At 35.9% G+C, this 140447-nt stretch overlaps 2 protein-coding genes across 3 annotated transcripts; both read left to right on the forward strand.

Annotated features, from left to right (window-relative positions):
- The first annotated feature begins 23952 nt into the window (after positions 1-23952).
- On the forward strand, positions 23953-62152 carry LOC138695103 (27 kDa hemolymph protein-like). Its single transcript, XM_069819496.1, has 6 exons — positions 23953-24254; positions 46281-46486; positions 50256-50377; positions 53404-53558; positions 53640-53790; positions 60821-62152. Exons 1-6 carry the CDS (start codon positions 24203-24205, stop codon positions 61053-61055), a joined length of 921 nt encoding a protein of 306 aa, XP_069675597.1. The 5' UTR covers positions 23953-24202; the 3' UTR covers positions 61056-62152.
- Positions 62153-87832: 25680 nt separating this feature from the next.
- Positions 87833-125028, forward strand: Ifrd1 (Interferon-related developmental regulator 1). Of its 2 annotated transcripts, none has more exons than XM_069819510.1 (9): positions 87833-88013; positions 106280-106393; positions 106483-106648; positions 114989-115190; positions 117812-118062; positions 118308-118551; positions 120977-121072; positions 121506-121628; positions 124811-125027. In XM_069819510.1, exons 1-9 carry the CDS (start codon positions 87983-87985, stop codon positions 124895-124897), a joined length of 1314 nt encoding a protein of 437 aa, XP_069675611.1. In that variant the 5' UTR covers positions 87833-87982; the 3' UTR covers positions 124898-125027. The 2 variants fall into 2 exon arrangements, with proteins under 2 accessions (XP_069675611.1, XP_069675610.1); XM_069819509.1 differs by lacking the exon at positions 87833-88013 and adding an exon at positions 100782-100949 and having other exon boundaries at positions 124811-125028.
- The last annotated feature ends 15419 nt before the right edge of the window (positions 125029-140447 follow it).

The raw sequence follows: 140447 nt of genomic DNA on the forward strand, positions 1-140447 counted from the left end.
GGATGCTGCAATAAATCAATTCGGATATTTTGATGGAAATACACAATTTCATATACGTTCAACCATCGAATGTTTTGTTCTGTTCCGCCTTCATTAGCAGGAGGACTTTCTAGTAAAGACACAAATTTGCTCTTGTGGTTAGGGGTACTGCTTCTACATATGAAAAAAAAAAAAATTCTGAGCTGTACGTAGAGTATGTCACTACAGTTATGTTGGCTTGAATGTTTTATTTTTGTTTCGGTTTAAGAATGGAGAGTATGGTCCATACCTGTGGAGAAACGGTCAGCGCGTCTGGCCGCGAAACAAGGCGGCCCGGGTTCGAATCCCGGTCGGGACAAGTTACCTGGTTGAGGTTTTTTCCGGGGTTTTCCCTCAACCCAATACGAGCAAATGCTGGGTAACTTTCGGTGCTGGACCACGGACTCATTTCACCGGCATTATCACCTTCATCTCATTCAGACGCTAAATAACCTAAGATGTTGATATAGCGTCCTAAAATAACACAATAAAATGAAGAGTATGGATCCATAATAAGAGAAGTAATTAATCAATACATTTTCTCTGCATATGTATGTATTTATTTACATTGCAAGTGGGCAAACAACCGATGGCAGTGGTAACTTAATAACACAATAATTACAATAGTCAATAATGGTTAAAATAACCCAATTAATAAGTAAACCTAATTTTCCATTATAAGCTGCATATGTATATAAATAAATATGCACATTGGTACTGATACTCTTTCACTACTTTCCCTTTACTCTCATCTCAGCCACTGCACTGGCACTATGACGCATTTCACTGGCACTTTACAACACATTTCGCTGACACTATAGAACACATTTCACTGACATTTTTAATAAACTTCATTGACACTATAGAACACGTTTCATTGACACTATACAACACATTTCACTGACACTGAAGAACACATTTCATTGACACTATAGAACACATTTCATTGGCACTATAAAACACACTTCATTGACACTATAGAATATATTTCATTGACATTGTAGAACATACTTCATTGACACTATAGAACACATTTCATTGACACTATAGAACAAATTTCATTGGCACTATAGAACACATTTCATTGGCACTGTAGAACACACTTCATTGACACTATAGAACACATTTCATTGACACTATAGAACACATTTCATTGGCACTATAGAACACATTTCATTGACACTGTAGAACACACTTCATTGACACTATAGAACACATTTCATTGACACTGTAGAACATATTTCATTGACACTATAGAACACACTCCATTGACACTATAGAACACATTTCATTGACACTATAGAACACACTTCATTGACACTTCAGAACACATTTCACTGACACTATAGAACACACTTCATTGACACTGTAGAACACACTTCATTGACACTACAGAACACATTTCACTGACACTATAGAACACACTTCATTGACACTGTAGAACACATTTCACTGACACTATAGAACACATTTCATTGACACTGAAGAACACATTTCATTGACACTGTAGAACACATTTCATTGACACTATAGAACACATTTCATTGACACTATAGAACACACTTCATTGACACTATAGAACACATTTCATTGACACTATAGAACACATTTCATTGACACTATAGAACACATTTCATTGACACTATAGAACACATTTCACTGAAACTATAGAACACACTTCATTGACACTATAGAACACATTTCATTGACACTGTAGAACATATTTCATTGACACTATAGAACACATTTCATTGACACTATAGAACACATTTCATTGACACTGTAGAACACACTTCATTGACACTATAGAACACATTTCATTGACACTGTAGAACACACTTCATTAACACTATAGAACATTTCATTGACACTATAGAACACATTTCACTGACATTATAGAACACATTTCATTGACACCATAGAACACACTTCACTGATACTATAGATCACCATTGATCGAAACTATTCACTGTCACTGTAAACCATAACTTCTCTGACACAGCACGCTTCACTGATACAACACTTCAAATAAAACAATTACACCCTTATTGTTCTGTAGAATCACACTTATAAACTATATTATCCTAAAATTGCTAGTCTACGATCCTTTTACAAGCTATTTTAAACTAATCTACAAGTATGGTCTTAAATTTGACTGTAAAAATTTATGGAAAGAAACATTTTATATATGCCACTTAATCATGATCACCCTGGCTGAGTAGAAGAGAAGGCGTGATGACCATAACTCAGCCAGAATAAGCTATTATTATTATTATTATTATTATTATTATTATTATTATTATTATTATTATTATTGTTGTTGTTGTTGTTGTTGTTGTTGTTTGTTCGTGGTCCTCCTTTTAACTGCTCTTCGGATCGTTATTATAAGCTATATTAAATAAACATTTGAATTCATTAGGAATTCCTTCAGTCAGTTCCAAAATTAATATCTGTTTATACTTCTTTCCAAGGATTTTGTAAAACCTGTGTGAACTTCTCAGAAGTTATGAAGTATTCTCTTAGCTATCTTTGAGACGTTAACATCTCGGCAGTGGAAGTTACGTCATTAATCACAGAGAACGATTAACATTGATTACACTACTTGAAGAAACGTCCTTCACTGTTACCTGAACTCACTATTATTATAATGTTACCAAGGTCGGCGCACAGTGGTCGGAAAATAGCTGTTTGACGCGAAAAACTCATATTACGAAACTTTTCTAAACGGACCGACGAGTCTGCCGATCAGCTATCCGACATCCAGGGATGTAAAAAATAACAAAAAAACTGAATAAAAATCTGTCATGTGTGTAGTGCGACCCCAAAGTCAACCTACCTACTTTTACCACTGTAATGCGATTATGTCACTCCTATTGAAAAGTTGATATTTTAAATGATTAATAAGTACAACTTTTTTTTTCAGACCTTTAAGAAAAATTCTTTACCTAGAAATGTTTATTTACTTACTGTCCTTAAGTTTATGAAATTCCGTAACTTTATTCAGTTTTCCTTCTAATTTTTCGCGTCAAACTGTGTGGCGGTGGATTTTTTGTGGTTATTTAACGACGCTGTATCAACTACTAGGTTATTTAACATCAATGAGATTGGTGATAGCGAGATGGTTTTGGGAGATGAGACCGAGGATTTGCCATTGATTACCTGGCATTCACCTTATGGTTGGGGAAAACCTCGGAAAAAACCCAAACAGGTAATCAGCCCAAGCGGGGATCGAACCCGCGCCCGAACGCAACTTCAGACCGGCAGACAAACGCCTTAAAAATTAAAGTACGACAAGATTACCTGATTAATGAAAGCTAGACAATTTATCATAGAAGTTAAGAACAAAGAATATTTTTGTATTTACTGAATTACAAATTAAACCTAGAATAAAATTCTATAGTGATGAAATTACCATATATTGAGATATTTTGTGATAGATTAAGAGAAGTATTTACAAGAAACCATGTCTGAACGAGTCTCAATTACTGACCAAGTGCCTAGTAAGTTTGCGTTTGAATTGAGTTTTATTTCGACAGTCCCTGATGCTAGCAGGTAACGAATTCCAGAGTCTTGGCAGGGCTATTGTGAAAGAGGATGAGTATGAGGAGGTGCGGTGGGATAGTATTGTTAGTATTGTTTCATGGCGAGAGCGTGTGTTGAGATTGTGGTGGGAAGAAAGGTAAGTGAAGCGAGACGACAGGTACGAAGGAATAGAACATCAAACAAAATGTCGATCTGGTTGGCGAGTTGGTATAGCGTTGGCCTTCTATGCCCAAGGTTGCGGGTTCGATCCCGGGCCAGGTCGATGGCATTTAAGTGTGCTTAAATGCGACAGGCTCATGTCAGTAGATTTACTAGCATGTAAAAGAACTCCTGCGGGACAAAATTCCGGCACATCCGGCGACGCTGATATAACCTCTGCAGTTGCGAGCGTCGTTAAATAAAACATAACATTTAACATTTAAACAAAATACATTAGGAACAGCAAGAGATGATTTAAGATTTGTACAGATCTCCGTGTACAAAACTTAGGCACCCATATGCCATATGGCTCCGTACAGACAAAATTTTCTTTTCCCCATACGATTAATTTAAACAAATTTTAGGTTCCCATACGATGTATGGCCCTGTATGGACTCCATGATAGCACTGAACTTACACTCTTTCCTAGCAACTGGAGATCGCCTACTCAGGAACTGACATGAGCTTGAATACATATGCATGCAAAATACGAATTTAGATAGAAATATGCATTCATACGTACAAAATATGCAGGTAAATCATTAACCAATTCATGATCTTGAAAGAATGTCACTATTGACTACATTTAAGAACACTTTGTGCAGCATTTTTGCATATAAGTATAGACTGTATCAATAACTACACGTCACTTTTGCTCTAAGTCAATCATGTTGTGAAACGGCGCGAATAAACGTGTGTTTAAAAGAGAAGTCAAGGTGAAGTATATGGGTTCATACCAAGGAAAAAACATCACTGCCGTTGGCAGAACATGGAGCGGCGCGTGTGTTGGGAAAAACTACTTGTTTCTTTATCCTAGCCATCATGTAAATTCTCGCTATATAACAAAAGATATCCGATAAGACTAATCAAACAAAAGAAAATAAATAAGAGGGAATAAATTGCATCCTTTCCGCTTCATTATTTAAAATCGCTGAAGTATAAAATTTTCTCCTTTTAGTTTCACTAAAATCAATTGCCTTGTGACAGGAGAAATAAAGTGACATCAAAAACTTTTGTGCGAGATCGTGCGTATTTGCTTGGTTTCCGCACAAAACCAACCCGCGGTAAGTCTAAAATTCCACATTCAGTATTCTCAACCTAACACACATAACAATTTCCCTCTTCTTACCGCTTAAGTGACATATTGATTTTATTGCTTTAGGCTTTTAACATATTATTTTCAGAGACGTTCAATATAGTAATAATTATAAATTGGAAACTTACCACTGCAATTTCACCTAAATTGCACTGTTAATTATTGTTTTTAAATATTTTCAAAAATTAAGTAAACTCTACAACTCCACTAAAGTTACTGCATTTCGTGATGCATGTAACATTAAGGACGCCGTTTGTTTTAAGTTTGCGTTTATAGACTGGGGAAAAAAAATGCAGACGTATATCACGGCCTGCTGGAGTATAGTAAACACAGAAAACATTTTAAAGCAACAATGTTGCGGATAAATATTTTTGTTTTGCAAATTTGCCGCCATTGAACAGAAACCAAGATGGAGATTTCATTGCAACTAATTAGAAATTCCTCCTTCAGGTATGTAATAAACTATCTTCGCACAAAATAATGTACGATACACGAGCGGTATGTTTTCTTTCAATTCTCGGAAATTAAAAAAGCTCAATTACGTTTCGCTTTTTCAAACTTTTCCTCGAACATGAAAACTTCTACATAACGCTGTTGTAACGCATATTACTATTTCCTTGCATTTTTAACTATGTCCTGATGTACCTATGCAGTGTAAAATATTACCATGGCAACTAAAACTTACCATTAGGCAAAGCCTGTATGGTATAGTTAAAAAAACAAGGTACAATAAAAATGAACGGAAAAAATATTTGGTGTCACTGTACATAAAAAGATATTTTATTGTCTTATTTGCAAATGCTGTAATAACAAATGGTTAACCATTAATACAGGGCTGATTATTAGATTTTAGTAGGCCGTGAAATGAGAATCCAACAAATTGACGAATATCTTAGCTCTTTACTTGGTTATTTAACGACACTGTATCAACCACTGCGTTATTTAGCGTCGATGGTAATGGTTATAGCGAGATGGTATTTGCTCGTTGGTTGTCTTGGACTAGATTGAGACTGTGTACTTTTTATTTCAGCATAGACTAGTTATTTTTATAAAAATTGTTTTATTTCTTGTGCATCGTTTCCGGATAAATTGACCAGTATCTACTGAATATAAACAAAGTCAGTCCAGTAGCTAAGAATAATCGCTTTACACAGACTAACAAATGGAGAGGTGGATTATACATAAAAACTATTTTTCGTATCAGGGTTACTGGAAACGTAGGCTATATTCCGTGAAAATCTCGACTTCTGAAGCATCAGAATACATTACTTCCTACAGTGAGAAAAAAAGAAAAAAATTATGTTTGGTTAGATCTCCAAAGCCTGGATATATGGCTGTCACTGCCTTTATTGTCACATTGTATAAGTATACTTGTCTTCACAATGTCCACAATCCAAATGCGTGCGTGAGCAGTGCCCATCAAGTGAAAAAAATGTTGAAGTACATTCTTTTAATTTCCCCGAAGGTCATTTGTCGTTGACGTAATGGTGACCTTAAAACTACAGAACCAGGTGCTTAAAACGCTGTACTCTTCCGCTGTGCCTGACATACTACTTTTCAATCAGCATATGCGAGTTCACAAATTTTGGACAGATAGTGTTTAAGCTCTGGGAAATTATTCTTTCGTTGTTTACGCCCCCTTTATCTTACCATAAACATAGATTCGTAAACTTTCGTGAAATATCTTTTGACACAAGAGTTTCCGTTTGCTTATCATCTTTGAAACAATAAGTATACAAGATCGACATACACATCTCTTAGCAAAACTGTGGGAATGGACGTATAGTAATGTTAGGGAGCTGATTTTTATGTGCTAAAAAATTTAAATATATTTATTTTTATGTGCTAAAAAGTACGAAAATATTTTCTAAAAATAAAAATAAATATATTTTTTTTTAATATGACAAAAATACCTGACTTCGTTTGAAAAAAAAATGTTACTAGGTACTCACCAATCACACTTGAGTATCAGTTGCTAGTAGTTGTCCGAGAATTGCAGTGAACAACAAAGGTCATTTCCAAATTCTCCATCACAAATGCATGCCGATTATCTCTGAACAACGACTTATGCTGTGAAAACGATCTTTCCACATCACAGGACGTCAGACGTGCATATTTAAAGAGAGGAATGTCACAAACACAAACACCGTCAATTTCACCTACAGGCACACCCTCCAATACTTGAGCAACTTTACACATTTTTTATATCCACTGTTTTGCCGTGAATGCACATGTGAAGCAGCGGCAATGTGCTTGTTTCCAGACAAATGTTGGGTTACCTGAGAGCTCTGATCTCACTTACTGATTTACCACATGGTTGGCAAAATAACACTTTTCCGTCGGTAGTAAAAATGTTTTTAAATTCATCTACATATTGCTGTAGACGCGATCTTAAACTCGATTTGATTTTAGGCATCTTAAGAGGCTAATATACACACGTCTTAACGTAAAAAAAATGTTTCTAGCTACTGACTGAAAATGTCGGAGAAAAGCTTCCTATAGCAACGCCACCACGTCTACACTACGCAGCTTGTGTTTATGGTCCGATAACGGGGAATCACAACAAGATGTATTTCCTCACTTCATAGGCATGAACGAGAGGCGAGAGATTTGTTTAAATTAAATAATGTTTATACCCGAGCTGTGTTTCACAAACAGCGCGGAATGAAATCATCTTCAGCAACAATAAACATTCCTAATTATGTGTTGCAAGATCTCTCCTCCTTGTCCATGTTAATTTACTCTCATATGATAACACTGATATGCTGCCTAGCAGTTCTCAGAACTTGAGGCGATACTATTACAAAAATGGATCACGGATACACCACACAGCGCTTAGAAACACGAAGCAACCAAAAATTCTTAAAAAGATAACATATTTCTGAGTGACATAATTGATTTAGTTTTAAAATGTTTAAAAGTTCTTGTAAAAAAATTATATAAGTAAAAAAACTCCAAGATTTATGTGTTTATAATAGATTTCCTGAAAATATGTATTTACATATTTTTTTTTCTGAAAATATGTGTTTTTATGTGAAATAAAATTCGGGTTTTAAACTTGAAACTTCATGATCGGAATTTTTAACTTTGTTAATTGTGTTTTATCACACGCAAGAAAAATATTTAATTACATAGGAATCCGCTCCTTCTAATGTATTTATCAGTTTTCTCTTGTTTCTCTTGCCATAAAGAGACTCGTAAGCCTTCGTGAAGACTTCAATTATTTGGACAAGACTTTCGATTTACTTAATAACTTTGGAACAACAATGAGCACAGAAGTCTGACATTCACATCTCTTAGCAAAACTGTGGACACGGTCGGAAGTTACTACAAACGGTAATGAATTTATCAGTGTCTGCAAGTTTACACATTTTCAGACAGATAGTTAGTCTTTAAGCTCTAGGAAATTATTCTTCCGGCATTTACGCCCCACTTTCTCTTACCATTAAGACCGATTCGTAACCTTTCGTAAAGACTCTAATTTCTTAGACAAAAGTTTCGATTTTCGTATTATATTTGGAACACAGTGTTGCCAACTCAGAATTTCATTTACCGCTGCACAAGCTTAAAAAAACCGCTAAACTGTAGTTGAAAAACTCCAGATTTTTCTTAATACATCACTTCCAAATTTGAAATACAAACTATACAGCTTTAGAAATTAGAGAATTTTGTAAAAATGTAGACTAAATTATGGAAGGCGTGTGTCACTTTGTAGGTTCTATGTTCTATGCAAAATCGTATGGACAATTAAATCTGAATATTTTACTTACACCTTATATCACCTTACACCATTTAGGCTGAGCTTTCCAACTATCATCGGCAACTTCTTCCACCCAATCTTTCAACACATTATGTATTTTTCACACATCTCTAAATTTTTGTACGTATGGAGTTTTACGCGGCATCTTTCTTCAAAATTGAATGACGTAGATCAAGAATATACTGGACACTTCGGAAACAACCACATTCACAATCACACCAGTCGGTTCGAAATCTGATTTCATACTGAGCTGGAGACGTCCTGCCAACAATGAGTCTGGTTTTAAGTTTTAAGTATACAAGGTATTGTTAAGTTTCCGTACAAAGTTATACAAGGTGCTTTTAGCTTGTTCTGCAGGCGCAGTTTTGAAGCTACTACTTTTGTTGTTATGTTGTTGTTATATGTTATTTGGTTATTTAACGACGCTGTATCAACTACTAGGTTGAATAATATCAGGGAAAAATTGTTCCGGGGCCGGGTATCGATCCCGGGATCTCTGGTTGAACGTATCAGCGCTCTTTCCAACTGAGCTACCCGGGAACTCCACCCGAAACCGTCTCAACTTTCCCCTTTATATCCACACAACTCGCGTGGGCTGACGAAACGCCAGAGACCCACATCGAGTGCACACAATCTCTGTGTGACTTGGAATTGTGGTTTTCTGTTACACAGTGGAGCATATATTATGCAAATCTAGTCTTTCAGGATTTTTTTTCTCCCCCCATTTAATTATCACCATGCCCCATAACGAGTGGTCATATTACATGGTTTATTGAGACCTTTTTTTTTATCAATTATGTGTTCATTCGTGTCCCATTGTCTTTTGCTTCACTGTTTCGTGATTTTGTTGATATTCATTGTTGTGTTATATTATTTTATGTTATTCACTGTTGAATGTTCTCTGTCACTGTCACTATCTAGTCTTTCAGGTAAGGCTCCCTATAAAGCAGAGGTCCCGGGATCGATACCCGGCCACGGAACAATTTTTCCCTTGAAATTATTCAAATCTACTTTACAGAGAGCCTTACCTGAAAGACTAGATTTGCATAACTACTAGGTTATTTAGCGTCGATGAGATTGGTGATAGCGAGATGATATTTGGCGAGATGAGGCCGAGGATTCGCCACAGATTACCTGGCATTCACCTTACGGTTGGGGAAAACCTCGGAAAAAACCCAACCAGGTAATCAACCCAAGCGGGGATCGAACCAGCGCCCGAGCGTAACTTCAGACGGGCAGACAAGCGCCTTAACCGACTGAGCCACGCTGATGGCTACTACTTTTGTTATTGTTTCAACGTATATTTCACTTCCGGTAGTGTGGAAGAGAAGGTCTCATGACCTTAACTACCCTACCAGAATAAATAAATAAAGCCGTGGTGAGAGTCCATAGGCATAAAAGCAAAGTACTTGCTTATCCACTTGTATAATAATTAAAGCCTCGTAGGAAACATCCTAAATGTTCAAGGAAAACATCTAAATACATGGCGTAATCACAAACGTAATGAATAAATTCGGAAAGAATTAAAAACTGAACCCATTTTGACAAAATTAATAAATAGAAAACTGACTGGATTCAACATTTACGGAGAATAATAGGACAGAATGTGCCTATAATTTGTTGAAATTTGGCCAGTTTGTCTATGTCTCTGGGGCAGGTATACCAAGAGAATACAACCAAAGTAAGCGAAAATTTTACTTTTTTATTGTTTTATTATCTATACTAATAATAAATCTGTAGCCGAAATTTTTCTGGTAATTTTCGATTTTCCAAAAATAATTGGTCCTAACATATATAATTAACCACCCTGAAGCCGAAAATCGCATTTTTGAAATTTTTGTTTGTATGTCTGTCTGTATGTTTGTTACCTTTTCACGCGATAATGGCTGAACCGAATTATATGAAAATTGGAATATAAATTAAGTTCGTTATAACTTAGATTTTAGGCTATATGGCATTCAAAATACTTTATTTAAAAGGGGGGTTATAAGGGGACCTGAATTAAATAAATCGAAATATCTCGCTCATTATTGATTTTTGTGAAAAATGTTACATAACAAAAGTTTCTTTCAAAATGATTTCCGATAAGTTTTATTCTTTACAAAATTTTGATAGGACTGATATTTAATGAGATAAATGAGTTTTAAAATTAAAATAACGCCATCTAGGACGGTGCAATGAATTAAGAACAAATGACTTCGTCTATAAGGGGCCTTGGACAACAACAATCGAAACAGGGGCCTTGGACATCAACAATCGAAAGCTATTAAATATAGCCTACAGAGAATGTTTCTGTGTATTAACCGATTTGTATAATTAATTATTATTTCACCATTGGAAAGTGTAGTTTCTCTAGATGGACGTAATGCTATAATGTTATTACAGTAACGTCTGAGTAAATCGAGGACAGGTAAGATTAAAATAGCTTCTTATGCACAGAAAATTTGATAGGCTATTTTGTACATTCGTTTTCTGTATTTCTTAAAATAATATTTATGTACACTCATTTTAATCTCAGAGAATTAACGAACAACGAGAGTGTATTGATTTAGTATGCAGTAATAGTACGTTAGCTTAGCAATCCATTGTTTTATAATTCAAATTTTAACTATGCTCAATTTAATCGTGTTAAAATGCATAAAATATATATGCAATAAATGCAGTGATGAGCGAAGCAGATTATCTTGCGCTGTTGTAAAAGTTGTTCCCTGGATCAAACGTCCTATTTTAAATATGTAATTACCTTATATTTATTTCTAACAGGTGCAGCGGAGCGCACGGGTACGGCTAGTTTACAATAATTTTATTCTAAGTGGGTTTGTTTTCCAAGACGTCATTAGGCCTACTTTTGTTCATTAGTGGAAATTTGTAGATGGCATTGGTATTGGTGTTTATCGGACGAGACGGAATCATCTCAATACAAGTGGTCTTTTTGTGCACCCGTTGTGGTATAAGTGCCCATTGTGTTGCCCGGCTGAGCCATCCACCATCCTCCGCATCATTATGTTTGTAGTTGGATTTAATACTAATTTTTTGTGATAGTAATTGCTTACAGTACGCCATTCTTGTAACCCAGGATTTGTTTGGACGTTTTATGAGTAGTCCACAATGCTCGTTCATTCGCGGTTAAATTAATTATTCAGGATGTTTGGCATACGCCAACATCGCTTCTACCGCTGCCCAATCAATACCAAACCCAGATTAAAAGTCCTGCATCTCAGGCATATGAACATGCCTGAAAAAGCAGTTCAAATGATAAGAGAACACAATACGTTCTTCTTCGAGGCATTGATATCTCTAGACGGCTTTGACAAATGTCTCTATGTGAGCTTTTCATACATAGGTAATGCCATGAAAGGTTTTCATGCCGCAGATAAATTTACTCGCTAAATTTACAAGCAATTTATCAACAGTAATCTCACTAGAGGTTTTGATTTATCTAGAGAGCCACCGGCGTGGCTCAGTCGGCTCAGTCGGTTAAGGCGCTTGCCTGCCGGTCTGAAGTTGCGTTCGGGCGCGGGTTCGATCCCCGCTTGGGCTGATTACGTGGTTGGGTTTTTCCGAGGTTTTCCCCAACCGTAATGTGAATGCAAGGTAATCTGTGGCGAATCCACTGCCTCATCTCGCCAAATATCATCTTGCTATCACCAATCTCATCGACGCTAAATAACCTAGTAGTTGATACAGCGTCGTTAAATAACCAACTAAAAAAAATTATCTAGAGAAAATCAAAACTCGAGTGGGATTTAATTGACTATTACACGATTAGAAGAAAGTATATGAAAATTAGAAGAAATAAAGTACTCCAATACAATAAAATATTAATTGACTTACTAAAATTCTATTTCACTAATGTCAGCTTCACCCGCCATTTTCAATTGACTGTCTATTTGGTGAACAAAATAAATGACGATCGCAAAGCATGTTTTATAGTACAGTAAAGAATTTGCAGTTTGAAATGTTGACAAACAAAGAAACAAATGGTAGGGAAGTGATAAAAATAAACAAATGTCTGATTTATCTCTGTAGTGTGCTAATAACGCAGGCTTATCTCTGTGCCCCCCCCCCCAGCCGAAGGGGCAGTATCTATCACAATACCTCCGGGGCTGGAAAGCTTCCCAAATGTTATTCTTCTCAGCTCTGCCTTCTGAAGGTTGTATTCTTAAGGGGAAAGGATGATGAAATTTGAATTTTTTCTCCCTAATTAATGAATAATTCTATGCTTTTATGTATAAATATAATTGCTGCAACAACTTAAATTCAAAATTATTTTTTTTTACTTGGGGCCTAAATTTTGAAAAAAAAAAAAAAAAAATAATAATAATAATAATAATAATAATAATAATAATAATAATAATAATAATAATAATACAAGGATACAGTAACTCACTAAATGGATATATCTCAGCCATTTTTTTTTTTGTAAATTCAAAATTTCTATGACATTTTACTCCTAAAAGCACGTTCTTTAAAATAGTATCCCTATTACAATTTTGATAATGACTTCCAAAATTTTAGGATAAACAACTACATTTTAAGAATTAATTTTAAAAACATGTTTATAGAAATAGGGTACAGTACATCAGTTATTCATAGATTTCAAAAAGGCATATGACTCGGTTAAGAGGGAAGTATTATATGATATTCTTATTGAATTTGGTATTCCCAAGAAACTAGTTCGATTAATTAAAATGTGTCTCAGTGAAACGTACAGCAGAGTCCGTATAGGTCAGTTTCTATCTGATCCTTTTCCAATTCACTGCGGGCTAAAGCAGGGAGATGCATTATCACCTTTACTTTCTAACTTCGCTTTAGAATATGCCATTAGGAAAGTCCAGGATAACAGGCAGGGTTTGGAATTGAACGGGTTACATCAGCTTCTTGTCTATGCAGGTGACGTGAATATGTTAGGAGAAAATACACAAACGGTTAGAGAAAACACGGAAATTTTACTTGAAGCAAGTAAAGCGATCGGTTTGGAAGTAAATTCCGAAAAGACAAAGTATATGATTATGTCTCGTGACGGGAATATTGTACGAAATGGAAATATAAATATTGGAGATTTATCCTTCGAAGAGGTGGAAAAATTCAAATATCTTGGAGCAACAGTAACAAATATAAATGACACTCGGGAGGAAATTAAACGCAGAATAAATATGGGAAATGCGTGTTATTATTCGGTTGAGAAGCTCTTATCATCCAGTCTGCTGTCCAAAAATCTGAAAGTTAGAATTTATAAAACAGTTATATTACCGGTTCTTCTATATGGCTGTGAAACTTGGACTCTCACTCTGAGAGAGGAACATAGGTTCAGGGTGTTTGAGAATAAGGTGCTTAGGAAAATATTTGGGGCTAAGCGGGATGAAGTTACAGGAGAATGGAGAAAGTTACACAACACAGAACTGCACGCATTGTATTCTTCACCTGACATAATTAGGAACTTGAAATCCAGACGTTTGAGATGGGCAGGGCATGTAGCACGTATGGGCGAATCCAGAAATGCATATAGAGTGTTAGTTGGGAGACCGGAGGGAAAAAGACCTTTAGGGAGACCGAGACGTAGATGGGAGGATAATATTAAAATGGATTTGAGGGAGGTGGGGTATGATGATAGAGACTGGCTTAATCTTGCACAGGATAGGGACCGATGGCGGGCTTATGTGAGGGCGGCAATGAACCTTCGGGTTCCTTAAAAGCCATTTGTAAGTAAGTAAATGTTTATAGAAATATGGAGGTCGTTGTTCACAATATGCTCGATTTTCGATTGCATTGTTGACTGCGTTCTTGGATGAATTTTTCTTAGCTCCTACTCTGAGCGATTGTCGATCAAGGATTTAGGATGGGTATTGTGATAACAGTCGACGCTCCACGGCCACGAGGTAAGTAGCATTGATATGGGCTCTTCTCGAACCATTCATTTTGGTTATGGATGTAGTATAGTATAATTTTTTTCAAAAGATCTGATGTTTCAGGTCACCAGAATTATTCTTTTAAAATCGGTTAAGTTTATGTAAAAGCAAGTCTGTATAAATAAGCAATATTAGGTTTGATCGTCATTCATTTTTTTTTCGTTACCATGGAAATAGGTTTGTTTGTGAATATTCAGAAGACAATTTATTTGTCATTCAAATTTACGTGCACTGAGCAATTTATGTACAATTTTTAAAGCTGTTTCGATTTTCAGTTAGTGTATGTATTATTCATGAAATTGGTAGTAGCGTATACTTGATCTACAGCTATCGAGGGGCAGTTCATAGAGTGAGTGTATGTAACAAATATTTCACCCGATTTGCTGGAATATTCTGTCCACAGTCAAGGATAAAATATTGTTGATTCTTGGAAAACGACATGACAGACATAGTCAACACGTGAACTGAATCAACAAGAATACTGCTTTACGAATACAGATGTTTCTGTTTTGTGCACAACTAATTTTTATAAAGCTTCGCCGTAAAACTTTGTTTTGAGTAATATTGCAGCTAGTAGCTTGTTATGTCTCAATTCCTATTCAGGGTCTGTACTCTCTATTGTTAGCGAGACTAAAACCATTGTGTAATAGTCAAATGGCCAACAGGAAACTTCAGATGACGTATTATACCGGAGAGAAAACTCCGTAACGTTTACGCAATATGATGACGATTCATAGCCACGATGACGATTTGAATTACAATGCTCTTGGGGAAAGCAGTGACGTTCAGAGACGACAACAGATGTCACTCTCTTCTCAGGAAAAATGAAACATGCATTGCACTCCAAATTATTATTAACATTGTACAGTACATACAACAATACTTCATTCTGTGACTTCCAAGACTGAGTATTTTGGACGTGACTGTTCCGGGACGCTTTATATCTATGGAATATGCAGATACCAAGAAGAAAAGAACAGAAATTAGTGAATACATTAGTATGCAATAACGCTAAAGCTAATGTTTGTACAGGGACATCATTTTATTTTTACTTCAATTTTTATTGTACCTGAGTTTTTTAATGTACTTCACTCCCACTCCTTCTACTAATGAAATTCAACTGTCCTCCACACAGATCCAAGACCTCATATACAGTCATAGTAGCCTTACGGCCATAGTAAACAGGACGTTCCAAAAATATGTTCGCGTTTTCCGGTGACGAAAGAGCTTTCAGTATTGAATCATATTTTCGCACAGGTACTGTCGTCCATTTGCCTACGTCGTATCCCGGCTTCCCCCACCAGCTTTTATTCGCCACCGAGTGGCTGGGCTGTCTTAGCTCTTTTCTGAGAACATTAATTTCTGTTAGGAACTGGACGTCTACGTAATATTATACAACTGTTTAAAATAACTTAAATAAAAGGGCCTCGTTAAATAATTAAATGTCACGTGATTTCCTCCCTTTCTACGACCCTACGAATAACCACTTGGACGAACAGTAGATAGCATGTCTGAATAATTTTATCTTTTCGAATCTGGCAGAAGTGAAGATTGAATTTACAGTACGTAAGGTACTCTTTTATAGAGTAGGTACAGAATTATTTCAATATGAGTTACTAGTAGGAAGGACGAAACTGGTAATTGGGATTAGGTACAATAGTCTATAGTGCGATAATATGCACATTAGAACTGAAGCCTGTATCGAAATGAACGGTCACCATTTTAAAAAATGTGTTTAATATCCATATTATGATTATTTTTCAATTTAACTTAATTCTCTATATTGTACGCTAATGTGCTGTAGACAGTATAATATACACTGCATAATGAATACGTCCCCATGGACAGCTCAGTTCGTGAGTAAAAACACTCATTGTTAATACTGTACTGTATTTTGATTAAACAAAAACCTAATGAAAGTTATCAAACTCAAAAGCGCAATATTTCCTAGTTTACGTAAATGGATGAACTGCTTTTCTTCCCTCCTATACCTAGTAAAGTGATTTGTTTGTATATTACGCCATTATCATCGAACTCCAGTCGTGAAAGGGGGTAGCAAACGGCGTTGATCCAGAGGTATAGGCAAGTTAATATTAAAAATGTTAGTAAAAATAAAATGATGTCCCTGTATATCTATTTTAAGTTCAAATATACTAGCAATTTTTTTTTTTTTTTTTTTTTTTTTTTTTTTTTTTTTTTTTTTTCCAAATCGTTTGGACTGTAGAATTAACCAGACGAAATTCACAAAACAAGTTACATACCTTTCTTTCATTTCCTCTTTCTCGTAACACTTAATTTAGGGCCTACTTTACCTATTGCCTGTTACTTACTTACTTACTTACTTACTTACTTACTTACTTACTTACTTACTTACTTACTTACTTACTTACTTACTTACTTACTTACTTACTTACTGGCTTTTAAGGAACCTGGAGGTTCATTGCCTCCCTCACATAAGCCCGTCATTGATCCCTATCCTGAGCAAGATTAATCCAGTCTCTATCATCATATCCCACCTCCCTCAAATCCATTTTAATATTATCTTCCCATCTACGTCTCGCTCTCCCCAAAGGTCTTTTCCCCTCTGGCCTCCCAACTATATGCATTTCTGGATTCGCCCATGCCTGCTACATGCCCTGCCCATCTCAAACGTCTGGATTTAATGTTCCTAATTATGTCAGGTGAAGGATACAATTCGTGCAGCTCTGCGTTGTGTAACTTTCTCCATTCTCCTGTAACTTCATCCCTTTTAGCCCCAAATATTTTCCTAAGAACCTTATTCTCAAAAACCCTCAATCTCTGTTCCTCTCTCAAAGTGAGAGTCCAAGTTTCACAACCATACAGAACAACCTGTAATATAACTGTTTTATAAATTCTAACTTTCAGATTTTTTGACAGCAGACTAGATGACAAAAGCTTCTCAACCGAATAACAACAGGCATTTCCCATATTTATTCTGTGTTTAATTTCCTCCCGAGTATCATTTATATTTGTTACTGTTGCTCCAAGAGATTTGAATTTTTCCACCTCTTCGAAGTATAAATCTCCAACTTTTATAGTTCCATTTCGTACAATATTCTGGTCACGAGACATAATCATATACTTAGTCTTTTCGGGATTTACTTCCAACCCTATCTCTTTACTTGCTTCCAGTAAAATTCCCGTGTTTTCCCTAATCGTTTGTGGATTTTCTCCTAACATATTCACGTCATCCGCAAAGACAAGCAGCTGATGTAACCCGTTCAATTGCAAACCCTCTGTGTTATCCTGTACTTTCCTAATGGCATATTCTAGAGCGAAGTTAGAAAGTAAAGACCTGTTACCTATTATAAATAAAAGCATTGTGTTAATCAATTTATTTTGCGTGCTAATCCTACGTATAGTCTACAGTATATCAACCATCAGCATTAAATTATTTAGTACGCTACCTAATCTAAACTTGATCCTAAAAAATGGGTGTGGCTGTATCGGGGGAACAGCCGTGGATTTTACGTGAATACGTATCGAGACGAGATATTTCGTTTCGTACCAAAATCAGGGCGCAGCACATCGGAGTGCGAAGATATAGGCCTACTGCCCGGAAATTTTCTAACTTTACCAAAATGACCGCGGCCTTGTTTGCATCGTAGTAGTATACCCGACCGAACGAGACACATTTACTCGTATTTCAATCGGTCTGTTATTAGTTGCGAAGTTATGTTGTCGGAATGGATCACCCTGCAAACGTAACATCGTTATATACAGTAGAACCCCGATTGTCCGTCACTCTATTAACCGATTGATGGATTACCCGACTGTCTTTCTCTCTCTCTCTCTCTCTCTCTCTATATATATATATATATATATATATATATATATATATATATATATTTTTTTTTTTTGTTACAGAAATATATCACTTAGGTACTGCACATGAGTGTTATTTACTATTACACAGTATGGTCTACTGTTCGAGTTGTACTTTATATACCCTATAACTTATATATGAATTATTTTTCACGGGTATGAAAAGAAATCGTGTTGTGCTAAGTATCATCAATTCTTTGGGGAAGGAGAAACTATGGTTCATCTCGCATCAGAATACGAGAGTTACAACTGTGTGTAATTTAATATAAATTAAGGATAAGTGTATAAAGTATGTAAGTCCACAGTCTACTATATACAGGGTGTTTCAAAAATACGGGGCATAATTTCAGGTATGTATTTCCCACATGTAGACAATCAAAATAGTTCATTACAACATGTGTCCGAAAATGCTTTATTTCCGAGTTATGGCCTTCACAACATTAAAATTCACCGGAACGTTTTTCTTTCCGCAGGTCTTTGCCGTCAAAGGATATATTAAGAGGGCACTCTGACAGTTCATTCTGAAGCGATAGAAGGAGTCATGTTCACAGCCTCCAGAATCTCCTCTTGTACTTCTGGAGTTGTAGATCTTGGTCGTCTCCTTCCCAAACCAGGAGAGTTAAATTTTCCATACTCGCACAGACGGTAATGGAGACGTACAAATGTCTTCTGATGTGGACATTGTCGCTGTGGGTACCTCTCCTGGTACAAACGACGAGCCAGCGCAGCATTGCCGTCCGCCTTACCGTACATGAAGTGTATCTCTGCCAGCTCTTGATTTGAATACATGTCGCAAAGTCTAACGCCTACACAACACTGAATGTAACCTTCGCCTCGGAATGAATTGTCAGAGTGCCCTCTTAATGTCTCCTTTGAGGCAACGACCTGCGGAAAGAAAAAACGTTCCGGCGAATTTCAATGTTGTGAAGGCCATAACTCGGAAATAAAGCATTTCAGGAAACATGTTGTAATGAACTATTTTGATTGTCTACATGTGGGAAATACATACCTGAAATTATGCCCCGTATTTTTAAACACCCTGTATAGTCGCGAAGCTTGAGGTGATTTTTTGCAAATCTCGTGATAAAGCGCTCCAAGCGGTTAGCAACTAGAAACAATAGACTGTCCAAGGTCGACTTTGGATTGTGTCGTATTTCCGTCGAGTGCTAGCTCGTTGCGTATTTCACATTGATGCTTGTGAAATGTTCGTTATTGGTTGTAATGAAAATGTTAATGGCTAAAATTCAATAATTGGAATAATAATATTTTACTAGACACGTAGAAAAATTAAGTTTGTTTTAATGAAATTTATTGATCACGTTTTATTTTCAATTCTGGTGGGATTATTATTGCTTAGACCTACTTTTTTTTTCAAAGGATATGTTTTTAATTATAGCTGTTAATTTTGTTGTTATTTTTATTTGTTACTTTACTAGAGACGTAGAAAAAGTCTGTTACAATAAAATGTATTGATCACGTTTTATTTCCAATTCTGGTGTGATTATTATTGCTTGACCTCATCCCACTTTGTTAACCACATAAGCCTACAAGTACCGGTACACGTAAGTTACTCCATTAATTCATATTTCCATTATTATTGTTGTAAAGGGAAATGCAAATTAATATTTATTGGTTTCATAGTTAATTATCGCTATAATCTTGAATGAGTGAAGCGATTATAGTAAATTTCAGTTCGTTTCGCACAAACAAAAATAATATTAATCTATTTCTTGCAGGTATCTTCGAGTTTATGGTGGAATTTAATATACTTCATTAAAATAATAAATTAACTTTATGCATTTAATATTTCAATAATGGAAGGAAGGTGTTAATATTTCCAAAAGAACACGACAACGAAAGTGTAACATATTTTGTCGTCTGCTAGGAGAGAGATCTGCGATGATGAGGCGATAGTAGCGATCCTAGTGGTGGGCAACTACCCATGTTTGCATTTTTACTACATATTGAGCTTCGCGACTGTATATAGTAGACTGTGGTAAGTCTTCAACACGAGACCTCTACTATTCCTATCTTTCCACATAAAGCCATTTACAATGAATTTCCTTGTCCCTTAAAAACTCGTTGACAACCTGACTTAAATTAGTGAACTTCTGATCCTCTACCTAGCGTGTTACATACAAGATCATGGAGGAAAATACGAAAGTGTAAGACATTTTGAATCTTGTGTACACTACTTTTAACACTTGACTATAATTAATTGATTAGCTAGAGGACTTACTCGTGTTAATTATGTAAGATTTGTGCGGCTTACAGCTGTTTCAGTGCTTCACGCACCATCTTCAGAGCCTACTAGATCTCGGCGTCATCTCGAACTTTTCTGCCTGTTATGTGGGTGTGTTTGATTGTTGAAAGTTGTTGAAAAGTGGAGTCAAATAGTGTGTGTGTACTGAAATTGATCTGTGTGTTGAGAATTTGATAAGTTCTACATAGGACAGACAGGCAGATCATTCCAAACACGCTACAAAGAACACATTAAGGCAATAACCAGAGGACACAATAGATCTACATACGCCGATCACATAACCAATGCTACCCATACATACAATAACATAAATGCGGACATGGAAATCCTACACATACAACCCAAAAACCAAAAACTCAGCACATTAGAACAATACGAAATATACAAACACACTAAAACACACCCCGATTAAATTCTCAACACACAGATCAATTTCAGAACACACACATTATTTGACTCCACTCTTCAACACCTTTCAACAATCAAACACACCCACATAACAGGCAGAGAAGTTCGAGATGACGCCGATATCTAGTAGGCTCTGAAGATGGTGCGTGAAGCACTGAAACAGCTGTAAGCCGCACAAATCTTACATAATTAACATAAGTAAGTCCGCTAGCTAATCAATTAATTAAAGTGTAATAATTATTTATTAAATTTACGAAAATCTTTTATGGTACGGATTATCCGATTTTTTCGATTAACTGTTCAGCCTACCCCCTGATTACCACGGATAATAGATTTAAAAGTCATGTTGAGTTGACGGATAATAGAGGTTCTACTGTACCCCACATATCGGTCTTATTTTAAAGACGAATTCACGTCAAAACGTTATGCAGTGTCACTGAAATCCAGGGTTCGAATTGACGGGAAGATGGGAGGAAATTTTATTGATTGTAAAAGCTTTTTCCTGACTCGTAATGTAGTAATTTATTCAAATAAAAGTACACACAGTGAAATACAATGAATCTAAAAAAAATACTGTTTATTATTTCTTCTCTGCCACAGATAAAAGATCCTTCTCTCAGCATGCCTATACTCAAAGGAAAGCAAAATTCGCACCTAATATTTGTATCACAATTGAAGCTTTTATGTTATGCAATGATCCAGTATTTCGATTCCTCAACACGTCATGCCAATCAAGTTACAGTAACTATATTGAACACATACACACACGATGCTCTCTTGAAGTTCCCACTCTTCTCACAATTTAAGTGGCAAAATGTGGAAAATAAAATCTGAATTTGAATAAAAATAAAGTAAGCGATTGTGGTGAATATTTTTCAACGCAGTGAATATTTTGACGAACACACGTTTAACAAATGGGAGCAGGAAAACGGGTTTGGTTTCTGACAATACCGAAGTAATCTGATTCGTTTTCGGATAATTTATACAGAGTGATTCACGAGGATTTACCGTCACTTACGGAGCTTATTTTCGAAGACATTCTGAGCAAAAAAATGTCATATAAACGTGTGTCCTAATATCAAAATTTTCAGAGTTACACTAATTTGAAGTTGTTAGTGAAATACCTTTCTCCTTTAGTTTTAAAGGTAGAAAAATATTGCAAATAGAGAATGAACTATTCAGAAGTATCATTTCTTTAATAGGCTAGTGTTCTGAAGTTAAAAATGTGTTGCTAATTGCTTTGTACAGATTTTGTTTTTCAACTTTTAACTAAAAATTACATAATTCTTACGCACTTATCACAAAAATTGTTACAAATCATACGACTTCAGGAACTTGATTCTTTACAGTTTAATTATGCATCCTAATGTACAGTCTTGAAGAATTTACAAGAGTGGCGTGATTTGTAACAATTGTTGTGATAAATGCATAAGAAAATGTAATTTTGTAGCTAAAAAAATCTGTACAAGCAGCTATGGAATTCACAATACATTTCTAGCTTCAGAATACTAGCTAATTAAAGAAATGATACTCCTGAATAGTTCATTCTTTATCTGTAATATTCTTTTACCCTTAAAACTCTAGAATAATGGTATTTTACTAACAACTACAAATTAGTGTAACTATGAAAATATTGAGATTAGGACAAATGTTCATATGACATTTTTTGCTCATAATGTCTTCGGAAATAGCTCCGTAAGGGACGGTAAATCCTCGTGAATCATCCTATATAATGTACCGGTACGAAAAAGATTTTTTTTTGTAAATCTCTAACGTGCACTTAATATCACAGATTAATTATTAATTAAAGGTACTAAAAGTAAAGTCAACCCCATGACAGGCCAAATCGGCCCAGAAAGTGGCGAGAGGTTAAGACTCCCACTTTTACAGACAATCGACATTCAGTGGCAGTAGGGATGCCAGTCCTACGTACTCGCCGCCTTTACTCCAAGGGAAAGTCCCTGGTACTCATTTCTGTTAGAGACTGAGTAAACCGCAGGGCCACAGTGTGACTGAAAGTATTAGATCAATAGAAAAATCCATGACCCCATCGGGAATCGAATCCGCGACAATTCAATATTGCATCCAGGTATTCATATAGGATACACATGGCAAATATTTCTCCTCGCTAACATGGTCTACTGCGTAACATGTTTAACAACGCATAATTAACTTTTGCAATGCAAGAAAATAAAACAAATAATGGTATTGTAGTTAAGATTTTTGAAAACTTTGCTGCCACACCTCAGATCGTCTACCAAACTGCTCCTTTTTTTTTTAACCATATTACACAGGAAGGAATTTTTATACATCTGCAATATTTTAATGCAGTAATAATAATAATAATAATAATAATAATAATAATAATAATAATAATAATTTCCAACTCGGCCACAGTTCATCTCGCAACCCTACTTCAGAATGAACTGTGAGATGGACAGATGGTCTTTGCTGTTGCATATCAGTCCTTGAACATCTTTTTTATTGATTTGTAATTAATCTTAATACATACTGCACATACTTAACCTTTCATCCTGTTTTAAAATCCGTATCTACGAGAAAAAAAAATTAAATAACCCGGCGAGAGTAATCATGCCGGTAGATGGCAATAATGTATTCTCGAAACTCGATCCTAATACTGAATTCTCATTGGTTGATTGACTGGTAATTTTCCTTCGTTTGTTAAGTACGTTACATATATAAAAATAGTACAAATATGCAATATATAACGATGAAATTAATTTTAAAATAAAGTAATGATCATTAAATACTGATTACCACTCATAGGCAGGATGATTTCATTTATTATATTGGTTTGTAACACAAATATTATTTGGCGCCAAAGACTTTCAAAAATCCAACCAATAGCGTAGAGGTTACGTACTACGACACATAACCTCACTCCGCCAGCTGAAAGGAAAGTGTGATAATGACAACGAGAAAATGAAAGCTCAGATTTGAGGAGACGCTGAAGCAGTTAGTGTGCCTTCAGAGCGCGGTGTGTTTGAGTGCGTTGTGTGTGGATGTGTTGTGCGAATCTGTGGTGTCCAAAGTCGAAACAGCAAGACAAGTGCAAGCAGTAGCTATACTATTTATACAAATCGCGTGTATTTATTGAGGTTATCTGTGTGAAAGACGTCTAGTCTACCCAATACACAAACATGTATTCTATAACTACTAGATGGAGTGTCATTTCTGCATTAGTACTTATTGGTAAGCTGCATTCAATCACTCTGTTGAAATGGAAAAAAACTCAATTTATCATATTTTACTTAATACATCATCATCATTTCATTGCATTAAGAACTTGACAGGTACTTGTGTATTTATGTGGTGTATAAAAAAAGAGGTAGTCCTCCCGAATATTATTATTTATATAGATATTCATGTTCAACTTCGTGTCATATTTGAGTTGTATAAAAGTCAGCTGATCGATATGTAGCCCCATGTGTCTTGTCGAGTCGTTCGTCCTGATTGTATATTGGATGACTAGTGTTTTCATGTGAAAATAAAACTTTTTTCTCCCGTAATGCGTTAATTGCAACTTTCACTCTCGTACTGAACATGGAGAAAGTACTGGGATTGACACATTCTACGCTCGAATGTAATAGGTTTACACTTTACATGCTCAAAAATATCCTAAAAACATTTAGGCCTATATTAGGCCTGATTAATAATAAATAATTATTAATTGCTATATTTTCGGTATATGTAACTTCTTCAAGTGATAATTTAAATTTCAGAATATAGTCTTCGTAAACACCACGAACACAAAATTACCGGTACCTAATTCTTGCAGAAAAAATCGTTTAAGTTAGCTTTTCGGATAAATTTCAGAACACGGATTCCTTCCTTTCTCTCTTCAAAATTCCAATCTTGTGCACCAAACTAAATTATTGGCACAGAAAAGTGCCTTTTCGTAAGCATGATGATGTGCATTCGACAAACGCAGACAAATTGCTCTTTTTAGTATTCTAAGATATAATTGTCAGTGAGGAAGGAATCCGTATACTGAAATGTTTCCTTAGATGAAACTTTGTACAGATATTATTTGTATTCGTAAGGAACGATTTGTATGCAGCATGAAAACTGTACAAATATGCAGGTTTCTAGTTTGAGTAGTTCAGAAAATTGAAATTTCACCTCTGTCTGTACATTATTCAGAAACGAACATAACTTCGTGTTATTTTGATTGTGTGTCAAACGTTGAGAGATTGACAGTGGAAACAGAAGGTGAAATCATAGCACAGAAAAGCAGGGTGTGTTGTACAGATATTGTATAATATCTCTGCCATGAGTGACCATTGAGTTTGAAGTGGCTTTTGTTGATCGTGGGCATCAGAGTACTAAAAAGCAAAACAAAAGATATTGGTTGCCTTCATTGCAATGCTCTGGTCACTCCTTGCTTCAGTGTAAGGTCAGAGTTTGGACATAATTTTTATGTCAGATTAGTACAATATTTTGCTCTCTCTCTCTCTCTCTCTCACCGCAAACTATGACGTTGCACAGAGGCAGAGATATAACGAAAGATCCATACAGTATTACTCATAGCATGTATTCATACAAACACAAATCTCTTACAATATTGTTGAGCAGTACTGTACTTGTAACCTTCGTATTTCTTGGAGGAGGTGTAGCTTGACTTTTTCCGTTGCTGGTTAAGATATGTAAAAAATGTCGTTTCGAAGGTTGGATTTACTTCTTCAGATGAGTGTTACTTTGTAAGTACTAATTGGGTTTGTTGGTTTCTTCTCCCCTCCTTGGTTATTTAACGACGCTGTATCAACTCTGTTGTTTAGTGTTGATGAGATTGGTGATAGCGAAATGGTATTTGACGAGATGAGGCAGAGGATTCGCCATAGATTACCTGACATTCGTCTTACGGTTGGGAAAAACCTCGGAAAAAATCCAACCAGGTAATAAGCCCAAGCAGGAATCGAACCCGCGCCCGAGCGCAATTCTGGATCGGCAGGTAAGTGCCTTAGCCGACTGAGCTACGCCAGTGGCTAATTGGGTTTGTTAAATAGCAGAAAAGGATCAGTTACATAATTTATCCATTTATTACGACCGAAGTGAGTAAATACTCTTCTCACCTTTTAGTCACCTAGGCCTAAATATGAAGAAGGTAGATCCAACCTTCAAATGTTGTAAGTTTTTGTATATTTGATCAGCAGTGAAAGAACTAAACTACATCCTCTGAATAATTCATCATTGCTTTCTACCTCGTTTAGAATAATTATTATATAGCCTATCTGCTGTACTATTTGTCCAATGACAATACATTACATAACACCAGATTCTGGGTAGTAAATGCAGAAACGAAGTTGCAATAAATTTGCAAACAAGGTCCAAGTGATGAACCTTGAGACATGTTCTCAATACCAAATTGATTTATTAGTAAAAATGTTGTAAGAATTCAATCTCAGTTCATTTAAAAACGCCATTTGAATAAGTGGTCACTGAATGTACCGATTCCCCCACTATGTCGGCCAAATTATATTTAATTATTCTTAAGTGCCCTGTTATTTCAACTTATCCTCTAGTAGGTATTGAGAGTACCGGTAGGCCTACTTTTAGTATTGATGAATTTTTTGTACTTTCTGCTAAGTAGAGGTGTAGAATTGTACAGCCAAGTACCTAAAGCCAACGCCTGGATTTTTAATAAGTCTGGACTATCTACATCTGAATGGGTAACCTGCCTCAAAATGAACGCCAATTTAGCAGCAGTTAGAGGAGTACCTGGTCGCTCTTTGGATGGATCCCAGTGCAGACATGGTTGCCCGGAGACTGAAACCCTTTCCCACGTCCTAGGTCAGTGTAACAGAGGTTTACTCCTCCGAAATGCCAGACACCATCATGTTCGATCCTTAATTGCAACTGCTTTAAGAAAAAAGTCTTGGATAGTAGAAGAGGAAGTTTTTTGCCTTGCTACTAATGGCTCCTCTAGACGTATTGACATCATAGCGTATTCCCAGACTACCAAGAAAGGATATATAATTGATCCTACCATAAGGATTGAAACGGGGAGTAGCCAGCCGGAGGATGTCAATAAAGAAAAGATCAACATTTATCTGCCAACAGTTGATTACTTCAAAGCAAAATACCAGCTTGAAAACATTGAGGTGATTGGTCTTCTTATTGGAGCTCGTGGTGTGATTCCCAAGTTCTTTGAAAGCTTCAGGAAGACTTTTGAACTACCACAGACACTTACTGCTGACATCATAACTTCAGTTTTGAAACGCTCTTGCCAAATTCTGAGTCATCATATTCACTCTGTTTAATTTTTTTTATTCACTTTATATTCATATATGTTTATTTTAATTTTCTTTCTACAAAATTTATGTAAACATTTAATATTGTAAAATTCATGTAGGAGAGTATACTGAGTCCTTCTGGGCTACCTCCAATGGGAGGCAGTTATTATCTTATCTTATCTTATCTAAGGTACAAGTAAGGTTCTTAAATTGAGAGCAGGGGCCATCAGACCCTGGGTTGTCAGACGTCCTGGATTTCCCAGGATTGTTCTGGATTTTAATTATATGTCCTGTGTCCTGGATTGAGTTACATTTGTCCCGGAATGTAGAAACAAATTAGGAACATTTATCGTGTAGGGACAAGACAGCCCGATTCAGTCACTGTTGCAAAATTTTGTGAATGACACAGCTCTGCGTTTGCAAGTCATTACATGATATCAGTCACACAATTCGCTGCAAAGTTCACACACACAGCTGGATTGTTCTTAATTATTAGTAGGCCTATATGAAATAGGTGGTATGAAAAGACATTATGTAGACTTGTCACGTCAAAATGTTTGTGTTACTAGTATGGATGAGGCTGTAATATGACATTATTTTCTAGGCTTTATCAATAATTCAAAGGAAATTTCATAATCTAGGAAAAATGTAACAAATTTAAACGTTTGGACCCTAAATAAATAGTTTAAATACATAAAACGAATAACATATTACCGGTTCTTCTGCATGGTTGTGAAACTTGGACTCTCACTCTGGGAGAGGAACATAGGTTAAGGGTATTTGAGAATAAGGTGCTTAGGAAAATATTTGGGGCTAAGCGGGATGAAGTTACAGGAGAATGGAGACAGTTACACAACACAGACCTGCATGCATTGTATTCTTCACCTGACATAATTAGGAACATTAAATCCAGACGTTTGAGATGGGCAGGGCATGTAGCACGTATGGGCGAATCCAGAAATGCATATAGAGTGTTAGTTGGGAGACCGGAGGGAAAAAGACCTTTAGGGAGGCCGAGACATAGATGGGAGGATAATATTAAAATGGATTTGAGGGAGGTGGGGTATGATGATAGAGACTGGATTAATCTTATTAATAAGTATTTAATGAATTTCAATCTTAAGGCATATAAACTTGCAAATGTTTATTTGCTATTTAATCACAATATATGAACGTTTTCGCCTTAAGATTGAAATTCATTAAATACTTATTAATAATTTACCAGGCATATTGATATATTAAAATGAATTGTAAATTACTCAATGTCAATCAGACAACTTTGTACAAACGCTAAATCTGAAGATGCCCTAAACGGCGAAAACGTTCATATATTGTGATTAAATAGCAAATAAACATTTGCAAGTTTATATGCCTTAAGATTGAAATTCATTAAATATTTATTAATAATTTACCAGGCATATTGATATATTAAAATGAATTGGATTAATCTTGCACAGGATAGGGACCGATGGCAGGCTTATGTGAGGGCGCAATGAACCTCCGGGTTCCTTAAAAGCCATTTGTAAGTAAGTAAGTAAGTAAAACGAATAACATCAGTTGTATTTCAAATTGAATTAATTCAAATAGACCTATGTAAGTTAGTCACGTTAAGGTAAGCAGTATCATCACCTGTCTTGGATTCCTCATGAGAGAATCTGGCAACCCTGATTGGACCATAAAATAACAACTTCAAACTGAGAAAGTATGCCTCTAAAAAGTAGTTCAAGATGTGCTAAAATGGTTTCTTTAGAATGTGGTAGGTTATCTGAAGCAACATTACTACAACCTAGTATGTTGCATGTCTATATGCCAAAGACAACATGTAAAAGACTTCTCTAAAATTGACCCCAGTGGTGGCTGTGAATTTCATTCTATGTAATGCAAGCAAAATTCTCTGCAAAGTCTATATGTAAAATGGACAGTTTTTTTTTTCTTTGTCAAACACAGATGATCCAGCATTTCCTCTCTCCTGGTAGGTCTTTACTTATTCCAGCTTTAAATAAACGTGCTTGATTTGTGAACTAATGTTGCAAAAGCTTCTCAACAAAACCTCCTGCTAGGAGCCATCATCTTTCTAAACATACTCTGAAGATTCAGATGGAAGTTCATTGGACTCAAGGATCTGTAGCTCATTGTTAAGCATATCTTTACGTCATGAGCATTCACTAAGTCAACATGCGTCTTTAAATAAAGATTAGCCATAACAGAGGCTGTATGTGAAGGGCCAAAGAGATAAACTGTAAAAAACAGAGCTTTCTTGTGCAGCTAGGAATATCATATCATACATTTTGCACATCTAAGGGAGAAGCTAGGTTCTTAATAAAATTAAAATGGGACTTATCATTTTTCTGAGTGAATTGAGCCAGGGACATAGTTTTTTTTATACTAATTTTCAAAGATAATGGCACTTACAGCCTTTTTTATGTCCAGTCTTCATTTAGTTTACAAGGAAACAATTCTAAATGTGTGAAAGCTTTGATGATCTGTGAAAGGCATTAATTGCTTAAATTAAATGCTCATGATAAGCACAAAGGCAGATAGGAGTACTTTTGTTTGATGTAAAACAAAACACAACACAAACACAAGAACACAAGAAATACATCACACTAACATGCGAAAATAAAAACACACACAAGATCGCATCCTCATTCAGAAAACAGAAATACAACATAGCATACAGAACAGAAAACACACTACAAAGACATCTCAACACACAAACAAATAAATACAACCACACAGGCGTATACAAACTCACATGCAATAGTTGCGACAGTTTCTACATTGGACAACAGGCAGATCATTCCAAACTCGATGCAAAGAACACATTAAAGCAATAACCAGAGGACACAATACATCTACATATCCCGAACACATAACTAATGCTAACCACATATACAATAACATAAATACAACATGGAAATCCTACACATACAACCCAAAAACCAAAATCTCAACACACTAGAACAATATGAAATATACAGACACACTAAAACACACCCTAATCAAATTCTCAACACACAGATCAATTTCAGAGCACACACACTATTTGACACAACTCTTCAACACACGAACGCACCCACACAACAGGCAGCGAAGTTGAGATAGCGCCGAGATCTAGTAGGCACTGAGGATGGTGTCAAGTAGCACCGAAACAGCTGTAAGCCGCACATGCTTACGTAATTAACACGAGTAAGATCGCCATTTAATCAATTATTTATATTCAAGTGTTAAAAGTAGTGTACGAAAGTTTCAACATGAAATAGTACATATATAAAATCCGGTAGAACTAGCAGAAAAGCCACTAATTTGGCAGCATTGGGACTGGCTAGTGTGTTGTACTATTATACAGCCTCTATGTTGAAAATTCAAGCACACTAGATTGAAAACTAGCCTACGTATTTTCAACAACTTTCCCCTCTTTTCATTTTTTGCTATCAGCATTAATAACGTAGTTTGTGTCGCCGGACTGTTGAATCACCCTGTATAGGTAATATTTCATGAACAATGGATTTTAGGGGCATATAACTCTCGCTCTGCCATTTATCACTATCTTATGAAAGAAAACAAAATTCTGAAGAATAAAAAAGTGAGCCAGTTTTTGGCCTTTGTCTCTTTTAGTACATAGGCTTATCCATTAATTTTCTGCATCGTTTCTAGATAAGTTTACTTGTAGATTCTGAATATTAAATAAAATCCCTCCGATAGCTTACGAGGAATCACTCTATATAGACACAAAGCAGGCAGGTATGCGGAGAGGTAGATACACTCTAGGCAGAGAACTGGCAGATGGAGCAGTGGCTTAGCCAGGAATTCATGATTGGGAGGGGGGGAGAAGGCCAAGTTTTGGAAACATTACACGGCAAATTTGCCTATAACTTGCATGCTAGATATTTAAAATGCAGTTATAATTATTTTTTAACACTACGAAATTTAAAATACTTAAGGGGAAAAGATGGTATTTTTTGGTGAAAAATGAATAAATTAAAAAAAAAATCTTTAAAATACTCTGTGATATGTGTGGAATGCATAACATAACAATTTGTGGCTATTTGTGCCCTTATCGGATGTTGAGTCGCCATTTTTAAACTTCCTGCGTTATGGATTTTTAAATCACTCGCCCACTTTTATTGTTGTTTCCGGTAAATTTAAATTTTCAAAAAAAAAAAAATTTTTTTTCTTTAAAATACCCCTTGATATGTGTGGAATGCATTGCATAACATTTTGTGGGTATTTGTGCCCTTATCGGATATTGAGACGTCATTTTTAAACTTCCTGTACTATGGATTTTTAAATCACACGCCCGCTTTTATCGGTTTCCAGTAACTTCATTTTTTTTGCTACATTTCCAGACAAAAATGGATATAATTTCTGAACTATTAAAGATACATGCATGAAATTTAGAACACACATTCTTTAGACTATTAAGAAACTTTTCTCTGTAACAGAATTTTGTTAATTGATTTCATTTTAAAAATACGTCCGTTTGTTTGAAAGAAAAGAAATCAGAAAATTGTTATTAAAGTTTATCGTTTATTTTACAAATGTAGGGACTAATATCAAAATTCTGTTACAGACAGTTTGTAGAACATGGTTTTGCAAATACATTGCAAAAGTCTGTTTGAATCTATCTTTAAAAACGGTTTAGATATATCGGTTTGAGTACAATCCTGCATGGGGTATATTTTTTTTCAAATTTGGGCCCCCAAATAACTTTTTTTTTTTTCAAAATATTTTTATTTGGTTGAGTTGCCACAGCTATGAGCTCTCTACATACAAAAAATTAATATTTTACACCAAATAGGAAAAAAGTTAAAAAAAATACCATCCTCTCTGCTTAAATTTAGATTCCCCAAAATTTGTTACAAAGCAAAATCCATTTTCCCTTGTTGAAAAGTGAATGAACAGATGATGACCCTAAATATAGTTAATGTGTTGAGAACAGTAGCTTCATAATTTCTTTGAAACAACTTGTCAGCAGAAATATATAAAGGATTTATTATTCTAAGTATTGGCCATTGTCAGTTGAAAGAGCAAAACAATATTTTTCTTTCAGTTTCGCACTCACAACACTAGTAATGGATTGTTCATGGTTTAAATCTAATAGCTATAATTTTAAATATTTACTGACCACCCTCCCCCCTCCAGCTCCTTCACTGATGGGGGAATGTTTGGACCTCTCTTAAAATTTGTCACCAACAAGCTCAATCATTCTACTAACTTTGCAATGATAAAAAAATTTCCAAGGAAAGATGCTAAAACTGTGTACTACGAAAGTTTTGGAATGGACTCCATCGAGGAGAAAGAGGAAGCAGTAGACCTCAAAATATGGTTGCAGGAAATTAAGAAGGCGCTGGAAACAAAGAGGACTACAAGAACGGAAATGGAAGGATAGAGGAAGTTGGAGGGAGAGGATAAAAGTGTAAAAAATTGGACACGGGAAGATGCTCTTATACATTGTAAACCTGTATTATAACAATAATAATAAAACATGCTGGAAAAAACAATTGCATTTTTAGTGAATTATCAGAAATAGGAGGAAAATTATTAACAATATTAATCGTGACATGCATGCGCGCGCACGCACACACACACACACGTTCTCCCGAAATAACTTACAAATGACTTTTAGAGAACCCGAAGGTTCATGCCATCCTCACATAAGCCCGCCATCGGTCCTATCCTGAGCAACATTAATCCAATCCCCACCTTGATATCCCACCTCCCTCAAATCCATTTTAACATTATCCTCCCATCTATGTCTAGGCCTCGCCAAAAGTCTTTTTCCTTCCAGCCTCCCAACTAACATTCTATATGTATTTCTGGATTCTCCCACACGTGCTACATGCCCTGCCCATCTCAAACGTCTGGATTTAATGTTTCTAATTATGTCAGGTGAAGAATACAATCCGTGCAGTTCTGTGTTGTGTAATTTTCTCCATTCTCCTGTAACTTCATCCCTCTTAGCCCCAAATATTTTCCTAAGCACCTTATTCTCAAACACCTTTAACCTCTATTCTTTTTTCAAATTGAGAGTCCAAGTTTCACAACCATACAGAACAACCGGTAAAATAACGGTTTTATAAATTCTAACTTTCAGGTTTTTTGAGAGCAGACTGCATGACAAAAGCTTCTCAACCGAATAATAACAGGCATTTCTCATATTTATTCTTCGTTTAATTTCTTCCCGACTATCATTTATATTTGTTACTGTTGCTCCAAGATATTTGAATTTTTCCACCTTTTCAAAGGATAAATTTCCAATTTTCATATTTCCATTTCGTACTATGTTCTGGTCACGAGACATTATCATATACTTCTCTCGAAATAGCACTTTGAAAAATTTATTTCCTTGACAATCTCTAAGTTTTTTTGCACCTGTAACCTTCCTTTATAATTAGAAAGTATCTTCACGTGCTTGGCCTATCTTAGAACTGTCATTTTCGTAATGGCTTTCTTTTTATATTCAAGATAGTAATCTGGGTCAGTTCTGAAATAAATGTGTGAACACTAAACGAAATATCACACATAGCTGAATGTATATTATTATTTAAAGATCACATATGTAGCCAAGGACTGAAAAGATAATTTTATTCTCCCTTGAATTCATCACTGAATGCAGGTTGCCGAATTGTTGATACCGTTTTTATGTTTATAAAAATGGTATAAGAGTTCTGTTTCTAGCTTTGTAGAACCTGATATGGAATGTATAACTTTCATTTGTGTAGTACAGTGACTGTCTGGTACAGAGGTTATATGATAAATTGCAGAAGTCTCGCTATCTGAATCCAGTAGATAACATTCTGTAATCAATCTTAAATTAATTGACAAGACTCATCGTGTGTCTTGTGATACGAGGAAGGCTTTCGTGCTAATTCCGAAGTCTTGTTTTCATGTCTTTTCTGTATGGGTTTTCTCAACTTCATGAAAATATCGCAACAAATGTCGAACTGCCTTTTATACGTGTACATGAAAGTTTGCAAACTCCAAACTTCCATGCTTATGCTTACGTGATTTGCAAACAGAACACAATCGTGGAGCGCTGAAGTATACGACAGAATATGAGGAAATGGCGTCGTTGTTATGTTTCCATGGTTACCTAGTATGTTTGCGATTATGTTTATGTTCCCATCGTGAATGATGGTATGACTTACTTACTTACAAATGGCTTTTAAGGAACCCGAAGGTTCATTGCCGCCCTCACACAAACCCACCATCGGTCCCTATCCTGTGCAAGATTAATCCAGTCTCTATCATCATATCCCACCTCCCTCAAATCCATTTTAATATTATCCTCCCATCTACGTCTCGGCCTCCCCAAAGGTCTTTTTCCCTCCCGCCTCCCAACTAACACTCTATATGCATTTCTGGATTCGCCCATACGTGCTACATGCCCTGCCCATCTCAAACATCTGGATTTAATGTTCCTAATTATGTCAGATGAAGAATACAATGCGTGCAGTTCTGCGTTGTGTAACTTTCTCCATTCTCCTGTAACTTCATCCCGCTTAGCTCCAAATATTTTCCTAAGAACCTTATTCTCAAACACCCTTAACCTATGTTCCTCTCTGAGTGAGAGTCCAAGTTTCACAACAATACAGAACAACCGGTAATATAACGGTTTTATAAATTCTAACTTTCAGGTTTTTTGAGAACAGACTGCATGACAAAAACTTCTCAACCGAATAATAACAGGCATTTCCCATATTTATTCTGCGTTTAATTTCCTCCCAAGTGTCATTTATATTTGTTACTGTTGCTCCAAGATATTTGAATTTTTCCACCCCTTCGAAGGATAAATCTCCAATTTTTATATTTCCATTTCGTACAATATTCTGGTCACGAGACATAATCATATACTTTGTCTTTTCGGGATTTACTTCCAAACCGATCACTTTACTTGCTTCCAGTAAAATTTCCGTGTTTTCCCTAATGGTGGTATGACTTCTTGATTTTACTGTAATGTTAAGTTAACGCTTACGTTATATTTAATTTTCATTTTGAATGAGCCTTTAGACACAAAAAGTGACCGATCTCCTGTAGCGTGAATTTGTAAAAGTCCACTTTGGGCAGTGCCTGGTTCACACAACTAGAGAGAGGATATTTATTTTGCACCAAATTTACCACTTAAATAGCTATATTTCTTATGGGTTAGTTGTAACACTTGTAGGTATGTTTTAGAATTCATATATGCAGTCCAATATAGCAAGTGTTTAAATATTGTAACTGATTATCAGGCTTCGAGACTTCGGACCCCATAGAGCAGTTCAGTGGGAAAGCGCATAACAGCGTACTGAGTATAATGGTAAAGCGTACAGTGGGTGGGGGTACTGTAGAATGAATGCCAACAAATACGCAAAGGAAAACACTCTGGATTTGAAGGTTCTGATGAATAATTTGGTTTTCATACAAACCTATTTTCAAAATGTGTCTGAAACTATTACACGGTTATAAAAGTCTAAGCAAGAGATGCCGGAAGCCCTCAAATTAATTTAGAAAATGACACAGAGAATTAATGAGGCACCAAGTACACAGGTTACTGGACGTGTAAAACAGAAGTGGAAATCAATTTTATGTAAAAATAACGGATATGGAACATTGTGTAATATAAACAGCAAATTAGTGGACATAGAGTCACCCGAGAATAAAGGACTGCCTCTTAGAGACTGCAATGATGTTAGGTTTCTTCGTTTTGCTCCTATCACGTCATGTGACATAGAACGTAGCTTTTCACAGTACAAACTGTGTTTGGCAGATAAGGGGAAAATATTTACGTTTGAAACACTGAGGATGTATCTTGTAGTACATTACAATTCGGTGCTGTAACTGCACTTCCTAAAGACGACCAATAGGATAAATGAAGAAATTAAAATTGCTACATGTTTATTTCCACCATTAACACTGTGTATAATTAAACAAAAATGCTTATAAAAGACAAGAGAATAAATACTTTTCACATTCTTTTGACATTGTCATTGTGTAATCTATATTTACTTTCAGAATGTACATATGTGTATGTTTCCCCATACTACCGTACTCTATTCTAAATAGCAACATTGTTACCTCAACACATCTCTACCTTTCACTACCTGCAGCGAGTCAACAACCTATAGTACATGCACAGTAAACTTATTGTATCGGGTCCCAAGTCTCGAAGCCTGCTGATTATGTACATCTGTGTTTCTGTGTGGTCTAATTAGGGCAGGCCAGAATGAAAAGTATTTTCTGATTAAATTTCCAACAGTACATGTAATGTAAACACTTTCCAATACCATGAATGTAAAGAAAAAGATGAGAAAAATATGTATTGGTATTTGTTTAACCTGGTAGAGACAAGGTCATCTGGCCTTCTCTTCCCATCTAGCAGGGGATTAAAACTATAATATTAAGAATACAATTCAAATTAAAATGACAATATTAAATTCACAATTACAATAAAAATCAAAGTACTGTAACAATACCTGATTAATAAAGACTGGACAAGTTATTGTAGAAGTTGGGCAAAGAAAGAATTAGTTACTGAAGTACAAATTAAATGTAGAATAATAATAATTATATACGGATGAAATTGCCGGAGATTAAGAATAAAGAGAACTACATAGGTTGGATAAAAAGTAATGGCAACACTGCTGTCACATGACGATGGTGCGTTCGAGAGCTGCCAGCTGTGTGGACATGAACAAGGACTGTTAGATGAGTTAGTGCAGCCAGCGGCGACAGTACTCCATCAATCTACTGCAGTGTGTAGAACGTTCACTTTCATAGGGATAGTGCGAGCGCCCTAAGACCATCCTTACAAAACTAGAGCAACGTTCCTGGATCAAAATTGAAATGGCACGAGGTCATAGTGCACAAGAATGTTTTCAGGGACTGCGTGAAGCATGTGGCGATGCAGCATTGCCATATCGTACAGTTGCACGATGGGTTAAAACGTTCTGGGAAGGACTTGTTGCACCGGTACCAAAGGGAAGGTGACGACTTTCTTGGACGAATCGTCGCCATGGACGAAACCTGGACTCGCTCGTATGAACCAAACTTGAAACGCCAATCAAATGAATGGAAGCATCCCGGTTCTCCTCGTCCAAAGAAAGTGCGCCCTACACAAAGTGCTGTGAAGGAGATGTTCATTGTGGCGTATGACATTGATGGGGTAATACTGCACCACGCTGTACCTCCAAGGCAGACGGAAAACGCGGACTACTGGAACATCCTCCGTACTCACCCGATATGATCCATGCGATTACGATCTTTTCACCAAAGTGAAAGAACTACTGCGAGGGACCCGGTACAATACCAGAGATGAACTTATCCGTGCTATAGGGCGGTCAATACGGAACATCAACAAAGATGGACGCGCTGATGGTGTACGACGCCTTCCGAACATTTGGCAAAAGGTAATAAATAAGGGGATCGACTATATAGAAGGTACGTAAATGTTGTACCCCTGTGAATAAAGCCATGTCAGAAATATCGAACTGTTGCCATTACTTTTTATCCAACCCAAGTATTTACACGAAACCATGTCTGAACGAGTCTCAATTACTGACAAAGTGCCTAGTAAGTTTGGCTTTGAATTTAATATATTATGCTTATTAATTCTGGCAAAGCTTTCAAAATTTCCCTCACCTTTTAAACTTTCTGGGTGGTTGGGGTGTATTTCGTATTTTAAATTTATTTTGTTTCATAGATGATAAATCAACATGGTATGTTTAGGATACGGAACAAATTAAAAATTTCACAAAAATATAATACACAGTAAGCAGGTTAATTGAATTTACAGTTGAGTAAAGGTATAAATATGGAGGAATTTTGTTAATTCTACTCAAAATTTTTTCACAGTCCTTATCTTAACGCTTGTTTATTTTTTCATTATAACGGACAGGTATTGTGATACTGGAAAAATTACAGATTTTAACAAATACATGAGTTTTCAATCTTTTATTTCGAGAGAATACGTGTGTGCATGTGTGTGAGAGAGATATTGTTAATGATGTTCCTTCTGTTTCTGACAATGCAATATCCTGTATTCCAGTATCTTTATTTGAAAATATCACTCATTGCAAAGTTAGTAGAATGGCTGAGGTTGAAAGTGATACATTTTAAATCTATTAAAGAAGCTTTTAGTAGTAAAACGAACATTTTCTGTGAACTTCTGGAAAAAGAATTAAGGAAGAGACTAGCGAAGTACTTTGTGTGGAGTGTGGTACTGTATGGGCAGAAAGCTTGACATAACGACGAAGTGGTAAAAAATGGCTAGAAGCATTTGAAATTTATTTTATTTATTTAATTATTTATTTAACCTGGTAGAGATAAGGCCATCAGGCCTTCTTTTCCCCTCTACCAGGGGATTACAACTACAATATTAAGAATACAATTACAATTATAATTACAATTAATATTAAATTTACAAATACAATAAAAATCAAAGTACTAAAAGATTAACTGATTAATAAAAGCTAGACAGTTTATTGTAGAAGTTAAGAAAAGAGAAACATTTTTCCTTTTATTAATTAAGTAAAAATTAAACCTACTCTACGCAGTAAGAAAAATGCTTAATAAGTTTGTTTTTGAACGCTACTATATTCTGACAATCTCTGATGTCACTGGGTAGGGTATTCCACAAGCGAGATAGTGTATGATGATGAATACGATGATGATTTGTGTGTTGGTATGAAATGTGAATATAGAGAAGAATGGAGTATGTGAAATGGACAGACAGAATAAGAAATCAAGTTGTGTTGGAAAGAGTGATGAAGAAAAAGAATGATGCTGAAACTGATCAGGAAGAAGAAAAGGAATTGTCACTGACTGAGAAGAAACTGCCTACTGAAGGATGCACTGGAAGGAATGATGAATAGGAGAAAAGTTAGGAGCAGAAGAAGATATCAGATGATAGACAGCGTTAAGATAAATGGATCATATGCGGAGACTAGGAGGAAGGTAGACAATGGGAAAGATTGGAGAATGCTGGGTTTGCAGTGAAGGACCTGCCCTTGGGCAGAAAACTGTGAATTAATGAAAAAACACAGGACAAACACACGACCGTATATCTGTGTGAAGCACATAAATCTCAATTTCCTGATAAATTTATAGCCAGAAAGTACCCCAGAAGGAGACTTCATATCACACACATATACAACCTTCAAGATCAAATCATAAAAAATTAAAGTAGACGTCTTAGGATAATTAGTAAACAAGTCATTAAAGGGAACACACTATCAGTGGAAGTAACACTTTTTTTCTGAATAACAACATTACACAACATGTAAACAATAAACATGCATGCTGTATTGCCTTGTTTTTCAATTCACTGAACGACAACCTTGGCTGAATGCACGATACAGACACAGGATTTTTTTTCTTTTAAGTGAAAATGAATTATTCATATTCTTAACACACATGCTGAAGAAGCAGCGGTTAGAAACTTAAGTTAAATCTAAACAAATCAGCGAAGATATTCTGTGAATATGTAAATAGAACTACTTGGAACCGTAGCTGGTATTTGTTGTATAGGCACTTGTAGGACTTGGACACTTTCCCTTCACGTTACAAATGTAGCTTTTCTGATTCAGGGGTAGAGAAACATACGACCTACGGCATCTGTTAGATTAATTTAAGAACAAATGTAATTTTAATATAGCCCAGTCTGATCCATTTAGATATGGATAATATTTATTTATTATTATAAAGCTATTATGAAAAGCCTAGTAGGAAAAATTTCTTGCTGGTTACAGTATATTATGATTAAAAGATGGGAGTTTCCATATATGGCAATCAACAATGCATAATCTGAAAGGACAAATGAAAATCGTAGATGATTAAAATGGCTACTATAAATCAACAGCTGACACAATGTGTTCTTTAGTATGCTAAATTCGAGAGTGTTAAAAGAGTTCAAAGGGAATTTTGATGTGAGTATGGTGTGCGTAATGTACCTAAATATGATTCCATAACGTTGTGGTATCGAACATTTCGTCGGTTTCTTGGTAAAAGTGACCAAGTCACCAAGGCTTCCAAGCATTATGAAAATTTAAGACATAATGTTATATTAAAAATTAATAATATAGCACATTTACCTTTGAAATAACTGATTGCTAACATCTAAATAAGTACAGTGATTTTTGGATGGATCATTAAACCTTTAAATGGCTTTTCCTAACAATTTTGCATTTTGGACTTCATCACTTTTACCAAGAAACAGACTAATTTTGTAGAAACAGGTTCCGTGTTAAAAATAACACGCAGGAGGTCGCAGGCGAAACCAGTACGAGAAGCAGCTGTCTCTTGGTTTGGTCCCCAAACTCCCCAGATCTAACCCCACCTGACTTCGTGTAGGTACCTAATAATTTGAGAAAAATTCGTTCTGGCACCTGGAATCTGCAGGTAGTAGGCCATTGACAATACAGTGAGGAGAGTTTGGCCGGCACCATGGATTGTCCCGGCATAGCTCAGATGGAAAGAGCGCTCAGTGTACAGAGCTGAAAGGTCCCAGGTTCGATTCCTGGTGCCAGAACGAATTTTTCTCAAATTATTAGGTACATACATGTTGACTACTAACACAAAATAGCAGTCGTGATTATTCAGTGAGATTGGCGACACCTCATGTATATGAATATAGGTATATATTTTCGTGTAGGGTTTTGTTAAAGACATTGTATATTCACAGAAACCTAGGAACATTGATGATCTGAGAGTAAAAATTACTCAAGCTTTTCAACAAATCACCCCTCTTATGTTACAACGGACATGGGCTGAATTGCTTCACCGTTATGAGTTGTGCAGGGTGTGCAATGGGACTCATGTTGAGCTCTGAGGAATCTCCCATCTTTCAGTGTTGTATGCACAAAGTTTCAACAAAGTTCAGTAGTGAATGTTTTACGGCGTTTTTATTTTATCCATACCCAAACGGATCACTTAGGTTCTAATAATCACAACTACATGTACCCCCCTCCTCCCATTATACACTCTTTTTACTCTTTAAATATGTATTTAGAATCCCAAAATCTTTTATCACCAAGACAAGCCGGCTTTCGACAACTACACTCTACCAATGAACAAGTCATATGCCTCGGCCAAGAAATAAAAGATAGTTTTAACAAGAAAGAAGATACTTTGGCAATATTTATTGACTTTCAGTTAGCATATGACTCTGTTTGGAGAAATAAATTATTACTAAAACTCCAGAAATTAGGTATCTCCAGCAATATGTTCAGATGGATATCAGAATTCCTTAGTCAAAGATTCATTGCCACTAAATTCAATAACTCACTTTCTAGTTACAGACAAACATATCGAGGTCTACCTCAGGGCGCTGTCCTCAGCACAACTTTATTCAATATCTATATAAATGACTTACCCTCCCTATTAGAGGAATCAAACATGAAAACAGCACTATTTGCAGATGATATAGTTTTGTGGACTTCCGGATCTTACAGACATAGAGACAAAATTAAAAATTCTGCTCTTAAAGCTCTAAATCAACTACATGAATGGAATACATCAAATTTGATGACACTCAATTTAAGCAAAAGTAACTACCAAATATTTTCACTTGGTAAAAAACAAAGAGAATTCAATATCCAATACAATGGCCAACACCTTCCTAGGACTTATGAATCCAAATATCTTGGAGTTATTTTCGATAGTAAGTTAACATGGAGCAACCATTTGAAATACATTTCTGAAAAAGCTCGTAAAAGATTCTCCCTTCTAAAAAGACTAGCAGGAAAGAAATGGGGGTGCTCTAGGATTACTTTGAACACTACATACAAAATGTTTATACAGCCAGTGCTGACATACTGCGGAGAAATTTTAATTACTTCACCTTTCATAAACGAAATAGAATATGTTCAAAACCAAGCTCTCAGGCTCATTACTGGTGGAATCAAAACAACTCCAATAGATTCTATGAGATTCCTCACTAATATTAACAGCATCAAAATGACAATAGAAGAAAAAGCACTGATTCAATATGAAAAACTTATTAGATTACCAGGAAACAATTGGCATTCATACAGTCCTCTCTGTAGATTGAAAACTCAAAAAAGTTTCATATCCATTGTTCAAGAATTAAAACAGAAAATCAATATCCCGAATTTAAAAGAAAACCTACAAATTAAACCAAACCCTTTAACTCTATTAAATATAGAATATAATCTAAATTTAACAGAATAAATACTAAAATCAGAAGTAAACACTGAAATACTAAAACCTTTAGAGACAATTAATATTAGGTATCCTCCACAAAACTGGCTTCATTTATACACTGACGGATCCTTGATCTCCAGAGAACAAGGTGCCGGTGCAGGTGTTACGTGCTGTCTCTTCTCACTTTATAGATCTCTTGGGTATGGAACAACAAGTTTTGATGGAGAAATCATTGCAATAAGTGAAAGTCTCAGGAATCTTCTATGCCACATAAATAAATTTAAAAATGCAGTTATATTGTCAGACTCCAAAGCAGCTATTCTATCAATAGTCTCTAAACACACACTTTCATCTCAAACAGCAGAAATAACTAAAATGCTCTCCCAATTAATATCACTCAATAAAAGAATTGTATTCCAATGGATACCATCCCATTGTGGAATCCTGGGAAACGAGAATGCGGATGCTTTAGCAAAGAAGGGCAGCACTGCTACTTATAGACCTGTTACTAAATCTACGTATTACTCTGTGAAGAGATTTATTAAATCTACATACTTAGACTTCAACAAACAAAATTTGATAACACAATCCCAAGGGAAAAAATGGAAAACTCTGCATCAAAATCCACAGTTAATTCCCTATTTACCACGCAAATCATCTGTAGCTGTATTTAGATTGGCAACAGTCCATGATTGTTTGGCCAAACACCTGCATAAAATTGGAATATATCAGTCCCCTAACTGCCCATTGTGCAACTCAAACCAAGAAATGGATTCGGAACACCTCAAAATCTGTTCTTCAGTGGCTGGCCATGATAATATCTTTGAAAAATATTGGATTGCAAGAGGTCAAATGACTTTATTGTCAAGCGCCTGGCATTAGAAAACAACAACATATATATTAGAAGTTCTATTACATTCTTTTGCCTCTGGGGAAAAATAACATAATTAAGTTTTCATTGAAAATTAAAGTAAATATACAAACATTAGTAAATTTTCTCTTTCCGTACATTTCAGATTTCTAAGAAATTTAAATCACATAGACTTAGTAGTAGTAGAAGGCACTTTTGCCTGAAAGAATAGAGTTCCTTTAAATATAGGGTCTTGGGTCATATTTGAAATGTTTAATAATTTATGTTAATGTATCACAGTAGATCTTTTATGGTACCATTATTATTCATCTGGAAAGATAGCCTGAAAATTTTTTAAGTGTAGCTCAATTTTCTTGCAAATTGTAATACTAATTAATACTTAATATGTCTCGTGACGACAATATTGTATGTAATGGAAATATAAAAATTGGAAATTTATCTTTTGAAGAGGTGGAGAAGTTCAAATATCTTGGAGCAACAGTAACAAATATAAATGATACTTGGGAGGAAATTAAACGCAGAATAAATATGGGAAATGCCTGTTATTATTCGGTGAGAAGCTTTTATCATCCAGTCTGCTGTCAAAAAATCTGAAAGTTAGAGTTTATAAAACAGTTATATTACCGGTTGTTCTGTATGGTTGTGAAACTTGGACTCTCACTTTGAGAGAGGAACATAGGTTAAGGGTGTTTGAGAATAAGATGCTTAGGAAAATATTTGGGGCTAAGAGGAATGAAGTTACAGGAGAATGGAGAAAGTTACACAACACAGAACTGCACGCATTGTATTCTTCACCTGACATAATTAGGAACATTAAATCCAGACGTTTGAGATGGGCAGGGCATGTAGCACATATGGGCGAATCCAGAAATGCATGTAGAGTGTTAGTTGGGAGGCCGGAGGGAAAAAGACCTTTGGGTAGGCCGAGACGTAGATGGGAAGATAATATTAAAATGGATTTGAGGGAGGTGGGTTATGATGATAGAGAATGGATTAATCTTGCTCAGGATAGGGACCAATGGCGGGCTTGTGTGGGGGCGGCAGTGAACCTCCAGGTTCCTTAAAAGCCAGTAAGTAAGGTTTTGGAAGTCAGCATTTAAAGTTAAATATATATCATTGGACATTATGATACAACGATTTAAAGAAAAACATTTATTGAATACAAATATTCTCGGAATATATATAAATTATTTGTTCAGAAAAGAGAGCCCTTATATAAACAAGTAAAAAAATTATAATTTTTTAGCCTGTTAACTGTTCCCCTTCATCTTAATTTGAGAGTTTGTGCTAGCATTTGGATGTGTGACAGCATGTATAGGCCTATCTGTCAAGCAAGGTAATAGAAATAGTCCACACCTGTGGAGTAACGGTTAGCACGTCTGGAAGCGAAACCAGGTGGCCCGGGTTCGATTCCCGGTTGGGGCAAGTTACCTGGTTGAGGTTTTTTCCGGGGTTTTCCCTCAACCCAATACGAGCAAATGCTGGGTAACTTTCGGTGCTGGACCCCAGACTCATTTCACCGACATTATCACCTTCATCTCATTCAGACGCTAAATAACCTAAGCTGTTGATAAAGCGTCGTAAAATAACTTACTAAAATAAAAAAAATAATAGAAATCGAATATGAAGTACAACATGGTTTGTAATATATAGGCCTAGCCATTAGCAAGCAATATAGTATAATGTAAGAATGTAACTGATAACATGAGAAATTAAATTGTTCAGGAGTGCACAAAATGTATAATGAGGAAATGTCATCTTTGTGGCACTTTCTTCTTCTTTTGCACCATGCAGTGGCGGTGCGTCAATAAGAGCACAAGAGCACGTGAACACCTTGTTTCCATTAATGCACGACTATTTTTATTATTTAATACCGTATTGACGTAGTGGGGATGTATAATATCAGAATCGAGTATTTTAAACTTCCCGCATCTTGCATAAACTTCTTATGTAAACTTGGCAACATCCGTTCACATTCAAGCCATGCTCTTTTCAAGAAGGAATTGCACGCATGCGCGGGAGAAAATTGTGTTTCGCTGGCCGCTTATGACACATCAAGAGCACAAAGCGTTAAGTGAACAGTGAATCTATCCTACAGATGTCAGGTGCATCGATGCCTATCGTTTACGTGCTATATCACGACGACGAAATTTAATAGTCTGTATTTTAGCCTATAGGTGTCAGCATCTCACTGTTGGAACCGGAACGTTTACATTGTGTAGATGTGTGTACAGTGCTGCTACGAGAGAGTCGTTTGTGAATTACTGTACTTCAGTGTCAGCATAATAGCATAGTTTCGCTTTCAAACACGTGCTGGTTGAGTGTGATGGTGCTATGAATTTAAATATTTGTATGGTGGTGTATATTATTTAAGAATAATATTTATTGGCATGTATTTCTAGTAATCAATCTATAGGAATGGGATTATAGTACTGGTATAGGCTATAGTGTATCAGTGTGTTGTGAATCAAAATACAGTATATTACTGAACACACGCTTTTATAAATAACAGCACTGTGGTATGTATTAATTTTTAACAAACGTAAACAATGAACTCTGTTCAAGTAATTTTGAACAGTAAAGAACTGGGTAAACTGGCTTACCAGGAAAACTTGGAAATAAAAAGACTGGGTTTCATTATTATTATTATTATTATTATTATTATTATTATTATTATTATTTGTTGTTGTTGTTTTGAATTTATATACGGTTTTTTCGGTAGTGAAATATTGGGATCATGACATTTCATATTAGGCTAAACGTATGATTTCCAACTCTCTTCAATTTTGGAAAACAATATGAACACGCACAATATTTTATCACGAGCCGCCACTGGCACCATGTCATAAATGTCTAACATCCTGTGTTTCAGAACTATATGTTTGTTTCATCAGGAAAGCCGGTGAAAGAGAAACCTATCTGTTGTAATATTTGTTTATGTATAAACAGAATTGTGATTCATTTTCATAGGTGGTATGGCATTTGCGGAAATTGATACGTCTACACGTTTCCCAAACCTACAAGACCTCAATTTCGGCAATCTCCCAGGCAACGTTACTCTGCCTGGCAATCTTCCTATTAATATCAGTCATGTTCCTTCAATAGAGGAAGGTGAGAAGCTGTTTGAAGAGAAATGTAAAAAGATGGGACATCCAGAGGCTTACCAGGCTGCACAGGTATGATAAACTGCTTTTAAATGTACAGCATAACCCTGTTAATACGCTCGTTAAGGGACTGTGAGCTTAAAGCATTATAAATGGGACAGCGCTATGAATGGAAAATGACTTATGAAATGGGGAAAACTATTTATAATCTTTTCGCTGTAAGAAAAATCCTAATGTAAACAATAGCACGTGACTGAAGTGAGGCTTCATTGGCCACTGTTTGGCGCCATAGATTCTCAGTACGTGTTCCCGCCTACTGTTGTACATTCTGTTTCATGTTAAACATTTCCTGTTACTCGTCAAGTAGGTCTAACCTCACTACTATGCATTCATTTGCTTAGGAAACATTTACTTTATAATTAAAAAAGGTAAAAAGGTAAAGGTATCCCTGTAACATGCCATGAAGGCACTTGGGGGGGGGGGGCATGGAGGTAGAGCCCCATGCTTTCCATGACCTCGGCACTAGAATGAGGTGGTGTGGTCGGCACCACGCTCTGGCCACCTTTTACCCCTGGGAAAGACCCGGTACTCAATTTTATAGGAGGCTGAGGGAACCTCGGGGCCGTTCTGAAGTTTGGCAACGAGAAAAAAATCCTGTCGCCACCTGGGATCGAACCCCGGACCTTCCAGTCCATAGCCAGCTGCTCTACCAACTGAGCTAACCGGCCGCCATTTACTTTATAATTACTGTGATTAAATTATTTTTAAGTCTTATGTCTTCACAAAGGACAGTTGAGGATGCAGAAGCCATACTTCAGTACCACGTGCTTACGTGAACAACTACGAGCTCAAGTGACGCCAGCTTGTTACAAGAACAGACTACCTCAGTATTACTGTTGGTATTCATCCGCGTTCATAGTACATTACAAAATATAAAAGTAGCTTTTCTCTTACATAGCGTTTTACATATGAGTGAAGTTAAATGTTTCATCATATTTAACAACTAGAATTTAATTTTTTTATTTTCAAATAATACAAGATTGTGGTTTCCAAATACGAACTATATTTTCTTGTGTCATGTAAGTGTTTCGACTGGGAGCCAATCACGGGTATGATAGCAATGTGCTTACGTTTACATTAGGATTTTTCTTGCAGCGGAAACAGTATAGACACCACTTCATAGGAACTGTATTGTGCATTAGTTACAGTGCAAAATGCAAATAAGAGGTTATTTCATAAGAAAAAATCTTAGATTGTAAAAGTACTGTAAAAGTTTTTGTTGAAAAACCTATCTTTTAATCTGGTTTTAAAAATTCTACTATTATCAATATTTCTAATATAAAGTGAATTTTATTAAAAAGTTTCACATCCACAATAAAATGGCTATTACAAACCTTTGCTAATCTACATTTAGGAACAGTTATGTTATGGTTATTTCTAGTCCCATAAGAATGTACCGTATTACCAGTATCATATTCATGTAAATGTTCATAATATATGAACATATTATTAGCAAAAACATACAATGAAGAGAGAGTCTGAATTCCAAATTCATTAAGTAAGAGTTTACAATGTTCTCTTGGGCCACAACGCTTAAGAATACGCACAGCTTTTTTCTCAAGAAGAAAAACATCTTTTTACAGTGGCGGCACTATTTCCCCACGCTAAAACTCCATAAGTCAAATGAGACTGAAAAAAAAATATGAATAGTTAGTGGCAGGAACCAATTGTTTTAATTGTTATTACCAATATGAATGATTTTTCCTCGTCCGCCAATTTAGCTCTGTGGTAGCGTGTTTGCCTTCAGACTAGCCGGACCGGGTTCACAAATTTTCTTATAAAATTTCTATCTCGGGACTAGGAGAGATGGCGGTGCACAACTTCTAATCACTAGATTGTGCACCAATATGCCTGGGTTAAAACCCACATGCATAACATGGTCCACTGAAGTGATGTGCAATTTGAAAATGGGTCACAGTCCTGCCATCTATCTGCAGTATGCGGAACCCGAGTCACACAAGTGAAGTGGATAGACATTAGACACACACACCACACATGATTTTTCCTTTGTTTCTTTATTGGATATGCACTATATTATAGTATATATCTGTAAAAGTATTTACAATTTATTGAATTACTGTTTCATCTTAATGATTCATTGGTAAGCAAGTGACATCAGAATAGTGTGATGTAACTCATTACTGTTGCTAAGCAACTAAAGTCAGATGTTGAAATTTTCGTAACGCATTATAATATTATTCATTTGACACTTGGACATTAACGTTTCACATTAAAAATAAGGGGAACTCTATGTAGGCCTACCAAGAAGTTGGAATAGGAAGCACATTATGAAAATTAGTTCGGATATAATGCACCATAATGTTAGTGTTTCTATTTATTTATTCTTACTTTATTTATTATTACTGCTTATTTGATCTAATATTAATTTCAGTTCTTGTGTTATTTATACAAGGTGTAATACTTTTTAATTTCGCTCTAGAATATGCCATTAGGAAAGTTCAGGATAACACAGAGGGTTTGGAATTGAACGGGTTACATCAGCTTCTTGTCTATGCGGATGACGTGAATATGTTAGGAGAAAATCCACAAACGATTAGGGAAAACACGGAAATTCTACTTGAAGCAAGTAAAGAGAGAGGGTTGGAAGTAAATCCCGAAAAGACTAAGTATATGATTGTCTCGTGATCAGAATATTGTACGAAATGGAACTATAAAAGTTGGAGATTTATACTTCGAAGAGGTGGAAAAATTAAAATATCTTGGAGCAACAGTAACAAATATAAATGACACTCGGGAGGAAATTAAACTCAGAATAAATATGGGAAATGCCTGTTATTATTCGGTTGAGAAGCTCTTGTCATCTAGTCTGCTGTCAAAAAATCTGTAAGTTAGAATTTATAAAACAGTTATATTACCGGTTGTTCTGTATGGCTATGAAACTTGGACTCTCACTTTGAGAGAGGAACAGAGATTGAGGGTTTTTGAGAATAAGGTGCTTAGGAAAATATTTGGAGCTAAGAGGGATGAAGTTACAGGAGAATGGAGAAAGTTACACAACTCAGAGCTGCACGAATTGTATCCTTCACCTGACATAGTTAGGAACATTAAATTTGTCCACACCTGTGGAGTAACGGTCAGCACGTCTGGCCGCGAAACCAGGTGGCCCGGGTTCGAATCCCAGTCGGGGCAAGTTACCTGGTTGAGGTTTTTTCCAGGGTTTTCCCTCAACCCAATATGAGCAAATGCTGGGTAACTTTCGGTGCTGGACCCCGGACTCATTTCACCGGCATTATCACTTACATTTCATTCAGATGCTAAATAACCTAGATGTTGATACAGCGTCGTAAAATAACCCAGTTAAATAAAAAAAACATTAAATCCAGACGTTTGAGATGGGCAGGGCATGTAGCACGTATGGGAGAATCCAGAAATGTATATAGAGTGTTAGTTGGGAGGCCAGAGGGGAAAAAACCTTTGGGGAGGCCGAGACGTAGATGGAAAGATTATATTAAAATGTATTTGAGGGAGGTGGGATATGATGATACAGAATGGATTAATCTTGCTCAGGATAGGGACCAATGGCGGGCTTATGTGAGGGTGGCAATGAACCTCCGGGTTCCTTAAAAGCCAGTAAGTAAGTAATATCGTGGAAATTGTTCTTTGGCTCTTGAAGACTTGAGAATTAATTCAGTTTATTTACGCAAATGTATACTTCTTTGTGGATTGTCTGATGCACCCATATTGATCACTCTAGAGAAGATAAGGAGATCGAATCTGCTATTTGAGTATGGCAGTAATATTTTTTTCATTTTTTATGTAGGCAGCAAAAGACGAGGTTCAAGAATGTGTGAAGAGCCTGGTTAATGTAACAGTACTTCAAGCAGAAGTGGAAGCAGCCAAACCTACTGGTGACTTGGATGTAGTATTCAGAAAATACTGCAGGTAAGCTGAACAACTTACGGCTTTCTGCAGATGTTAGTGTTTAACTCATGTTTCAGAAATTTGACATAATTCCCATAATATTATTTTAATGTACCGAAGTACATATGATATTTCCATACAGATATTCTGCGTCATCATACGATGAAAGAGTAATGGAACGGAGAAAAATTCTCTCCGGCGCCGGGATTTGAACCCGGGTTTTCAGCTCTTCGTGCTGATGCTTTATCCACTAAGCGACACCGGATACAACTCCGACGCCAGTTAGAATCGTCTCAGATTAAGCTCCAACTCTTGGGTTCCCTCTAGTGGCCGCCCTCTGCACTATGTCATAGATGTCTATGAACGCAGGACCGAAGTCCACACATGTGCTGAGGTGCACTCGATATGAGTGACTAGTTGGCCGGGATCCGACGGAATAAGCGCTGTGTGGCTTAGTGGATAAAGCATCAGCACGTAGAGCTGAAAACCCGGGTTCAAATCCTGGCGCCAGAGAGAATTTTTCTCCGTTCCATTACTATTTCATCGTAATTCCCATAAGTCGGATGAGTACTAGAATTGAGTGTTCAGTCTTTGACATCAGATTTTATGTTTGTGAACAATATCTAGAAGGCTCTGATGATGGTGTGAAGGAGCACCTTAACAGCTGTAAGCCACACGTGGTTATATAATTTAACACTAGTAAGTTTGCCATTTAATCAGTCCTTTATAATACGAGTACAGTGAAACCTGTTCAAGATGGAAGTGACATGGTCCTAATTTTTTTTTCCGTTGTGGACAGGTTTCAGTATTATTCAGGTGTTACATTAAAATGGAATATTTTATCATTCGTATCCACGAAAAACAACATAACATGCCGCAAACTGCAAGAAGTACAAAATATTCCGTTTATTACTAATCACGTTAAATTAGCTTTCTGTCGCTTATTCTGCTGGTGGAACATCTTGATTAAAATCTCTTTTTCTGTATAAATTTTATCGTAACTCATTCATCAGTCATTAAACACTGCTAAAGTTTACTAATCTCATTCAGTTTAATATTTAACACTATATTATAATAATGCCGGGGTTCGATCCCAGGTGGTGACAGGATTTTTTCTCGTTGCCAAACTTTCAGAACGGCCCCGAGGTTCACTCAGCCTCCTATAAAATTGAGTACCAGGTCTTTCCCGGGGGTAAAAGGCGGTCAGAGCGTGGTGCTGACCACACAACCTCATTCTAGTGCCGAGGTCATGGAAAGCATGGGGCTCTACCTGCATGCCCCCCAAATGCCTTCATGGCATGTTACGGGGATACCTTTACCTTTTACCTTTTTATATTATAATAATGTTCAGTATATCACTGCACATTATTAATTACCTCAGTTCAATGGCTTGCTTTGCAGAATAGATCCAGAAATTGACTTGTTCTTTGAAAGATCATGAAGAACCCACTTCCACAACAGTTCATCTATTTCCACATAAACAGTTGCTTTCTGGTTTCTTTTAAGTCACCAATATTGGCCGCAGGCCACTCACTCGTTATGATCTTTATCTTTAAAGTGTCACACCTGAGTTTTCCACAACTGAACTTCAATATTATTTCACATACACTTCGTTTCTAATTTTCCTTTAACTCGATAACTTTTACTTCATCACGTAATGTCAATGCCACATTTTACGCAACTTTTTTTTACCAGGAAATCACTACACTTGTGCTCTGTCTAGCTACGACAATATATGGGTGTGAAGTATTACAACCTTTGAAGGGACTCGTCTGCCTAGTCAACAGGGTAATAAAATTTATGACCGACAGGCCAACATACCCTCTTACCCTCTAAAATTTTGCAAAGAAAACTTGTTTTTTTTTTTCTTAGTGACCTGCATATTTCGTATATTCCTTGAAATTACCCGCTGTTTCAAAATATGTTGTTGTTTTCTAATGCCAGGCGTTTGACAATAAAGTCATTTGACCTCTTGCACTCCAATATTTTTCAAAGATATTATCATGACTAGCCACTGAAGCACAGATTTTGAGGTGTTCCGAATCCATCTCTTGGTTTGAGCTGCACAATGGACAGTTAGGCGACTGATATATTCCAATTCTATGCAGGTGCTTGGCCAAACAATCATGGCCTGTTGCCAATCTAAATGCAGCTACAGACGATTTTCGTGGCAAATCGGGAATTAACTGTGGATTTTGATGCAGAGAGTTCCATTTTTTCCCTTGGGATTGAGTTATCAAATTTTGTTTGTTGAAGTCTAAGTATGTAGATTTAATAAATCTCTTCACAGAGTAATACGTAGATTTTGTAACAGGTCTGTAAGTAGCAGTGCTGCCCTTCTTTGCTAAAGCATCCGCATTCTCGTTTCCCAGGATTCCACAATGGGATGGTATCCATTGGAATGCAATTCTTTTATTGAGTGATAATAATTGAGAGGGCATTTTAGTTATTTCTGCTGTTTGAGATGAAAGTGTGTGTTTAGAGACGATTGATAGAATAGCTGCTTTGGAGTCTGACAATATAACTGCATTCCTAAATTTATGGATGTGGCATAGAAGATTCCTGAGACATTCACTTATTGCAATGATTTCACCATCAAAACTTGTTGTTCCATATCCAAGAGATCTATAAAGTGAGAAGAGACAGCACGTAACACCTGCACCGGCACCTTGTTCTCTGGAGATCAAGGATCCGTCGGTGTATAAATGAAGCCAGTTTTGTGGAGGGTTTCAAAATATAGTTTACATTAAAGCAGTGGGCCCAAAATATTATTTCTGTTTTGAACAGTAGCAGGCAGTTTCCGCGTTGGACAGTTTCCGTTTTATTCAGGAAAAATTACACATAATACATACGAATTTCGCCGGGACCAATAAATTGTTCCGAAATAGACAGGATTCCGGATTATTCAGGTTCCGATTTGACCTGGTTTCACTGTACTATGTTATGTTCTCGTACATTATTTCAGCAGTGGATCAACTCCAAATTAAACCTCCTCTGATAAGTAAACATTACTTGATAGCTAAATATTCACTGTAATCTGATTGCAGACAGTCTCCACAGTTGCAGTACTGCATCACCAACTTCACAGCGAGTATTGAGCCATGTCTAGACGAGAAAGAAAAGGAGAATAAGAACTTGATACAAAATATAACAGACTCAATAGTGAAGTTCATATGCTACAAGGAAGGAGACCGTATTGCCTGTGAGTACATGCCCACACAATTAGTGCCGGATCTGTTATGTGATTTAGTTATATCTGATTGATAATTTTTATCTATTCTAGTGTTCATTGCTGAAGGAGGCCCAGAGTGTCTTACTGCAAATCAAGAAGCGATACAGTCCTGTGTCAACAGAACAATAATGAAGAACCTGCCTAAGGATACTCTGTCTATTGATAACATGCCATCTTTGGTACTCGGTGAGGAACAGTGCAGGTAAAGAATACATGTGCAACTTCTCTAACACTGTTGTTCTTACTACTACACGGTCATTAAAATACGCAGGGTGTCTCCAATCTTTAGGGTCAACATTATACAGATGGTAAATGACTCTAATCTGAGCATTTTGACGTAAGGAACCAGTGGTCGGAAATGCATATTTCAGGAGCTATAAGGTCTTGAACAAGTGATAAGTTTGAAGAACATTTTTGCAAGCTGCTTTAATTTTTTACACACACACAAACAACTTCTCCTACGTGGCGAGCCTCAGCCGGAGTGTGATATGTGCCGTGTTCCTCTTACGGTGGAGGAACATTTTTTATTGCATTGCAGAAAATATGACCGTGTCTGCCGGCAATATGGAATTCTGCTGACACTACGTGACGCTCTTGGAAATGATTTTAATTGTACAAATGCAGTTCTCAGATTTTTATCGAATATAGGACTCGATAAGGTGATTTAGTTTTTTATTGACCCATTTTACTTGTCCTCCGGACTCTCTATATCTGCAGGTTGCATTTTTTAGTATATGATTTTAACAAACTTGACATTCGGACCTTTTACATCCGTGCATTTTATAAATGTGCCAGACAATTTATTTCCGGTGGCATTTGTTTTATTGTTTTGTTGTTTCTTTTTAAATACTACTTGGGGTCTGAGAACTTTTCACTTTTATGGTTTTTATGCGTCACCTTGTTGAAAATGCATTTGTTTGCCTTGTTTTAACTGTGACAACGTTTTTTAGTTCTTTTAAGTATTCTGGTTATTGTGCTGTGTTTGTGTTTAGTGAAATATTTTAGATAAGGGCGCAAATAGCCATAGTAGCTGACGCGCCCTTTTTAAACCCCACAAACAACTTACATCTCATAGCAACTGTTCAAAGTGGTGATGACCAGCCTTGATACATCCAGAACAATGCATGACATTTTGTTCCACTCTCATAAATATCCCTGATGTCTGTTGTACAATGAGATACGCAGGTAAGAATCTGTTACAATCACATTCTCTTGCAAACAAGAAGATATTTAATGTTTTATTTCAAATCAACATACATCTCATAGCAACAACTTAGAGCTCAGAACATTAATTGTGAAAGTGACTACCACCTGTCTCAGTACATGCATTACAACGATGTATGAAATTTTGTAAGCAATAACAAATATCACCATGGAAGCACCAGACAGTTGTTTGTTATAAAAAATAAAGCAGCTTACAGAAACGTTCTTCACATACACTTTAAAGATCTCGTGGCGTCCAAAATATCCATTTCCGACCACTGGTTCCTTATGTCAAATGCTCAGTTTTAGAGTCCTCTATTATCTGTATAATTTTGACCCTAAAGATTGGAGACACCCTGTATATCTACTGCATATATGACATTATACGTCCAGGAGAAATGCCACTGCTCTGGCCTGTAGTCTTGTTACGCATTCTTCCCTACTCTACTCCCCATAAGTTCTTTTTCCATTTCTTTATTTCACTATTTCCTCTTTTCTTTGCTTCATTTTTTTTTCTTTCTGCATTTGTTCATTTCTCTGTATCTCCTTACCTTTTTTGGTGTTTCTTTCTTTCTCCATTTCTTTATTGCTATTTGTTATTTTCTCTTTTCATTACTCCTTTCTTCATTTCTCTTTCCTCTTTTCTTTTTCACATCTTCATTTCTGTATTTTTTCATTTCTCCTTTCTTGCTCCATTTCTTGATTTTTCTATGTTCTTCTTTTCTTTTCCATTTCTCCTTTCTTTTTCCATTTCCTGATTTCTGTATTCTTTCATTTTTCCTTTCTTCCTTCATTTCTTGATGTCCTTTTTTTCTTCTGTTTTTTTTTTTCAATTATCCTTTCTTTCCTATTTCTTAATTTTCTCCATTTATGAGGTAGTTTGAAAGACGAAGTGTTTCGCACGAATATGCACACATTGCAGGAACTCCAGGCTAATACTGAGTATAAAATAAGAATTATTTCAATTGATGGGCTTAGACGAATGAGTGATAACATATTCTCGCGAAATCGAGTTTGTATACGAGCTTATTTTTAGCCATCGTGGTGGTCCAATTAGAATTTATAAAAGAGTTATATTACAGGTTGTTCTGTATGGTTGTGAAACTTGGACTCTCGCTTTGAGAGAGGAACAGAGATTAAGAGTGTTCAAAAATAAGGTGCTTAGGAAAATATTTGGGGCTAAGAGGGATGAAGTTACAGGAGAATAGAGAAAGTTACACAACGCAGAACTGCAAGCATTGTATTCTTCACCTGACATAATTAGTAACATTAAATCCAGACGTTTGAGATGAGCAGGGCATGTAGCATGTATGGGCGAATCCAGGAATGCATATAATGTGTTAGTTGGGAGGCCATAGAGAAAAAGAACTTTCGGGAGGCCGAGACGTAGATGGGAGGATAATATTAAAATGGATTTGAGGGAAGTGGGATATGATGGTAGGGACTGGATTAATCTTGCTCAGGATAGGGACTAATGGTGGGCTTATCTGAGGGCGGCAATGAACCTCTGGGTTCTCTAAAAGTCATTTGAAAGTATGTAAAGTAGTCCAGTGCCTAGAACGCTGAACTTAACAATACTGTGAGCCTGAGTTCGATCCCCAGCATATCCCGATTTACAATTTGTGTTGGGCAAGCTTATCTCATCGTGGGTGTAGTGTAGACCAACATATCTAGCTTCTTATGGGTGAATGACGAACAGTCAAGCACCTGCCATTAGTAAAAAAAAAAAATAATAATAATAACTTCTAAAATAACATTTTGATGATTGTGTAAAGAAATTTGTAAAACTTATGTCTTAGTGAATTCAGCAGTAAGTTTAAAGGCTCATTGACAATGAAAATTAAACATAACGTAAGCGTTAACTTAAGGATGTAAACATTACGGTAAAATCAAGAAGTCATACCATCATTCACGATGGGAATATAAACAGCAAACATACTCGGTAACCATGGAAACTTAACAACGACGCCATTTCCTCATATTATGTCATATACTTCAGCGCTCCATGATTGTGTTCTGTTTGCAAATCACGTAAGCATAAGCATGAAAGTTTGGAGTTTGCAAACTTACATGTTAACGTCTTACAGTAATGTTTATGTCAATACTTATGTGAATCATTGTGAATGATCCCATTTGGTAGCCTGGGCGCAAACTTCTGTGTTTATACATCACATATTCATTTTGTATGAGGTCTCGCCCACCTCATTGAACACTACACGGCTACTATGAAGTAGCCAATATGTATTATTACTATTTAATACGAGAAAAATTCGTACTGGCACCGGGAATCGAACCCAGGACCTCTCAACTCTGCGCGCTGAGCGCTCTTTCCAACTGAGCTATGCAGGGACACGATCCACGACGCCGGCCGAACCCCTCTCGTAATGCTTTTACGGCCTTACTACCTGCATTTGAGACGATACAAGTCATATATGCAGGAGCGCATATTTAAATGACTTTGTGGCCATATTCAACATTAGTTTGTGACAACTGCTAACAGTTAATACATCACATATTTGGGGTTCGGCCGGTGCCGTGGATCATGTCCAGGCATGGCTCGGTTGGAAAGAGCTCTCAGCGTGCAGAGCTGAGAGGTCCTGGGTTCGATTCCCGGTGCTGGTACGAATTTTTCTGTGTTTATGTTATGGTTATGTTTAATTTTCATTGTGAATGGTAGCACCTGGACATTTCCTACATTTTATCTTCTGGAACACACAATGTCATTAATGTTGATTTTCTACAATCAGTGTGTGCTTGCATATCACATGTACAGCAGTGAGTTACATGCATCACGCTTATCTTTCCTGCTTGAAGGTGACGGCACTCAAAGTACAGTACTTGACATTATCACTAGCTTTATCTTGTTCAGAGAAAGAACAAAAACAAAAAATAGGTTACCACTACAAAATGGGTTTCTGTTCATAGAATAATGTTGTTGTTTTCTAATGCCAGGCGTTTGACAATAAAGTCATTTGACCTCTTGCACTCCAATATTTTTCAAAGATATTATCATGACCAGCCACTGAAGCACAGATTTTGAGGTGTTCCGAATCCATTTCTTGGTTTGAGTTGCACAATGGGCAGTTAGGGGACTGATATATTCCAATTTTATGCAGGTGTTTGGCCAAACAATCATGGCCTGTTGCCAATCTAAATGCAGCTACAGACGATTTTCGTGGTAAATCGGGAATTAACTGTGGATTATGATGCAGAGAGTTCCATTTTTTTCCCTTGAGATTGTGTTACCAAATTTTGTTTGTTGAAGTCTAAGTATGTACATTTAATAAGTCTTTTCACAGAATAATATGTAGATTTAGTAACAGGTCTGTAAGTAGCAGTGCTGCCCTTCTTTGCTAAAGCATCCGCATTCTCGTTTCCCAGGATTCCACAATGGGATGGTATCCATTGGAATAGAATTCTTTTATTGAGTGATATTAATTGAGAGAGCATTTTAGTTATTTCTGCTGTTTGAGATGAAGGTGTGTGTTTAGAGACTGTTGATAGAATATCTGCTTTGGAGTCTGACAATATAACTGCATTCTTAAATTTATTGATGTGGCTTAGAAGATTCCTGAGACTTTCACTTATTGCAACGATTTCTCCATCAAAACTTGTTGTTCCATATCCAAGAGATCTATAAAGTGAGAAGAGACAGCACGTAACACCTGCACCGGCACCTTGTTCTCTGGAGATCAAGGATCCGTCGGTGTATAAATGAAGCCACTTTTGTCAAGGGTACCTAATATTAATTGTCTCTAAAGACAATAATTGAATAATAATATGAAGTGTAGTCTATATCAAAAGAACTCTCAAAAGAGCTATATAATCTTACAAAATGAGAAGACAGCGGAACAAGTAAATCGTGTAGATGAAAAATAGTTGAATGCAGAAACAAGTTTTGCTTTAGATTACGCAATACATTGTGGCACCATCTGAGCGTTTTATGAATACAAAATGTGAGGAGTGACATACAAGTGAATTGGGGAGTCTTGAAAGAAACTAAGTACACTTTGTGTGGTTTTCGGTAAATTGAAAAAATGTGTCTGAATGTTAAATTTTTTATGTTTATACTTATTTTATTTTTCACACTGGTAAAGTATTGGTCATTGTTAAAAATTGAATATAAATTAAAATTTCATACATCACTTCAGTTAGAGAAATAAATTAATGCATTCAATTCTACATCACAGCATCAGACAAATTGGTACTTCAGGTTACTTTATTGTTATTTTTGCAAGTATAAAATTAAATTTCAGCATGCCAAACTCAGTTGAAGGGGAAAGTATGACGTCAATCTCACTCCAAAACTTTTCAGACATGATTAACATCCATGCATCACTCTCGATCAAAAACTTGCTTCAGTGACGGATAGTACATAAACTCATGTTGTAAAAAGAATCACCTCTCTAAACATAAGCTAGGATAAGATTGATGTCCACAAACTACTGAACGTTTCTCTATTTAGTGATTAACTGATCACAGACACCTCTTGTTTTCCACTAATATATCAGTATTTGGCTGGAATATGTTAATACGTAGATGCAGAGCAAAGACAAGATGACAGTCATTTAACCTCGAAAACGCAGCTGATTTAGGCTACACTGATTAATTTAAAGAAAATATTGTTCACGACAAAAAAACAATATATCGACACAGACATTGCAATTATACGAACTGCAACATTTTTCATGTTAAGATACATTTCTATTGCCAATAACTAGTATATAAATCTCGACCACTTTTCTCTAATGTTGTTATGAAACTACTGACAGCAAATCGTTTAACAATTTTGTCACTTATTAAATTAAAAATTCCCAAATGAAAACAAAATTTAATAAAATACGCAACACGACAACAATTTTACATAATTACGTACTTCTAAGTTCGTTTTTCCCCCTAATCTTTACCATGGGTAGCTTTGAAATAACGTCTTCTATTATATATTGAACGGAACATAATAGATCACTTACTTACTGGCTTTTAAGGAACCCGGAGGTTCATTGCCGCCCTCACATAAGCCCGCCATTAGTCCCTATCCTGAGCAAGATTAATCCATTCTCTATCATATCCCACCTTCCTCAAATCAATTTTAATATTATCTTCCCATCTACATCTTGGCCTCCCCAAAGATCTTTTTCCCTCTGGCCTCCCAACTAACACTCTATATGCATTTCTAGATTCACCCATACGTGCTACATGCCCTGCCCATCTCAAACGTCTGGATTTAATGTTCCTAATTATGTCAGGTGAAGAATACAATGCGTGCAGTTCTGTGTTGTGTAACTTTCTCCATTCTCCTGTAACTTCATCCCTCCTAGCCCCAAATATTTTCCTAAGCCCTTATTCTCAAACACCCTTAATCTATGTTCCTCTCTGAAAGTGAGAGTCCAAGTTTCACAACCATAAAGAACAACTGGTAATATAACTGTTTTATAAATTCTAACTTTCAGATTTTTTGACAGCAGACTGGATGATAAAAGCTTCTCAACCGAATAATAACAGGCATTTCCCATATTTATTCTGTGTTTAATTTCCTCCCGAGTGTCATTTATATTTGTTACTGTTGCTCCCAGATATTTGAACTTCTCCACCTCTTTAAAAGATAAATTTCCAATTTTTATATTTCCATTTCGTACAATATTCTCGTCATAAGACATAATCATAATATAATAGACCATTATCTTTATTATTTCCTTCAACAATAAAATAACCATATTCCCATTCCTCACTGAAGCTGTATCTTGTTACTGTAGACAGTGCCATTTTCAAATATTCTGTAAACTACTCGCCACTGAATATTTACATTCTGCAGGTAACAACTGACTAAACAGAATGAAAACCGTTGCGGACAGGAAGTGGAGGAAGTAGGGGTGGTAATGTTTGCACTTTACGGAGCGCATGTTGGCATCCCTGGTGCAAAACGTAATAAGAAAATGTCGTCTTTGTTACTTTTTTATATGGTAGTAAGAGTTATGTAATTTAACGTAATGTGTTCCAATGCTTCTCTAACTTAATGTAATCTTTTGCAGAGACATCGATGTTCTACAGAAATGTGTTGTGAAATCCTTGGAAGGATGTTCTGAACCCACGCCTGCAAATATAGTTGACAGTATGTTCAACTTTGTTCGAAAAATGACGCCATGTGCCAAGATTTCTTCGAAAGCTGCTGGTGTAGTAAGTGACGATGGAAGTGGAAGTGCGAGTAACACAGCTGCAATAGTAACGGTGATAGCATTACTGTTTATGACAGTATTTGCAAGATAAGTGTAGCAGTACCACCTTAAAAAGAACATTTTATGAAGTTATTACTAGAAAAAGTCGCTAATTATTCTTTTTTTTTTTTTTACATTGGTTAAAATTTATAAAGTGTAAATTGAAAATCTGAGCTCTATTTTACTATGTCTCCAGTTCTAAATATTTATTTTTATGTGACATATGCATAACGCAATTTGTGATTAGGAGGCATATATGGATACAAAACTGAATTTATTTTGTCACTATTTTTTTTTAATGTTGTTCTACGTATAGATGTATTTCGGATATTGAAAATGAAATTCCTCGAAAGAAGATACCTTTATTGTTTACTCTGTAATCATTAAAACATGTAACTTTTTAAGAAGATTGCAGTAATAATTTGTAAAAAGTTTCTTCTTTGTCAGTACGAATGAAAGCTCTTAATGCATAGTTATGTTTTTGTTATTACAGTCATATGTTTACATTTAATTTCAATTGTTGTATATAAAATCATCCTGCCATTCTCCAGGATTAAAAAAAAAATGTTTCATTTTTATTTCGTTGTAATTTTTGGAGTCTATTTATACATTACAAATGTTAAGTTACTTTTTTTTTTCCGATTTCTTTTCTTCACCATAGATTTGTAGCTTATTACTGGAATATCTAATATTTATTTACACAATTTAATGTCTTGTCTTTAATTCGATAAAAGCAAATACATCAATATTAGTTCCACCTTTCTCCACTATCTTCATGATTTCACTACTAGAAACTTTAAACTGAAACTGTTGGTTGTCGGTGTATAAGAGTTTCCTTACTATCATTTTTGTGTTAATTGTACTTATTTCAAAATTGAGGTATGACATGGTATAAATGGCCGATACTTTTAATGACCATTTCTTAATGGTTAAGCATGGGACCAGCCAGAGTCTATTCCTTGGGAAAGAAATCAATGTTGCAACATCTTGCAGGTAAACCACATTGTGATTTTTATTCTGTAAGTTTTTGGCTGATACTACCTCAACAACAGTGTAAAAATTTTGTTGTAAATTTAAACAGCTTTACTGAGAAAATGAACTTACAATATAGAAACATACAAACATTCGCTTGCAGATAATATTGATGATTATAAAATAAATATAATACAAAAATATCGTTAAATTATGATATTTAAAAAAGTAATATAGGTTCACTACAATTTTTGGTTGGTTCATGTTCTGAGCATTAAATAAGAGATTATAAATGAAAAATGTACAATTAATTTACAGTACAGTGAAACTTCCCTTAACGGACACTTCCCAATAGCGGACTCCTCTCAATAGCGGACATTTTAAAATTCCCCTGCAAAATAACATTGGCCCTTATGATAAAATTCTTCCAAATAGCGGACATTCTCAATAACGGACGCGGACACTGAAATGTATCTCCCAACAGCAATTAAAACTTCCAAATAACGGACAGTGTGAAAGAAAAAAAGAAAAAGACGGTTGTAAATTAAACGGAATTCTTTGCAACAATCATTATCGTGCATTTGAACGTTCTTGTACTTTATTGAAGGTAAGCAGCACAGTTGTTAGTTGTGATACTGTACGTGAGCAGTCCGTACTTTCTTAGTTTGTCAAGTTGAGTGTTCGGAAGTACAGTCACTTTAAAAATGTCACAAAGACATAAACGTTTGTCACTAAAAGAGAAAGTGGATGTTGTAGAGCATAGTGAGAAGGAGAAATTAAGTGTTCGTGAGCTGGCCACAAAGTTTAATATGGAAAAAACTCAGGTTAGTGAAATTTTGAAAAACAAGGTTTTATTTTAAAATCAACAGTTCTAGATTTCTTTGTGTAAGGTGAAGTGGTACAGTGACTGATGTTTATTTCATTTACAAAGCATTTACTGGTACGATTTCTCTCTGGATGAATACTGTAAACAACCTCGCTGTCTACTGTATTGTACTGTAAAATATAGTGTTGAATATGTATGAGAAATTTTAATGTACTGTATACATACTAACGATTTTCTAAATAGCGGACACTTCTCAATAACGGACATTTAATTTTTCCCCGGTAGGGTCCGCTATTGGGAAGTTTCACTGTACCAGTACTTCTAAGGGTGACGCAAAATACTGTCAAAATACTGTTAATTTTATTACATATTCTCTTGCAGTACCACCTTCTCGAGCAAACAAGCTTTGCAAGGAAGAAAATAAAAAAAAAATTTGAAATTAGAAAAACCAAGAGTAAATAGGGTTGACTGAGGTGGCGGGAGGAAAGTATTAGTAACTGAGGTTGGTTCTATATCACTTGCAGTTGTTGTACAACCGTATGATCAGCAAAAAGTTCTAGCTCTAGCTGGCCCTATTGTAAATCGATATAATTTGTATAACATAATCTGCAGGTGTGCGGCTTACAAAATGACCGTGGTTTTGAAATGTACTTCTAATGTTGATTTTACATGCTAAGTACTGAGAGATATTAAAATGTTAAATTATCTTACTGTTTATAGCATGGACTCTTAGAAATAACTTTTTTTTTCCTATAAACTGAATTGTAAATGTCAATTTTAAGACTTGTTTAAGGAAAGAAAGAATTCACATACAAATTAGATGCAAACATTTTGACCGGTTATATTATATGTATCAAAAAATTCTGTTTGTCAAAATAGAAATTACAGATAATTTTATACACTATCATGTTACCTCTGACCACATATAACAGATTGGCAGCAATATAGGATTTTTTTTTGGCAATAATATGAGTACTTCCACAGACCGACAACAGATGATGTGATATGGCTAAATAGCCCTAGAATAGCCTAGCTCTGGACACTACAGCAGCGTTGCCAACCATGCAATATGTGGTAACACTTGTAGGATAATATAATAATTTTTTTATGTAATTTGGGTAAGAAAATTTAATACTGGCATACTCAGAGTATATCATTTTTTCCATACAATAAAGTAAGAAAGGAATTCATAGAGCTGACATGAAGTAATAAGTATTACACACTATAGAGCTTGCAACTATTCTTCCATCTAGCGGTCATTACCAAAAGATCATTTTCGACAGTGGAGATGCCTAGCGACCGTTCTTCTCTGGTGGGCAGGCAAAAAGACTTAAGTCACTATGCAAAATTTACAGGAGGAACTTTCACAGATTTAAACAACTGCTGTAAATCCGAAAAAGTGACATGTTTCGGCTACTTCGTGATTTTCTTTATTCTTTACGTCACTGGTTTTAGGACTTTTTTAAGAAACTGGTTTAATGAAGGAATATAAAATTATATCTTATATCACAAAAAGTAATGACTTAGCTCTTTTGTCCGCCCACTGGAGAATTCTGTTACCATTTTATAACATGGGAATGGCCAATCTGATATATATGTGATCGGGGGTGTTACTTGTATAATTAATTAAATACATATTTATTACTTGATTGTAGTTAAGATATTTCACAGTTATTTTCTGTTATGGATTCTTTAAAAGAAAAAAAAAAAGTGGGAAGTTGAGCAATTTGTGCAGGAAATAATACTTTGACTTTGACCACATGGACAAATCTATATCTACAAATGTTGCCAACTTTTCAAAAGTAAATAATGATACCAGTACATAACTCAATATTGCAACTTATATTCAGAATGCCTTTCAGCTTTCAGGCAAACATTTAGGCACTTGAAGACATTTTGAGAAGTATTCTGTAATTTAATATCAAAAATAAAAAGCTAGGAAAAAAACACCTAAGTGTAGTCTGAGTACAGTCATGTACATACTGTAAATACACGTTACAGGAGTTTATTTTTATTTTATTATAGAGTTCTTGTAAATTTTTATTTTTTAAGACAGGCCTAACATTCTAATACTTCAGTTGCTATACAAATCTGGCTTTCAGGTAGTAGCTCCCTGTAAAGCAGGTTTGAATAATTTCAAGGAAAAATTGTTCCGGGGCCGGGTATCGATCCCGGGACCCTTTGCTTAGCGTGCGAACACTCTTTCGACTGAGCTACCCCAGGAACTATACACGACACCGTCACAATTTTTCCTTTGTATCCACACAACTCAAATGAGCTGACCAGATGCCAGAACTCAACTATGAGTTCGTTACTGGAGGTACATTAACAGAAAGCCACAATTTAAGTCACACAGTATTGTGTGCACTCATAGTTGAGTTCTGGCGTCTGGTCAGCTCATTTAGTCGTGTAGATACAAAGGAAAAATTGTGACTGTGTCGTGTATAGTTCCTGGGGTAGCTCAGTTGGAAGAGTGTTCGCGTGCTAAGCGAAGGGTCCCAGGACCGATACCCGGCCCCGGAACAATTTTTACTTGAAATTATTCAAACTTCAGTTGCTGTTTATGCAGTAGCCTCACAAGCTGCTGGCAGTAGCACTACTTTTTATCAAGATGTGATTGGCAATTGATTCCAATCAGTCTTAATTTTGATCCTAGATAACATTTTTTCTTACTGTACATAATGTCTAGTAATGAACCTATTGAGTGCAATGTTATAGAACAGTAAAATTTGGAAATTTTCTACAAGCACCTTTACTTCTTTATGTATGTGTCACAGGAACAAAAAATGCATGTTTTAATGAATGTTTCATATTCACAAAACACAAATGAGCCTAACAAGTAGTAGAAGAAAATTTAATTGGCATTACAAAGTGAAGATTTCAAAACATTGCGGAAGAACATTTGATTAAACACCAGGAGGATGACCCTGAGTACGATTTATAAACTACAAGGTACATTTTTCTATAATAATTATTCAAAACTTCATTTAGACACTATTATTTCATCTACAAGATTTTAAACTAGGTTATCAGACTTTTTTTCCACCATTTCCGGGAACATGTTAAAAAAACCAGATTACTTTCAACATTTCTGTCAGTTCACCATTCACTGAATACAGTAGTTCCCAACCTTTTGAGAGTCACGGATCCCTTAAGGTTCCTACTTGATGTTGGCGGACTCCCAAAAATATTTTGCATAATTCAGGTCCATAAATGTGTTCTACTCATTACATATTTTCAGCAGTTAAAAAAGACTTTGAACACTTAGAAATCCACCTCTTCAATTGCGCATTTACTACTCTTTTATATCACTGTTTGATTATGGATTGTAGATAGCAAATGCTACGAGTAACAGACTTTTTTAATTTTATGTCACAAATCTCAATTCGTGTAGAGAAATTAGTGTGATTCATTATGGAAGGTAAAAGAAACATTTAAACAAAACTCTTGTCAAAATGATATTTAATTTCCATGTTCTCTTGAACACCAATAGTTTTCATGAACATGGGCTTATAGAAATTATTGCTTTTGTTTCAGTGTGAACATGGGTAATATTTTAGGTCTTTTTTCTGTATAAGATATATTTTTTGTGAACCATAATGCCTCCATAATCAACGTAATAAAATACTGGAATTATAAATTACATGTACAACGTTATTTCTGGTGTAAATACATTGAGTAACAATACAGTTCTGAAATTTTAAAGTGTATATAGACTTGTCGCAGTAATGTCTTGGATAAAGAGGTATATTTTTCTGTACAGCTTTTGAACTGTCACATATTGAAATATTTCTGTATGTTTTTTGTATTTCGTTGTTGCTGTAACACCTACACTCCACACTACTTGCAAAATACACATGTTTACTTATATAATTCGGCAACATACCAGTACTAGTGTTCCCTTTCATAGGAGGGTCAGTTAAAAATTTGATGGTACATGTTGGATACACAAGCTTATACTTAGTGGTTACCTTGATGAACATGTGAAATGAAAACATTGCAATATGTCACAAATGATGTTCCCATGACATGTAAAATACGTTCTTTTATGGAAGAGGGTGAAAAACTATCTGTGATTTATAACTCTGAAATTGTATTCAAAGTTTTAAATAAATTAATTTTTGGATAAAAATTATAGTTATTCATGATAGAATATTAGACTATAGGCTTTCACGGCTGGCGTAAATAGGAGAAAAGTTTTCCGGCCCTGTGGTGAAGATGGTCACCGCAGCAGTGAACAAAATGTTTGGTCACACAACCAACGGACCATGGCCTCATAGCCCGGAAAACTTTTCTCCTATTCATGATAGAAGCACAGTCTAGTATATACAGTCACGAAGCTCAATACGTAGTAAATATGCAAACATTAGATAGTTGCTCACCACTAGGATCGCTAATATCGCCTCATTACAGACAATGCGAAATAGTACCGGCCCAGTCTATTGTTTCTAGCACCCTCAAAACTCAAGCTTCGTGACTGTATATAGTAGACTGTGATAGAAGTTCGTAAAGGTTCTCTTTTTTTGGCACGAGTGTAAAAGATGTAAAACTAGGTGAAGCCGAGTTACACAAACACATGAGGCCCAAAAAAGATAATTTTACGAATGTGTATAATACAATGTCTTTTCTATGATAGCACAAATTTGGCATTGAATAATTATTTCAAGTTGGAGAGGTTATAAGATCATGATTTCACAGCCGTCTGAACTTAGAACTATTAAGACAGTACTCTATAACAGAGTCGCCAGTATGAAAGGATAATTCCAAGCCTTTGGCGTGAGACGATCTCGATAACTCAGTGGTAGAGTGCTTGACCGGAGTACAGGGAGTCGCAGGTTCGAATCCCGCTCGAGGTTATGAAATTTTTCTTTCATACCATGGCATGATTGTGACTATATTAGATTTAAATTCATTATTAAGAAATAAGTACCCATGGAATTACAGCCTGCTTTATTCACAATAATTTCAATCTGTTGGGTAGCAACAATTTCATTCACCTGTCCTCAAAGACTTGCTATTATATACATGGATATGTGAGAGAGAAATATGTGAGAAAGTTTGATAAAGTTATTGCAGCAATGTTGCATGTTAGAAACAGAGCAAATCGAGAACGAAACTAGAGCAGAAAATATTTCGTAGATGTCTAAACTGGCCACATTTTACCTTCAGAGAATTTTACACTGAGCGACTCCATGAATCATAAGCAGTGAAAAATATAGTGGGACTGCATTGGTGGTAATGCAGCTCATGTGGGTACCTCTTTGTTACTTGTTAGCTTAAACAACAAGTTTAAGCCCCCTCACCACGACAAGGTGAGTACCCACGAGAGGGTACAAACATGTTCAAACATTTTTAACAAGAGCCAGAACAGGTCATATTGTCGCTCAATTGTACCTACACCGATTTCACATTTCTGATAATTCTACTTGTCTGTGGTGTAATAATCATGATGAAGATCTGGAACACATTCTTCTATACTGTCCATCCATAAATCACAAAAGAAGTAAATTAAAATCATCAGTACCAGTTGCACAAGACACAGCCCTGCAGTATATATTGACTACACCCCAACTCTGGCTACTAGCAACAGGCATCTATAATGAACACCCATCAAAATACTCCTCATTTCTCGTGAAAAGCAACAACTGAATAGACTACAGTGGACTTTATGTTGTCAGCAAACAGCTGGATACATTAAGAAGATAGATTGATTGATTAAACTGGCCATATAATTTACATTTCCTTTGACAGAGCATAAAGTGATTACTTAATTTTTTACGCAGTGATATCAGCTGGTAAAATACACTGTCGTAAAAAAAATATATTTATTTCTCGCTTGTAAACTATTTGCCTGCAAAGTTCAGGATTTAATTTGTTCCATTCTGATGATGTAGTTTTATAAAGTGAAGGATGCTCTCTTTTAAGAAAAAAAATATCAGGAACACAGATACAGAAAAGCTTCGTGTTGAAATAGGCTATTCATTTTTTGGGATTCTGTTAGTGGCTAGATGTTTTCTTTTTATCAGTTTATCCACTTTGTGATGATCTTGTTGAGAGTGATGACATGGCATAGAGCGTATTTCGAATATCACCGGTGAGCAATCCGATGGCATCACGGTGTTCCGAATTCCACCGATGACGTCATTGATGCTGCACCGGTGCCATCAACTTGCAGAGGTGGTGGCAGTCTCCATCAGCCGCCATCAGTGAATCTGATTGGTTCTTGTATAGGGCGGGAATTAGCAGACGAATAACATCGTGCACTGTTGTGTCATGGCGGTGTGTTCTGCTGTATTGTTTGTAATGAGCACAACGTAAAAACAATATGTTAATGGCTTATGAGCGAACATGTCAACGGACCAGTTATTACTACCGGTTCAAGAAATAAATTGTTTATGCTATCTTTTCTTTGAACGAGATGGGAGTACGAAAATTTCGCAAAATTTTGCTAGCGTAGCGCAGACAACAACTTGTACAGTCGCCATGACAGCCATCGATCCTTCCAGCAGTTTTGTTCCTTATTTCGCTGCAACGTGACATCATTGATGCCACCGGACCAGTGAGATTCGGAATACGCTGATAGCTTTTAAATTGTCTAACTTATGTATATTTATTAACAGTGTTCGAAGGGGAGGGGAAAGCTTGGGAATTTCAGGAATCGAACCTGGGACTTCATGTAGCGTAGTTAGAAACTCTGACCATTAGCCCATGAGGCTGGTCTTGTGGGCTAACATAAAGTAATAAATAATCCGTGGCGCTACAGCCCGTGAAGGGCCTAGACCGACCAGCCAGCTGCTGGCCTCACACCCACATGCCGAAGTAGAGGTGGACGATCATCCAACCAGAATGGAGGTATCGTGTGGTTAGCACGATGATCCCCCCAGCCGTTATAGCTGGTATTCGCAACCGGATTTCTCTACCTATCGTAGCTCCCCAAGTGCATCACGATGCTGGGTGGGCACCGGTCCCATACACTGGCCGAAATTTCATGAGAAAATTTCTTCCCCCATGAGGACTCGAACCAGCGCGCATTCCGTAACGCGAGTCCTAGGCAGGATGCATTAGACCGCGACACCACGGCGCGGGACAACATAAAGTAATACAATTGTAAAAATCTATAATATGCCTGTAAAAATACTCAAGACTGAAAGTTATAAAATAATTCTCTGAAGTGTATAATTTCTATGAAATCGTTGAAGATAACTGTACATAATTCTCGAAAAAAGAAGCTCTATTAATTCATATAATTACAGATTCGCTAAACAGCTTACATAACATTCTTCAATGTAGTTCATAAAAGCACACTAGGCCTATTTGCAGTGGCGATTCCTCGGGGGAGGGAAGGGAGGAACGTCCTCCTCACATTTTCTTCTTTTGAAAGTAAATACCAAATAAAATATGTGCCTTGAAATTCGAGGAAGATTCGATAATTTTTAAGCTCACAGCTATAAGAGAAACTCGGTTGATCGAGTTTTAAAAGACACGCGCTCATGTGCTGTAGAAAACTGTGAGAAAGATGCGAGATTGTCTGTATGGAGGAAAAGCACTCCATTCCTCCTCTACTGCAGTTAGCACACATAGACAACAGCGCACTAGCGGCCAGAGAAAGAAGCAGAGTTTTAAAGCGAGTAAATGAACGGAGAGGGAGGACATCCTCCTCTGACTCAGTCATGGACGGGAAATAGAAACCGACTGGTCGTGCAGCAAGCTCGCTACTGCTGCCATCTAACGATGTTGCATTCAACCAGACTATAACACATCTAGGAGGAGACACAACAAAAACAGTTTTGATGCAACGCTATGAAAGACATCATGTAAACTTTTTTTAAATTGTAAATCAAAAATATTATTCATTGCACTTTATATAGCCTACTATTCATGGTTTGAAACTTTCGTGGATATTTTAAAGTTAAAGTCGGATTTACGTAAAACAAAGAGGAAGTAGTTCTACGTAGTTGGCCCCTGAAATTTACTTTATTCATTGTTTACTAGACAGGGCAACAGCCAAGTTGTCAGTTTTGTACAAATATATTTGAAACTGAAAGTAGGTACTCCAAACTACATCATTTTTAACATAAAAAATTAATCGGCCACTGGCAGCTTTGAACAATAATGATAGTATGACTTTACAAGAACTGACATTCTTGAAAAGCATGTGATACTGAACTTGTAAAATGTACATGTGGCAACACAGACCACTTGGGTGGGTGCAGTGTTCTCGCTTTCCTCAGATTATTTCCCATTCCCATTTCCATTTCCGTAAAACGGTTCCGGTTACGAGTTAGTAGCTAGTCTCTTCCAATGCGTGTGATACTGTAGTGTGCTCGAAAAATGCTACGAGGTTGTGAATTTCCTTGTAATTGTTAATTTGCGTAATTATTCAACAATGAATGGAAGTGAAAACATAATATATTTTGGACAATTTAGGAAACACAGTTTACAAGAACAGATTATTGCTATACAGAAGGGAAGGCCAACCCCAACAATACCTGGTCTTACATGTATGCATGTAGGCTAATTTGTAGCATGTTTCATTCAAGAAGGTGTCATTTCGTGCTGTTAACTTCTTTCCTCCTCTTAAGAAATATGCAGGAGCTGCCACTGCCTATTTGTCCTCATACCTTTAAATAACTAAAGACTGAACTTGACACAATGTTAGAAAATCTAAGAGGATTTTCAGATACTGACTGATCTTAGACCTCGGATTTTAGGTTAAATGCCTCGCTTGGTTAACAAGTGTCTTGTCACGGTATAATGCCCTGCTTTTTTTTTTTAAGGAAAATCCTTCCCCCTTCCGCCCCCCCCCCCCCAATCTAGCAATCCTACCAAATTACAATGGCCTACTTCATGACCCTAGTTTAGACCACATCACAGGAGGTTCAGTCATACATGAATTAGTCCACAGCTGTGGAGTAACGGTCAGCACATTTGGCTGCAAAACCAGGTGGCCCGGGTTCGATTCCCTGTCGGGCAAGTTACCTGGTTGAGGTTCTTTCCAGGGTTTTCCCCTCAACCCAATATGAGCAAATGCTGGGTAACTTTCGGTGCTGGACCCCGGACTCATTTCACTGGCATTATCACCTTCATCTCATTCAGACGCTAAATAACCAAAGATGTTGATAAAGTGTCGTAAAATAACCTACTATTAAAAAAGAAGTCATGAGTTAAAGAACCTCTAATCCAAAGATAATTGGTTTTCAGAAAATCCCGAAAAAACAAGTCTTTTAATATAAAACTATAAAATTTAAACTCCAATGCCTGACACTCCAATTTTAAGCTTTTATTTCGGCCTGGCACTTAATTTGAAAATTCAATAAGTTAATACAATATCTTATACCATAATACAGTGATTTAAGACTACCAGTAATTCTTTGCCACCAATTCCTATACTGCTTTGAATGTAAATAGATTCCGGCATAAGATCGTCAACCTTTTCTCTACTACGTTAAATTTTTGTGCTGAATAACATGCAGTTTGAAAGTATCTTTAAATGAAGTACAACTGCTACTAACAACAGTCTTTCCAAAACATATTCTAATATCAGGAGTCCTTTAATGTCATATATATTATTTCTCTAGCAAAATTTTCATTTCCTATCTTATTTAATAAAGAATTTTAATTGAATGTCAGCTATTGGAACCTTCACCTTATAATTTGGTATCAAAATATCACTCATACTAAATGTTATGTGATGAAAAGTTTTGTCCTGTTGAAATATTGTATGTTATTGAAATAGGACTATAAATATCATACCTCTGAAACATCAAGTTCATTCTGTACAGGGGCGATTTCTCAGGGCATGCTATGCTTGCTGCGCAAGCCCAATATTTTCTTATAATGTGTATTTCTCAAAATGGCTTTACGTACATTAAAATTTATTTTGATTTTTGGAATACTGTATAGGCGTAATACCATCCGCAGGTTGCACACCGCAAGTATCGCTACGCTTGCTCGTTTCTCGGAGCTACAGGAAAGACGTAGAAATAGCGAGAATATGATGCACGCGCAAGTGCCTTCCTCCTTGGTTCGTCCTAGGCGCACATGCTTCTGTTATGTGTTGTTTGAAGCTCTGGTCCGAGAGCTACACCAGCGACTATTTAACGTTACACAGAGCAGTACTGACAGTGGGAATGTGCTGTGATTTGCAGGTGCAATGTAATTGTATGAGCAGAATGCATATGTTAGCTGCTGCATGTATTATTAATTCTTAAACATTAATTTTAAGTATTGCAATGAGTTCGGAATTGTGTGTGATTGAAACCTTACTATTAAATCCATTTTCCCGAAGGACTATTCAAGAGAAGACAGACATTATAGAGAATGTGTGTGCTCGTTCAGTGCAGCTCAATACTACAATATGCATTGGTTGGCAGGGTCGAAAAAAACTAAATAAACTGTTTTGTTGGCCATGTTTGTTATATTATATCGAACTTCTACATCTGATAAGCGAATATGATCCATGACTCATAATGATTTCATAATTATAAAATTGATTATTTTTAATAATTATGAATTATTATATCCTCCCATCTTCCCCTATGAATAAAAGAGCAAGCCTAACTTTCGTGACTAGCATTCGCCCCTGATTCTGTAGTTATTTTAAGAATAACACTGAAAAAAAAATATGCAGTCTGGGAAAATAGAGAGATTCTTACTACTCACCTTCATCCAGTCGAAGGCTCTGGTGGCACTGCTCCTTGAACAGCAGACACTCGAAGACCCATGTGCGGATGTTCTCCATTTCCAGTCTTAGTTTAAGTGGTTGACATAACAGAAGGCAAAGTCACACTTATTCACTCTTACACGAAGAAGATTGAATCAGTCTGTCACTTCACTAACATGAACAAGTTTGATAGAACTGTTCTACGTATTTATAAATGTTCTATGGTTCACTTCACTTCACTGGAATTGAAGTATCATATCAATATTTTCTTTATTAGTTTTGGAAGAATCACAAGAAGATATACTTTCAGTTCTTCTTGGCTTTATCCTTCAAGTTTACTTCGCACTAAAACCACAAGTCCACAAATAAGTCAAATAAATTTCTTCATCAGTGAACATCACATTGCTGAATATAATAAACTGTGAATTTAGAATTAGACTTGAAGATATGTCCAATCTGAGTCAAACTATCCCTAGTCACGCCATCTTTATCTGATGTCTCTCATTCACACTTGATTAAATGCAGATATTGATGCATAATAAATTCTTCTGTAGGTAGACTGAATGGTATGTTCTGTTCTTTTTCCCTTTCTTTCCTATTTTATTGTTTATGCGTTCAATAAGTACTGTGACAAACAGCAGTCTTGTCTTATTCCTCCATTGAAGAAGATTTCCATCCCTATTTAACAAAAAAGATGCAAACAGAATTAGCTTTTTCATACTTCGCATAATATGAGTAGGACTATGTCTGTCTCCATGGAAATGAAACAATAATTCTTCATTTTTCTCTATAGGCTACACTTTTAACCAAATCCTAAATATTAACACAGTAAGTAAAGAAGTGGGAAATTTAATCAGTGAAACAATAATCTATAGCCTACTAAATGATATTGTAAACAACATTTTTCTGATAATTTTCGCTTTAGCAAAAATAATTGTAACATGTATAATGAAATATCCTGAGACTGAAAATAGCATTTTTTTAATTTGTCTTGTAGGCTATGTATTTCTGTATGTTAGCTTTTCACTCAATGGCTGGAGAGATTTCTATAAAAATTGGTACCGTTATGCAAAGTAAATTAGGTCCTACTTATATTTAGGTTATTTAGCATTCAAAATACTTTCTTTAAAAGAGAAGCAAACAAGTGGAAATATCACGCTTATTATTAATTTTTCACAAGTATGTTATATAATACACAAATTCCACAATTTGGGACATCTGGCCGAAATCTATGGCTGACCACTGGGATCCAGAATGCAAAGCAGAGGTTAAATTAAAAAATTAAAATAAAGTACAATTTGATTTCTGAGAAAAATGAGAATGAACTTGTTTTAAAAAATGTTTCCGGCAAGTTTTATCCTGTGCAAAATTTTGATAGGGCTGATATTTAATGAGTTACATAAGTTTTAAAATAACAATGCGTTTTATGTCGGTGATACCTCAATCAGATAACAATATTAATAATAATAATAATACAGCAGAGTCCGTATAGGTCAGTTTCTATCTGATCCTTTTCCAATTCACTGCGAGCTAAAGCAGGGAGATGCACTATCACCTTTACTTTTTAACTTCGCTCTAGAATATGCCATTAGGAAAGTTCAGGATAACAGGCAGGGTTTGGAATTGAACGGGTTACATCAGCTTCTTGTCTATGCGGATGACGTGAATATGTTAGGAGAAAATACACAAACGATTAAGGAAAACACGGAAATTTTACTTGAAGCAAGTAGAGCGATCGGTTTGGAAGTAAATTCCGAAAAGATAAAGTATATGATTATGTCTCGTGACCAGAATATTGTACGAAATGGAAATATAAAAATTGGAGATTTATCCTTCGAAGAGGTGGAAAAATTCAAATATCTTGGAGCAACAGTAACAAATATAAATGATACTCGGGAGGAAATTAAACGCAGAATAAATATGGGAAATGCGTGTTATTATTCGGTTGAGAAGCTCTTATCATCCAGTCTGCTGTCCAAAAATCTGAAAGTTAGAATTTATAGAACAGTTATATTACCGGTTCTTCTGTATGGTTGTGAAACTTGGACTCTCACTCTGAGAGAGGAACATAGGTTAAGGGTGTTTGAGAATAAGGTGCTAAGGAAAATATTTGGGGCTAAGCGGGATGAAGTTACAGGAGAATGGAGAAAGTTACACAACACAGAACTGCACGCATTGTATTCTTCACCTGACATAATTAGGAACATTAAATCCAGACGTTTGAGATGGGCAGGGCATGTAGCACGTATGGGCGAATCCAGAAATGCATATAGAGTGTTAGTTGGGAGACCGGAGGGAAAAAGACCTTTAGGGAGGCCGAGACGTAGATGGGAGGATAATATTAAAATGGATTTGAGGGAGGTGGGATATGATGATAGGGACTGGATTAATCTTGCACAGGATAGGGACCGATGGCGGGCTTATGTGAGGGTGGCAATGAACCTTTGGGTTCCTTAAAAGCCATTTTAAGTAAGTAAGTAAAGAAGTGGGAAATTTAATCAGTGAAACAATAATCTATAGCCTACTAAAATGATATTGTAAACAACATTTTTCTGATAATTTTCGCTTTAGCAAAAATAATTGTAACATGTATAATGAAATATCCTGAGACTAAAAATCGCATTTTTTTAATTTGTCTTGTAGGCTATTTTTATTTCGAATAAATTTTATTCAGCTTCCTCCAAGTGAAGGCTGCCTAGAAGACAAAGCTTTCCATAAAATTGTTGTTATAATTGAAAAAAAAATGAAACAATGGAGAAGAAAAAGAATAAGAAATAGCACAATTAGAAATAATTGGAAAAGACTAAACAAAACATTAATTCCAGAAGAAACATAAAATTTCCTAGTATCTATTAGCTATTGGGTGATCACAGTGGTCTATTTAGAACTACAGTAAAAGAAATTGTTAATCTTCCATCCAACACTCCAGACAATATGCTTTATTCACCTAAGAAATACAAAGGACTTGGTCTTTATAAAGCAAGCTGCGAAGCTTTTCTACAGTTTATCAACGCCTGCAAATTGTTTGCAAGGACAAACAACATTATATGTTTCAAATACACGTGATTTGACCAATGAAATACAATGATGGTTCTGTATGTTAGCTTTTCACTCAATGGCTGGAGAGATTTCTATAAAAATTGGTACCGGTATGCAAAGTAAATTAGGTCCTACTTATATTTTAGGTTATTTAGCATTCAAAATACTTTCTTTAAAAGGGAAGCAAATAAACAAGTGGAAATATCACGCTTATTATTAATTTTTCACGAGTATGTTATATAATAAAAGTTGTTTTAAAAAATGTTTCCGGCAAGTTTTATCCTGGGCAAAATTTTGATAGGGCTGATATTTAATGAGATACATAAGTTTTAAAATAACAATGCGTTTTATGTTGGTACTACATCAATCAGATAATAATAGTAATAAAACTGTACCCTAATTTTTTTGGTAATTTTTCCTTTGCAAAATTAATTGGTTTAAACGTGTATAATGAACTATACTGAGACCAAAAATGACATTTTTTAAGTTTTTGTCTGTCTTTTACCTTTTTCGCTCGATAATGGCTGAACACATTTCTATGAAAATTGATATGCAAAATAAGTCTGTTATGTCCCACTGAATACCACTTTGAAAATAATTCAGGAGCAAACTACTTACAATTGATAATAAACTAATTATTCACTAATAATAACAAAGATGTATAGGAAACTGTTCCAGCATTAGTGACCGTGCCATGATGAGCCTCAAACCAAAGGAGAGAAGAAACAAGTGAAAATCAGTACTGGTATTGTATTGTATTGTATTTATTAACATTCCATGGTATTCATACATTGCTTCACAGCTAGAATATGGAATAAGTAAAAAAAACTTAATACTACTATAGTCTTAATTTTATAGTCACAATCTAGTTGAAATATATACAGAAGAGATGTACAGTACAACACAAAGTTTTGTATCAATTTCATGAAGTGCTATTGAATTCCATGAATTCACCTATGAAATAGAAGGCATGGGAAATTAGGTAAAGATGGCTATGCAATGTATTACGAATTATCCCTGGACCAGTGACTTTGGGTAGCCTAGTGGATGTTGTTGCAAAATATCGCATTAAAATAAGAAATGTTTTTGATCAGCAAATAAAGAAGAGTATTTTCCCAGGACCATAAAATTCTACATTCTCTTGCACAAAAAAAAAAAAATCAGCGAATGAAAGGCATGATCTTCCCCGGAATAAATACTTCATAAACTTTTCTGTACAGTTGGCCTTGATTTTTCGTAATTTTATGGTACGGCTTTTAGCTATTTAGGCCCACCTATATTTTAAAGTTGTTCCCAAAATTGTGGACTTCTTCAATTATAAGATTTTACTCCCTCACTTCAATGTAGAATGTAAGTTAGTAAGCCCTATTCCTACACCACTGAAAAATAACTATCGCACAGGTAATTTGCGTGATTTTTTAATTGAAAATCGTCGAAGTTATAAAGGATTTTTTTAGATGTATTAGTTCAATGCTTAAGGCGCAATACTTCAATGAGTCACGGCAGTAGGTTGTTTTCATAAAAGACGAGTACTTCCCCTGGACTAAAAATACGATTTTCACTTTCAAAATCACCACAACTTCCCATGCGCTAGTTTCTCCTAAATATTTCTTGCAATAGGTACATTTTAAAACCCTGAAAGGAACTAACATTTTTTAAGTTATGATACAAATATAAACTATCTCAATTTCTAGTATTAGTGTAACAACTATATGATAGGCTATGCATTAATTTTCATTACACTAATTCACAATAAATAAAATAAAGCCCATCTACAGCGCTAGCAAAAGAAGATTATAAGAGTGCAAATTATAATAATAATAATAATAATAATAATAATAATAATAATAACTGCCTCCCATTGGAGGTAGCCCAGAAGGACTCAGTATACTCTCCTACATGAATTTTACAATATTAAATGTTTACATAAATTTTGTAGAAAGAAAATTAAAATAAACATATACGAATTATAAAGTGAAGAAAAAAATTAAACAGAGTGAATATGATGACTCAAAATTTGTATGTATGTATGTATGTATTTATTCACACTGCAATGGATATATACCTGGTGGCAGTGGTAACTAATTACAATCAATAATGACAATAATAAACTTCAAATTAAAAATACAATTAATAATAATACTAATAATTAATACTAACAATAATAACAATAATAATAATAATAATAATAATAATAATAATAATAATAATATTAATAATAATAACAACAAGGAATATCCTAAATTAACCTAGCGTTTGGCAAGAGCGTTTCAAAACTGAAGTTATGATGTCAGCAGTAAATGTCAGTGGTAGTTCAAAAGTCTTCCTGAAGCTTTCAAAGAACTTGGGAATCACACCACGAGCTCCAATAAGAAGACCAATCACCTCAATGTCTTCAAGCTGGTATTTTGCTTTGAAGTAATCAACTGTTGGCAGATAAATGTTGATCTTTTCTTGGTTGACATCCTCCGGCTGGCTACTCCCCGTGGTAGGATCAATTATATATCCTTTCTTGGTAGTCTGGGAATACGCTATGATGTCAATACGTCTAGAGGAGCCATTAGTAGCAAGGCAAAAAACTTCCTCTTACTATCCTATTCTTCTTCCTTTTCGTAAGTTCATAAAAATATCAGTTTAAAAAAAAAACAATAACTTATGCAAAATGTAAAAGCACCAGAATTGCTATGTGAAGTTTCCCATCTTGTTATTTTATTGATTATTAACAATTTTCTTATACAGTTAGGCAGGCTGTAGTTGTGACGTCACATGCTTCATTCGAACTAAAACGACCTTGACCTTGTTTGAGGCTAGAATTGGATCTAGGTTATAGAATTGCAACAAAAGTTCTTATGATTCATCAATATAATTCACACTTTCGATATTTATGATAATATAGGTTGTAAATAACAAAGTCATTAGTAATTCGGAGCCTACAAGATATAAGAACATTACCGTGAGCCTAAAATTACACTGCAAACGTATCAATTTTGCTTTTCAATTTTCATTCACTTTAGGCCTCTCAATTAAATGTTCCAACGATGTCAAACTATATATAATTTTAAGTAAAAATTTAACTTCCTAACATACAATTAACTATACTGAAATCTTAAAATTACTGTGCGTGCAGACATCTTGTAAAAAATTATTATTGCGCGCCTAAAATATTAGCCATAATGGCGTTCGGCATAGTTACAAAATCTTTTCAGATTAAAGTCTGAAGTAAAATTTGTGGAATAATTAAAATAAACGTTAAATTATACTGCTAAGCCGTACTAATAGTTCAATGTAATAAAATGAATACAATAAAGACAACTTATTATACTTACATTGTTGGAGAGAAGACAGTAACAGGTGCAACTCTATTGCGTCTAGCTGAGCCAAAACTTCCGCCAAAATAACAATAATGTAGTTCATTCCGCTGACGAGAACAGTACCTAATTATTATTGTGGTATATTTACAAAAAATAAATATTTGGATATTGTGTTTATACCATATCGAAATTTCAATCAAAATTACTCCGTACCTGTAACTATTGTAACTGTAAACGAACAAATAGAATAAATTCAAAAACACAATTCGATATTCAAGGATCAGAAACCTCATACCAACCTAATAAATAGAGTATACCAATAAAAAATTTATAGTTAAGCTTAATATGTTTTTTTACATGCTTTTACGTATATTTACACTCAAAGACAACGCATATTATTATTTCATTGAAATTCTTACGCGAATGAAAAATAATAAATATTGTAATTACAATAGTAACATTGCAACAATTGAGTGGAAACTATATCAGATAAACAATAGCCTACAATATGAAAGAATTGAGAAAAGCGCACGGTGTGCAAGAGTTAAAATAAAATATACCGTTATTTGCAATGTAGAACTTCGTCAAATAGCGTATTGTCGTCTCAAGGTCAACTCAAAGAACTGTCCGTAGTCAGCTGAGAAGAGATATGGTTTAGCGTTCTCACCCTTCCAGCTTTCGGCGGGATTGTCTCGGATCCCAGGCAAACACACTTTTGTTCCGCCTATGCCGATTTTGAGAATATCAAAAGAACAATATAATGCTTAAATATACATGAAATCAGAAAAGTGAATGAGTAGGCCTATGTAAACACTTTTTTTTTAGTGTTCATATTTTTAATGTTAACTCCGTAGGCTTCATAGTTTTCTGCCCAAAGGCAGGTCCTTCATTGCAAACCCAGCATTCGCGAATCTTCCCTCTTTTCCGCCTTCCTCTTAGTTTCCGCATACAATCATAGACCTATATTTTAATGTTGTCTTCTATCATCTGATTTATCTTCTTCTACTCCGAACTTTTCTCCCGTTCACTATCCCTCCCAGTGCATCCTTCAGTAGACAGTTTCTTCTCAGTCAGTGGCCCAGCCAATTTCTTCTTCTCTTCCTGATCAGTTTTAACATTATTCTTTCTTCATCCACTCTTTCCAATACAACTTCATTTCTTATTCTGTCTGTCCACTCCACGTTCCAGTCTGCTCCACGCTTCTAGTCGCTTCTCTTCATTTCATCGTAATGTTCATATCTCTGCCCCGTACTCCATACAAAGCACTTCACTATCCCTTCTTTAGTTTTTTCCAGAGGTTCGCAGAAGATGCTCCTTTTTCTATTAAAAGTTTGATTGCAGCGATATTTTACTACATAATTAACTTATTATTCCTACAATATGAATTTTACCAGCAATCGAAAAGTATTGGGAATAAATTTGAATAAGGAACAAAAAAAGTTTCCTTCCCACGCAGGATTCGAACCACGAAAGTCTTAGTTACCAGTCTATCGTGCTGTCGAGTGACCAAGGCTCTGAAATCAGCTACAAGGGTCGGTCCGGTTCTTTTTGCCACTACTGTACATACAAGGAAAAAACTGAAAACTATTGAGAACATATTCCCTTTCATTAATACAGTCATATAACTCCTTTAATCTCATTATCACTAATTTGTTTTCTTACATGTTTCTTAAGTGTGTTAAAATGCGATAGGCTCATTTCAGTAGATTTACTGGCTTGTAAAAGAACTCCTGCGGGACAAAATTCCGGCACACCGGCGATGCTGATATAACCTCGGCGTTTTCGAGCGTCGTTAAATAAAACACAATTTACAACAATAATGTTGGCATAACGGATACCTGTACTACCGATCGGATTGTGTAACATGAGATGTCTTTCCGATTTTTGCCACCACCTGTCTTAATGGTTCTTCAATACTTACTTACTTACTTACTTACTTACTTACTTACTTATGGCTTTTTAGGAACCCGCAGGTTCATTGCTCCCTCACATAAGCCTGCTATCGGTTCCTATTCCAAGCAAGATTAATCCAGTCCCTATCATCATATCCCACCTCCCTCAAATCCATTTTAATATTATCCTTCCATCTACGTCTCGGCCTCCCAAAGGGTCTTTTTCTCTCCGGCCTCCCAACTAACACTCTATATGCATTTCTGGATTCGCCCATACGTGCTACATGCCCTGCCCATCTCAAACGTCTCGATTTAATATTCCTAATTATGTCAGGTGAATTGTGCTTCAATAGTGTGTCGAAATTATACATTGAGTTGAAGGTCTTTCAATATTTTATTTGCCTATGGTAGTAAGGCCGTGTCTCAAAGTTCAAGTCCATACTACACACCAGTGACTATACTGTTTTTTTTTAAGATGGGACATGACGGTCAAGTGGCCGAGCTTGGAACTACAACCCTATGTTGCCAATGTGGACCACCACGCTGTTAGGTGGCTAACGTTAAAACATTCATTGACAATTTACGCGAAGGTTAAAAAAACAGTAACTACAGTCCCGACGCTGTTATTCCCGGCGTGACTCCTCCTCTTTGCTTACGCCTTAGGAAGAGAAGGCTTTATAAAGTCTAGCTAGGTAGTATCGTTCGCCATTTTTGTTCTTTCGTTGCCTAGCTACCAGACGAGGAATCTATTTGCCACACTGTTAAACATTATCATATCGTAGCTCCCATGATAATAAATCAAACGCACTGTAATTCAGCAAATAATTGAGCGGCAAATAACGTTCTCGTGTGCTTTCTGCGAACGCCAAAGAAAGAGCCAAAATGGCGGGTGATTATATTAAATATTTATCCAACCTTAGGAAATGCATAACGTTTTCATCAGCTAATCACAAGACGGACACGTTTAAATCTAGCCGACCTGCAACGTGATTGGCTGCCGGAAATTAGAGCGACGGGACTATAATGTAACTATATAACGTCACTGAATGGTGCTTCAATAGTGTGTCGAAATTATACATTGAGTTAAAGGTCTTTCTATTTGTTTGTCTTTGGTACCTAGTAAATGTTTATATTGAAATTCAGATAATAAAAATATTAAGGTAAATTAACATTTGATGCAAAATGTATTACTCCGCTGTGATACGTAACGTGATTTGTCATCTTATTGCAGCACGGGAACTCTCCACGTGCGTTCGGTACAGTCTGTTAATATGGAAATTAGTTTCAGTTACTATGAAGACAGGCATGAATTCTGTAACGCATTTTTATAATACCACAGTCTAGTACATACAGTCACGAAGCTCAATACGTAGGGAATATGCATCCAATGACAGTTGAACTTTAGTTGCTAGTCATTAGGATCGTTACTATCGCCTCATCACAGACAATGGGAAATCGTACCCAACGAGCACAGAATGCATAGAGTAGATATAAACAGCTTGGAGGTGAAGCCGCTTTTGTGGACAGTCGCCATTATGATGCTACCAAAACATTGCGCTCCCGGTTAGCACATGGGCAGTTGATTGTGATGTTGCATCGTTGTTTTAATTAATAAATTAACTAATTTCAATATGCCTACATGTTCTGCGTATGGCTGCACAAACAGGTTTCCAAAAAAAATTCCTGGAATAACTTTTCACGGGTAAATATGCATGTGTGAAATGTACTTATTACCGGTAGGCTAGATACGGTAATGAATGATTTAGCCTAAGTTAGTCGGTTAGATTCGTATTGTTCACGTATTTGTTTGATTAAGAGAAAGGATTAGTGTATTGATATTATTGTAATTAATTTTTATAATCACGAAATCAGACATGCTTTGCAGACTTAGCATTTACGAGCGAAGCTAACCTAACAACCCATGTTGGAAGTTTGTGTCGAGTGCTATAGAAAACTGGTGTACCGAGGTTTCTCTTAAACCGAATGCACGTATTCGTTTGATGAAGAAAAAGAAATAGTGTATTAATATTATTGTAATTAATTTTTATAATCACGAAATCAGACTTATGCTTTACAGACTTAGTACTTACTTACTTACTTACTTACTTACAAATGGCTTTTAAGGAACCCGAAGGTTCATTGCCGCCCTCACATAAGCCCGCCATCGGTCCCTATCCTGTGCAAGATTAAGCCAGTCTCTATCAAAGAACAATATAATGCTTAAATATACATGAAATCAGAAACGTGAATGAGTAGGCCTATGTAAACACTTTTTTTTAGTGTCACTAATTGTCGTAAAAACCTTTCATCTACTTTGTTTTACTCTCGGCATTTTTACGTCTTTACTTGTGAGATATTGATGCTGACTGCAGGCACTGCGGCTGCAGTATTTGTTCTGTTGTGTTAAATGGGGGGAAGCACGCAACACACGTGATCAGGAGTCAAGCTGATGCAGCAATAAGGAACATTCTTGTAAGACGCAATCGAAGATATTGTGTATGCAGTCTGCAGTAGGTTCTCAAGTATAGGCTGCGACTACACTGTAAAAATGTCCGTTCATAAACAGACAAGGGCAAAAATGCAACAAAAAGTAGAACATTTCCTAAAAATGACCAGTACACAAAAAAAAAAGAATGCAAAATAAAAGTAGAATATATTAGTTCGTGTTGAAGTGAAACAAGTATGTATTGCACCCTGCATTGTCTGTGATGTCTCATCTCTAGTCAATAGGAGTTGCGTGCCTTGGTACGATGGTGTGGGAAGTGACAAAACTCTACCTTTTTTTTTTATTGGGTTATTTTACGACGCTGTATCAACATCTAGGTTATTTAGCGTCTGAATGAAATGAAGGTGATAATGCCGATGAAATGAGTCCGGGGTCCAACACCGAAAGTTACTCAGCATTTGCTCGTATTGGGTTGAGGGAAAACCCCTTAAAAAACCTCAACCAGGTAACTTGCCCCGACCGAGATTCGAACCCGGGCCACCTGGTCTCGCGGCCAGACGCGCTGACCGTTACTCCACAGGTGTGGACTCTACCCTTTTGTTTACCTAAATATTTTTCTTATCTGGAATCTTTGTCAGCAAGGATTGTACATACCGACTACTGGAGGTCCCACAATTCTTATAAAGAGTAAATGAAGGGTCAGAGCCATAGTGGGCCAAGCGCCATTTATTAAAAACAGAGAAAGCAAGGATAAACATTAAGTGAATACCATAGTTTAATGAAGATTGACATATCATTTAGTTTAAATGTGTATACGTTATATAACTTGTTAGACTATATAACCGCCGTTCAGAGCAAAAGTGGTGTAAGTCAAAATTGGGTAATGAGGTTTAAAGTGAAAATTCTATAAAATACAGCGCAAAGTAGCAATTAATATGTCCTTTTTGCTATTCACTGACTACTAATAGTTTAAATAAATTGAATATTAATTGCTACTTTGCGCTGTATTTCACAGAATGTTTACTTTAACCCTCATTACCCATTTTTGACTTACACCACTTCTGCTCTGAACGGCTCATATTGTGTTTTCATTGAATTATGGTAATAACTTCATTTTAACCCTTGTTTTCTATGGTTTTAGTAAATGTCGCTTGGCCCATTATGGTTCTGAACCCTTCAAATCACGTACGGTTTTACGTGAAGAGACGCTCTTATCGGGGTGGTTATCAGGTTCACTGCGGAAAACCCCATCTCACATTCGGCACTTGAGATTGCAACACTGTTTACAAGTGATATTAGTTTTTTCATTGGTGAGACGTAACCGAGTTGACTCATGGACAGCCCCAGCTGAAATTAAGCTCTGGTTTCAATTACAAATACTATATTAAATTCGCAAATTATTTGATTACAGAAAGCTAGGATGTCCCACACTTTGACTCTGTGGACAGCGCACTGTCGTGCCTAGCCCAGCGGTCCGTAGTTCGATTCTCAGTACGGACGGCGATGTTTCTGCGGCAGTCCTCCATCGTGTCGACCCCACGGACAGGGAAGCTCACAATGTAAATGTGTCACGTGTTGATCAAATGAAATCCCCTCTCCTACTGTACTATGGCTTGCAGGAATAATATTAATTTATTTTATGGTTGTGGCATAACAGGCGAAATGAAACACAGAAAGAAGGAGAAAGTTGGGCTTACTTTCTCTTAATTATTACTGTTTACATGAAAGCAAGCAGAATAAGTGAAACTGTTATTGTTGTTAACCACGATGATGATAATGACGAGTCCACATCTGTGGAGTAACGGTTAGCGAGTCTGGCCGCGAAACCAGGTAGCCCGGGTTCGATTCCCGGTCGGGGCAAGTTACCTGGTTGAGGTTTTTTCCGGGTTTTCCCTCAACCCAATATGAGCAAATGCTTGGTAACTTTCGGTGCTGGACTCATTTCACCGGCATTATCACATTCATCTCATTCAGACGCTAAATAACCTAAGCTGTTGATAAAGTGTCGTAAAATAACCTACTAAAATAAAATAAAAAGTGATGATGATGATGATGATGATGATGATGATGATGATGATGATGATGATGATTTTCCGAAACGCATTTTGTACCACACATAGGCGGAGAGAGAACCGTTTCGTTGGGGGGGGGGGCAAAGCAAAACTATAGAATCCCGATATAACGAGATTATGGGAGACATCATTTATCTCCTTCCCCCGTTATAGCACAGTCACGAAGCTTGAGTTTTGAGAATGCTAGGAACAATTGACTGTGCCGGTACTATTTCGCATTGTCTGTAATGAGGCGATATTAGCGATCCTAGTGGTTAGCAACTATCTCTGGAAACATATTTACTACGTATTGAGCTTCGTGACTGTATATACTAGACTGTGGTTAAAGCTTGACCTTGGTACAGTATGTCGGAATATGATCATTCAGAGGTGAATATTTCAAAATCCACAAAATTTATCCGATTTGTTTGAAATTGATCATGGATACTAAGTATGTTATTAGTAATGGACATACAAGTTTCAACTTTCTAAGTACAATAATAGTTCTGTAAATATTAATAATTTTATAAAACTTTATATCGTTTGATATAAAATGCTCCATGCACCATATTGTAAGAAATTTTCAATATTTCTTTTTATTTATAGTATATGTTCAGAGAAGGTATATAAAGAATGATAAGTATTAGTTTATTACGGGAATAATATAGTAATACCGTTATCTTGGTTTTAATTTCATACTTTTAAGGGCACAAAATCAAAAACTAACATCGGAATATCAAAATAAAGATAATAAAAATGAAAAAAAAAAATTCATTTTTTCTTCGGTTTTGTTCGAAAATTTCACCTCTGCCTTCCCTTAATAAAAGTATTGTAAAATAAAGTAAAATTGTAACAAAATGTGAGTATACAGACAATTTCACTTTTTTTTTTCCTTGTACAGAGGAGGGACCCGAAGGCTTGCACTGCAGCCTGAGGCTTATTGTGCTTACCACTCCTATGCTGTGAATTATTGGGTAGCCGAACGGCCGCGCTCTTGTACAAGTACAGCACGCCGCACCGTGAACTTTACCCGGACTATTGTATGGATGATATGTGAATTAATAATGACGGGCTAATGTGAGGGTGGCAATGCTGTTTTTATTTTGAGACGCCTTTGATTTAAGATTCTTATGTCGTCTGATACCGAGATACAATTTGTGATAACTCTAGCAAATATTCCGGTCACTCCCACATACGGCGGTGATTACGAGCTGAGGATAGAGAAATGGATCGTAGGCAAGAGTACCCGTAATAATATTAGTCACTCATGAGGAAATTATGGTAAATGTCGTAAAGAATTGCATAATGACAATTTATTGGCGTTGTTCCCGCTGCGCTCGCTGGTGAGATTACGAAACTTTTTTTGTTTATGTTTACTTCATACTGTTTATATCTTAATTAGTATTAAATATACCCTACATATTAAAATTGTATTCTCTAATTATAGGTTCAGTATCAATTTTCGCAAAGCTTTGTCAAGGACAATGTCATTAGTTTCCCAGTACATAAAATTACCTTATCTTCAATTGTAGTTCAACAGTATGTTTTCAAATGTTGGTGGACATGATTGTCGATCGTCATATTCCCAGAAGCCATTGCGCCAAAATTAGCCGTGAAGGCTGGCTTCGCATGTTCTGAAGAGCAACATGTTTATGAGTTTTTGTGAAATTTTATTTATATGTCAAGTATTAAATATACGTAGGCATCAAACTATATTGAATTGTTTACCATCTTGATTAAGTGTATATTTTAGGCCGGTTCGGAATTCAGGAAGAAGACATGCCAAAAGGAAAGCGAAAGGGAAAGTCAGGTGAGTGTCATGCTTTCAAGACCTTGGGATAGAAATAGATCATTATGGCCGATGGGTCCACGTTTTATGGCCAATACAGTATGCTAAATTCAAACATATGTTGTTTTAATATGTATGATTAGTTCTAATATAGTGCTTAATTCATGCAATGATTATATTCGTATTGCAACGTGGTTAAAGCAACGCATATTGAACATGCCACTCGTCTCCAGTTTTGTGAAATACTCTTAATTTGTATAATTTGTGATGTTATATTGTTAGTTTTAGTCTGACAGTAATATAGATATATCAGAGTGGTTTATATTTAAGCAGTTTGTGCAATTATACAATTCTAGAGATAAAAAGCATTGTAGCATATGCTCCTATAATCTAACTTTCATAATCATCTGAATTTATGCAATAAACATAAACCAGAAACATTCAAACGTAAAAGTTTGTTTGTTATTAATGTTGTAATGCCCTACATTGGTATTGACAATACAATTTTATGATTTATAAGAAGAATTATGAAGTCTGAGGCATGTCTATGGTACCACCGTAAGACTGGGGTATTATATTGTCAATTGAAAATCATTATGAACAATAGGCGATTATTTTCTACTGTTTCATTAGGGACAGTGTTATTTTAATACAGATATAATGTATGTAATTCTCCAGAAAAGCTGTACTAAAGGACGCAATTTGCTTTTTCCCAGGTACCTCGTTTAGTATATATATAGTTCTTCTAGAGAATTACCTACCAGAAGGTAATTTTGTTGTGAGACAGTTTATTATTAGACCTACGTGTAAAATTAAAATTGCCGCCTTGATTTGGTTTAGTAAATAGGCCTGTGTAGGTAGTAGGCTACGTTTATCGTGTCACTTTACTTAGTACATGAGATGTCAGAGAAAACCACAGAATATTAAGATGAAAACTAATTAGATTATTTTATTTAATCCTGTGATTTTCGATAAAGACCACTTTACACCATTAGCATAAAACCTACTGAATGTCTATTAGTATATAGGCTACACAATTAAATATGTTCTGTTAGATTCAGAGAAATAGTTGATAGAGTTTTGTAGCTATATTTACAACACCTTTTCCTTTTGTTGTCGTTTTTGAGTCTTTGTAGTAGACCGGTATTTTTTCAAATTAGGCCTATAATTCCAACAATAGGTAATAGATGGAAAAATATCGGTTTCACTGGTTCATGATTAGGGCTAGGATTTTGATGACCTATAAATCATGAAAAAATGTCCTAAAAACAATGCATTTATGACCTAAAAAACGTTCAAAACTGCCCTAAAAATTGATCTTACATAATTGGCTTAGTAGGAAAAGAGGTTTTGTACTATTTAATAATGTTTAGACTAGTAATTAAATTAAATTTTAAATAATTTTGTCTAAGTAGTACGGTACACTTTAATTAATTTTTTTACCTGATGTACTTAGTTTCCGTGTATGATCGTTCACTTCTGCTTCGGCATGTGGACGTGAGTTCAACAGTCAGCGGTCGATCTTGGCCCTTCATGGGCTGTAGCGCCATGGATTTACTTTACTTTTAGTTCCCATGTAGTCTACCACAAGGCCACTCTTATCCGGAATTAGCAGGTATAGAGGAGTCTATATTGGAGGTGTAGTTGGACTGATCCACTGCATGGGGTGTACTATGTTAAAGTGGAAATATTTGTGTAGAAAAACGATTAAAATATTATATAAAATAATGGGTATTCATGGACAAAATATGTAAAGAAAATATCAAAGGAAATAAATATTATTTTATAATAATAATGGACATTTATGGCCAAAATTAAATGAAAATACCTAAAAAATGACCGAATAAAACAAAAGATGCTCTTATGAGTTGAAACAGGCAAAAAATGCAAAAAAAATGCCCTAACAAATATGTCTTAAAACACTCAGTTTATCACATAACATATCAATACTAAAGCAGCTATGTTTCTGGCTTACTAGAAAAAAGATGCAATTTCATCAAAATCCTAGCCCTACTCATGATAATGAGGGATAGTTTACATCCGAAATCTTTTGTCGTGGAAAGACTCATCATGCCATGTTTGCGGTTTTTTATGGGAAAGGTAAATGCGGTTGCTTTCCATTGCTTTCTACACAACACACTCTTTCGCATCTCAAAAGATCCCAGGGGCCCCAGTGTGGAGGTCAGGAGAGAGGATTTGACCAATTACACTCTCCGGATTTCACTGAAATTCACCACAAGGGTTGAATATCAGTTCTACCGGGGTTTTTGATTATTGGGTATAATAGAATGAATTTTATTATCATTTTTTTCACACATTAAACATACCGTGTGAACCTGTAATATAGTAAGGGTCACGTAAGAACAGTTCCTAAACAGCAAATATTGCCATCTTGTCATTGTTGGAACTGTTACCAGATATCACCATATTATGAAGTCTGTGGCTGGGAGGAAAAAGGTCTTAAGTCAATTCTTTTTGAAAATGAGATTTCTATATATTCTGAAAGCGGAAACAATTCTCTACAATCTGGTAGAACGGCTAAAGTCAAATAAGACTCCTGACTGGATTTATAGAGCGTTACCAAATGTCCTAAGTACTTTTTGAATCGAGCACACACAGAATGAAGGACTTAAGAATATTTAATACTTTATTCCATACAAACATCAAATGTTTACTTTCCATGCTTCCCTATGAAAAAGGTCTAACTTGTATTTTAGCCATTTTATCCAAGGGCGTATTTTGCGGGCTACCGGCGGTAGCCCAAGGAAATTACAAAAGAAAAAGTTTATAATATAACATAATGTAATAATTTTGTATTATTAGTTTTATCATAGTAATTAAAATTAAAGTAATTGTTAGATATATTTTGTGTAATAATAGGGTCAGCGGTAGCCCAAACCCTTTAACCAGTATACGCCACTGATTTTATCACATACTGATGCCCTTTCTTTTTAAAACTTTAAGCACCAGGGTAAACAGTCCTATAATTGTTTAAGACCCATTTTGCATTCCTAATAATGTACATTTCTCATTTATTTTGACATGAAATAGGTCTTATGTTTAATAGTCCCTTCTACTCAGTTTGGCTTCTGGTCTTAAAAGGGCTTAAGTGCGGTTATTTTTGGAAATAATCAAGAAAATTGTTAAATGAGCAACATTACCTATTTTAGAAGAAATATAAACAAATAATATACAGGAAAAAAACCCTTAATTAAAAAAATCTCTATAATTGACACCAATTTCAATCTTTCTACTGCTCTCCTGAAAAGTATAAAATTTTTACTTAAGACCTTTTTCCGCCCAGCCACAGAAGTAAAATCACGATCCTATGTACTGAATGATTTATTTACTTACCATACTTTACCTTTATGTTGGAAGATTATTCTAAATAATTCAATAATTTGTGACACATTTTCGTAGGCAAACTATACGAGAAAGGGATCAGCATGTTAGGTATTTTATCTGGCAATATGAAATTCATTGGTTTGACTAAACAATTGATTCACGAGATTTAACCTAAAAATGTAAAGATCACATGAAATTATTAGTACTAACTCTGAAAACTGAATACCACCATGAAATGTATACTTAAGAATACATACCCCTCATAATTTTGCTATTCTAGTTATAATTTGCTGTCTCCGTGAGCATAATTTCTTCTCCATTATCTTCATTTGGTTAAATCTAAAAACAGAATGCCAGTTATCCCCACTCTCGCAGCACGCTTAATGCTTTCTCGGTGCAATCGTTGCCATGCTTTTCCCTCTTTTTGACATTATTGTAATAAAAATCTAAACACGAAAGAAATTCATTAAAATGTGAACTGATATTTCTACGATTACCCACCTGCATTACCACACCCAAGTATTTTATACTAGTGGCTTGGGCAGCAAATGCTGCAAACTAAGTTCATTAGACGTTCAAATAAACATTTTTCAGATTTATTTTCAATGAAGAATACCAGACATTCTGAAAGTTATTTGCTTCCATAATAATGAAAGATTCTCTCTCGAGCCAATACTGAAGAGAACCACGCATATAAATATCTACATCACACCACTATTAAATATATGAAAAAGACCCAATCCCACTTGATTAATAACTATAAAAATATTTGATTTTTAATAATATTATTATCTTACGTAAGTTTTATAGCTTTCAGTAACATATACTATATAAACTATATAGCTGCCAATCAGTAAAATATAGAAATCAAAATCTAATTTAAGTTATTCTCTACATCTACTTATATAACCCCAAAACGTTTCACTTTCATATCATCAATATAGCATTAATATGTATAATTAATGAAAAATAGTCACATCATGGCATTAACTACAATAATATTTCATTTCTAATGGAAATAATGTCGTCAAACCACCTCAAGTTTTGTAGTTTTTAATATCCAATACACAGCTGTACCCAGAAAATTAGACACCACAGAATCGAACTTGAAAATTATTTTTAGGAAGTTAAGTTTTTAATAACCAATTTAATTTGAGCTCTAAATTATGTCAGCATTCTTGCTGATCATGGCCTTCGTGTAATATTGTTTACTGTAATGTGTGTTTTGTTTTATTCTGAAATGCAGTTAGCTAGTTCTCAAAACTGACGACAGATGGATTTTGGAAAATAGGAAAGTTATGTTGAAAAATTGACATTTCACTGAAAACTACTATTTTTCTGAAAAACTTTGAGTTCCAAGCTTCAAAATGAGGGGTCATTTATTAAAATCCGTTCAGCCGTTTTCCCGTAATTTCCATTACCAGTTCAATTTATATATACATTTATTTACACTTAGCCTACCTGACTGTAGTCTTGAATTGTAACTACTCTGTGTAGAGGCTGAGAGGGGGAAGCAAACAAAATAAGAATGTTTAATTATTTTAAAAAGTATTAAATTTTTATCTCAACAATTGAAAATGACTCACCACAAAAATGTAAGTAATAGAAACATTGATCTATTACATAATGTGTGTCAATAATCCAATACAGTTTATATTCAAAAGGAAATTTATTAACATCATTAATGAAGTTATATTTTAACCCATTGCAAAAGTGATGCATTGCGATTTAGAAGATCTTCCTAAAGTAGGATATTTTTACGTATGCATACTCTATAGTCTATAACTATGTGACCATCACAGCCCAACGGAAGGAATAAAAATTGCTGCAGGAAGTTTTGTTATTCCCGTTGCTATGAATTTAATGTTAGTTTTACTTCAGTTTAAAAATTGTACTTTAATGTGTGTTGAAATATACAACCATGGTCATCCGTGAATTTGTGTTTAAGAGAGAATTAATATTTTAATAAAAGAAAGACAGAAACATGAAAGTAATTTTGATTTCTTTTAAGCACTATCCGCTCTCATGTCCATATATAGTTCTCTGCCTCTCATTTATTAACTTTAAGGGTTTTTTTTTTTTAACTTTCAGGGCATTTTCATGTAAATGGAAGGGCATTTTATTGGTCATTTTCAGCTATTTTTAGGTCAACATCCGCCCACTTTTATAAGAGTCGTCTTATATTTCGTAGAAAATTCTCCCCTTGCTGCTGTCCATAATGCCACTGTCTACCTGCAAACTACAATCACATCATTCATTCATACTGTTCTGCCCAAAGACAGGTCTTTCAATGCAAATCCAGCATTCTCCAATCTTCTCTATTTTCCGCATTCCTCTTAGTCTCTGCATACGCTCGATATCAGGGGCGGCTTTCGAAGAGGGGCTGCGGAGCTGCAGCACCCCCAGACATTTGTGGCCCTTGTCTCGTTTTATGTTGTGAAATACATTATACAGTCTCTATTTAGCAGCTCGAATTTTTTTATAAAATTTCGCTCTCATTGACATGCACGCAATCGTTAGTGAAGTCACTCCCTCCCCTGGAGCTGCCAGTCTCGTCTCGGATGCTTTGCGCGTTAGTTTTACCCCTCCCCCTGCTGCCCCTCACCGTGACTCCTGAGTTTCCAGGCGCTGCAAAATTTGTAGCAGTTTGTCAGTAGCGCGCAGTTTTAAATACATTTTCTTTAATGTTGTGAGTATAACAAGTGCAACAATGTTTAATTCTGTACAATATTTACAGTCTATTCAGTTGAGTACCTTAACAATTCAGGAGAAATGTGAAATTAGGTGCCCATCAGTTGATGAATCTCATAATGGAAAGAGCAGCTAAACAAAATACAAAGGCCCGCATATTTATTGCTAATTTAGCCAGTATCCCTGCTTTCTTTTCTCGATCTCCTCACAGTCTGTATTAGGTTAATGTGTTTCAAAGACAATTCCATCAGCTGGGGCAACAAGATGGAGTTTTAAAATAAGAACAGTAAATGTTGTTCATGAGAAGAAGGGCCATTGCTAGAATGTTTTCAAACCATAATGGAATCTGAAACATCTAACAACATAACAATAAATGAGGCAAGCACGGATCAGTGCACAGTTGAGCAGCGAGATCTGTGAAAATGAAAACCCTAAAAAGCGTCGTAAGGTCAAGGGATTCAGACAAGGGTTGCGGCAGCCAAGTAAGCGTGTAACCTCATTATCACACAAGCTAACATCCGATTCTAATTCATAGATCAACTGATATTATCTTCTCTTCTGTGTCAAGAAAAATTTGAATGCTACAAAAGCTCATTTCCTGAAAATGACCTAAATGTATGTGTGAAGCTTTTTCCAATGTTCGATAAAGACAAACTAAAAACGGAACTCACTGTGTTGTGTCAGAGACAAGAATTCAGAAATATCAGTGACGCAGTCAAGCTCTTGCAGTTTCTTCTATCTGAGAACTTGCAGGCCTCATTTTCAGAAGTTGTGGAACTACTACGCATAGCTACCACCATACCAATGACAACTTCCGAACCAGAGCGTTGCTTTTCGTGCTTGAAGAGAGTAAAATCCTATCTTAGAAATACGATGAGAGAAGTGACCGCATTAGCTATGTTTTCAATTATTAAGACTATGTTAAACGACATACCGGATTTTAATAAGATGATGATTAAAAAGTTTGCAACCTACAAGACAAGGCGCATGGAACTAATCTTTAAATAAAATAAGTTGCTTGGTTTATTTTTGTACGCAGCCCCCCCCCCCCCCTTAATTCAATACCCACGAGCCGCCGTTGCTCGATATACTTTAATATCGTCTATCATCTGATACCTTCTTCTGCCCCGAACTCTTCTCCCGTTCACCATTCCTCCCAGTGCATCTTTCAGTAAGCAGTTTCTTCTCAGCCAGTGACCCAATCAATTTCTTTCTCGCTTCCCATCAGTTTGAGTATTACTCTTTCTTCATCCACTCTGACTTGCACAGCTTCATTTCTTATTCTGTCTGTCATTTTCACACGTTCCATTCTTTTCCATGTGCGCATTTCAAATGCTTCTATTCACTTCGTCGTAAAGTCCGTGTTTCTGCCCCCCTTCCAGTGCCACACTTTACACAAAGCACTTCATTAGTATCTTAGTTTTTTTTCCAGAGGTCCGCAGAAGATGCTCCTTTCTCTTTTAAAAGCTAACTACAATCACACATACTGTTTACTCGTAAGCGACTATTCTCAAATTATGTTGATATGTAGCGAGCTTTTTTTTGGGGGGGGGTGGAGTTTTGCATTGGGTCATAGACCGGAGCTATTTTTCGGACCCATGGCTGGAGAGAGCAGAGAAAGGGATCTATTAGGTCCGTTTCCACTAGCTACTTTCCAGAACTCTAATATATTATTATTTCCGAAACTTAAATTACTTTCTCCGAAATTATGTACACTTTTCCGGATATATATTTTTTTAGTAGGTTATTTTACGACGCTTTATCAACATCTTAGGTTATTTAGCGTCTGAATGAGGTGAAGGTGATAATGCCGGTGAAATGAGTCCGGGGTCCAACACCGAAAGTTACCCAGCATTTGCTGCATTTGCTCATATTGGGTTGAGGGAAAACCCCAGAAAAAAAACCTCAACCAGGTAACTTGCCCCGACCCGGAATCGAACTCGGGCCACCTGGTTTCGCGGCTAGACGCGCTAACCGTTACTCCACAGGTGTGGACTTCCGGATATAATTCAACATTTTTCGAAATACTAAAAATTGAAAAAATATTAGTTACACATTACATAAGTAAATTAAGTTGAATGTCTTATTTTTGATATTATAAGTAATGTCTTTTGTGCGTAACCTGGAGAAGTATAAGTTATAAGTAAGTTATATAATAAACGATTTTAATTGTATTTCAAAATAATGGTTCAGGAATATAAATTGTAAACAGCAGTATCATCCTCAGCATGATACAGGAACAGATTTGTTACGGAAAGGATAAGGCGTGTGATGAAAAAGCATGTGTTACCTTCGTTATACTTATTTTTAACCATAGTTTTTCCTTCATTTTCTGTAGCAGTCGCTGTTTAGAGTTATGTCTGCGTATTGATAAGGAAGTTATGAGACTTTGTGAGAGATTATTATTCCACATGGAAAGGTCTACATTTTACTGCACGACATGTAGCCTACTATTTATAGATTTTCATAGCTATGGGTATTTATGGCTGTTGAAATATTACCGATTGTATTACAACTGCCATTCATGCTTAATGAGGAAAACAATCGATATAGTTTCTCAAAATAGGACATTATGCCAGCTTTATGTACTTTTGCAATCGTACTGCTTTCTTATGGATTTCATACCGACATATTTATGTTGTACATATTTGAAAACTTTTTGTGGTAGTAGGTAAAATATGAACAGCATCAGTAACGTCAAGTTGGCTTCCAGTCTCGAGCACTTGACACCAGAGTCATTGCCTTCTCTCGACTGGCCTTGGCTTAATTGGTAGCTAATATTCACCTTGTACTTGTATCTCCGCAGGTTGTTCGACTTTGAATCATTGCTTACGTGATAACCACAGCTCGACTGTTTCCAGCTGGTTATAACGTAAGCAATGATTCACAGTAGAGCGTCGATTATCACGTTGCACACAACTGCGGCGGTTATGGAAGCCTCGATAATCGTCGCATTTAGTTTCGAAAATAAAATTATCCACATACAAACATCTTACTTTTTGGTTATAATTTTGTGCAACATTATATAGACGTATTACAATAAATGTAAGTCCTTAATTCTATCTTGTTTAATTTAATAAAAATATTATTGCATTCTTAACGTAGGTTAGAGTCATTTCTAAAGTTTTTAAACACGACAAGAATAGTATAAAAGCAGAATTTTCAGCTTCAATTTTCAGTTTTTACAGTTTATAAGGCCGTGTCTCAAAACTCTAGTCCATATTCTAAATTATCTTTCTATCAACGAAAATAAAACCATCATTATTCCATTCTCATTATCTGAAAAATGTAATAAACCTCCTACATCTATATTAAGTATTAAATTACATAATTCTGATTGTTGTCTTATACAGTGTAAATGTCCGATTATTAGAGAGTCCTCTGAAGTTAAGTATTTAGGCATAATTTTCGTTAATCATTTAAAATTGAACCAACACATTAATTACCTTTGTAATAAATTACGTAAAATAGTATATTATTTTGTTTTATTGAGGAATTACTTGTCAATAAGTTTATTACGTACAATATATTTAACTTTATTTCAATCGGTAATTATGTATGGAATTATAGGATGGGGTAGCTCATTTAAATCCAATTTTAATCCACTTCATTTATTACAGAAGAAAATAATTAAAATATGTCTTCATAAACCTATTGATTTTCCATCTCAAAATTTGTTTCTAGACTTTAATGTACTTAACGTAAGACAAATTTATTATATTATATTAATAAAATTCATACATAAAAATCGAAATAATTTTGAATTGTATTCTCATAGTTATGAAACAAAAGGTATGAATTCTTTAAGATTGTTTGAACCAAAATGCAACACTGCTACAGTATTTAATCATAGTAGTAATTTAGGCCCAAGAATATATAACAAATTTATATTTAAAAATCCTAATCTTGTCAATTCTAATAGTTCTAGTATTAAATTTAAAAAGTTATGTATAGATTTTATAAAAATTGAAAAATTGTAAATTTAAATTTATATACTATAATTTCAAATTGTATTGTATAATTATTAATTATAATTGTATTGTATAATTATTAATTTCAATTCAGGAATCCGCCCCTGAGCACGAGTTCTACTCTTTCAGGGGCGAGCTAAAGTTTCTCTGTATATTTTATAATTTATGTTACAATTATTAGCAAAATAAATCAATAAATAAATATTACACACTAGTGACTAGCAACTAGGTGACTTGTAAACTACACACTTTAGATTTTCATATCCGCATTTGCTGAGTGATTAGGTATCCATGTTTGTTTAGTGAACAAGTCATCAATTAAGCATTTTCGTTTACTAGCTACTACGGACTTGCTATGCACTATGTAGCTTTGGATCATGATTCTGACATCATTTTCGACAATTTAGACAACTATCTAGTTCACTTCAGCTGAAAATGTAGCTTTGAGACACGGCCTTATGTATTTAGATATTCAGCTGCATTCACCTGTTGACAAAATGGCGGAACGAAATGTGCCATCAGAAAAAAAAAAGACTGAAGTTATTAAACAGTTGAAGGTGTGAGAATGATATAGTCCTAAGCAACACAGACAAACTTTTATTGGAAAGCGTATTAAAGGTTTAGAGTTCAATGCTATTAAATGCGGTATCATAATTTCTTCGGCGTTTACTATGTACTTACGTCATTTGTTGAGTAATTTTTGTAATATTTTACTAGCAGCTTCCCCATATGCGTAAGAAATGAACTCGCACTAAAAAACATTTTTGTTAAAAGTGTGGCTTTGGACTATCTCATTCTCACCACTTCAATTGTTTAAAAATATTGCATTGTTAAGATTTCGCGAATAAAGCAAACATTGCTAGAATTCGCTTAAAAACTTGAATTATGTTTTTTTCTCTCATTCGCGTTTCAGTAGTGCTTCTCGCGACTTTCACGGACCTGTACTTACAAGATTTGAACAGGAAATATTAATAAATGTCATTATTTCGGCGTCATCCTCAGTTTGGTGTTATTTCTAAAATTATGTATATTCAAGTTTTATAATCGTGGCTCAAGATATTAAACACGATAAGAGTGGTATATATGCAGCAATTTCAGCATCAGTTTTGAGTTTTTTTACAGTTCATATGAGTTTAATGCATACCTGCATTCATTTGTTGACAAAATAGCGAAACAAAACGTGCTGTCGAAAAAAAAAACTGAATTTATCAAACAGATTGTACCAAAAAATGAACTGCACGTACCAGCTAGCATACAGATCATTTAAACTTGTACCAGAGGCGTATACTGGTTAAAGGTTTTGGGCTACCGCTGACCCTATTATTACACAAAATATATCTAACAATTACTTTAATTTTAATTACTATGGTAAAACTAATAATACAAAATTATTACATTATGTTATATTATAAACTTTTTGTTTTGTAATTTCCTTGGGCTACCGCCGGTAGCCCGCAAAATACGCCCCTGACTTGTACTAAATCCGTACAATTGTACCAAAAGTGGAAACACTGGACTGAATGTTGGAGATTGTGTGAATATTCATAATCTAGAAGACATGTGATTGGCAGAATCGGCGCTTAGCAGAAACAAGGACGGTAATCAAAGCCCCACTGGTGAAGAAATGTAGGAAGCGCTCTCCAACGTCAGGGGGGTTTATCGTAGATACAAAGTACATCAGCTCGTCTTGGTGAATGGTTAATCTTGATTACTATCTTCATATCTCCACCGCATCGAATATTATAATTTATGACACATTTGGTAGGAATGAGAATTTCTTCTGCATCACGTGTGTAGCGCAGAAAAAGAAAAACTTGAAGGTTTATATTTCTCGAATATGTATCAAAATTGAGGTCTTATTTTCGTAAAATAATCATCTAAACATTTAATTACCTTCAGGTTCTCGGAATGTTGTAATGTCTGCAGAACTTAGTGTTTTGTAACTCGTCCTTTTAGTTATTGCAAAATATTGCATTTTGAAGGAGGTTTGTTTTGCAGGCTGATTTTTTTATACCGATAAATATACATTGTTACACACTAGGGTTCGAATTGATTAAAATATAAAGTAGCATTCTGAAGATTTACCATAGGCCTGTAGCGGGAAGAAAAGTGTGATTGTATATTTTGAGTATCGTACATTTTATTTTGTTAAGTTTATTTATATACGCTTTAACATCTATGGTCATATCGCGTTTGTAGGATCTTCGGGTGTATCAGGAGGTGGTGGTTTTTTTTTTTTTTTTTTTTTTTTTTTACTATTGTTGGTTTCCTGTTCCTATCGTCATGTGTTGTAGATGGCTCGTGTTCATGTGACTGGTTTTAAATTTTGATTAATGATTGGTAATTGAGGCGGTGATGAATCATGGCATGTACATTTCTAATCTTGCATTTTCCTTTGTGACTGAGGAAAACCATGAAAAACCGCAGTCAGATTTGTCGGCGACGTTACCTTCTGAACCATCTCGGTCGGTTATTTAAGTACATTGATAATACTGTACGCAATACTTGTTAAATCTTCTATATAATATGAATTAATCAATAATCTTGTTAGCTAGAAATCCCGCGCTCTTAGCGGGGAAAGTTGTTTGACGTGGGGAAATTTTCAGCCCTGTAAGATTGCGCAATCAATGGAGTACGAGCTCTCATTGTTACCTAATGTCATGGCCGCTGCACAACCTGTTGATTGTCAACTCATTTCACCACATGTCTTAACTCCTCTGATCGCTAATATGAGTAATGCACAGAATTTATATACTGTGCGATTTCTACCGGGTTCGTCAGTTCGAGTCCAGGTTTTCGTTAGTGAAGAAGTATCATTAGTTCAGTATTATGGTGCATTACAAAATGGAGAACTTTGACGATAGTGCGAGTGATATTTTAGACATCAATTCGGAATTAAACTTTGATTGCTCACTGCAAACTAGAAGGAAAAAACCGGATAAAATAAGAGGTAATATTTTTTTATATTGTTATTGAATAAGTCTATAAACTAAAATATACGTTACCAGTATATTATATATATATATATTTTTTTTTTGCCGTTTTGTCCGATAAGTTAGTTTATTAATTTTTATTTTTGGGGTCATTAAAATAATTTCCTCCAATTCTCGTTGATTTTTATGTACTTTTTTTTTTAATTTCGTTTTATTTCCCAGCAATCTTGCATACAGTATTTTATTATAACGAAACAAAATATGCAATTTTTATGTTGCTTTTTCTTTTTTGCTGTTGACCCATAAGTTATTTTATTTATTTATTGGGCCATTAAAATCATTTCCTCCAATTCTCATTGTTACGTAATTTTTTTAAAATTTCGTTTTATTTCCCAGCAGTCTTGCATACAAAATTAATAGCTGCTGCTTTTCCAAGTTCGTATCAACATTCGTCCGATTGATTCTGAATGATGAAGCCTTTAGTTTCTGTTTTCACTGTGAATCACAGCTACATATCGAGATTAGTAGAGAAGAGCTACGCGTGATTCATATGTTTGCGGACAAGTTCATTGAAGCGGAAGGTGAACGTGTTCGAAAATTTCCTCTAATCATTGTTTTGTGAAATGAGAAACTTCTACGTACCATTCATAAACGTTGAGCGCTTCTGTTCTGTGAAGCTTGTTGTGCTGACAAATGTCCCGCATTTACGGACTAGTAAAAGAATGGATTTTCACAGCAGTGCAGTAACTTACGTAGAAAAAGCATATAACTATACAGAGAACAATGTTTTCAAACATTTGAGTCTGCTAAATTTAACATGAGTGTTGAATTTTCAAAATTGTGTGCTTTGCCGCCTTCAAAATGTGTAATGGCGCAACAGTCGGATATTCATTGTTGCATATTGTTTTGACTTTAAAAATTAAAATTCGTCTATGTAAATAATGAAATCATGAAAGCTTATTTTAAAGGTAAATATTATTAGTAGGAACCGTATTCTGTCCCAGGGCGTACGGAGATAAGGTTAGTTGTTCATAGACTATATTGGCGTGACGTCATATTTGGCGCATGGCACAGGAAATACTAATTGCATCTTGTTTGTGCTTAAGTTGACGTTCTATTCATGATTCAAAATGAATGTTGAAAATGCATTCTAGTGACAAAGATGACTTTTCCCACAATTTAAATTATTTGTTCATTTATGTATTTAAATTATTTTTACTGGTACTAGCCTTCTCTTCCATTCAAGCAGTATGAAAAACATATAATAATAATAATAATAATAATAATAATAATAATAATAATAATAATAATAATCCGTGGCGCTACAGCCCGTGAAGGGCCTAGACCGACCAGCCGGCTGCTGGCCTCACGCCCACATGCCGAAGCAGAGGTGGACGATCATCCAACCAGAATGGAGGTATCGTGTGGAGGTGATCCCCCCAGCCGTTATAGCCGGTATTCGCAACCGGATTTCGATACCTACCGTAGCTCCCCAAGTGCATCACGATGCTGGGTGGGTACCGGTCCCATACACTGGCCGAAATTTCATGAGAAAATTTCTTCACCCATGAGGACTCGAACCAGCGCGCATTTCGTAATGCGAGTCCTAGGCAGGATATCTTAGACCGCGACGCCACAGCGCGGGACATGAAAAACATAGAAAATATAAATAATATCAATATAGAAAACAATGGAGTAATAATAATAATAATAATAATAATAATAATAATAATAATAATAATAATGGTAAGAGCAAAATGTAGATATATTTAGTTACATGTAATTCTAAGAGTTAAAACAGTTGCAACGTAGTATTAAATAAGATAATTTGGACCAAAGGAATGATTAACATAATGAAAGAAAATTGATATATTAAAAATAAAAATAATATTCTACAAAAGTAATATTTGAAAAAAGATGATATTCTAGAGACGAAAAAAGGTCACAGTACAGTAAGGCCCGAAAGTCTTGTCACCCCCCCCCCCTCCCCCACTTGTATGTTGATGTGCATCCATTGTTTGATTTCCCTGAATGCCTTCCTAACAGCTTGCTTAAAATCTTTGTCTGGTATCGATGTTTCGAGACAAGCTGCTTAATTATTTCCCAAAGGGAAATCACACCTTTGCCGCGGAAAATTTCACATAGGATATGGCGCCGCATCATTTTGTGCCGCGACAAAGACGGTGCCCATACTGATGTTCTGGATCACTAAACAAGCTGAAATGTAAAGTATTAACCATTGAGCGTATTCCGAATCTCAGCGCTGAGCAATCTAATGACATCACGGTGTTCCGATTTTCACCGATGGAGTCACTGATGCTCCACCGGTGTCGCACCGGTGCCATCAGCTTGCAGAGGTTGTGGCAGTCTCCATCAGCCATCAGTGAATCTGATTGGTTTTTGTATAGGGCGGGAATTAGCAGACGAATAACATCGTGCACTGTTGTGTCATGGCGGTGTGTTCTGCTGTATTGTTTGTAATGAGCACAACGTAACAATATCGTCGGTTTCTTGGTAAAAGTGACGAATCCAAAATTGAAAATTGTTGGGAAAAGGCATTTAAAGGTTTAATGATCCATCCAAAGATCCAAAGATAACTGTTCTTCTTTAGGTGTTAGTAACAAGTTATTTTGAAGGTAAATGTGCTATATTATTAGTTTTTAATATATAAATTATGTCTTAAATTTTCATAAAGGTTGGATGCCTTGGAATGTGACTTGGCCACTTTTACCAAGAAACCGACGATATGTTAATGGCTTATGAGCGAACATGTCAACAGACCAGTTATTACTACCGGTTCAAGAAATAAATTATTGTTTATGCTCTCTTTTCTTTGAACGAGATGGCAGTACGGAAATTTCGCAAAATTTTGCTAGTGTAGCACAGACAACTTTTACAGTCGCCGTGATAGCCATCGATCCTTCCAGAAGTTTTGTTCTTATTTCGCTGCAGCGTGACGTCATTGTTGTCCACCGGTTCGGTGAGATTCGGAATACGCTGATTGTAACACATCTGCTGTGACATGTTCAAAATGGATGCACATCAACATACAAACAAGATTTTCAGACCTTACTGTACTATGAAATAAAATACTTTGCATTACAATACACAACACCATGCATGGTAGTGTAATGTGTGATCGTTGTAGACCTACATTCTTTGTGATAGTGTAAATAGTAAAAATAGCGTATTCTAGTGTATAATTATAGTTTACACAAATTAAACTGTAAATATCAACCTAATTGTTAAAGTGGCCCATATTTTGTTCTGCCCAACTTGACGAAACAAGAATCGCGTAAGCCGTTAGTGAAGTACTTCGATTGCTAGATGGACGTGCGTCGTCTGCTTAAAAACTCCAGTAATATTTAATCTTATAGCCTTCTGGGACAAAGTACGGCCCCTAATTAATAGCATTAATTTTATGGCTTCATGAAGTCCATTTTATTTACGACGTTTTGTTAATTTTATTGGAAGCTTACGTTGTTCCATAGATAAAAGCCAGTGCTTTTCTTCTGGAGAAAAAGGTAGTGGAATTCTTTGTAGAATATTTTATAGCGGAAGGAGAGTGATTGCTGTCAATGCTCGGGAATTTTGTCGTTTTTAACCTCCTTGAATTCAAAGAAGACTTAAATGCTAAAAATATAATTATTCACACATTTTTCGGTCCCATGATGAAAAATAGAACAAAAAGGTGCCAACTCCGCCAGATAAAAAATGCGGGGTAAAACTGTATGGACAGTTGTCGAGATTAAGTAGAGAATGGATAGTACACTCCGCTTCAAAATGCTATAGCACGTTTATGATTTTATTACTTTGGTACTTAGGGGTGCTATTCATAGACATTTCGCAGCACGCGCTAAGAGCGTACTAAGCTAGCCCCGGCTATCCACTGGTTACTTGTACAGAATTCAAAACATATCCTGTCGCTAACACTGGTTTATGAATACGAAAAACGCTGATCATCCACCGGAAACCCGCGCTAAAAATGTCTATGAATACGGCCCTAGGAGTTTAAGTGTCAGAACTTAGGATGCAGTCAACTTACACCCAACATTTCAATTCATTTGCAATGAAACATTATGTGCAGTGCAACCTCATTAATATTTTTATAATGCTACTGTATTTCGTAATGTGCATGGGGTAAAAATGTGAAGATATTAAACATATATGTTACGATACAAGGTTGAGAAGTGCTTTTACAAAATCGATGCGAGTTTTTCAGTTTCCGAGATTTTGTAATGCACTTCACAAACGTGTATTGTACAAAATTTTTTTTGCACAATCGTATTTTTAAAATTGCAAATACAATATATTTTGCATTGAAAATTTAGAGCAATGTTATTTCAAAGCCTTCGCAAAACTGCACTGCAATGATACGAAAGTAACAATACATGCACTGTAATGGGTCTATTTCAGTATAGTATTATGTTATGAAGAATTGTTTCTCTAGCAACAAGTTTCTGTGTGGGAATTGTAACTTTCAAGGCCTAACAACAATAGCCGTAAATACAACAAAAACACGATCATGCAAAAAAAAAAAAAAAAAAAAGGATATTGTCGATAGCTCTATTTACAGATCGCCCAAAATAGCGCTTATCACAAGACTCACGCAGAATCGCCCGATTTGCGGAAACCCTGATAGGGTATGGCAAATGGGAACCGGAGGGCTGAGAACGTGCATTCTTTTCTCTCTAGTTTCTAATTCCACCACAAATACCCCACTTCCGACAGCTCCCTCACTGAGTAAACATTTGCCCCAATGTCCACACCTGTGGAGTAATGGTTAGCGCGTCTGGCCGCGAAACCAGGTGGCCTGGTTTCGATTCCCGCTCGGGGCAAGTTACTTGGTTGAGGTTTTTTCCGGGGTTTTCTCTCAATCCAATATGAGCAAATGCTGGGTAACTTTCGGTGTTGGACCCCAGATTCATTTCACCGGCATTATCAACCTCATCTCATTCAGACGCTAAATAACCTAAGATGTTGATAAAGCGTAATAAAATAACCTACTAAAATGATAAAAAAAATTTGCCCCAATTTTCGGGAAAAATGTCCCAACTTGGCAACTATGGACTAGGTCTCTGGGTTACTAACGAAATCACGATTGCAACATTGACGTTACGAAATATTGCTGAATTCTCCCGACAGATGGCACAGCACTGGGATTCTGAAGGCGTGCCAACATACCTGAATAGCGGTTTTCAATGTGTGGGTCATGATCCGCTTTTTTATATTTCTTTAAGTTTTTACGTTGGGTCTGATAAATGTAATAATACATACCACTCATGCATTCATTATAATAGCTATTGTATTTAAACTGGTTACTCTACATTCATTTTCAATGTTCCAGCCTCTGTTCAGAAACCTCGTGTGGACACAATTGGAACATCTGATGAGGATTCTCTCAATGACAATGCAAGTGTCATCAGCATCTTGTCGGAAACGAAAAGCGTCATTGAAGAAGGCAAGTGACTCTGTCTTATGACTTTGAATACCGACTGGGTTTCATAGCTGTTCAGGGAGTTCTGAGGAGGTTTTTTTTGTCGTTTTCAGGAGGTGACGAGGTGGATGAGCAGACCCAGGAAGAGGTGTTTGAAGAGAAACTGAGGGAGGCAATCGACGGAATGAATCAGAAGTCAGCACAGGGTAGAACATCGTCCCTGGAATCTGTTGCCAAGGCTTTCATTAAGAAATGCATACCGGATTTCGTGTCTGACAGGTATGAGCTTTGCTTTGTAGAGCTCAGCTGGTTATAGTGAATATTTAGTTTAAATAACACTGCCTTTTTTATTCTTGAATAATACAGGGTGTTTCGTAATTCCTATTACAAACTTCTAGGGGTTGTATAGGGGACTTAAGTAGGTGAAGTTTTGGTTAGGAACCCATGTCCGGAAATTTATCATTTCGATGCAAAATCGAAGATCGAATCGATTTCACATCTCCCACTTCACTAGAGACAATGAAGATCTTCCTCCGACTCTACAGGAGTCTCATAAACAAGGTTCTTCATGTGGCCCCAAAGGAAAAAGTCGGGAGGAGTTAAATCTGGCGATCGTGGTGACCAAGGAGTTGAACCACTTCAACCTATCCACCTTTTCCCGAATGTTGGTGGAGATGTTCGCGAACGGCAAGTGAAAACTGCGCGGTTGCGCCATCATGTTGGAACCACATTTGCTGATGTATTGCCAGTGGCAAATCTTCACATAACTCTACCAGTACCTCTTGCAAGAAGGCCAAGTACCTAGGACCCATTAGGCGGTACGTGGAACCATTCTTGTAGTGCACACTGGCAAGAGCTCATTGTCTCTAATGAAGTGGGAGATGTGAAATCATCTTCAAACTTATTTTGCATCGAAATGATACATTTCCGGACATGGATTCCTAATCAAAACTTTATCTACTTAGTCCCCTCTACAACCCCTAGATGTTTGTAATAGAAATTATGAAACATCCTGTATATGGCGTGCTTATTTTTTTTCTTATGATTAGGCAACGCATTCATTCTTAGAACCTGCGCAACTTGCTCTATCAGTTGACCTTCAAAACATTCAAGAAGTTCTGCCCAGGGTCATATTGCTTAGGATTCCCGGGTCATAGCATGTCCATATTTCCTACACTTTCGATCTCTAAATTTTTAAACAAGATTATACACTGTAGGATGGCTAAAGACTTTGACACCTGGAAAATCATGAGTCCGGTTTTCTAAACTAACATGAATTCAGTGGACGGTTTACAGAAAAAGTCTTTTACTTCTAGAAGTTTAGAAGAAATGAATAAAATTGTTGAACTGTCCATTCATTCATTCATTCATTCATTCATTCATTCATTCATTCATTCATTCATTCATTCATTCATTCATTCATTCATTCATTCATTCATTTAATATATTCCATAGATCTTACATGAGCAATGGAGCTTTAAGATGTGGAACAAGTCAAAATTTTACGATATTACAATTACAATTTTTACAAATTTTTACAAAGTATTTCAATTTTTAGTTTTACAATTTAGTAATTTTCTACAATGATGAGGTGAGGTCCGAGGATTCGCCAAAAGATTACCCAGCATTTGCCTTTTGGTTGGGGAAAACCTCGGAAAAACCCAACCAGGTAATCAAATCAAAGGGGTTGATGCCGAGGACTCGCCATAGACCATCCGGCTTTAGTCCCACGGCTGGGGAAAACCTCGGAAGAAACCATTCAATGAGACCAAAGGGGGATCCAACCCAAGCCTGAACGCAGCTCCGGATCAGCAGCCCAGCGAGTCTGCCGACTGAGCTACATCGATGGCTCTACTAAAAGTATACAATACATAGCAATCAGATTATTAAATTTACAAACGCAAACGATCATTCATCAGTTGAGCTATATGTATAGTACAAAACAAGTTAATTAAATTTAAGGCATAAACAATTCAATCAGTTGTGATATACAGAAATTGATAATACATATCATGCAAACTACTTCAAATTACAAACACAAACAATTTATCAATAGAGCTATACAGATTACTATCCAATTTAAAGCATATACAATTCCTCCGCCAAAACTATACAAACATATACAATACAAAGTAAGCAGATATGCTGTAGCATACATCAGGATTTTGTGACATACCAGACCTCAACATTTGTATATAACCCTGAAGTCGATACTCTGTCATTAGGTCCACACCTGTGGAGTAACGGTCAGCGCGTCTGGCCGCGAAACCAGGTGGCCCGGGTTCGAATCCCAGTCGGAACAAGTTACCTGGTTGAGGTTTTTTCTAGTGTTTTCCCTCAACCCAATACGAGCAAATGCTGGGTAACTTTCGGTGCTGGACCCCGGACTCATTTCACCGGCATTATCACCTTCATTTCATTCAGACGCTAAATAACCTAGATGTTGATACAGCGTCGTAAAATAAAAATAAACTCTGTCATTAAAAGTCAATTGAAATGTATAGATCAACACATTGTGCACTTTGGGTCAACTTATTGCAAGGTATCCACTTTAAACAGCATAGAAGGACTTCATTCATATTAATATTAGACTACCATCCATGTTTTAGACAGGATATGAACCAGGGAATGAAACTTTCACACCGTATTAAATCATACTTTGTGTTCACAGTAGCTAGCTGCATCTTTAATTTTCTTTGCCTACCTTATCATAAAATGAACTAATGTACAACAACCTCTCGACCTTAGCACAGCACATTTCATATTATGAGAACGACATTGAGATATCATTCATTATCTGATTATTTTTTCAGGTTTCTTGGATTACTATGCCTTTGAATTCGATTGGTTTGTTTACTGATGGCACAAGGTTCATATAGCTAAGGCCTTCAATTTCACTAGTCTGATAACATTTTTAAGAAAAGGGCATCTATCGGGCGAAATCCATTGCCCTCATTAATGGAATGATAATTAGAGGGAAATTTCCACATAAATTCTAATTTTTAGGTACTAAAGGCCACCATTAAGGCTTAGGTGGCAGAGCCATCTGTACCTGAAAAGAGAAAGTGTGGGTAGACGATACAAAGACTAAGTTTAGAATGGAAAACTTTTCCTCCTCCCCCACAAACTTATTGTGGCATGACTTCAACATTACTGCCCTTGTGGAGGAGGCCAGACTTGTACTTATCGTCCGAAAAGTCAGGCACATTCAAACAGATGTGAAACCACCAGTGGTGACTCATTGCTTGGAAATGTTTCAGTGCATTCTTAACAGACACGTTTAACATTTTCAGGATTTACATTTCTTATGATTTCTCTCTCTCCCTCTATCTTTTTCTTTCATATACATTAGGAACTGTAAGTAATGTCATTAATTTCAAGGGGTTATTCTTTGAGATATTTTTAAACAAAATGTTTAATACAATTTTGCTCGTTTTTACTTGCTTTTTGACTTAAAAATTGTTTTATATGAAAAATTTCCTGGTGTGTTATGGGAAAGCCATTGATTTAATTACAATATGTTAAGTCAATTTAAGAGAGCAGTGTATTCTGATAATAAATTATTGAAATAATTTTAGTTTTTCCCTTTAAATGTTCGAAATTTGATGCGCGGCGCGCCCCCCCTCCACACACACACACACACACTATTACAACCTATGTAATGGTGCATGTTGAAATATATACTGTAAAAAAAAACACACACACGTCATATAAACAGGATTTATGATTAGGCAGTGTGTTGGTGAGAGATATCAAATAGGATTTATGATTAGGCAGTGTGTTGGTGTACATCATTTGCTATTGACACCTTCTAACTTTCTGCGGAATCAGAGATCAGCTCTTTATACTCTGCCTAATCAGTCTTGAGTTAGAGTTTACATAATTTTTCAAGTGGAAATCATTTGAGCGAAAAGAAACAAATAACTCATACCCTTTTTCTTCTTTTGGTCTCTCAGACATTGACTATCTTCCATTTTTGGGACTGGACTTTAACACATTCACGCAGTGATAACTTGAAATAGTAATATGCGTTACAAGAGCGGTATGTTGAAGTTTTCATGTTCGAGGAAAAGTTTGGAAAAGTGAAACGTAGTTGAGCTTTTTTAATTTCCGAGAATTGAAAGAAAACATATTGCTCGTGTATCGTACATTATTTTGTGCGAAGATCGTTTATTACATACCTGAAAGAGGAATTTCTAATTAGTTGCAATGAAATCTCCATCTTGGTTTCTGTTCAATGATAGCAAATTTGCAAAACAAAAATATCTGTCTTCAACATTGTTGCTTTAAAATGTTTTCTGTGTTTACTATACTCCAGCAGGCCGTGATATACGTCTGTCTTTTTTTTCCCCAGTCTATGATGAGTCTGGAATCTTGTTCATTTTTTCACGGCTTCCTTAATGTTACTTGCATCACGAATGCAGTAACTTTAGTGGAGTTGTAGAGTTTACTTAATTTTTGCAAATATTTAAAAACAATAATTAAGAGTGCAATTTAGGTGAAATTGCAGTGGTAAGTTTCCAATTTATAATTAGACTATTAGTATATTGAACGTCTCTAAAAATAATATGTTAAAAGCCTAAAGCAGTAAAATCAATATGTCACTTAAGCGGTAAGAAGAGGGAAATTGTTGTGTGTGTTCGGTTGGGAATACTGAATGTGGAATTTTAGACTTTCCGCAGATTGGTTTTGTGCGGAAACCAAGCAAATACGCACGATCTCGCACAAAATATTTTAAATAGTTTTATAGTATTTTCACTGGCATATTTCTTTACTTTGTGGCTACTACTACTGCTACTGCTCCATTATTTTTGAGACCTCTGTATAGTTGTAGTTGGTGGTCAAAATCTTTTAATTAGCAGTTTGCACTGTGAAGAGAAAGATTGACAAAATGATAATTAAACTATGTATGGTTGCCTATTCATTACTGTAAACACGTGTTCAGTTCACAGAAACAAACTAATGTAAGTAGCAAACTTAAAAACAATTCACATGTTCTGGTCATGTAGACAGATAAACTGGTATAAACAGCTCGTTGTCTTGGAAACAATCACATGTTCAATTCATGCTAACAAGAGAATTGATAAACTGCAAACAACCTTGAAAATAATTAACATATGAAGAGTACAGGTGAAAAAAGATGGTCACATTGCTTTGAAGGTTGAGATATTTCAGTATATTAATACAAAATTTATTGCTGTTCTATCTAATATAGGCAGCAAACAGTCTTCTAAAAATTCACATGGTCATTTTATTCGTGCTTATAAATTGATATTTCCAGATTACAACATCACAAAATTTATCAGTGTCACACACAAGATATACCTTCGACACTAATTAATAGCATGTTACATAATTATGTTACGTTACTTGGTAATGTCTCGTCATCATTATTGGTTGCATAACAGCCCCTTTGGACGATAACATTCTTTTGAAGCTCTTGCCATGGTTCTCTGTTTGCTATCAATGCCTGCCAGTTTGTATTTCCCAGTAGTTTAGAGTCTTTAGGCCCGGTACTTTAAATAGGTTAATCTAAATAAGTTAAACCTAATGGAGAGTTTAACTCAGTGTGCTGTATTACACAGTCTCGGTTAAGTTAAACTGTAGTGAAATACGATTGGTATTTACCACAGTCTAGTATATACAGCCACGAAGCTCAATACATAGTAAATATGCATCCACAGATAATTGCTAACCACTAGGATCACTACTATCGCCTCATTATAGACAGTGTGAAATAGTATCTGCACAGTCTGTTGTTCCTAGTAAAAAAAAGGTAAAGGTATCCCCGTAACATGCCATGAAGACACTTGGGGGGCATGCTTTCCATGACCTCAGTACTAGAATGAGGTGGTGTGGTCGGCACCACGCTCTGACCCCCTTTTACCTCCGGGAAAGACTCGGTACTTAATTTTATAGGAGGCTGAGTGAACCTCGGGGCCGTTCTGAAAGTTTGACAACGAGAAAAAATCCTGTCACCACCTGGGATCGAACCCCGGACCTTTCAGTCCGTAGCCAGCTGCTCTACCAACTGAGCTACCCAGCTGCCCTACCCTCATAAACTCAAGCTTCTTAACTGTATATACTAGACTGTGGTATTACTTACTTACTTACAAATGGCTTTTAAGGAACCCGAAGGTTCATTGCCGCCCTCACATAAGCCTGCCAGCGGTCCCTATCCCGTGCAAGATTAATCCAGTCTCTATCATCATACCCCACCTCTCTCAAATCCATTTTAATATTATCTTCCCATCTACATCTTGGCCTCCCCAAAGATCTTTTTCCCTGTGGCCTCCCAACTAACACTCTATATGCATTTCTGGATTCGCCCATACGTGCTACATGACCTGCCCATCTCAAACGTCTGGATTTAATGTTCCTAATTATGTCAGGTGAAGAATACAATGCGTGCAGTTCTGTGTTGTGTAACTTTCTCCATTCTCCTGTAACTTCATCCCTCTTAGCCCCAAATATTTTCCTAAGCACCTTATTCTCAAACACCCTTAACCCATGTTCCTCTCTCAAAGTGAGAGTCCAAGTTTCACAGCCATACAGAACAACCGGTAATACTGCTAGGAAAGAAATGAAGATGATTGCTGCTGTTTTATTATACAGGGTTTCTGAGAATGAATGCTATTGCTGTTAAAATGGCCGATGCTCGTGAACAATCTTCATTAAGAAATATCTTTGTTCTTCAATAACAGAAAAAATATCATAATAAACCTGTAAAGGACGAATACTGCCTACTTTAGTATGCATGTCAGACTTAACCGAGGCTTATTTGAAGGATTTGTAACAAGCTGTTTTTTTTTTACGGTGATGGGTTGCTAGCCCTTTGCCCAACCCCCAAGCTGGAGGACCACTCCTCATCGGCTGTCCGTGACTGCTTACTGTTATTATTCGGTTGAGAAGCTTTTATCATCCAGTCTGCTGTCAAAAAATCTGAAAGTTAGAATTTATGAAACAGTTATATTACCGGTTGTTCTTTATGGTTGTGAAACATGGACTCTCACTTTGAGAGAGTAATTGAGATTAAGGGTGTTTGGGAATAAGGTGCTTAGGAAAATATTTGGGGCTAAGAGGGATGAAGTTACAGGAGAATGGAGAAAGTTACACAACACAGAACTGCACGCATTGTATTCTTCACCTGACATAATTAGGAACATTAAATCCAGACGTTTGAAATGGGCAGGGCATGTAGCACTTATGGGCAAATCCAGAAATGCATATAGAGTGTTGGTTGGGAGGCCGGAGGGAAAAAGACCTTTGGGGAGGCCGAGACGTAGATGGGAAGATAATATTAAAACGGATTTGAGGGAGGTGGGATATGATAGAGACTGGATTAATCTTGCTCAGGATAGGGACCGATGGCGGGCTTATGTGAGGGCGGCAATGAACCTTTGGGTTCCTTAAAAGCCAGTAAGTAAGTAAGTCAGACTTAACCTCAAATAGTTTCTTAATGCTGGCTACCATTGTTATACTCACAAACACATTGCAACCAGACAGAACCATGCATGACCAACTGCGACCGAACTCCATACACAATTAGCTGACTGATGAGCTATAATATTAATGTGCGTATGTTATAAGTTGTGTAGAGTGTTTATGAAACAGATGTCAGTCAAATAATAAAATTATTACTATGAGTTTAGTAATATTAGTTAATATTGTTATGTGTTTATAAAACAGGGCCCAGTATTGCATAGTAAATTTTATCAAGAGACTGTCTACCACGCACAGCACAATGTGCAATAGATTTACAGTAGATTTATGGACACCTCTGAAATCTTCCATCATTTTTAGTATACCTCTATCAAAGGCAATATAACACAGGACAACTAGTAACTGATGCAGAGGTTCAACAGCAAGTTTTCAGAAATGAAACCTGGCCCCGGAACGATTTTTCCCTCGAAATTATTCAACTTAAGGGGAGACTGTAGGTGAGTTAGGGTCAAAATCATTGATTTTTTTTTTTTTTTTTTTAATTTTCCTGATAGTTTAGAGTCCGTTTTATCAAGATGCTATGTATTTTTGTCTGAAAAGGGCAATTCAAATTCCCTCTGCATGACATTCCACGCCCCCTTCAAGTTCTCCATCTCTATAGCGTTACTTTTCCTGTTTCCTGAGGTTTTAGAAAGAAATTTTGTGTTGTTTTGTTGCTCAGTCTGTTTCACCATGCTCCTTTCAGCTGTTTCCCGCCAGTTTATTGTTAGTGTTGTATGTTTTTCTTGTAAGGGAAGAAAAATGCCTCGCCCTAGGAAAATTTTCTTGAAAAGAAAAGGAGGGTGTGGAAGGAAGAGAAAAAGTGATGTAAATAATGGTAAATAATGTTGTAAATAATGTAGATAATACTAGTAATATTGTAAATAGTGCAGTTATTGAAATTAAATGTGTTTCATTAGCTAATATATATTTTTCACACAGAAAGCAAAGTGGAATGAATTCAGGACAATGATGTATGTAGTCAACGAAAATTATCGCATTATCCTGTAAGTGTTACCAGAATGACCTCAGGACTGCTTTGATTTCCCCTTAATCTCGTTCGCACCCTTGGAGTGGAGATCACATCTGTCTTGGTGGTCATCTTTCAGATGAGTTACATGACCCTTATTGTTCCAGACGTATCACACTAAGTGATGGAATCGAGCGGAGTTTGAAGAAGGGCCGTGGCTCTGAACAGGCTGCAGCAGCGCAGTTGGCACCCCTGCTCTGCGTCCAACTTGGGGCTGGCGACGAGGCGGAGGAAGTGTGTAAACTGCTGGCTCCTGTGCTGTCTGTTGTGGCCCATGACACATTTGCCTCGCTCCAGGCCAGAGCCAAGGTACCTGCAGCCTCAGAGTAATTGTTCTTCCTCCTTCCCTGCTTTTTCATTTTCAGTTGAAAGTCCCCCAGATATAACAGTGTGATTCAAACGGTTTTTGTGAAATGTTCAAATATCGACATCCTGCCTGAATACAGATCGCAGTTCATCATCTCATTGAGATGAGATCTGAATATGCTTCTTTCTGAGGCTGTATTAAATGTCGGTTATTTGGCTTCTGTGGATAATGAAGGAACTCTCTGTTAGCTGATTCTGCAAGCCTGTCAGACAATAAGAACCATCTTAGCATGCAGGCTTTCACGGCCGGTGTCTAGTTGAAACGGAGCTTCCGGGCTAAGATGCTGTGGTCTACTGGTGCAGATGTTCCCAGACGTTTCGTCTACTACTGCGGCAGACATCTTCAGTGGTTAGGTATCCTAGGTCGAAGTCTTCTGCTGTAGCAACTGATAACCTGACTGGTTGCCTGTCCTTATTTATAGAGCCGGGGATTGGCCTTGGTGTTCCGTTGTCGCAGCGGTCCGCACCCGTTGGATCACTGTGGCCATGGACTGGTCGTGGCGTTTCGTTGTCGGCAGCCCGCACCTGTTAGATCCCGGTGGCCTTGGGCTGGTCGTGGCGTACCATTGTCGCGTCGATCCGCACTCGCTGGATTGCAGTGGCCTTGGACTGGTTGTTGTGCTCCATTGTCGTGGCGGACTGCACTCGCTGGATTTCATCCTCAGTAACACGTCCAATTACTTCCCCGTCTGTTTCGGGAGGCGATTGAAATTCATAAACATATCAACAACTTCAACTGTAAAGAAGAGGGTCTGAAACTTAACAACTGCTGGCATCCTGTCCTGAAACGCACTCATACTAAACCTGTGCGCAGCGACAGTACGAGAGATGGAAACCAAAATCCAGCGAGTGCAGTCCGCCACAACGACAAAACGCCACGACCAGTCCATGGCCACAGTGATCCAACGGGTGCGGACCGCCGCGACAACGAAACACCAAGGCCAATCCCCGGCTCTATAAATGACAAGCAACCAGTCAGGGTATCAGTTACTACAGGTACTCCTAGCAGGAGACTTCGACCTAGGATACCTAACCACTGAAGATGTCTGCCGCAGTAGTAGACGAAACATCTGGGAACATCTGCACCAGTAGACCATGGCATCTTAGCCTGGAAGCTCCGTTTCAAATAAGAACCATGTCAGGAATTTGGGAGCATGTTCGGATCTCGGTAAGACGAGCTGCAGCTTGCATTCAGGCAGGAGGTGGATATTTTGAACAGTTCATCTAGGTGGCCTGTAGTGAAGATTTCCATACCTATAAGGAATTTACTTACACTTATTTGCTGACAGGAGGCAGAGGGACAAGTGATAAGCTCATCACCTCAAATCCACCTAGTATGCAACTAAGCTATTACTGGGAAGTCGGTAAGAGAGGCTAATTTTTAGCTGAGAGGCCCTAATTTAGTCTTAGAGGTCTTCAACTTGCCTAAGAATTCGAAAATGGGACACACGGCTTAAAGTCCCTCCTGGGGAACTCATGCTCTGGATTTTTGCATCCGGAAAAATTCATACATCTCAGCCGGATTTGAACCCGCAACTCTTGGGTCTAGAGGAGAGAAATTTAAACAGAATGCATCAATATAAATCCAGTAAACAATTGTACTGGAGTGCACTATGATCATACTTGCAAGCCCTACTCAGAAACCAAGCATTTCCGGACCATATTGATATAACCATGTTTTCTTCTGTTATGTTGTTGCAACAGTAACAATTACAAATAACACTTGGGAGGAAATTAAACGCTGAATAAATATGGGAAATGCTGTTATTATTCGGTTGAGAAGCTTTTGTCATCCAGTCTGCTGTCAAAAAACTGAAAGTTAGAATTTATAAAACAGTTATATTACCGGTTGTTCTGTATGGTTGTGAAACTTGGACTCTCGCTTCGAGAGAGGAACAGAGGTTAAGGGTGTTTGAGAATAAGGTGCTTAGGAAAATATTTGGGGCTAAAAGAGATGAAGTTACAGGAGAATGGAGAAAGTTACACAACGCAGAACTGCACGCATTGTATTCTTCACCTGACATAATAATTAAGAACATTAAATTAATTAACATTAAATCCAATGTTTGAGATGGGCAGGGCATATAGCACGTATGGGCAAATTCAGAAATGCATATAGAGTGTTAGTTGGGAAGCCAGAGGGGAAAAAGACCATTTGATGAGGCCGAGATGTAGATGGGAAGATAACATTAAAATGGATTTGAGGGAGGTGGGATATGTTGGTATGGACTGGATTAATCTTGCTCAGGATAGGGACCAATGGCGGGCTTATGCGAGGGCGGCAATGAACCTCTGAGTTGTATAAAAGCTGTTTGTAAGTACATAAGTATTACATATGAGGAATTCATACCTGAAGTTTTGCCCACTTTTTTCGTTACACCCTGTGTAAATTCATTTACTATCATAGGTACCAGGAGTGCTAGTGGATGCATATTGTGCCTTAGTGTGGTTTTGTAGGGCTATGATTGCTGCAGCTATGGTAGAAGGAAAATGGTCAGTAACTAGGAGTGTTTTGTCAGCAGACCCAGTTTGGCTCTGATTAACTTCATGTTGTTTGTTTGCAGTGTTGTTGGGCTCTCGGCTTGTGCAGTTTCTTATCTGGCGGCGAGATGGCTGACATTGTCCACTTGATGCAGTCACTGGAGACCATCTTCTCAGGTTCCTACTTGAAAGGCAATGGAACTGTACCGGTGGTCTCTGCTGAACTGGCATCACTGCATGCTGCTGCTCTCTCTGCGTGGAGCCTTCTGCTGACACTGATGGCGCCAGGCGACGTGTACATGCTTATGTCTGAGGATAATGATGTCTTTGCCCCGTGAGTGTATCATGCTTAGAAATACAAATCCCAGTGAAACAAATGATGTCCATCTGCTCTTGATACCACTTGAATAAATTGTTAAATTCTAGACCCCGTTGTTCTGTAGCATATAATGAGGGAGTGTGTCTCATGACACTCATTTCGGAAGTATTTTCTGTCACTTTCAGTGGGCAAAAAGGGTTCAGTTAATATTGTTAGTGTTGCTATAATTTCATATGGACGTGTTTTACTGTTTGTTGCAGTCAAATATCCCAGTTATCTGAACTGTTGGATTCAGCCCATTTGGATGTGCGGATGGCATCAGGGGAGACCATAGCTCTGGCTTACGAACTTGGTCGCGAACATAATGACGACTTCCAGAGGACGACAACACCTCAGCTGGTGGAGAAGTTGCGACAGCTTGCTACAGACTCCCACAAATACCGAGCCAAGAAAGACAGGAAACAACAACGCTCAAGCTTCCGTGACATTCTGCACTATATTGAGGTCTGTTCCTTCGTCGGTTTATTTATTCATCCATCCATTCATCTGTTTATTTATATATTCATTCATTCATTCATTCATCTGTATATTTATGTTTATTAATTCATTTATTCATGTTTACTTACATGTTCGTTCATTCATTCATTCATCTATTTGTTTGTTCATTCATTCATTCATCTGTTTATATATTTGTGCATTCATTCATTCATCTGTTTATATGTTTGTGCATTCATTCATTCATCTATTTATGTTTGTGCATTCATTCATTCATCTGTTTATATGTTTGTGCATTCATTCATTCATCTATTTATGTTTGTTCATTCATTCATTCATCTGTTTATATGTTTGTGCATTCATTCATCTATTTATGTTTGTGCATTCATTCATTCATTCATTCATCTATTTATGTTTGTTCATTCATTCATTCATCTGTTTATATGTTTGTGCATTCATTCATCTGTTTATATGTTTGTGCATTCATTCATTCATTCATTCATCTATTTATGTTTGTGCATTCATTCATTCATCTATTTATGTTTGTGCATTCATTCATTCATCTATTTATGTTTCTGCATTCATTCATTCATCTGTTTATATGTTTGTGCATTCATTCATTAATCTATTTATGTTTGTGCATTCATTCATTCATCTATTTATGTTTGTGCATTCATTCATTCATCTATTTATGTTTGTGCATTCATTCATTCATTCATTCATCTATTTATGTTTGTGCATTCATTCATTCATTCATTCATCTATTTATATGTTTGTGCATTCATTCATTCGTCTGTTTATGTTTGTGCATTCATTCATTCATCTATTTATGTTTGTTCATTCATTCATTCATCTATTTATGTTTGTGCATTCATTCATTCATTCATTCATTCATCTGTTTATATGTTTGTGCATTCATTCATCTATTTATGTTTGTGCATTCATTCATTCATCTATTTATGTTTGTGCATTCATTCATTCATCTATTTATATGTTTGTGCATTCATTCATTCATCTGTTTATGTTTGTGCATTCATTCATTCATTCATCTATTTATGTTTGTTCATTCATTCATTCATTCATCTATTTATGTTTGTGCATTCATTCATTCATCTATTTATGTTTGTTCATTCATTCATTCATCTGTTTATATGTTTGTTCATTCATTCATCTATTTATGTTTATGTTGTTGTTTTCTAATGCCAGGCGTTTGACAATAAAGTCATTTGACCTCTTGCACTCCAATATTTTTCAAAGATATTATCATGGCCAGCCACTGAAGCACAGATTTTGAGGTGTTCCGAATCCATTTCTTGGTTTGAGTTGCACAATGGCCAGTTAGGGGACTGATATATTCCAATTCTATGCAGGTGTTTGGACAAACAGTCATGGCCTGTTGCCAATCTAAATTATGTTATGTTTATTAATTCATCTATTCATCCGTTTATTTATATTTTCATTCATCTGTTTATATTTATTCATCTATCCATACAAGATTCCCAGAACAACAATGGCTCTATATTTTAACTGACATCTCCTTGCTAACAAATCAAATCGGAGCAGGTGCTGGAGCTATATGCCGTCTGTTCTCCTTTTACAAACCTTGGATTTGGTACTACAAATTTTGATGGAGAAGTCAAGGCCATATGTACGACACTTCAAAAGCTTCTATATCTCGCTATCACCAATCTTATAATGTAGTAGTTGATACAGCGTCGTTAAACTAAATAAAATTTATTTGTTCATTTATTCACTCAATTCATCTTTTTATTTATATTAGTCATTCATTTATTCATCTGTTTATTTATGTTTATTCGTTCATATATTCATTGTTTATTTATGTTCATTCATTTGTTCATATGTTACACAATTCATTCATTCATTGTAATAATTCATTAATTTATTCGTCTGTTTATTTATATGTTCATTCATTCATCCATCTGTCAATTTAAGTTTTTTCATTCATTCGTTAATGTGTTTATTGAGCCATTCATCTGTCTATTTATGTGCTTATTTATTTATATTTATTAATTCCTTTATTTATTTACCGATTATTTTATTAATTTATTTACTTATACAGGGTGTTGAAAAGAGTATTCTATATTTTGAAGGGGTAGTAGTATTCATCAAAACAAGAAAAAAAATCTAATAAACATGGGTCCTAAAATTAATACATTCCGAGATATGAATGGAAGAGTCTGCATTCAAACCTCGGTCGATTTTTCACCCATCTTAATTTTCAGAACGTCACTGGACTATAGCATTCCTGTACTGTAGACGGCCAGGTCCAAATTGCATGGGATCTCTGCTACTTGTACAGGGACTTATTTACTTGTTGGTTGTAAATGACTGAGTTACCCACCTTACTTCATTACTGTTGTAAAGTAGACTGGTTAACACGTGTGTATTAATTAGTTGAACTTGTCTGTTGTAGGATGGTAATCCACCAGAAATCCAGGTTAGATTTGGCCAAGAAATACTTGCACTTGATTCATGGTGTCGGAAAAAACAGTATGATGCATTCTGCCAGGTGAGATATAATAAATAAGCCAACTTTCATCAAACAGTTCTGAATGTAACATAAGTCACAGCTATATAAATACCACGATCAGAAAGAAGGCCCAAAGATTATGCCATTCTCGGCATCAAATTATCCTGATCTACGCATTTTTGCTAGCATTTCAGGGATAATGCTCGTGTTACAAGGTGCTCTGTCCTTGTATACAGACATTTTGGATTATTGCATTTGTTTTATGTCTTTTTCTTGGCCAATATTGTTCAGGGAAATTTGAGTGTGAAAAAGGGATTTATAGTAAAGAAAAAGATAACATTTTGCCAAGAAGTCTTACCATAAACTGCATCAGGCTTCTGATATAAACATACTTATACCTCTAGAATAGATTATTTTATTCTGTGTACTTTCCTTTCTATCTTTTCTTTACAATGATTCGTTCAATTTCCAGGTCCTGGGGTCAGGGATGAATTTACATCTAACAGAGAATGACCTAGTGAGAGAGATCTTTGAACTTGGTGAGAGGTTGTCTCCACCATACTACGCAGCAAACAAACAAACCAAACTGGAACGGGTGAGTACATACCGGGCAACACAAGGATCAGTATTCACACTCTGAATGTTTGAGAATGAAAATAAACACGATCCCTTTTGCAGTTTGAAGGGACTGTGTTAGCAAGTAAAGAGATAGGTTGGAAGTAAATCCCGAAAAGACAAAGTATATGATTATGTCTCATATCCATAACATAGTACGAAATGGAAATATAACAATTGGAAATTTATTCTTTGAAGAAATGAAAAAATTCATATATCTTGGAGCAACAGTGACAAAATATAAACGACACTCGGGAGGAAATTAAACACAGAATAAATATGGGAAATGCCTGTTATTATTCGGTTGAGAAATTTTTGTCATCCAGTCTGCTCTCAAAAAAGCTGAAAGTTAGAAATTATAAAACAATTATATTACCGGTTGTTCTATATGGTTGTGAAACTTGGACTCTCACTTTGGGAGAGGAACAGAGATTAAGGGTGTTCGAGAATAAGGTGCTTAGGAAAATATTTGGTGCTAAGAGGGACAAAGTTACAGGAGAATGGAGAAAGTTACACAACACAGAACTGCACGCATTGTATTCTTCACCTGACCTAATTAGGAATGTTTTGAGATGGGCAGGGCATGTAGCACATATGGGCGAATCCAGAAATGCATATAGAGTGTTAGTTGGGAGACCGGAGGGAAAAAGACCTTTGGGGAGGCCGAGACATAGATGGGAGTATAATATTAAAATGGATTTGAGGGAGGTGGGATATGATGGTAGAGACTGGATTAATCTTGCACAGGATAGAGACTGATGGCGGGCTTATGTGAGGGCAGCAATGAATCTGCTGGTTCTTTAAAAGCCATTTGTAAGTAAGTTAAGATTTTAAATTGGAATATATGAAAAATAGTTTATGGAACTAAATAATATAAATATAATATTCTGATTACTCCAGGGATATTTTTACGTCCATAGTCTTACAGCCACTGTTTTTATCCACTAGTACAGTAATTTTAATATTAAAAGTTTTTCTGCATTTGCCAACAGAGGTATCATTGAACAACGTAAATTATCTCATACGTTGTACACTGTATTCTATTTTACATATGCAGTAAACTTCATTTATATGTTTTAAACAGAGGTCTAAAGATAAAAAAACCGCATTAGTGTGAAAAGTATATAACTGAAATGACATTTAATGACATCTGAAATAGCATTTGGAGACTATAGGGGTAGAACGAGTAAAGTCAGTTTAGCAAAATTTTCACAAGAGAAATTTAGAACTCCTTAGTTAAGCTATCTTTGAGTCAATAATATTTGTACTCAAATATAACACATATTCTTGAAGGATGTAAGATTATTTGTAAGAAATATTAGCTGCTTAGGGACAAAGCTGGCTCCAATTCACAAAAAATTGACTTACTTTGTTCTTACTGTGTGATCTTCATTTTATATAATCAATCAATCTTGTTAATGTATCCAACTATTTACTGACAACATAAAGTCCACTGTAGTCTATTCAGTTGTTGTTTTTCACGAGAAATGAGGGGTATTTTGATCGGTGTTCATTATAGATGCCTGTTGCTAGTAGCCAGAGTTGGGGTGTAGTCAATATATACTGCAGGGCTGTGTCTTCTGCAACTGGTACTGATGATTTTAATTTACTTCCTTTGTGGTTTATGGATGGACAGTATAGAAGAATGTGTTCCAGATCTTCATCATGATTATTACACCACAGACAAGTAGGATTATCAGCAAGATTAATCCAGTCTCTACCATCACATCCCACTTCCCTCAAATCTATTTTTATACTATCCTCCCATCTATGGCGTGGCCTCCCCAAAGATCTTTTTCCCTCTGGCCTCCCAACTAACACTCTGTATATATTTCTGGATTCGCCCATACATGTTACATACCTTGCCCATCTCAAATGTCTGGATTTAATATTTCTAATTCTGTCAGGTAAAGAATAAAACGCATGCAGTCTATGTTGTGTAACTTTCTCCATTCTCCTGTAACTTCATCTCTCTTAGCACCAAATATTTTCCTAAGCACCTTATTCTCGAACACTCTTAATCTCTGTCCCTCTCTCAAAGTGAGATTATTGTTATAATTATTATATAAAATGAAAAAAAGTAGTCCTTTTTTTTTATATAATGAAAAAAAAAAAAAAAAAAAAGTAGGTTATTTTGGACTGCTTGCTTCTAAGGAATAAACCACGCCCTCAAATTGTGATAACTTCCATAATTTGTCCAATTACATCATGGTGTGTGACGAAATGTTTCACTGTTTCTAAAGCAGTAACAGCGCCATCAAAGGACACAAGATTGGTGGAGGTAAGCATGGGTATCTTCGAATTTCCACGAATTTCAAAGCAGGCCTCATCTTATCAATTAACATACACTGTATTTTCATGTTGTTACATTAATGTTAACACAACTCCAAAAAGTTAGTAAGATTATCCATCTCCAATGGATTCCAGCACACTGTGGAGTCATGGGGAATGAAACAGCAGGCACACTTGCCAAGAAAGGCACAACAATAAAAGAAAAGTCTAAATTTAATTTCTCATATTCCTCAATAAAACACTTGATCACTACAAAATTTTCTCATTCATACCTACAAGAAATAGAATCAAATGCTAAAGACAAAAAATGGATTACACTACTTTTCAACCCAGATATAATCCCCCAGAGACCAAGGAAAACAGCAGTTGCAGCCTTCAGATTAGTGACAAATCATGACTGTCTAGCAAGTCATCTCTACAGAATAGGTATCTCAGCTTCACCCATATGTGTCCTGTGTAACGATCCAGCAGAAATGAATGAAGATCACTTGAAGACCTGTGAAGCATTAAGATCAGAAGAAACTACAGTTCAAAAGTATTGGAAAGCACGACTGCTAGTGGCTTCATTGCCAGATGCAAGGCACTAAACAACAACAACAACATTAATGGAAAACCTAATTTTGAGCAAAGTTGATTTAGAACTTATAAATGGGGTTTTGTATTTCCTGGAATTTAAAACAGATCATATAAGTGTAAAGGTAAGATAAGCCTTCTGTCTTCTGGCCTTAGCTATAGGGATTTTTCTGGAGCCTTACAGAAAAACGAGCAAGTGTGAAAAATGCATAAAAAATGTTACTGTGTATTTGTATGCATTTGCAAAATATGTAAAAGTATCCATTCTATAAGACGTTATTTGGTTGCTTGTTCTAGCACCTGATGAACGCGGCAGCTTTCAAGGCCAGGACTATATCCCGGAATAAACACCGTGACAAACGCTCAGCTCAGAGTTTCCTCTAGAACATCGCATGTCGATTGTCTACCATTTTGAATACAGAAATTTATTTATAAGTTATTAAGTTAAACATAGTTATTGGCAAGAATCTAAACGTTTGGGGGGGGGGGGATGTTTCATAAGTAGTTTACTAATTTTGAAGAATTTTATTACACTCTATGATCATAGTTCGGATGTCAATTCATAATTTAAAATTGAAATTTAAGATAGAAACATAAGTGCCATGAGTGCAATATTTGAAGATTGGAGTTTACAAGTTTTCATAAACATTCATATCGTACTGAGTTCTCTAAATTAGGTGACATCCTTGAGTTTTAAATACTTGTTGAAATTGTTTCAATTTTTAAAAAACTAATTATTGTAGATGCGTTCTGAGACATTCTAATTTGAAAACAAGTTGGGTAATTCACAGCAGGTTTTTTAATTACAGTGTCTTGTTGAGTAATTATAATTGTAATATATATATATTTCCATTGTAAATTGTAAGTTAACTTATGTCTTCTTTATTTTTTTAATATATTTTGGAAGATGTATTTATACCATTCTTCCAGTGAGTTTAGCAACAGTACCGTAGGCAGGCTGTAACGTAACCTAATATTTCTCAGGTCCTCTGTGCAGCATCTTAGTGTCTGAGAGATAATTGTTGGTGTTACTACATACACTAAATGTTTTGGATGAATAATTTTATCCGTTTGTTAATTTTTGAGGATATGGTCACTGTATTAGGGAATGAAACCTCGTCTAATTGAGTGTATAGTGAAGGTTTGTGTTAGTGTTACTCTGTCCGAGTCTCATTTAGTCACGAGGTAAGATACTGGAGTTCTTGACATGCAGAAGCATTTTGTAGTGGATGTTTTATGCAGTATAATGCTCAACTTTTTTTACTCTTTATTCTGAGTAGTCTTAACAAATAGCACTGGAAGAATCCCATATTGGGATTATGTACGTAGTTCTGAGAACTATCAGAATTGAACAACAGAGAATTATCTGTTGACACCGAATCCTTCACCCTGATATATATTGGGTGTTGGTCGGGTTGTGTAGTTGTGGTTCCTGACCCAAAGATGGCAATCTTATGCTGTCATATTTGTAGCTTGTTTAAAAAATAACTCTTCCAATTTCACATCAAACCACGGGGCTGTTGTTGGTTTTCCATGGATAAATGGGTTCTTTTCATTTTTGATTCATGGGCATTGATTTTAAAAGATGCCAACAAAAACTTGGGCACTGTTCTGAATGCCGTAACGTGGACTGGGTACACATGAAGCAGTAGAAAAACGTGACGTGTATACATTCTCGTTTTCTTGATTTTTTTTTTTTTAATTTCATAGCAGACAGTGTGCTGATCTAGTATGTGACATAATCAATGATTTTGTGGACCTCTGTTATTGTGAATCTCAGTAACAGACATGTGGCAACTCTGCAAAAAGCTCTCTAAGCTCTAAAGCATTTCAGCAAACATTACTACAGTAAAATTCTGAAAAACATACTTTGCGATTGGTCAAATGGCTTATATTGCAATAGTGATAACTTTTTGAGCTGAATAAAACGAATGTGCATGAAGCTTTTATACAAAAAACAAATTAACAAATGCTAAATTAGGAGAGAATGGAGGATTTAACACCACTGTGGTATTTCGTTTTGCCTTATGACTAGGGATTCTATTTTATGGTGCATAAAAACCTTAAATTTCGATATAAAAATTTGCTTTATTTGGGTGTTATTTCGCACAAAAAATAATCGATGTTATTTGACATTTAAAAAGTTTGACTTTTGTCGTGCAAAATGCATTACTGCATATCCCTACAAAGATTTGAGGCCTGTACAGTATTATCAAGGCAATCTTATCGTTCTTTATACATTTTAACAATACCTACAGTTTTATATCGGCACTTAAACATGTGAAGAGTCCACTGCAAGAATGTTGGATATTTGGAATACATTTTGCAGGAGAAGCAATTGAAATTTTGATATGCTTAGCGCTCAAAGCTTAACTGTGATTTTCCAATCATTACTGGACAATGACTATCAGTGTTAATGCCATATAACTCTGTATGTACATTCTATATGTCTTAAGCTATGCATTGACAGTCTTGGTTCATTTTCGACAAGAAAGTGACATCCATCATTCTTGCAGTGGACTCTTCATGTTGTGAAGAGAAATTTGTGCAACAGACTCTCATATACTTTGAGTGCATAATATAAACTAATAGGCATCAGGAAACACTCAGGCTACTTCTACTTCTACTTTGTCACTCGAAATCTGGTCTGAATATTACAGTCAAAATTCTGTATCGAAATATGGTTAGAATATTGAATTCAAAATTTTGCATCAATATTTGAATAGCTACATTACATTAAAGTTTCATGAAAAAAGAAAAGAAAAAAAATATATATATTTCTCTTGAAAAAGACTAATTTCGAATAAATTCGCGCAAAAACAAAAATTTCGCGTTATTTCGAGATATTTTGACCTTGGAAGGCTTGAAATATAAAATACTTACTTTCGTATCAGCTGAAAACCCATATTTCCGTGGTTTATAAAAACTAGATATCTTTACAAACGACATAATTTTGATATTACAATATTACAGTCAAAATTCTGGATTGAAATATGGTTAGAATATTGGATTCAAAATTTTGCATGTAAATATCAATATTTGAATAGCTACATTACATTAAGTTTCATGAAAAAAATAAATCAGTATTTCTCTTGGAAAACACTAATTTCGAATAAATTCGCGCTAAAACAAACATTTCGCGTTATTTCGAGATATTTTGACCTTGGAAGGCTTCAAATATAAAATGTTTGCTTTAGTGTCAGCTGAAAACCCATATTTCCTGAATCGGTGGTTTATAAAAACTAGATATCTTTACAAACGACATAATTTTTATATTTTTACAGCCAGTGCAATGGATTGTTGGAGAATGTAAACACGACATAGCCTGTTCCTTTCTCTTACGCGCCAATCACACGGGGACTTTGCATGATTGTTTACATTCTCCAGTTATCCATTGTGTCAACTTTACACTCTTCAAAGCTCTGTCTCTGAAATGCACTTCACATAAGCTAACATTCATATAACATGCTAGATGCAAGTGGACTACCATTGATTAAAAGAATGTAACATGCCCTTGGATGTACAATATATTCTGTGCTTAATGAGGTTCACGTAAGGTATGTTCTTTAGAAGCTAATATGGCCATCTTTTCAGTGTTGCCAACTGTTAAAAGATATCGCCAAATCAGGTAAAATCACAATGCTATGTACTGAAACAAAAATAATAAATATTATTTATTTATGATTCACTTATCTCATATTATAATGTATTTTGTCTGGCAACATGAAATTCATTGATTTGACTAAACAGTTTACGATTCATGAGGCTCAACCTAAAAATTATTATTTTTTTTTTTGACCACATGGAATGATTAGTATTAACTCCAGGAACCAAATACCACTTAATAAATAAACAATGTACAGTTAAATTATTTTTTCTACGATAGTACGTAAAGTTGCATTTTACCCACTGTTATCAGTGCGTAAAGTGAGTCTTTAAAACACTAGTGCGTAAAAAAGTAAGTAATCACTTTACGCACTGCTATTCATTTTATGCACTGCCAAAGCAAATGCGATATTCAAAGTACAAACTTCATTCAATCAGAAATCAATGCATTCCCTCGATCTTTCATGATGGAAATATTACAAGTAACACAAATAGGCCTAAGTAACAAATTTAACATACATATCTTACATTTTAACCCTTATTCTGAAGTTAGGTATAGCACTCATTGAATCAAGAAGTAACACTCACCTAGTACACGACGTAACTCTTCACAGATACCCATCATGTGCAGCATGGCCTGCCAAAGTGGTGTACACATTGAAAATTAGTCACAGTCCTACCATCTATCCACAATATGCAGAACCCGAATCACGCCAGTGAAGTGGGTAGGCATTAGATACACCTGTGGCTCGTGACAGGATCATCTTGGCTGTCTGCGCATGCACGTACTTGGTTAATGAGAACCTAAACTAACCAAACCTAACCTTCGTATATTTAAGATGTGTAACCGGAGCACGAAGGGAACTTCTTGATTTGATCTGGAATGTGCACGCGAAAATAAATCCAGGTAAGGATCACACTGGCACGGCATGAGAGCTCCGCACATGTGCCACAGCCAAACTGATCCTGTCGCGAGCCTCTCCTTTAGATACACACAAGTAACATTCAACTTTTTCTAACCACTTTGTTCATTGTATGGCTAGTTTAGACGGCCATGAAATCGTGATCATGAATAAAACAGGCTGTCATTCCATGGATACTTATTTCTTAATGGTTCTGAGTTTAGATGGTCGTGACATTGTGATTTTACAACCTTCCAACTTGAAATACAGCGTGAGTATAAATGATTTCTCTGATTACAAAAATTATTTGTGGACAAACGATTGAAAGTAAAAAATTTTTAAATATACGAGTATATGGAGAAACTCTCCAAGTTTTTAAACACACCTTATAGGTACTCGGGTGGCCGGATAGCTCAGTTGGTAGAGCAGCTGGCTACGGACTGGAAGGTCCAGGGTTCGATCTCAGGTGGTGACAGGTTCACTCAGCCTCTTATAAAATTGAGTACTGGGTCTTTCCGGGGGTAAAAGGCGGTCAGAGCATGGTGCCGACCACACCACCTCGTTCTAGTGCCGAGGTCATGGAAAGCATGGGCTCTACCTCCATGCCCCCCAAGCGCCTTCATGGCATGTTACGGGGATACCTTTACCTTTACTTATAGGTACTCGATATGGGCTCCACTTGTGACCCTGTAGACATCAAGCCGGTAGTCCAATTCGTCCCTCACATGGCTAAGTGTATCCATATCAATTGCAGCGATGGCGTTGATGATGCGGGCGCGTAGCTCTGGCAGATTTTCCGGTAATGGAGGTACAAAAACAGTGTCTTTAACATACCCCCACAGGTAGAAGTCACACGGTGTTAAGTCAGGGGAACGTGGGGGCCAGGACAAGATCTGCATGTCGTCTCTCCCTGCGCGACCAATCGATCTGTTTGGCAATTGTTCGTTTAGAAATATCTGGACTTCGTTATGGAAGTGAGGTGGAGCGCCATTTTGTTGATACATGAAATGAGCATTATCACTCTACAGCTGTGGCATCAACCACTGTTCTGACATATCCAGGTAAGAATGTCCTGGCACGGTGGGTTCGAGAAAAAAGAAGGGGCCATACGCCTTGGAGTTGGAAAGTGCACAGAAGACGTTAAGTTTCGAGGAATTACGAATGTGCTCCACGTAAGCCTGACCAGGAGATTTTCTGTGGTCACTAATTGATTGTACCATCATCTAATGGTCTTGGCGTCTCGTGGATCATTATCGAATCTCGCTCGAAAATGTCGCTGCACAGTTATGACGGATTTTGTGGAATGAAATTCCAATGCTACAAATGCACGCTCAGCACCAGTCGCCATTTCCATAAGCTCAAATCCTCTACCGGTAGGAGGCGGAACTATGCCACGTGGATAATTTGAAATAAAACTTTGAGATATATTCTATTTGGTATTATCAGTACCATTGCTGTATTATTCACGGTTTGTCTATAAGAAAAAACTGCCTAACTAGGGCAATCATTTATACTCACGCTGCATTTAATGTAAATTTGTGCTACCGTAGAAAAAACATTGCATGATAAATATTCGTAAACTTATCTTTTTGACCCTTGTGTGTTGTGAAACTTGACTCCGCCTCATTTCACAAACTTTACACTTGTGCCGAAAAGAGAACCTTTACGAACTTGTATCATAAATAACTATATGTATTATTAATAATTACATTCCAATTAGAAAGTAACTGCCAGTTGTAATATTAGTCCAGTACCGAAATTCGAAGCAAAGTTGGCAAAAGAAAATTCAACCCGATAACTAAAAAAATCACTGAAATCCACTAGAATATGTAGTAATAGGAGGAAAGTGGTCAGGTTTCACCCTTACGATTTATAGTAAGACTGTACAGCACTGGGCTTTTAAGCCAGAGAATCTAGGTTCACATCCCGCTCTACCCTGAATTTATAACTTGTGTTGGACAAGCCTATGGTCCAGGCAACACGGGGGTTTTCTTCGGGTACTACAGTTCCCTTGTGACATCACAACAGTTCTCCATAATTTATTAAAAGAGTAAATTAAGTCCTCTACACGTGATGCTCTCTGGCAAACTAAGTGGCCTATGCATCTGAGCACTAGCGACATCTATGAGCCTGCATGTGGAATAGAAACAAATTAAGGGTTGTGCTATTGGAAGAACAAGATTGTGAGATACATGCACAGCAGAGTTGTATGGCTGGTTGTCCACGAAATTATTGATTACTACTCTGTGTACCTTATTTACTGTTATGGTTTAATGTAGTGTAGTTAACACTGTTATGAAGTTGGGAGCCACTCATGTAAAATAATAGGGAACAGGGCTCTGTATATAATATGCAATTACATTGACTGAAGAGGTGTTCAAATGTTATGTGATATATATATTTTTTTCCAGATTATTTTTTTTAAATGTTTAGAGATGTGATATTTAATAATACAGATATGGCTGGTCCATGTGATGAGTTTGTGAATAATTATCAAATTAATCCTTCGCTTCGGCTTCGTCTTGAAGTCCGTGTGTACTTCCTCTTTTAGTGGTACGTGTACGATACTCAAAATTATTTGTAGATCCCTTGTTTGTAACTTCTGGTAAAGTAATCATGTACAGGAGAGTTACGTAAGCACTTTTTGAGCAAAGTAATTGCATATAAAACTTTGAATGACGGGCCATGTTGTGTGTTGACCATCTTGCTTTAAGCAGGAAACACATTTTAAAACATTTGTGGCGATGTGCATCAACCTTGGCTAAAGATGTAATAACCGTGGTTAAAATGTAATTTCTGTGCACCATTCATAAACATCAGTTACTTATTGACACCTCATTTAACCAGGATAAAGTCTGATGGCACAGTTTCTACAAAGTGACTAAGGGAAAACATTCATACCTATGCAAAGATGATAGTCAGCGTCTAAAAACGACTGCGCTTACTCTGTTCTACATCCAAACAAACATATTCTATATTTTCGTTTTTCATTTGTTTGCTTTTGGGTGCTGTTATGTTTCCAGATCGTATTTCTTTGTTTTTCAATACTATTAGATGAAAAAGACTTTTAGGGAGGCCGAGATATAGATGGAAGGATAATATTAAAATGGATTTGAGGAAATTGGGATATGATGGTAGAGACTGGATTGCTCAGGATAGGGACAGATGGCGGGCTTATTAGTGATGGAAGAAATAAATTAAATACCGATATATTGATATTGCAATATATTGGAAATCTAATTTTGATAAACGATATATATCGCAGAAAATATATCGATATATCATTATTCCGTAAGTAAATTGGATTTTCTTGCGTATATTTACTGTATTACAATAAAATTAGTTAAATTTTAATATTCCTTTTTACCATTGAAATTAACATAACAGTCCAAAGCATAAATGTAAAATTGTAACAATAAACAATACATTTTCAATACCATATGATGTAGGGCCTAACCTAAATCAAAATTATTGTGGAGGCAAGAGAGCTTAAATGATATAGTGGGAAAGAGTTAAGTGAACTCTATATGGTTGAGTATTTGATATTGGAACACGATTCAATCTAATGTTACATAGGATTCAATCCAGGACACATTTAATGTTCTTTTCTACCTAACAATAACAATATTAAAACAGTAGTAGATGAACCTCCCGTCTGTCTCACGTTTGCACACCCCGCATTTTGAATTTGGTGTATTCGAATTCTAGTCCAGCCAATTAGAACAAGGTATTCAGTTAGGTTGCACAATTATGTAACTGTCCATCTTCAGTAGTGCCATCTCTCGGAAACTATTGGAGTTGTCTAGTGTGGATTTTGTTGTTGTTAATAACGATGATAATTCCACAAAAAAAAAAAAAAATCTATAAATTTATGAGAAAACCGATATATTATACAATATATTGAATCAAAATTTCGATATCGCTATATCGAAACGAAAATATCGGTATTTCATAAAAACCAATATATCGTTCCCATCTCTAGGGCTTATGTGAAGACTGCAATGAACCTCCGAGTTCTGTATAAGTAACTATGTTAGGTTAAAATCTTACAAAACTGGGAGAGGAAGGGAATGATTAACTATATCCCAACATGATTCTGAAGTATTGATAGATTTAATTACTAGATGTAAATATGTAATAGAAAAAAAATTATGGAACATTCATAAAGAAAAAGGATGAAGCATATACCACTAGGAGATTAATACGAATGTCTGTACAATCCAGGTCTCCAATTATACAATATTCTAAAATCCATCCACCATATTATGTTCTCTTGATTCATCCTGCAATATAGGCAAAGTGATACACGAATTTTCATGAGTCAACTAAGTCAGGAGATAGTAGGGTAGGGTGGTCAGTTCCTTTCCCCCTCCACTGCATATGTCACTGACTAGTAACATATTACACTAATCAGACTTCAGAATATTTCCTCTTCAAATATTGAAAATCAGTTGAATAGGATTGTAATGTAGTAAGCGTAGGATTGTTTCTGTTTGTGGGTAGTTCCAAGTGATACATCTGTTGCAGCAGAAATGGCACAGTAGATTTCGATAAATAAAATCTTTCCTGAAATTTTTATCATTTAGTTTGTCGTAAGAATTCTCTCTTTCCTTTAACATAACTTCAAGTTCATGATCATCCCTATCAAAGTAATTCAAATATAACAGGACCTCAATTATCCGTCATAATGAAGGGGAGGTTAGGAATGGTTAATCGAAAAAGATGGATAATTCTGTTTATTTGTTTTTACCTTATTCTTTTTTATTTATTCTTTTTTACTTATTTTATGACGCTTTATCATCTCAGGTTATTTAGCATCTGAATGAAATGAAGGTGATAATGCCAGTGAAATGAGTCCGGGGTCCAGCACAAACAGTTACCCAGCATTTGCTCGTATTAGGTTGAGGGAAAAACCTAGAAAAAACCTCAATCAGGTAACTTGTCCCAACCGGAATTCAAACCCGAACCACCTGGTTTTATAGTCAGACGTGCTAACCATTGCTCTACAGATGTGGACCCTTACCTTATTATTACTATGTTGTTTTTTTTTTTTTTTTTAAAGAAATCTGTCACTTTTCTCTGAACTTTACTACCTGCAATTCTTTTTCTAATCTTCATTCTAATTCTATGAAGTAAAACAATGAGCGGGAAGGAAGTGTCATTATTTTGCTCCCTAACCTCACCTGGGTTTCAGCTGATTCAAGTGAAATTTGTAGTGGAGTGTGTGATTCCGGCATTTTCGAATAATCCGATGTTCAGTTAATCAAGATACTTTTGCTTTACTAAGTCAACTAATAATAATTTACCTCCTCTAACTGGTAAAATATGACTGATTAGAGATTACTGTGGTCCAGGTGGTAGGTGACAATTTTAACCGGTGGTTACACTAACCGATGTTGATGTACATTGCCATAAGTCTCGAGATAAGCTGGTCATTTATCAGATATTTAATCATTAAGAAGAAACACGGAAATGTTAAAATAAATTACTGATTGAAATATCGAAATCTGCTTGCAGATGGTAGATAAAATACAATCCTTCATTACTTGATCAATTGGTTCGTTTTAAACATTTTGTATTCCATGACATGCATAATGACTTTGGGGCTGAAATACTTACCTTTCAGCCATAAGATTTTTATTTTATCATGCCTCTTGTTCCCTGAATTTATAAGCTATTTGCTCAAGTTAAACAAGCAGAGGAAAGATTAGATCTGAGCTTTTCTATTTTCTGTTTCAAGACAATGGCTACTAAACATTTGACAACCTCTGAAAAGTGTACAGTGTGTACTTAAATTTAAAAGAGTTGAATGAATGTACTGCAGGCAGTGCTTCTACATAATAGAACTTTAGGTTAAAGTGATGTAAGTAATTGTTTTAGAAACCTTCCATTCTAATTGTCCCTCACCAACTTTACCCTATGCCATGCCTGGGAATTTTCATCTTCCGAGAGTCATTACCTAAAGGCCAATGCATATAAGAGCTCCAAAAATAAGTTTAAAAGTACTAGTTTTCCCTTTTAGTGCTAGTTCTTTGCTGAAACAGAGGTATGTCTATTTATATTGGGAAGTTCTTTACAAACCCTGTTGGCTGCAACTGCCATCTGTAGTGTTACATGTCTCCTGGTAAAATTATGAACTATTTTCCCTATTTGGAAAGTAATAGTGTTCATATCTGTTGTTGGCTCTAGACCAGAGTGCTGCATTGGAGTTAAATCGCTCGCTTGAACTCGGTCGAGTGAGATACGATCGGTCGTGATGCGCTCGTAATAAATAGAAGCACAGTACAAGGGCATCTCACCGACATGTCTTATCTTGTATGGAAGGCGACAGATAAGATACACATATGTTTTGTGCACACGGTAAAAATAAGGCTTTATTTTCTGCGTTTATGACAAAAGTTCAATGAACGTACCAAAACAGGAACATGAAATTATAAATAAAATAGTATGAAAATTTCGATATACAGTTATTATTGCTAATTAATAATTATTCAATATTTGATTTACCACATATATAATATGATAGGTCCATACATAGTGTTCCGCCTATATACTGCGACAATGTAGAAACGTTTTACAAAATATTATTGATATAGCAGTAGATTAATAACAATATTAGTACAGAGATAACGTCACAGAAAATATAATAAATCGAATAATCATGCTGCACAACTGTTACAGACGCAAAGATTGATACACTAATTATTAGAGATTATTATTATTATTATTATTATTATTATTATTATTATTATTATTATTATTATTACTAGAAAACTTGATACAGTTCTTGCATTATCGTGATTGTGTTCTCCGTTTATAATAATTACATTTACATCCAATAACATCTATCAGGTGTGACAGAAACAAAATCACTCCTGTGTGGGGGGGGGGGGGGGGGGGGAGAAATACACATTTACCTACAACATTTATATTACATTTTAAAGCAAGTTTTGTAGTTGTACTATGGAGAGGTTAGTTAAACACTGCAAAGTTTTGAAGTGATAAACATCTATGATGTTACTACACAGTTCATCACTGTAACAAGAACGAATGTCTAACGCTCGGCTTATACCGTTCGAGGATTTATCGCTCGTGACAATTTTACCCATCATGCATGTGCGCTACCTATTGCATTATGCTATTAACTACTTGGCGCTCGAGCGAAAACGTCCGATGCAGACCTCTGCTCTAGGCATTGGAAATTGTTATTGTCTACCACATGCATGAACTTGGACCAGTAAAGTGAGTACCTCAAAATTTGATGGAGTTTCTCAGCTGAAATGTTAATAACTTATTTTATTTTAAGCAGTATTATGAATCAGTGCACTGAACTTTTGGACTCTTTATTGTGATGAACACTGCAGGGATTTTCGAGGAACTTTGTGTGTTAGATGTGCCAGTCTCCCTTCAGTTTTCATCTGACACAGACCCATTACACAAAATTTTTCTTCTCATTGGTATATTGGCAACGAGAACAGCATTATCTGGAAGTTTCAGCACAAAGCTTGTTTGATTCACAGAGTGGAAGTAGTGCAATGTGCAGATTTTTATTTACTTTGTAATTTAATGATGCTGTATCAACTACTGGGTTATTTAGTATCAATGGAATTGATAATACCAAAATGATATTTAGCGAGATGAGGCTGAGGATTCGCCATAGATTACCTGACATTCGACTTACGGTTAGAGAAAACTTCGGGCAAAAAGCCCAACCAGATAATCAGCCCAGGCGGGAATGGAACCCACACCCGAGCACAACTCAGATCAGCAGGCAAACTCATTACGATATTTACTCACATAATTCACGCACTTTTTTTTTTACCATACTTTTGAGTTCTAAAATGGGAGTGTGTGATTTATGCGAGGAAAGTTTCAGAATACTACATTTTACAAGAAAAAATTGAGATCCTGCACTGGATTTTATCAAAAGTTATTTAACTGATATTATAACACAATTTCTTGTTTCACCGCCAACGCACTATCATTACAACTGAGCACGAACAAAACGTGGGCATATATAATCCGCAGGTACAGAAAACTTCTTACAACGGTCTCATGTATTGTGTCATGCAATTGAGGACTACTCTATTAGCAACAAAATGGATTTTTTTTTCATGAGAGTACTGCCATAAAGTAGCACAAAAATCGAACGGGAGCCTGTCACATGGACATTGGGTTTAAGATCCTCAACTTATGGTATCTTACAGTGCAAAATCAACTGTTAAAAGATGTTAAATGAAATTCCTGTCAGTATGAAATGTTCCTGGAAAAAATTATGCGTGAAATATTCGAGGATATATGATTTTAAAAATTGTATGGTAAAAATTCAGGTGCTTGAATTATGCAAGTACTACTTAAACTATGCTGGTGGTTGCAGATTTTATCAGTTTATTTCTTAGATAACAATAAAGAATTTCAATACCATTTAGTCCCAAATGAAATAAAGAAATAATTTTCCCTCTGAATGTTAACACTGTTTTACTCGATAAGTACTAAGCGTATGATTCTGACTTCTACTCTTATAATTAGAGAAACTGATTAGAAATTAATAATTTCTAGGGAAAAATTGTTCCGGGGCCAGGTATCGATCCCGGGACCTTTGGCTGAGCGCGCCAACGCTCTACTGACTGAGCTACTCAGGGACAAGCTAAATTTGCATACTGTATACATTTCTGTGTCCCTCGTCGTGATGTAAGTCCTAAGACTCGCGTTACAGAATGTGCTCTGGTTCGAGTCCTCATGGGGGAAGAAATTTTCTCATGAAATTTCGGCCAGTGTATGGAACCAGTGCCCACCCAGCGTGATGCACTTGGGGAGCTACGATAGGTAGCGAAAATCCGGTTTCACAAACCAGCTATAACGGCTGGGAGGATTATCGTGCTCACCACATGATACCTTCATTCTGGTTAGATGATCGTCCACCTCTGCTTCGGCATGTGGACGTGAGGCCAGCAGCCGGCTGGTCGGTCTTGCCCCTTCATGGGCTGTAGCGCCATGGATGGATACGTTACTGTAGGTACATTAACAGATAACCACAAATTCAAGCCACACAGAGTTTGTGTGCACTTGATGTGGGTTTCTGGCATCTTGTCAGCCCACTTGAGGTATGTGGATCTAAAGGGAAAAATTGAACGTGAAGTTCAAGTCTGCTTCACAAGGAGCTTTACCTGATAGCTAGATTTGCATGATAAGGAATGATTTATTCCTTTGCAGTTTTTCAGTAAAATGGACAATTTTCTTGCAAATCAAATAAAAAGATTAACATGTATCGATATTTCTTGTCATTAGGAAGTCTGACAACCTTACTGCAATGACTAAGGGACAGAATGCTGCTATTCTGTCTGTGTGTGTGTGTGTTTTTTTTTTTAAGTAGATTTGGTGGCACTCTGTTGTCAAACTGGCACTTAATTACAAAACGCAAAATAGTTTTGTTTTTTCTTTTTTATTCATTTTAATGTATTTTTTGCTGTTTTCGATCTGCTCAATGGTATCAGTTCCACCCTGAGGGATTCAACATTGTACCAGTTCTACAACACTACAGTGCACTGATTCCATTTATTTGACGTTTTCATTGAGTAGTAACTCATACTTAACATCAGTTGCTCCAAACTGTGAGTGAAACAATACCTAATGAACAAAGAGGCTTTAATAAGAGAAACATTTTTTTAAAATCCAGAGCATTTGTACAGAACTTCCCTAAGGTTGTGAGATTGATTCAATTATTGTTAATTTTGTGTACCCACAGCACAACTATTTCTGAGTTAAATGTCCCTCAAGACTTGCTTCAGTACATTATTTAAGGATGTATATTGGGAGTTTAGTTGTATTTAAAGTAACGTTGTTTTGAGTTGTGTTTATGGTTAGCAACTCAAAACCTATTACAGAGTAATTCATGTTAAGGTTTACAACATTCGTAATTTGAGAAAAAATAAAAAAGGCATTGATTATAAACTTTCTCATCCAAGTTACCGGATTTGGTTTTAAGATGTATCTTGCATTTGAGCTGTATTTACACCAGTTATGCATTGACCTTAAAGTAACTTGGATGACAACGGCAGGATAGTAAAAGAATCTGTTGTTGCATCAGTTGTCTACTTTCTGTCTCCTTCAGGTTCGCATTTGAATAAGTCATTAGAGCTAGAAGTGAGTGTGTGAACGTGTTTTTACTATTTATACTTTTTCCTTTAATATTTGTAGTCACTTTTATTGTACTTTGGATTTTTCTAATCCTTAACTTTTTGCTCAGTTGACATTTTTTTTTTGCGCGATTTTGCAGTTGTGCAAGATTAAGTTTTGAACGTTATATGTTGTGTATAATACTGACTTATGTAGGACCTGCAACACTTGTTACTATGTTCAACATAGTTCCGAGGATTGATATGTGCTGTTGATGGAATTCTGTATAGTTCCTTGATACTGTAGTAACGCATTGTTTTAATCTGAGACATAATACAACTCCAGTGAAATGTCATGTAAGAAAATGTAGATAAAAAAAAAACAAAAAACAAAATTTTAGTGAATGTGTGTTCCGATTGATGATATTCCTGATTTCTGCTTTTAAATAATAAATTCGATTTTATTTAAACTGCAGTATGTGTTGGATTAATCATTCTTACATCCCAAAATTGTGAAACTAGCCCTGACAATTCCTGCTGCGTTGTTAGTAAGCAGCAGTTCAGAGTTGCCAGATTTCTCAGACTAAAATTATCATCCTCATCCTCCTCCTCCTCCAGTGTTGCCAGGTCTCTGGAAATTTCCGGAGATCTTCGGAGTTTTTTAACATCCTGGAAAAATAGGAAATAAAGTTGTAATCTCCGGATTTTTTTAATGTAGGAAATTATTTATTTATTTATTTTTATTTTTTTTATATATAAAACCAATCTCTGGCATACATTAACACTGGTAGATGAACATTATATAGTTAAAATTTTGTTAATATTTTATAACTTGACTACTAATGCTTTCCTAAATGTAAAATATGTAACTCATAAAAACGAACACATCTGGTCTGGAGAAACGTTTCGATTCCGGTATGTTCATTGTATTCTTCCCATTGACGGGCCATGGCAATTACTGACTTTATTATTTTTCCGATCTGGCCAATTGGTTTGGAGACAACGTGTCTGAGCTTCAATTTTGTTTAAATGTCACGCGTAGGACCTCGAAGGGCCAATAAAACGTGTCTCACAATGGTATGAGTTGTATTTTTGTAAACGTGCTTTTACATTATTTTTGAGGATATAAACTTTCACTTCTTGAGGTTGTGGGAAAAATCTAGCTCCACCTACGAAGTCCTCCTCACAGGTTGTAGTTTTTTGAAGAACTGTTACGGCCTACCAAATTTTTCTTTCCATTGTTTTTGAGAACGTCCCAACGACCTTTTCCCTGTTGAATTATAATTCAGGATTGCTTTTGGATATTCTACG

Source organism: Periplaneta americana, chromosome 2 (genome assembly GCF_040183065.1).
Source record: "Periplaneta americana isolate PAMFEO1 chromosome 2, P.americana_PAMFEO1_priV1, whole genome shotgun sequence".
Lineage (NCBI taxonomy): Eukaryota > Metazoa > Arthropoda > Insecta > Blattodea > Blattidae > Periplaneta > Periplaneta americana.

Bases quoted from the DNA above. Each gene is read 5' to 3' on its own strand.
- LOC138695103 (XM_069819496.1), top strand. From the start codon at position 24,203: ATGTATTCTATAACTACTAGATGGAGTGTCATTTCTGCATTAGTACTT. The intron at 46,487-50,255 runs GTATGATAAACT...TTTTTTATGTAG, and splicing joins AGGCTTACCAGGCTGCACAG to GCAGCAAAAGACGAGGTTCA. The intron at 53,791-60,820 runs GTAAAGAATACA...AATCTTTTGCAG, and splicing joins CTCGGTGAGGAACAGTGCAG to AGACATCGATGTTCTACAGA.
- Ifrd1 (XM_069819509.1), top strand. From the start codon at position 100,829: ATGGTGCATTACAAAATGGAGAACTTTGACGATAGTGCGAGTGATATT. The intron at 115,191-117,811 runs GTACCTGCAGCC...GTTTGTTTGCAG, and splicing joins CGCTCCAGGCCAGAGCCAAG to TGTTGTTGGGCTCTCGGCTT. The intron at 121,629-124,810 runs GTGAGTACATAC...TGCTTGTTCTAG, and splicing joins AACAAACCAAACTGGAACGG to CACCTGATGAACGCGGCAGC.